Source organism: Oncorhynchus nerka, linkage group LG22, assembly GCF_034236695.1.
Source record: "Oncorhynchus nerka isolate Pitt River linkage group LG22, Oner_Uvic_2.0, whole genome shotgun sequence".
In the NCBI taxonomy this organism is placed as follows: Eukaryota; Metazoa; Chordata; class Actinopteri; order Salmoniformes; family Salmonidae; genus Oncorhynchus; species Oncorhynchus nerka.
Genome location: NC_088417.1, coordinates 10,008,000 through 10,152,178, shown reverse-complemented (window position 1 = coordinate 10,152,178; position 144,179 = coordinate 10,008,000). Strand labels below are relative to the sequence as shown.

The window sequence follows — 144,179 nt, the reverse complement described above, 5'->3', positions numbered from 1 at the left end:
CAGTCTATCCCCTCCGTTATTCCATCACTTATCCGTCCCCGTCACATCATAATGTCATCCAGTCATACCATCAATTGTCAATCCTGTAACATCATGTAATCCTTGTTACGTAATCACACGTCCATCATCAAATAACCCCAGACACACTACAGATAAAATGTCTGTCTTCCTCAATTGCCCTGACCAGTGTCTGGAGATAAAATGACTGTCGTCTCCTCAATCACTCTGGCCAGTGTCTCCCCAACAATTACAGTGTTATAAACAGTCATAGATATTTCCTTCCAGTCTCAAAAGGTGCTTCTCTCCTGTGTTTTTCCTTTAGATGGAGACGTTTCCTTCCAGCGAGGTCATGATGCAAAGGACGATGAACAGCAGAGAGGGGACCCTGAGCTTCATCTCCACGGGGACAGGCAAACTCTACATCCGGGTACAAGAGGGATGGAAGGAGGTCCTGGTACAGTAGCATCTCTGGTCTCTGTCCTCCATGTCTCTCTGGTCTCTCGTGTGCCTGTCCTCCATGTCTCTCTGGTCTCTCTGGTCCCTGTCCATATCTCTCTGGTTCCTGTCCCCCATGTGTCTCTGGTCCCTGTCCTCCATGTCTCTCTGGTCCCTGTCCTCCATATCTCTCTGGTCCCTGTCCTCCATGTGTCTCTGGTCTCTGTCCTCCATGTCTCCATGTCCTCCATGTCTCTCTGGTCCCTGTCCTCCATGTCTCTCTGGTCCCTGTCCTCCATGTCTCTCTGGTCCCTGTCCTCCGTGTGTCTCTGGTCCCTGTCCTCCATGTCTCTCTGGTCCCTGTCCTCCATGTCTCTCCGGTCCCTGTCCTCCATGTCTCTCTGCTCTCTCTGGTCCCTGTCCTCCATGTCTCTCTGGTCCCTGTCCTCCATGTCTCTCTGGTCCCTGTCCTCCATGTCTCTCTGGTCCCTGTCCTCCATGTCTCTCTGGTCCCTGTCCTCCATGTCTCTCTGGTCTCTCTGGTCCCTGTCCTCCATGTCTCTCTGGTCCCTGTCCTCCATGTCTCTCTGGTCTCTCTGGTCCCTGTCCTCCATGTCTCTCTGGTCCCTGTCCCCCATGTCTCTCTGGTCTCTCTGGTCCCTGTCCTCCATGTCTCTCTGGTTCCTGTCCTCCATGTTTCTCTGGGCCCTGTCCTCCATGTCTCTCTGGTCCCTGTCCTCCATGTCTCTCTGGTATCTCTGGTCCCTGTCCTCCATGTCTCTCTGGTCTCTCTGGTCCCTGTCCTCCATGTCTCTCTGGTCCCTGTCCCCCATGTCTCTCTGGTCTCTCTGGTTCCTGTCCTCCATGTCTCTCTGGTCCCTGTCCTCCATGTCTCTCTGGTCCCTGTCCTCCATGTCTCTCTGGTCCCTGTCCTCCATATCTCTCTGGTCCCTGTCCCCCATGTGTCTCTGGTCCCTGTCCTCCATGTCTTTCTGGTCCCTGTCCTCCATATCTCTCTGGTCCCTGTCCTCCATGTGTCTCTGGTCTCTGTCATCCATGTCTCCATGTCCTCCATGTCTCTCTGGTCCCTGTCCTCCATGTCTCTCTGGTCCCTGTCCTCCGTGTGTCTCTGGTCCCTGTCCTCCATGTCTCTCTGGTCCCTGTCCTCCATGTCTCTCTGGTCCCTGTCCTCCATGTCTCTCTGGTTCCTGTCCTCCATGTCTCTCTGGTCCCTGTCCTCCATGTCTCTCTGGTCCCTGTCCTCCATGTCTCTCTGGTCCCTGTCCTCCATGTCTCTCTGGTCTCTCTGGTCCCTGTCCTCCATGTCTCTCTGGTCCCTGTCCTCCATGTCTCTCTGGTCTCTCTGGTCCCTGTCCTCCATGTCTCTCTGGTCCCTGTCCCCCATGTCTCTCTGGTCTCTCTGGTCCCTGTCCTCCATGTCTCTCTGGTCTCTCTGGTCCCTGTCCTCCACGTCTCTCTGGTCCCTGTCCTCCATGTGTCTCTGGTCCCTGTCCTCCATGTCTCTCTGGTCTCTCTGGTCCCTGTCCTCCATGTCTCTCTGGTCCCTGTCCCCCATGTCTCTCTGGTCTCTCTGGTCCCTGTCCTCCATGTCTCTCTGGTCCCTGTCCTCCACGTCTCTCTGGTCCCTGTCCTCCATGTGTCTCTGGGTCATGTCCTCCATGTGTCCATGTGTCAATAGTGTCAATAGTGAGCTGTGAATATATCTGATATGTTTGGTGTTTTCCTGTGTCTCTGTCTTGCACAGCTTGGTAACTTGATCTACCGCCCGGTCAATATCCCTCTACCTGACACGGTAAGGACAGTAGAGATGAGGATGGGACATGTTCGACTGCATGAATTGTCTGCTCATGTCTCCCATTGTCCTCAATGGATTGTTTACGTGAAAGTGCATTGTAGACCTCCATATAAGGGATGCTTATAGCAGAATATGATGTGTGATTGCTGATTGTAATCCAGTTAGTAACAAACGTTTGCCTCCTTAGGCTCAGCCAGGCACCGCCAGAAGATATGGGGTAAGTTTGTCGACAAAAACAATGACAAGATTGGCTAAGCGTTTGCACATGTGCAAAGTTAGCTGTTGTTATTTCATAGAGGAACAATAAAGTTTTTCAAAAACAGTCTTTATTTACACTTCTGTATTCTTACTCACATCTTTACTTCAACTTTTGTTTCACCCGAGTTGTTTTATGAAACTTTGCACTGGAGCCAAGAAACAGTCAATCAAAATACATTATGTAAACTTTCTGCTCCCGAGTTAGTAGTTAGAAAACTTCTAGATACCAAAAAGGAGAAAAACTGAGGGGGAAAAAGTTCAACCTTTTGTTATTGTTCGTGAAAACAAGTCATTGGTTTGGCTCAAGTCTGGCCACAAAATGAACTAAATGTGATTTAGCAGTGGTTTGAGTATTCTACTTTTGGATTAAATTACTATCTGTGTGCTGTCGTTGAAGGACTGCCCAGGTTCGAGTTTTAGAGATTTAGATTCCCATTTCACAGTAACAGACAGTCCATTCTGTACCAAGATGAGAATGATACTGTTGATGACTTAACATTTGTGTGTGTTTGTGAATGTGCACATTATTATTATTTATTATTTTTAACATTTTAGTCATTTGTTATTGTTGTTATTGTTGAGAAGTGCCTTGCTCAAGGGTACGTCAGGAGGTTTTTCACCTAGTCTGCTCAGGAATTCGAACCAGCGACCGTTCGGTTACTGGCCCAACTCTAAAGGGCTCTGCATGGTCAATCTGACGTCTGCATTGGCCGTGCAGCATTTTACCGTCATAGGGCCTCTGCAGAAGTCAGGACCTTCATACTTCTTGTGCTTCGTGGAGCAGAGCAGAGCGATTGTGAAGGACGTTGTCAAGGAAGTGAGTTCGTGTTAATACAGGACCTCCAGCTCTCACCTACCGTCAACCAATCATGTCAATGCGAAGCCCTCAGCATTGTTACAACATTTGAGAGGCGCCCGGCGATGCCGGCGATGTGGTCTCAATTTGGCCTCTGCAAGCCTCCAAAGGCTCCGAAATTGTGTCACATCATCCGTACGACGCCTCCGACCACATTTTCAGATCAAGCATAAAATTGACTTTAATCGCTAGGTGGCAGGTGAACGAGGTGGCAGTTTAGAATACACACCAAATGGAGCATCTCTAATCCTCGGTCTCTTCCTCAGCTCAACCTGGTGGCCCTGAACCAACCCTACACAGGGAACTTCGGTGGCGACGACATGACAGACAAGCGGTGCTATGACCAGGCCATGGCCATGGGTCTGCCTGCCAACTACCGAGGCTTCGTATCCTCAAAAATCCACAGCATCAATAAAGACCTGGTCCCCCAGAGGTTCAGACAGAGCTACCCCATAACCAACCTCAGGGTAAGCCAACCTCTCTCATCTTAAGATCATCTAAGGTCAGTGTTAAACAACATGAAGTGTCAGTCAACTCAACTCATTCTGTATCCACAGGGGGACATTTTGTTCAGTAACTACAAGTCTATCTTCACTGGGGGTGGAGGCAAATTCCCATCAAACATCCCAATCTACTCCTTCGACGGACGGGACGTAATGGCAGACCCCTTCTGGTGTGTGTGTGTGTGTGTGTGTGTGTGTGTGTGTGTGTGTGGTGAAGTCTAGGTTGCCCTCATACTATATCTCTGTCTGAATAGTAAAGACTACATAAACATCCTCATCCACCCCTCATCTTCCCGCAAAAAGCTGCTTCACCAAATGATAAATGGGTTTGGAAGAACGTGGGCATGAGGGTCGGAGGGGAACACACATGGCTGTTTCCACAAAGTGCAGGATAGCACAACCCGCAATCCAGACACTGAGGGTTGTACCGTTGTGTGTTTCAGCCCGGGCCCATGCGAGCCAGCTGTGTCCACCCTCTATTGCTTCTATTTATATACCGCCTCGCTGAATTTATCAGCCCCGACAAACCAGAGACTAGAGGCTGGCAATTGTGGCTCCAAAGTGGCTTTTTTATAGATGTTTTTCAAACAGACGCTTTCCTAGTTTGTGGCAAGGTCTTATTTGAGAACGTGTATGAATAGATAGAGCCTGGGCACAAAAAAAGGATATGGCTATTGATGTCATCTGTTATGTTGAGGTCGCATCTGTAGGAAGGGATTTCAGTGCCAACGGAACAGATTGAATCAAAACGATCTATACATTGGTGGGTATCTCTGCTCAGTTCGGGGCTACATTCGTTCAAGTCCCATTATGTTTTTTTAAAGATTTTTTCATGGTAGGGGATTTAAACTATTTATTGGTGTTTGCGTGAACGTCTGTTATGTATGCCAGTATGACTTGTGTGGGCGTGTGTGTAGATGTGTACATGTGCCTCTGTATGTGCTGTATCCATACACCCTCCCATTATATATGTATCTATCTCTCCCGCAGGCCTAAGAAGAGCATCTGGCATGGCTCTAATACGTTTGGCAACCTGTTGGTAGACCGGTCCTGCGATTCGTGGCAGTCTGACAACATGTCCATCATGGGCCAGTCGTCCAATCTAGCTTCAGGCTTCCTCTTGGGACAGCAAGCACAAAGCTGTAGCAACCAGTTCGTGGTCCTTTGCATCGAGACCAGAGAGCATGTTTAACACACCGCTCCTCCACATTCATCTGCTCTCATCTTATCACTCTGGAAAGGTGTCAAGTATATGTACATTCCTTTATGAACATTTCATCATTATCATCAATATTTTCCTCTTCTCCCATCCTCTGATTGGTTGATTGACTGACTGAGATGAGATGGCGGATACTTGTCTGTCGATACCAGCTCCAAATCATGGCTTTGCGGAGTTTTTCAAAGCCAACTTTCAAGATTATTTCTCACTACAGATGTTTCTCCTACTCAAGATGTCACCTTTCGTCTTCCAGTGATTGGCCATGTTTATCATTTGTCCTATTAGGTCATTCTTTAAGAAATGTTTGTTCCATTAGACCAGGGCCAATAGCATATTTCACATGCATAACACCCATATTCTACTAAGGTGTTCAGTAAAGAAATGCTGATGCTATATTAGATGTGTTTTTACGTCCAGTGATTTCTCATTTGAGCAACAATTTCTCTCAGTATTTCATTTCAATTCAACATCTTATTTATACCGTAACTACACATAACGTGAATGAATCAAATTATTAAGGTTAATTTATAGTTTGTTTGTCAGGGACTGTTTCAGTTTTTTGTAATTTCGTTGTACAGCATTCCTTTTATGGCGCTAGAATTTTGATTTGATAGGTAGCTAGTTAGATGTGACTTCATTCAACATTATTTCCATTAATCACATAGCAATTCACTACAAAAAAAGTTATAACTTATGAAATTCATAAGAGATTTTATCAATTATATGTGAGTATATTTTATACAATCATTGGTGCTTATTGATTAAAAATGTTTTTTTCATTTTCTTAATAATCTGAGTCTGATATAATCTGTTTTGAAATCTGGTCCTGTTACGTCGAGTCTGTACTGTGGTTAAATGACAAGACAGACCAATACAGATCATCAACCAATCAGCCGTGTGTAGTAGATCAAAATCAAATCAAACTTTATTGGTCGCGTACAAAGTTTCGCTGATGTCATAACAGGTTCAGCGAAATGCTTATGTTACTAGCTCCTAATAATGCAGTAAAATGTCAAACAGGTACACTTTTTCATTTATCTATATATATATCATTTATATATATTTTTAAAAAAACAGAAAGCAAAAAAGTGTTGTAACAGATCCATTTAACAAACAAAACGGCACTGTAACAGTTATCCAATTGTAATCCATAACAATTACAAAAGTATGTGGACACCTATTCGTCGAATATCTCATTCCAAAATCATTGGCATTAATATGGAGCTGGTCTCCCCTTTGTTATGAGCCTCTACTCTTCTGGGAAGGCTTTCCACTAGATGTTGATTCATTGCAGCGGGGACTTGCTTCCATTCAGCCACAAGAACGTTAGTGAGGTCAGGCACTGATGTTGAGTGATTAGGCCTGGCTCGCAGTCGGCGTTCCAATTCATCCTAATGGTGTTTCATGGGGTTGAAGTCAGGGCTCTGTGCAGGCCAGCCAAGTTCTTCCACACCGAACTCAACCAACCATTTTGGAATGGACCTCACTTTGTGCATGGGGGCATTGTCATGCTGAAACAGGAAAGGGCCTTCCCCAAACTGTTGCCACAAAGTTGGAATCACAGAATCCTCTAGAATGTAAATTGTATGCTGTAGCGTTAAAACATTTCCCTTCGGCCTCCCGGGTGGCGCAGTGGTCTAGGGCACTGCATCGCAGCACTAGCTGTGCCACCAGAGACTCTGGGTTCACTCCCAGGCTCTGTCACAGCCGGCCGCGACCAGGAGGTCAGTGGGGCGACCCACAATTGGCCTAGCGTCGTCTGGGTTAGGGAGGGTCTGGCCCGTAGGGATATCCTTGTCTCATCATGCACCAGCGGCTCCTGTGGCGGGCTGGGAGCAGTGCACGCAAAGTGCACAGTGTTTCTTCCGACACATTGGTGCGGCTGGCTTCCGGGTTGGATGCGCGCTGTGTTAAGAAGTTGGGTTGTCTTTCGGCCTTCGTCTCTCCCTAGCCCGTACGGGAGTTGTAGCGATGAGACAAGATAGTAATTACTAACAATTGGATACCACGAAATTGGGGAGAAACGGGGGTAAAATAAAAAATTTAGCCCGAACCATGAAAAACAGCCCCTATCTTGTCCCAGACCACTATCTTGTCTCCACCAAACTTTACACTTGGCACTATGCATTGGGGCAAGTAGCAAGGATCTCCTTGCATCCTCGAAACCCAGATTTGTCCGTCTGACTGCCAGATGGTGAAGAGTAATTAATCACTACTCAGAGTCCTATGGTCGCGAGCTTTACACCACTTCAGCCGACGCTTGGCATTGCGGATGGTGTTCTTAGGCTTGTGTGCATCTGCTCGGCCATGGAAAACAGTTTCATGAAGCTCCCGACAAACAGTTATTGTGCTGACGTTGCTTCCAGAGGCAATTTGGAACTCGGTAGTGAGGACAGACGGTTTTTACGTGTTTCAGCACTGAGCGGTCCCGTTCTGTAAGCTTGTGTGTATATATTCAGACCCCTTAACTTTTTCCAAATGTTGTTACTTTACAGCCTTATTCTAAAATGTATTACTGTCACGCTCTGACCTTAGAGATCCTTATTATTCTCTATGTTTGGTTAGGTCTGGGTGTGACTCGGATGGGAAATTCTATGTTTTCTGGTTCTTTGTTTTTGGCCGAGTGTGGTTCCCAATCAGAGGCAGCTGTCTATCGTTGTCTCTGATTGGGGATCATACTTAGGCAGCCTTTTTTTCCCACCATTAGGTTGTGGTATCTTGTTTTCTGTTTAGTTACTGTTGCCTGACAGAACTGTGCGTTTTCAATATTTTTATTTTGTATTATTTTTTAATTAAAATTATGAACACCTTCCACGCTGTGCCTTGGTCTACTCTTTCTACCACCATCAAGAGCTGTTACAATTACCTTGTTTTTTTTCCCTCATCAATCTACACACAATATCCCAAAATGACATCACAATAGCCCAAAATGACATCACAATACCCCGTAATGACATCACAATAGCCCATAATGACATCACAATAGCCCATAATGATATCACAATAGCCCATAATGACATACGTTTTTAGACATTTTTGCTCGTTTTTATAAATACATTACGTTTCCATAAGTATTCAGACCCTTTACTCAGTACTTTGTTGAAGCATTTTTGGCAGCGATTACAGCATCTTCTTGGGTATGACGCTACAAGCTTGGCACACCTGTATTTCGAGAGTTTCTCCCATTCTTCTCTGCAGATCCTCTCAAGCTCTGTCAGGTTGGATGGGGAGCGTTGCTGCACAGCTATTTTCAGGTCTCTCCAGAGATGTTCAATCGGGTTCAAGTCCGGGCTCTGGCTGTGCCACTCAAGGACATTCAGAGACCTGTCCCAAAGCCACTCCTGCGTTGTCTTGGCTGTCTGCTTAGGGTCGTTGTCCTGTTGGAAGGAGAACCGTTGCTCCAGTCTGAGGTCCTGAACTCTGGAGCAGGTTTTCATCAAGGGTCTCTTTGTACTTCGCTCTGTTCATCTTTGCCTCGATCCTGACTAGTCTCCCAGGTCCCTGCCCCTGAAAAACATCCCCCCAACTTGATGCTGCCACCACCATGCTTCATCGTAAGGATGGTGCCAGGTTTCCTCCAGACGTGACACTTGGCATTCAGGACAAAGTGTTCAATCTTGGTTTCATCAGCCCAGAAAGTCTTGTTTCTCATGGCCTGAGAGTCTTTAGGTGCCTTTTGTCAAACTACAAGCTGGCTATCATGTGCTTTTTACTGAGGAGTGGCATCCGTCTGACCACTCTACCATAAAGTCATGATTGGTGGAGTGCTGCAGAGGTAGTTGTCCTTCTGGAAGGTTCTCCCATCTGCGCAGAGGAACTCTAGAGCTCTGTCAGAGTTACCATTGGGTTCTTGGTTACCTCCCTGGTTCTAAACTCTTTCCATTTAAGAATTATGGAGGCAACTGTGTTCTTGAGGAACTTCAATGCTTCAGACATTTTTTGGCATCCTTCCCCAGATCTGTGCCTCGCCACAATCCTGTCTTGGAGCTCTACAGACAATTCCTTCAACCTCATGGGTTGGTTTTTGCTCTGACATGCAATGTCAACTGTGGGACCTTATTTAGACAGGTGTGTGCCTTTCCAAATCATGTTCAGTCAGTTGAATTTACCACAGGTGGACTCCAATCAAGTTGTAGAAACATCCCAAGGATGATCAATGGAAACAGGATGCACCTGAGCTCAATTTCTTGTCTCATAGCAAAGGGTCTGAATACTTTTCTTTTTTAAATTGCAAAAATGTCTAAAAACATGTTTTGCTTTGTCATTATTGTGTGTTGATTGCTGAGGATTTTTACATTTTTTTAAATCAATTTTAGAATAAGGCTGTAATGTTACAAAATGTGGAAAAAGTCTAGAGGTCTGAATTGTTTCCTAAGGCACTGAATTAATTTACTGTTGGTCACTAAATCTGGCGAGACCTAGGACCATGAAAAAAACTGATTTAAAACCATGTTCCTTTACTTAACTTTCAATGGGAATAGAGTCACATTTTATAATGTCAGACTGTCACAATCAATTGAGCTTTTCCCCTTCTGAAAACTGCAGACAATTTGACTAATCCATGGTAAATTCCACACATTAAGAGTTAGATCAAAACTGATTTCAGCTACGAGAGGGCAGCAGCCTGCAGACCAGGGTTTAAACCAGTGACCCTTGAACTTATGCAAGCACACCACCTATGCCATTAAATTTCAAATTAAAGTTTACAATAGCACTGCCAAAAGGAATACACATACACACAATTTCAAGCTCCATACTCATTTGACAGAGGTAATGAACTGCCATTGATCATCACAGCAATTGATAAAACAGAACCATTTTTTAAATAAAATAAAAATAATTATATTTGAAACATACAATATACTTGTAGTGAAGCCCCTCAACAACTACATCATGCCAGTCATCCAACAGATTCCCATTCAGAGAGACACACAGAAACATCCAGAGTCAATGCCCTGCTCAAGGGCCTGTTGACAGATCTCCCACCAGGCCAAAAAACGTGAAACCCGAAGCCTCCAAGATCCCCCCACAGTTCCCCAATAGCTGTCCCTCAACCATTCGAGACCCCTTCCACAAACAGGACCATGTTTGTGTTTCTGAGCTTTTGTCAATATTACACGGGCAAGCTAACTGTTACAGAAATGAGGAATGGATACATGAGAATACAGGAACCACCTGCTCTTTCCATGACACAGACTGAACAGGTGAAAGCTATGATCCCTTATTGATGTCACTTGTTAAATCCACCTCAATCCGTGTAGATGAAGGGGAGGAGACAGGTTCAAATTAAAGAAGGATTTTTAAGCCTTGAGACAATTGAGACATGGATTGTGTGTGTGTGCCATTCAGAGGTTGAATTGGCTAGACAAAACATTTCAATTCCTTTGAACGGGATATCGTAGTAGGTGCCAAGCGCACCAGTGTGAGTGTGTCAAGAACTGCAATGCTGCTGTTTTTTTTTAATGCTCAACAGTTTCCCGTGTGTATCAAGAATGGTCCACCATCCAAAGGACATCCAGCCAATTTGACACAACTGTGGGAAGCAAACATGAGTTAACATGGGCCAGCATCCCTGTGGAACGCTTTCGACACCCTGTAGAATCCATGCCCCGATGAATTGAGGCTGTTCTGAGGGCAAAAGGGGGTGCAACTCAATATTAAGGTATTCCTAATGTTTTGTACACTCAGTGTACAGTATATGAGTGAATGTGTCCAACTCTCCACCACTTTGTTACCTACTGACCCCAAAAGAAAAATGTTATCAAACAGATGTTTAAGGAAATACAAGCAGGCACTCAATCAAGCTTGCTGGTCTTGTAAGTATAAAAGCAAAGCGTGCGTTTGTATAACTTTTTTAAAATCTTGAAAAGGTAATGGAATGGGATTAGTGTGATGTGTGAAGAATCCAATACTTTAACATGTGTGTATTACAAATCATATTATTGTGGAAGCACCTCGTCTAAGAGAATGAATCAGGCTGTTTGAGAAGGTTTTGAATCCTAAGCATCCTGCCTTCACATTGTTTGTAGTAGGTCAAAGCTGTGTGCTGGAAAACCTTGGTAGAGCATGGGTGGAGTAGGCATTGTGGAGCTCATGAGAATTTCCTTTATTTTTAAGCTTCAGACCAATGCCTACTTCTCACTTAAAACATTGTTTTTGTTTTCAATAAATATATATAGTATATGCGATTGGTGTGTACAGCAGTAGTGACAGTGCCTAAGGTTCAGAGCAGGGTGCTGGGTGGAGGCCGGCTAGTGATGGCTGTTTAACAGTCTGATAGCCTAGAGATACAGGCTGTTTATCAGTCTCTCGGCCCCAGCTTTTATGCACCTCTACTGTCTACACCTTCTAGATGTTAGCGGGGTGAAATGGCCGTGTCTTAGGTAGCTGAGGTCCTTGATGATCTTCTTTGCATTCCCGTGACACTGGGTGCTGTTGAACACCTGATGGGTGTCGACGAACGGTGGTGATTGAACACATAGAGTCATCTGGAAATTAACAGAATATGACGGCCAATGTTCTCTGGTCAGAGGTGATAGGCCTCTGAGTCAATTAGTGATGGTAGTCAATTTGGTACTGGTGTGGTGATGTGGTGGTGTGGAGGCTCAACGGGGTCTTCAGCAACTCCCCTTTACTCCAGTAGGGGGCTTTACAGAGACACAGGCCCTGTTTGAATCCTTTCCTTCTCCTCTCCTTAATTGGGGAGGACAGGCTCGTGGTATTGACCAGAACAGAATCAGTGGAATGGTATCAAATGTAACGGGTGTCCTGACTCTCTGAGGTCATTAAAGATCCCATGGCACTTATCGTAAGAGTAGGGGTGTTAACCCCGGTGTCCTGGCTAAATTCCCAATCTGGCCCTCAAACCATCACGGTCACCTAATAATCCCCAGTTTACGATTGGCTCATTCATCCCCCTCCTCTCCCCTGTAACTATTCCCCAGGTCGTTGCTGGAAATGAGAACGTGTTCTCAGTCAACTTACCTGGTAAAATAACGGATGAATAAAAATATATTTTTTAAATGGTTTCCATGGTTTCAATGTGTTTGACGCCATTCCGTCTGTTCCGTTCTAGACATTATTATGAGCCGTCCTCCCATCAGCATCCTCCACTGCCTTGAAGCAGTCAGTAATTACAAATGACTGGACAGGTGACAGCCCTTGTGTTCACCTATCCAATATTTAATCAGTGATTACTTCAAGGATGGGAGAAAGGATGGATGGAATTAAATCGAACCACTCTGTCCACAGTAGATCTACTTCTCTGTGACCCATACCATACTGTAGCATACCATACTGTAGTATACCATACTGTAGCATACCATACTATAGTATACCATACTGTAGCGTACCATTGTCATGACGTTGCCCTCTTTGGGTGTGGCGAGCCCCATCCCCCTCTCCCTGCCTCCCCCTTTCCTCCCCAACTAGGCTGCTGTGGTCAGAGAGGGGCGGCAGGGTAGCCTAGTGGTTAGAGCGTTGGACTAGTAACCGAAAGGTTGCAAGTTCGAATCACTGAGCTGACAAGGTACAAATCTGTCGTTCTGCCCCTGAACAGCCAGTTAACCCACTGTTCCTAGGCCGTCATTGAAAATAAGAAATTGTTCTTAACTGACTTGCCTAGTAAAATAAAGGTAAAATAAATAAAAAATAGAGACGTCGTAAATTCCTGAGAATCTCCTCATGGACACACAGTATAGAGAGAGTAAATTTTTGAATTTTTTTTTTTGAATTTCTTCCACCTCACAGAACTCGAGGTCCCAACAAATTTCATGTTCCGTAGAAAGCATAGAAGATCGGTGAAGAATCCAGCTACGAACTAGTCCGTTTGTTACAACTTGGGGAAGCTCATAGGATACAGTATAATAGCCTTAGATATGAGGTTTGATTTTGGACTGTTTAATGAAGGAAAACTCAAAAAGGGAATTGGAGTTAACTAAATCAGAGGACCGCCCCTGAGCCCAGTTAGGGTCAGACATCCTGGGACCGCCCCTGAGCCCAATTAGGGTCAGGCATCCTGGGACAGCCCTTTTCTGCAATTCCGAATAAAACCCAACTTTGAGAAATTATCACCAGACCATGTTTTTCTCCATTAGGAGGACAAAAGTTGCAGACCATTGCTGAATCTTTTAACCATACCACGTGGTTAAACTCTTAGACTATCGATACCGACAGAATAAGAACAAGTCTTTGATACTAATTACTAGTCTGCAGCTAGGAATTCGGTATCATTGAACGTGAAGGACGACAACCGCCGAAACATCTATTCTACAACAACATGAATGAATGTCGCTCTGAACTATTCCCTCTAACCAAGACAGAGAGAGAGAGAGATGGACAAAACTCTCCAACAGAAACAAACTTTTCAACAAAGATCCCGACAACACACTGAGCGTAAATATATATATTGATTGCAATTGTTCCCGAATGAGTGAGCGTTCATGTGCAAAGGATTAAAATTTCAATTGTTATAATTGTCAACTTTGTAGTGTCTCATCTCAGTTGACCCCCACTTCCCCTTTTGTCTAACAAGCCCCGATGCCGGTTTAGCCCACTAGGGCACATTCTCCTCTCATTTCTTGTAACCACATTTATCTTGTTTGTTTGTTTATGCATTTCTGTGAATTACTTAGTTAGTAATAAATCAATTATTTAATAGGGAAGTTCAGAATTCAAGCAGATTTTCGCAGCTTTTTGTTAAAAATCGCGCAACATTTCAGCGCCCTGCTATTCATGCCAGGAATATAGTATATGCATATGATTAGTGTTTGTGGATAGAAAACACTCAGACGTTTCCAAAACTGTTTAAATCACGCCTGTGGCATTTACGGAACGTGCGTTTCATCGAATAGTGCATGAAAATCTGTTCACTGAAAATGGAAAAATATATTCTTCCGCGACTACAGGCAATTGTTAAAAGCGAACAGAATTACATAGAGCCGAGTTTTCATTGGCTACAGCTTCCCCAGGTTGTCTAGAGTCACGTCATTTGTTGCGCAATTGATTCTTGGTCTAACCGAAACAAGGGAACTCCTTTCCTACTGTCCCCGCCCAGATTTTGGTTCGACTTTTCAAGACAGCATTTTTTCCACAGACAAGCTAATCTTTTCACATCGCCTCCTGAGGATTTTTATCGCTTATTAACGTGTACTAATACCTAAAGTTGCATTACAAAAGTATTTCGAAGTGTTTTGTGAAAGTTTATCGTCGACTTTTTGAATTTTAAAAAATTACGTTACGTTATGAAATGCTATTTTTTTTTCTTTACTCGCGACGGAGTCGTAGTTCGATATTTAGGCTATTTATGGACCGATTTAATCGAAAAAAAGACCCTAAATGATGTTTATGGGACATCTAGGAGTGCCAATAAAGAAGCTCGTCAAAGGTAATGAATGTTTTATATTTTATTTCAGCGTTTTCGTTTGCGACGGATAACGCAAAATCTGTCGTTTTTGGTGACGGTGGAGTATTTTGAGGGTGCATGGTATCAGATAATAGCTTCTCATGCGTTCCCCGAAAAGCATTTTACAAATCTGACTTGGTGGATAGATTCACAACGAGTGTAGCTTTAATTCAGTATATTGTATGTCAATTTTAATGAAAGTTTGAGGTTTATCAACCTCTATGGTGGCGCTCTTGAGCATTTCTGCTGATTGTGGTCCCCACTTCGGTACCACGTCCTCAACAAGTTTTAAGACAATTGATGAATGGATGACTCATAGTGAAGACTGGTTTCGTGCAGATAACCAACAATTTACAACGTTTGGAATGAGACTAACGTGAGGTAAAGTAAACAATTCATTAATTCGAAGACTAATTGATCAGATAAAATATCTGAAAAGTTATTTTAGGAAATGATAACTTTGTAATCTGAATATTTTTCCTTGGTGCCCCGACTTCCTAGTTAATTCCAGTTACATGATTAATCAGTTGATCGCGTAATACTAATTACAGAGAATCTTTGATAAAAACTATAAGTCTTCAATTTAAGGATAGAAAAGACACGGCACCATACTGTAGCATACCTTACTGACTGTAGTATACCTTACCGTAGCATGCATTACTGTAGAATACCGTAGCATACCTTACTGTAGCATACCTTACTGTAGTATACCATACTGTAGCATACCATACTGTAGCATACCTTACTGTAGTATACCATACTGTAGCATACAATACTGTAGCATACCTTACTGTAGCATACCTTACTGTAGTATTTTTTTATTTTTTTATTTCACCTTTTTTTTTCACCAGGTAGGCAAGTTGAGAACAAGTTCTCATTTACAATTGCGACCTGGCCAAGATAAAGCAAAACAGTTCGACACACAACGACACAGAGTTACACATGGAGTAAAACAAACATACAGTCAATAATACAGTATAAACAAGTCTATATACGATGTGAGCAAATGAGGTGAGATAAGGGAGGTAAAGGCAAAAAAAAGGCCATGGTATACCATACTGTAGCATACCATACTGTAGTATACCATACTGTAGCATACCATATTGTAGCATACCTTACCGTAGCATACCTTACTCTAGCATACAGTACTGTAGCATTCCTTTCTGTAGCATTCCTTACTCTAGCATACCTTTCTGTAGCATTCCTTTCTGTAGCATTCCTTACTCTAGCATACCTTCTCTAGCATACCTTACTCTATCATACCTTCTCTAGCATACCATACTGTAGCATTCCTTTCTGTAGCATTCCTTACTCTAGCATACCTTTCTGTAGCATACCTTTCTTAAGCATACCTTACTGTAGTATACCTTACTGTAGCATACCTTACTGTAGCATACCTTACTGTTGCAAACCTTACTGTAGTATACCTTACTGTAGCATACCTTACTGTAGTATACCTTTCTCTAGCATACCTTATCTAGCATACCTTACTGTAGCACACCTTACTGTTGCATACCTTACTGTAGTATACCTTACTGTAGCATACCTTTTTCTAGCATTCCTTACTGTAGCATACCTTACTCTAGCATACAGTACTGTAGCATTCCTTTCTCTAGCATTCCTTTCTCTAGCATTACTTACTGTAGCATATCATACTGTAGTATGTCTTTCTCTAGCATACCTTCTCTAGCATACCTTACTGTAGCATACCTTACTGTAGCATACATTCTCTAGCATACCGTACTGTAGCATTCCTTACTGTAGCATTCCTTACTGTAGCATACCTTCTCTAGCATACCGTACTGTTGCATACCTTACTGTAGCATTCCTTACTGTAGCATACCTTACTGTAGCATACCTTACTGTAGCATACCTTACTGTTGCAAACCTTACTGTTGCAAACCTTACTGTAGCATACCTTACTGTAGCATACCGTACTGTAGAATTCCTTACTGTAGCATTCCTTACTGTTGCAAACCTTACTGTTGCAAACCTTACTGTAGCATACCTTACTGTAGCATACCTTACTGTAGCATACCTTACTGTAGCATACCTTACTGTAGCATACCTTACTGTTGCATACCTTACTGTAGTATACCTTTCCCTAGCATAACTTACTGAAGCATACCTTACTGTAGCATACCTTACTCTAGCATTCCTTACTGTTGCATACCTTACTGTAGTATACCTTACTGTAGCATACCTTACTCTAGCATTCCTTACTGTAGTATACCTTTCCCTAGCATAACTTACTGAAGCATACCTTACTGTAGCATACCTTACTGTTGCATACCTTACTGTAGTATATCTTACTGTAGCATACCTTACTGTTGCATACCTTACTGTAGTATACCTTTCCCTAGCATAACTTACTAAAGCATACGTTACTGTAGCATTCCTTACTCTAGCATTCCTTACTGTTGCATACCTTACTGTAGTATACCTTACTGTAGCATACCTTACTGTAGTGTACCTTACTGTAGCATACCTTACTCTAGCATTCCTTACTGTAGTATACCTTTCCCTAGCATAACTTACTGAAGCATACCTTACTGTAGCATACCTTACTGTAGCATACCTTACTGTAGCATAACTTACTGTAGCATAACTTACTGTATCATACCTTACTGTAGCATACCTTACTGTAGCATACCTTACTGTAGCAAACCTTACTGTAGTATACCTTACTGAAGCATACCTTACTGACTGTAGTATACCTTACTATAGTATACCTTACTGTAGTATACCTTACTGTAGCATACCTTACTGTTGCATACTTTACTGTAGTATACCTTTCCCTAGCATAACTTACTGAAGCATACCTTACTGTAGCATACCTTACTCTAGCATTCCTTACTGTAGCATACCTTTCTCTAGCATTCCTTACTGTAGTATACCTTACTCTAGCATTCCGTAGCATACCATACTGTAGCATACCTTACTGTAGTATACCTTTCTCCAGCATACCTTCTCCAGCATACTTTCTCTAGCATACCTTACTGTAGCATTTCTAAACAGTCGGAAAGGGCCTGCTGTGTTTGCATTAGCAGAGAGAATGTGAATATGGCAGGCGCTCCATGCTCATTAAAGGGTAATGTGGGTTATGGCTGGGCTTCACGTGCAGTTTGCTCCCTCTAAATATAGCCGGGACTACTTATTCTGTAATCTCGACACTGGCGCAGTGAGGGAGAGCGACGATGCTCGGCCTACATGTGTAAACCACATTTCCGAATTTGAACTGTTTTTGCTGCCTTACTGTTGCCTAAGGCTGCGTTTTCAGAGTCAGCCCAATTCACATATTTCTTTCCACTATTTGGTCTTTTTACCATTTAGATCAGCTATGGAAATTAGAGGATGTTAAAAGATCTGATGTGATTGGTCAAAAGACCAGTTGGTGGAAACAAGAACAGAATTGGTATGTGTGTGTAAACGCAGCTTGTGTTACACTTTTTTTTTTTCAAATAAGTTTTTTAATTTGTCTTGTGAGTGGGTCATACCACAATAAAAGCTGGGGAAGAGTTTCCTGTTACAACAGTGATCATAATGGAGGACAAGACGTGACGGTTGGGCTGCAGCAGTTGGAAAGCCTGCTCCCAGCAGTTACATGGCATTTCAAATTAAATGTGATTCAATCATTGAGTTCCGGCTAATTTAATGGCTGCCCACAAAGTAGAGGGCACTTTATTTTCTGTAGGCAGTTCCTGTGTAGTAGGCCATAACGACTTGTTCTGCACATATTTGTCACTGCTCTGGTTAACACATGCCCCCAGTCCAACACAGCTCATCATAAAGTCTATAGTAATGTGCTATTATCATAAAGCCTGTAGTATTCTGTATTATAATAAAGTCTATAGTAATGTGCTATTATCATAAAGTCTATAGTAATGTGCTATTATCATAAAGCCTGTAGTATTCTGTATTATAATAAAGTCTATAGTAATGTGCTATTATAATAAAGCCTGTAGTATTCTGTATTATAATAAAGCCTGTAGTATTCTGTATTATCATAAAGCCTGTAGTATTCTGCTATTATCATAAAGCCTGTAGTATTCTGCTATTATAATAAAGCCTGTAGTATTCTGTATTATAATAAAGCCTGTAGTATTCTGTATTATAATAAAGTCTGTAGTATTCTGTATTATAATAAAGCCTGTAGTATTCTGTATTATAATAAAGCCTGTAGTATTCTGTATTATAATAAAGCCTGTAGTATTCTGTATTATCATAAAGTCTGTAGTATTCTGTATTATAATAAAGGCTGTAGTATTCTGTATTATAATAAAGTCTGTAGTATTCTGTATTATAATAAAGTCTGTAGTATTCTGTATTATAATAAAGCCTGTAGTATTCTGTATTATAATAAAGCCTGTAGTATTCTGTATTATAATAAAGCCTGTAGTATTCTGTATTATCATAAAGCCTGTAGTATTCTGCTATTATCATAAAGCCTGTAGTATTCTGCTATTATAATAAAGCCTGTAGTATTCTGTATTATAATAAAGCCTGTAGTATTCTGTATTATAATAAAGCCTGTAGTATTCTGTATTATAATAAAGCCTGTAGTATTCTGTATTATAATAAAGCCTGTAGTATTCTGCTATTATCATAAAGGCTGTAGTATTCTGTATTATAATAAAGCCTGTAGTATTCTGTATTATAATAAAGCCTGTAGTATTCTGTATTATAATAAAGCCTGTAGTATTCTGTATTATAATAAAGCCTGTAGTATTCTGTATTATAATAAAGCCTGTAGTATTCTGTATTATAATAAAGCCTGTAGTATTCTGTATTATCATAAAGTCTGTAGTATTCTGTATTATAATAAAGCCTGTAGTATTCTGTATTATAATAAAGCCTGTAGTATTCTGTATTATAAAGCCTGTAGTATTCTGTATTATAATAAAGTCTGTAGTATTCTGTATTATAATAAAGCCTGTAGTATTCTGTATTATAAAGCCTGTAGTATTCTGTATTATAATAAAGCCTGTAGTATTCTGTATTATAATAAAGCCTGTAGTATTCTGTATTATAATAAAGCCTGTAGTATTCTGTATTATAATAAAGCCTGTAGTATTCTGTATTATCATAAAGCCTGTAGTATTCTGTATTATAATAAAGTCTGTAGTATTCTGTATTATAATAAAGCCTGTAGTATTCTGTATTATAATAAAGCCTGTAGTATTCTGTATTATAATAAAGCCTGTAGTATTCTGCTATTATCATAAAGGCTGTAGTATTCTGCTATTATCATAAAGGCTGTAGTATTCTGTATTATAATAAAGTCTTATTGTTCCATAGAGTCAGTTAAACATGAAAAGAAAGGGAGAGATATTAGACTTCTGTTCCAAAAGGACCCAATGGTAGACCAGGCCTTTACTTTAAACTACATGTTTTAGTTTGCAGCTGTTACTATCTAATCTTGTGGATCCCTTAATTATACATTTCCATAGAGATATGACACATTATTTAACATGTATTTCAGACATTTCAAGATCCAGAAAACGGGGTCCTGTGCAGCCGTGTTTGAAAACATTTCCCAGAACTCAGCATGGTACTAGGAAAAGGGCTTTCAACAGCTCCTGGTATAAGGACAATTCATGGCTTGAATATTCTGTCAATCAAGATTCGACTTGTTGTTTCGTCTGTAGGCATTTTTCTGTGCCCAAATACACCTGAATCTGCCTTCACATCACAATCAGGTTTTTGTAACTGGAAAAGGGAGCTGTGTAAAGATTCTGGGTTTAAGTTCCAATTGAAGGCAGAGCATCATATCAATGCCATGTATGCTTGGAATCAGCATAAAAGGGCTATTGACAGCAACTCATCAATGTTAGATGTCATAAATGAGGACCGGAAAAAGAAAGTGGAGGAAAACTATACATTACATTAAAACAATTGCAGATGTGCTCCTATTAACTGCCAATCAAAATATAGCGCAGAGAGGTCATTGAGAGTCTGATGACTCTCACAACAAGGGTCATTATTGGACAATCTTAGAAGAAATAGCAAAGCATGACCCTTTCATAGAGAAAAAGATGAATGCATGTGGCAAATGCTAAGTACACAAGCCACCAAATCTAGACGGAAATTATTGAGGGCTGAGCTGAGATGGTACAAAGTCAAATAATAAGAGAAAAGGGAAGTGAAGGTTTTTAGTGTAATTTCAGATTAAACCAAACATTTAAGGAAAAAATAGCACGTCTTTAGCTGTGAGGTACTATAACAATGGGGGCCATCCACAAAATATTTTTATACTTTCAGACAGCTGAAAGCTTAGATATTGCAGGCAGGTCTCACAAAATAATGATCATTGATTGCCTTGAAAAACACGGTCTGGACTACAGAAATGATCTTGTGGGGCAAGGCTGTGACGGTGCATCCGTCATGAGCAGGAAAGCATTCTGGTGTGTCTGCACGGATTAAAAACAGTGCAAGAGTTGCATTTTATGTGCACTGTAATGCACATTGTTTGAATTTGGTTCTTGTCGATGCTGTAAAGTCAGTGGCTGAGGCAAGGGCTGTGGATCTAGTAGGTGCCCTTACAGACACATTACAGGAAGGACTGTGGATCTAGTAGGTGCCCTTACAGACACATTACAGGAAGGTCTGTGGATCTAGTAGGTGCTCTTACAGACACATTACAGGAAGGGCTGTGGATCTAGTAGGTGCCCTTAGACACATTACAGGAAGGACTGTGGATCTAGTAGGTGCCCTTACAGACACATTACAGGAAGGGCTGTGGATCTAGTAGGTGCCCTTAGACACATTACAGGAAGGGCTGTGGATCTAGTAGGTGCCCTTACAGACACATTACAGGAAGGGCTGTGGATCTAGTAGGTGCACTTAGACACATTACAGGAAGGGCTGTGGATCTAGTAGGTGTCCTTACAGACACATTACAGGAAGGGCTGTGGATCTAGTAGATGCCCTTACAGACACATTACAGGAAGGGCTGTGGATCTAGTAGGTGCCCTTACAGACACATTACAGGAAGGGCTGTGGATCTAGTAGGTGCCCTTACAGACACATTACAGGAAGGGCTGTGGATCTAGTAGGTGCCCTTAGACACATTACAGGAAGGGCTGTGGATCTAGTAGGTGCCCTTACAGACACATTACAGGAAGGGTGTGGATCTAGTAGGTGTCCTTACAGACACATTACAGGAAGGGCTGTGGATCTAGTAGGTGCCCTTACAGACACATTACAGGAAGGGCTGTGGATCTAGTAGGTGTCCTTACAGACACATTACAGGAAGGGCTGTGGATCTAGTAGGTGCCCTTACAGACACATTACAGGAAGGGGTGTGGATCTAGTAGGTGCCCTTACAGACACATTACAGGAAGGGCTGTGGATCTAGTAGGTGTCCTTACAGACACATTACAGGAAGGGCTGTGGATCTAGTAGGTGCCCTTAGACACATTACAGGAAGGGCTGTGGATCTAGTAGGTGCCCTTACAGACACATTACAGGAAGGGCTGTGGATCTAGTAGGTGTCCTTACAGACACATTACAGGAAGGGCTGTGGATCTAGTAGGTGCCCTTACAGACACATTACAGGAAGGGCTGTGGATCTAGTAGGTGCCCTTACAGACACATTACAGGAAGGGTGTGGATCTAGTAGGTGCCCTTACAGACACATTACAGGAAGGGCTGTGGATCTAGTAGGTGCCCTTACAGACACATTACAGGAAGGGCTGTGGATCTAGTAGGTGCCCTTACAGACACATTACAGGAAGGGCTGTGGATCTAGTAGGTGCCCTTAGACACATTACAGGAAGGGCTGTGGATCTAGTAGGTGCCCTTACAGACACATTACAGGAAGGGCTGTGGATCTAGTAGGTGCCCTTACAGACACATTACAGGAAGGACTGTGGATCTAGTAGGTGCCCTTACAGACACATTACAGGAAGGGCTGTGGATCTAGTAGGTGCTCTTACAGACACATTACAGGAAGGGCTGTGGATCTAGTAGGTGCCCTTAGACACATTACAGGAATGACTGTGGATCTAGTAGGTGCCCTTACAGACACATTACAGGAAGGGCTGTGGATCTAGTAGGTGCCCTTAGACACATTACAGGAAGGGCTGTGGATCTAGTAGGTGCCCTTACAGACACATTACAGGAAGGGCTGTGGATCTAGTAGGTGCCCTTAGACACATTACAGGAAGGGCTGTGGATCTAGTAGGTGCCCTTACAGACACATTACAGGAAGGGCTGTGGATCTAGTAGGTGCCCTTACAGACACATTACAGGAAGGGCTGTGGATCTAGTAGGTGCCCTTACAGACACATTACAGGAAGGGTGTGGATCTAGTAGGTGCCCTTACAGACACATTACAGGAAGGGCTGTGGATCTAGTAGGTGCCCTTACAGACACATTACAGGAAGGGCTGTGGATCTAGTAGGTGCCCTTACAGACACATTACAGGAAGGGCTGTGGATCTAGTAGGTGCCCTTACAGACACATTACAGGAAGGGCTGTGGATCTAGTAGGTGCCCTTACAGACACATTACAGGAAGGGCTGTGGATCTAGTAGGTGCCCTTACAGACACATTACAGGAAGGACTGTGGATCTAGTAGGTGCCCTTACAGACACATTACAGGAAGGGCTGTGGATCTAGTAGGTGCCCTTACAGACACATTACAGGAAGGACTGTGGATCTAGTAGGTGCCCTTACAGACACATTACAGGAAGGTCTGTGGATCTAGTAGGTGCTCTTACAGACACATTACAGGAAGGGCTGTGGATCTAGTAGGTGCCCTTACAGACACATTACAGGAAGGGGTGTGGATCTAGTAGGTGCCCTTACAGACACATTACAGGAAGGGCTGTGGATCTAGTAGGTGTCCTTACAGACACATTACAGGAAGGGCTGTGGATCTAGTAGGTGCCCTTAGACACATTACAGGAAGGGCTGTGGATCTAGTAGGTGCCCTTACAGACACATTACAGGAAGGGCTGTGGATCTAGTAGGTGCCCTTAGACACATTACAGGAAGGGCTGTGGATCTAGTAGGTGCCCTTACAGACACATTACAGGAAGGGCTGTGGATCTAGTAGGTGTCCTTACAGACACATTACAGGAAGGGCTGTGGATCTAGTAGGTGCCCTTACAGACACATTACAGGAAGGGCTGTGGATCTAGTAGGTGTCCTTACAGACACATTACAGGAAGGGCTGTGGATCTAGTAGGTGTCCTTACAGACACATTACAGGAAGGGCTGTGGATCTAGTAGGTGCCCTTACAGACACATTACAGGAAGGGGTGTGGATCTAGTAGGTGCCCTTACAGACACATTACAGGAAGGGCTGTGGATCTAGTAGGTGTCCTTACAGACACATTACAGGAAGGGCTGTGGATCTAGTAGGTGCCCTTAGACACATTACAGGAAGGGCTGTGGATCTAGTAGGTGCCCTTACAGACACATTACAGGAAGGGCTGTGGATCTAGTAGGTGCCCTTACAGACACATTACAGGAAGGGCTGTGGATCTAGTAGGTGCCCTTACAGACACATTACAGGAAGGGTGTGGATCTAGTAGGTGCCCTTACAGACACATTACAGGAAGGGCTGTGGATCTAGTAGGTGCCCTTACAGACACATTACAGGAAGGGCTGTGGATCTAGTAGGTGCCCTTACAGACACATTACAGGAAGGGCTGTGGATCTAGTAGGTGCCCTTACAGACACATTACAGGAAGGGCTGTGGATCTAGTAGGTGCCCTTACAGACACATTACAGGAAGGGCTGTGGATCTAGTAGGTGCCCTTACAGACACATTACAGGAAGGACTGTGGATCTAGTAGGTGCCCTTACAGACACATTACAGGAAGGTCTGTGGATCTAGTAGGTGCTCTTACAGACACATTACAGGAAGGGCTGTGGATCTAGTAGGTGCCCTTACAGACACATTACAGGAAGGGCTGTGGATCTAGTAGGTGCCCTTAGACACATTACAGGAAGGGCTGTGGATCTAGTAGGTGCCCTTACAGACACATTACAGGAAGGGCTGTGGATCTAGTAGGTGCCCTTAGACACATTACAGGAAGGGCTGTGGATCTAATAGGTGCCCTTAGACACATTACAGGAAGGGCTGTGGATCTAGTAGGTGCCCTTAGACACATTACAGGAAGGGCTGTGGCTCTAGTAGGTGCCCTTACAGACACATTACAGGAAGGGCTGTGGATCTAGTAGGTGCCCTTACAGACACATTACAGGAAGGGCTGTGGATCTAGTAGGTGCCCTTACAGACACATTACAGGAAGGGCTGTGGATCTAGTAGGTGTCCTGAGACACATTACAGGAAGGGCTGTGGATCTAGTAGGTGCCCTTACAGACACATTACAGGAAGGGCTGTGGATCTAGTAGGTGCCCTTACAGACACATTACAGGAAGGGCTGTGGATCTAGTAGGTGCCCTTACAGACACATTACAGGAAGGGCTGTGGATCTAGTAGGTGCCCTTACAGACACATTACAGGAAGGGCTGTGGATCTAGTAGGTGCCCTTAGACACATTACAGGAAGGGCTGTGGATCTAGTAGGTGCCCTTAGACACATTACAGGAAGGGCTGTGGATCTAGTAGGTGCCCTTAGACACATTACAGGAAGGGCTGTGGATCTAGTAGGTGCCCTTACAGACACATTACAGGAAGGGCTGTGGATCTAGTAGGTGCCCTTACAGACACATTACAGGAAGGGCTGTGGATCTAGTAGGTGCCCTTAGACACATTACAGGAAGGGCTGTGGATCTAGTAGGTGCCCTTACAGACACATTACAGGAAGGGCTGTGGATCTAGTAGGTGCCCTTACAGACACATTACAGGAAGGGCTGTGGATCTAGTAGGTGCCCTTACAGACACATTACAGGAAGGGCTGTGGATCTAGTAGGTGCTCTTACAGACACATTACAGGAAGGACTGTGGATCTAGTAGGTGCCCTTACAGACACATTACAGGAAGGGCTGTGGATCTAGTAGGTGCCCTTACAGACACATTACAGGAAGGGCTGTGGATCTAGTAGGTGCCCTTACAGACACATTACAGGAAGGGCTGTGGATCTAGTAGGTGCCCTTACAGACACATTACAGGAAGGGCTGTGGATCTAGTAGGTGCCCTTAGACACATTACAGGAAGGGCTGTGGATCTAGTAGGTACCCTTACAGACACATTACAGGAAGGGCTGTGGATCTAATAGGTGCCCTTACAGACACATTACAGGAAGGGCTGTGGATCTAGTAGGTGCCCTTACAGACACATTACAGGAAGGGCTGTGGATCTAGTAGGTGCCCTTAGACACATTACAGGAAGGGCTGTGGATCTAGTAGGTGCCCTTACAGACACATTACAGGAAGGGCTGTGGATCTAGTAGGTGCCCTTACAGACACATTACAGGAAGGGCTGTGGATATAGTAGGTGCCCTTACAGACACATTACAGGAAGGGCTGTGGATCTAGTAGGTGCCCTTACAGACACATTACAGGAAGGGCTGTGGATCTAGTAGGTGCCCTTACAGACACATTACAGGAAGGGCTGTGGATCTAATAGGTGCCCTTACAGACACATTACAGGAAGGGCTGTGGATCTAGTAGGTGCCCTTACAGACACATTACAGGAAGGGCTGTGGATCTAGTAGGTGCCCTTAGACACATTACAGGAAGGGCTGTGGATCTAGTAGGTGCCCTTAGACACATTACAGGAAGGGCTGTGGATCTAGTAGGTGCCCTTAGACACATTACAGGAAGGGCTGTGGATCTAGTAGGTGCCCTTACAGACACATTACAGGACTACAGAAGTGAGGGTTACTTTGGATAACTATGGAAAGAGGTTGAAGAGATTGCGGAACACTGCAAAATAAGTGTTCAAACAGTGTGTAAAAGACAGCCTAAAACAAGCTTAAGATTTCACGACTCATTGATGATGAGCCCTGTAGGACAGAAACATAGTGACCAAAGTGATTGTGGGAGCTTCCAAAGAGCTACCTTTTATCAGCTGCTTGACAGTCTCACAGCTGAGCTGCAGAGGCCGTTTTTCAAAGAAGAATTGTGAGATAATGCAAGGAATCCAGTCTCTCAACCCAAAGAGTACAACATTCTTGAATGAGGAGCCTCTGTTTGCCTTCGCTCAGACCTTTGAGTCAGATTTAGAGGACCACAAACATGAGGGTCATCAAACCAAGCGACTTCTTGATAGGAGAGAGAAAAGTGGAAGGGACAGACCGTCGACTCTCCTTCACTTGTGTTTCTAGAACCAAAATTGTTTTTATTTTTTCAAACCCATTTCTGCTTGATACCTGCTATGTCAAATTGCAGTGTGTTTTTTTTGTAAATGTAATTTTGTGTAAATAAACTATGCAATTGATGTAACACACAAATGGTATCTTATCTCCTTGGTGCTTGAGCTTTAGTTTCTGAAAATCAGAGGTATGGACTCGAGTCACAAATATGATGACTTGCAACTCGACTTTGACTTCAACACCAATGACTCGTGACTTGACTTGGACTTGAGCCTTATGACTCGACCTGACTTGATACCCTCTCCAACCCTCCCCAACCCTCTCCAACCCTCCCCAACCCTCTCCAACCCTCCTCAACCCTCTCCAACCCTCCCCAACCCTCCTCAACCCTCCCCAAGCCTCCTCAACCCTCTCCAACCCTCCCCAACCCTCCTCAACCCTCTCCAACCCTCCCCAAGCCTAAATATTAAAAATGATGCTATTAAAAAAAGTGTGCAGCGCATCAACTCTTCATTTAACGGATTACAGTTTGAATCGGACAGCAGCCAATCAAATTGTGCCAGCTGAGAAAAAGTTGTGCGTGGCAGTGCAGAGGAACGTTGGCAGGTGAATTCAGATGGAGCCCTTGGAAATATATAAATATGAGGCTGTATCAACAAAAAATGAATTGCAAGCCTCCCGGGTGGCGCAGTGGTCTAGTGCCACCAGAGACTCTGGGTTCGAGCCCAGGCTCTGTCGCAGCCCGCCGCGACCGGGAGGTCCATGGGGCGATGCACAATTTGCCTAGCGTCGTCCGGGTTAGGGAGGGTTTGGCCGGTAGGGATATCCTTGTCTCATCGTGCACTAGCGACTCCTGTGGCAGGCCGGGCACAGTGCACGCTAACAAGGTCGCTAACCAGGTGCACAATGTTTCCTCTGACACATTGGTGTGGCTGGCTTCCGGGTTGGATGCACGCTGTGTGTGGCTTGGTTGGGTTGTGTTTCTGAGGACGCATGGCTTTCGACCTTCGTCTCTACCGAGCCCGTGCGGGAGTTGTAGTGATGAGACAAGATAGTAACTACTAACAATTGGATAGTACAAAATTGGGGAGAAAAGGGGGTAACATTTAAATAAAAAATAAAAAAATGAATTGCAACTTGCAAAACATGTGGGAAGAAAACTACAGACGGAGGCGCAACAATTTCATTTGAAGCCTGGTGCGTGGTGCTGGCACATTTGAAGCTGCACAAAGAACGCTAAGTCATGGCTAATATAGCCGACAGCTACATGTATATATTTGATTACTTTACTAGTGTATCAGTGTGTGTGTTAAGGTTGGGCGATTGTGTACAAGCCTACATCGCCCCATAGCGATCCTCGATAGTCGATCACTATTGGCTACCCATGTATTTCCATGGAAATATAACGTTTATTTGGAAAGTTATAAATATATAGATATTTTTAAAGCATTCCTGATTTGCATAAATGTATTATACTAACTATTACTCTTGTTAAAAATATGAAAAGGAAGAGGACATTATGACTTTTTTAGGACTCGAAACTCAAAGTTTAGGACTTGAGACTTGATGGTCTTGACTTGAGATTTGACTCGGCATTGCCTGCATGACTTGGGACTTGAGTGCTAAGACTTGAGACTTAATTGTGACTTGTAAAACAGTGACTAGGTCTCACCTCTGCTGAAAATGTTTTGGATGTTCAAGACTTATAGACCCAGTGTTTGTGTGTGTGTGTGTGTGTGTGTGTGTGTGTGTGTGTGTGTGTGTGTGTGTGTGTGTGTGTGTGTGTGTGTGTGTGTGTGTGTGTGTGTGTGTGTGTGTGTGATAAAGAAAGAAAGAAGTAAATTGAGCTGCAGTCCCGAGGTAGAGGCACTGACTATTCATAGTATCTTAAATAATTCTAGTGAAGTAACCCTTTTGGACCACACTATCTGCCACATTGAAGAGCTCTGGGTTCAGTGAATTATCACTTCTACCTCTAATCAGAAATCATAGGATTCATTCATGCTCCTTAGATGCCAGGTTAGGGTTACTAACTAATGTTCTGTCATGGTCTATGGACCCCCTGAAGTAGCCTTGGCAACCCCCTTTGCCATCCCATGTAAAAAAAAGCTCTAGTTACGCCACTGCCTTTAACCAGTCTATGGACAAGGTATGACATTCATTACATTTACATTTAAGTCATTTAGCAGACGCTCTTATCCAGAGCGACTTACAAATTGGTGCTTTCACCTTATGACATCCAGTGGAACAGCCACTTTACAATAGTGCATCTAGGTCTTTTAAGGGGGGTGTGAGAAGGATTACTTTATCCTATCCTAGGTATTCCTTAAAGAGGTGGGGTTTCAGGTGTCTCCGGAAGGTGGTGATTGACTCCGCTGTCCTGGCGTCGTGAGGGAGTTTGTTCCACCATTGGGGGGCCAGAGCAGCGAACAGTTTTGACTGGGCTGAGCGGGAACTGTACTTCCTCAGTGGTAGGGAGGCGAGCAGGCCAGAGGTGGATGAACGCAGTGCCCTTGTTTGGGTGTAGGGCCTGATCAGAGCCTGGAGGTACTGAGGTGCCGTTCCCCTCACAGCTCCGTAGGCAAGCACCATGGTCTTGTAGCGGATGCGAGCTTCAACTGGAAGCCAGTGGAGAGAGCGGAGGAGCGGGGTGACGTGAGAGAACTTGGGAAGGTTGAACACCAGACGGGCTGCGGCGTTCTGGATGAGTTGTAGGGGTTTAATGGCACAGGCAGGGAGCCCAGCCAACAGCGAGTTGCAGTAATCCAGACGGGAGATGACAAGTGCCTGGATTAGGACCTGCGCCGCTTCCTGTGTGAGGCAGGGTCGTACTCTGCGGATGTTGTAGAGCATGAACCTACAGGAACGGGCCACCGCCTTGATGTTATTTGAGAACGACAGGGTGTTGTCCAGGATCACGCCAAGGTTCTTAGCGCTCTGGGACGAGGACACAATGGAGTTGTCAACCGTGATGGCGAGATCATGGAACGGGCAGTCCTTCCCCGGGAGGAAGAGCAGCTCCGTCTTGCCGAGGTTCAGCTTGAGGTGATGATCCGTCATCCACACTGATATGTCTGCCAGACATGCAGAGATGCGATTCGCCACCTGGTCGTCAGAAGGGGGAAAGGAGAAGATTAATTGTGTGTCGTCTGCATAGCAATGATAGGAGAGACCATGTGAGGTTATGACAGAGCCAAGTGACTAGGGTTACATTCAAGCTTTGGTTGTATTTCCCTGGTTACAGGGTAAGCAAATCAACATGTCATTTTGTTATTTGGGTCAACTATCCCTTTAAGTTACAAACACTATACAAACTCCCATAGGGGTTGAATTGGTTCCATTTTGTTCATAACTATAACTTTAATTATTACTTTCTATGCCACAAGGTACATCGTCAGTCTGCATCACACAATATAGCGGAGTTTATACATGCAGCCCAATTCTGATCTTTTACCCAAGTCTTGGCAAAATATCTGATCTGACTGGTTAAAAGACCAATAATTGGACCAAAATATATGAATTGGACAACCTGTATAAATCAGAATTGTGCTGCCTGTGTGAACGCAGGGAGTGAGGTACAGCTCTTATTCCAGCCACAGTCTGTAGCCTACTTGAACAGCAACCAAGCTCAGATCTAGTGGGACACAGGTGGCCTATGCTATCTTTGTATAAAATATTCAATAGCATTAGAAACTCCTGGTACTCTTAAAGCACCACTCGAGACCTCATCTCATATGCGGAAAAAGAAACAAACACTTGAATAACAAATAAGGCAATTTACTGGGAAACAATTGCTATTGCTACCCACAAAGGATTGATCCATGTCGATTGTGTGCCTGGATAAGGCACAGCCAAAACATCTGTGTTTCTTCCTCAGTACGTCTCTATGAGTGTTGTTTGCTTTCTCAGGAATGGGGAAATGTGGGGATTTGGTTCACACCCATACAGGACGCCAGAGATCCAGGCAAGCAGACAGTGTTTCAGGAATAGTATCGTGGTAGAACTGCATGTACAAGTACTCGTACATCATAACACTGTCTGGCAGGTGGTGAAAGGTCTGGAGTTTTGCCTGGGTGGAGACTGAGGACTGAATACTGGAGACGGCCATGAGGAGCTGAAAGACAGGCATTTCTCCCTTAACACCTTCAGGTTGATTGAGCACACATTAGGGAAGTCATTCAACCCAGGGTTCAACTAAAAGACAATACATACAGTGTAGATATAGGGTTTCACGCTTCGGTTGATTTGATCATTTATGATGTCAATAATTGATATGTTGGATTCACATCTCTATCTCAACCAAAAATCGAAGTTGAAGAATAGGACTAAATCAAATCAAACTTATTTAAAGTTAGATTTCATTTAGTCCTATTCTTTAACTTAGATTTTGGGGTTAGATAAGAGATGTAAATCCAACATATCAATTATTAATTTGTAGACAAACTGGAATTAAAGTCAGACTAAGTCAGTGGCACAAGATATATATATCTCCTTCAAATGTTGATATTTGCATTGACAACAAAACACAATTCAATATGACTTTTGCAATACACTATATAGACTTTTAACTTGTCCACAAGTGATATGTTGGATTCATGTCTCAAACTAAACCAAAAATGCAAGTAAAAGAATAGGATTAAGCTAGTGTCTCAGTTGAAACTATCCAAGCACTAGATACATCTCCTTTAAATCTTGATATTTCGTTGCGTTGTCAACCTAAAACAATTCGATATCACTTTTGTAAGACAGTAAATAGCCTAAAGTTAAGGCTACCTTACAAACTAATGTACAGTTGAAGTCGGAAGTTTACATACACTTAGATTGGAGTCATGAAAACTAGTTTTTCAACCACTACAAATTTCTTGTTAACAAACTATAGTTTTGGCAAGATGGTTAGGACATCTACTTTGTGCATGACACGAGTAATTTCTCCAACAATTATTTACAGACAGATTATTTGACTTATAATTCACTGTATCACAATCCCAGTGGTTCAGAAGTTTGCATACACTAAGTTGACTGTGCCATTAAACAGCTTGGAAAATTCCTGAAAATTATGTCAACGCTTTAGAAGCTTCTGATAGGCTACTTGACATCATTTGAGTCAATTGGAGGTGTACCTGTGGATGTATTTCAAGGCCTACCTTCAAACTCAGTGCCACTTTGATTGACATCATGGGAAAATCAAAAGAAATCAGCCAAGACCTCATAATTATTTTTTAGATCCCCACAAGTCTGGTTCCTCCTTGGGAGCAATTCCCAAACGCCTGAAGGTACCACGTTCATCTGTACAAACAATACTATGCAAGTATAAACACCATGGGACCACGCAGCCATCATACCACTCAGGAAGGAGACGTGTTCTGTCTCCTAGAAATGAACATACTTTGGTGCGAAAAGTGCAAGTCAATCCTAGAACAACAGCAAAGGTCCTTGTGAAGATGCTGTAGGAAACAGGTACAAAAGTATCTATATCCACAGCAAAACGAGGCATATATCGACATAATCTGAAAGGCCGCTCATCAAGGAAATAGCCACTGCTCCAAAACCGCCATAAAAAGCCAGACTACGGTTTGCAACTGCACATGGGGACAAATATCGTACTTTTTGGAGAAATGTCCTCTCGTCTGGTGAAACAAAAATAGAACTATATGGCCATAATGACCATCGTTATGTTTGGAGCATAAAGGGGGACGCTTGCAAGCCGAAGAACACCATCCCAACAGTGAAGCACGGGGGTGGCAGCATCATGTTGTGGGTGTGCTTTGCTGGAGGAGGGACTGATGCACTTCACAAAATAGATGGCAACATGAGGAAGGAAAATTATGTGGATATATTGAAGCAACATCTCAAGACATCCGTCAGGAAGTTCAAGCTTGGTCGCAAATAGGTCACAAAGCCCTGACCTCACACCCATAGAAAATTTGTGGGCAGAACTGAAAAAGCGTGTGCGAGCAAGGAGGCCTACAAACCTGACTCAGTTACACCAGGTGTAACGGCGTTCGTCTGTTGAAAGAGGAGCGGACCAAAATGCGGCGTGGTGGTTACTCATGTTCTTTAATGAAAAATGAACGATACAAGAAATAACAACTAAATACAAAACAACAAACGAAACGCGAAAACCTATACAGCCTATCTAGTGAACACTAACACAAAGACAGGAACAATCACCCACAAACACACAGTGAAACCCAGGCTACCTAAATATGGTTCCCAATCAGAGACAACGAGAATCACCTGACTCTGATTGAGAACCGCCTCAGGCAGCCAAGCCTATGCTAGACACCCCTACTCAGCCACAATCCCAATGCCTACTAAAACCCCAATACGACAACACAATAAACCCATGTCATACCCTGGCCTGACCAAATAACTAAAGAAAACACAAAATACTAAGACCAAGGCGTGACAGAACCCCCCCCTAAGGTGCGGACTCCCGGACGCACATCAAAACCATAGGGAGGGTCCGGGTGGGCGTCTGTCCATGGTGGCGGCTCCTGCTCGGGACGTGGACCCCACTCCATAAATGTCTTAGTTCCTCCCCCTCGCGTCCTAGGATAATCCACTCTCGCCGCCGACCATGGCCTAGTAGTCCTCACCCAGAACCCCACTGGACTGAGGGGCAGCTCGGGACTGAGGGGCAGCTCGGGACTGAGGGGCAGCTCGGGACTGAGGGGCAGCTCGGGACTGAGGGGAAGCTCAACACACTGAGGGGAAGCTCAACTCTAAGAGGAAGCTCAGCACTGAGAGGAAGCTCAGCACTGAGAGGAAGCTCAGGCAGGTAGTTGGCTCCGGCAGATCCTAGCTGGCTGGCGGATCTGGAAGAGTCTGGTTGACTGGCAGATCTGGAAGAGTCTGGTTGACTGGCAGATCTGGAAGATTCTGGTTGACTGGCAGATCTGGAAGAGTCTGGCTGACTGGCGGATCTAGCTGCTCCATGCAGACTGGCAGCTCCATGCAGACTGGCAGCTCCATGCAGACTGGCAGCTCTGGCTGCTCCATGCAGACTGGCAGCTCTTTGCAGACTGGCAGCTCTGGCTGCTCCATGCAAACTGGCAGCTCTGGCTGCTCCATGCAGGCTGACAGCTCTGGCTGCTCCATGCAGGCTGACAGCTCTGGCTGCTCCATGCAGGCTGACAGCTCTGGCTGCGCTGAACAGGCAGGAGGCTCCGGCAGCGCAGGAGAGGAAACAGGCTCTGGCTGCGCTGAACAGGCGGGAGGCTCCGGCAGCGCTGTAGAGGAGGAAGGCTCTGGCTGCGCTGTAGAGGAGGAAGGCTCTGGCTGCGCTAAACAGGCGGGAGGCTCCGGCAGCGCAGGAAAGGAGAAAGGCTCTGGCTGCGCTAAACAGGCGGGAGACTCCAGCAGCGCTGTAGAGGCGAGGCGCACTGTAGGCCTGGTGCGTGGTGCTGGCACTGGTCCGAAAACACGCACAGGAAGCCTGGTGCGGGGAGCTGCCACCGGAGGACTGGTGTGTGGAGGTGGCACAGGATGGGCTAGACCGTGAAGGCGTACTGGAGATCTTGAGAGCAGTGCTGGCACAGGACGTGCAAGGCTAGGGATGTGCACAGGAGGCCTGATGCGTGAGGCTGGCACCAACTTCACCAGCCGACTAACACGCACCTCAGGACGAGTATGGAGCGCTGACTAAGGTGCCATCAAATCCCCGACACGCTCCGTCGGACGAATATCGTACCTAAAGCACCAAACTAGCAACTCCCTCATTACTCTCTCCTCCACTTTCCCCATTAACTCCTTCACAGTCTCTGCTTCGCTCACCTCTAACACCGACTCTGGTTCTGGTCTCCTCCTTGGCTCCTCACGATAAACAGGGAGAGTTGGCTCAGGTCTGACTCCTGACTCTGCCACACTCTCCCTGAGCCCCACCCCAATAAATTTTTGGGGCTGACTCTCGGGCTTTCTTCTGCGCTGACGTGCTTGTCTCTCCAACTCCATTCTCCTATAACCTGCTTCGCACTGCTCCAGCGAATCCCAGGCGGGCTCCGGCACTCTCTCTGGGTCGACCGCCCACCTGTCTATTTCCTCCCAAGTAGTGTAGTCCCGATATTGTTGCTCCTGCTGCCGCTGTTGCTTCTCCTCACACCAGCGCCTCTCAGCTCTCGCCGCCTCCAGTTCTTCTTTGGGGCGGTGATATTCTCCAGGCTGATCCAATTTGAAAGCACCAATTTGTAAGTCGCTCTGGATAAGAGCGTCTGCTAAATGACTTAAATGTAAATGTAAATGTAAATGATCCCAGGGTCCTTCTCCGAACAATTCATCCTCCCATGTCCGTTCCTCCTTTCGCTGCCTCTTCTGTCGCTGTTGCCTGTTACCACGCCACTCGGTCCGGGTGTGGTGGGTGATTCTCTAACGGCGTTCGTCTGTTGAAAGAGGAGCGGACCAAAATGCGGCGTGGTGGTTACTCATGTTCTTTAATGAAAAATGAACGATACATGAAATAACAACTGAATACAAAACAACAAACGAAACGTGAAAACCTATACAGCCTATTTAGTGAACACTAACACAAAGACAGGAACAATCACCCACAAACACACAGTGAAACCCAGGCTACCTAAATATGGTTCCCAATCAGAGACAACGAGAATCACCTGACTCTGATTGAGAACTGCCTCAGGCAGCCAAACCTATGCTAGACACCCCTACTCAGCCACAATCCCAATGCCTACTAAAACCCCAATACGACAACACAATAAACCCATGTCACACCCTGGCCTGACCAAATAACTAAAGAAAACACAAAATACTAAGACCAAGGCGTGACACCAGGTCTGTCAGGAGGAATTCACCCTACTTATTGTGGGAAGCTTGTGGAAAGCTACCCGAAACATTTGACGCAAGTTAAACAATTTAAAGGCAATGCTACCAAATACGAATTGAGTGTATGTAAACTTCTGACCCACTGGGAATGTTATGAAAGAAATAAAAGCTGAAATAAATCATTCTCTCAACTATTATTCTGACATTTCACATTCTTAAAATAAAGTGGTGATCCTAACTGACCTAAGACAGGGGCTTTTTACTAGGATTAAATGTCACAAATTGTGAAAAACTTGAGTTTAAATGCATTTGGCTAAGGTGTATGTAAACTTCCGACTTCAACAGTAACAGTTTTTCTTCAACCTTAAAATTAGTAACTCCTACATGGCCACATTTTAAGGTTACTGTACCTATAAAAGTCTTATTGTGGGATCATAGCAAGCGTGCATGGTCAAGATAGCATGCAAAGGTTGCAATTTTGTGGAGATCTTCACATTACAAATATAAAAAACAGAATCTCCAACGGCATTGATCACTTGCACCATGTACTTTTAATGTATTCTCAACTGCAATCCAGGTCATTTGGTTCTGCTATTAGATGAAGCGCGGTGAAAACACACATTTGACAATGTATTCCCATTTCAACTTTGCTGTGTCTTTCATTGGTTGAAAGTGCAGTGATAACACATTTAGATTACTACTCAAACATAATGTCTCAGAGGGAATGTCCACAGTGGGAATGTCCACAGTGGGAATGTCAATAGTGGGAATGTCCATAGAGGGAATGTCCATAGTGGGAATGTCCACAGTGGGAATGTCCATAGTGGGAATGTCCAGCGTGGGAATGCCCATAGTGGGAATGTCCATAGTGGGAATGTCTACAGTGAGAATGTCCATAGTGGGAATGTCTACAGTGAGAATGTCCATAGTGAGAATGTCCATAGTGGGAATGTCCATAGTGGGAATGTCCACGGTGGGAATGTCCACAGTGGGAATGTCCACAGTGGGAATGTCCACAAGGGGAATGTCCATAGTGGGAATTTCCCAGAGGGAATGTCCATAGTGGGAATGTCCATAGTGGGAATGTTCCAGAGGGAATGTCCACAGTGGGAATGTCCATAGTGGGAATGTCCACAGTGGGAATGTCCATAGTGGGAATGTCCATAGTGGGAATGTCCCAGAGGGAATGTCCACAGTGGGAATGTCCACAGTGGGAATGTTCATAGTGGGAATGTCCATAGTGGGAATGTCCACAGTGGGAATGTCCATAGTGGGAATGTCCATTGTGGGAATGTCCACCGTGGGAATGTCCACAGTGGGAATGTCCACAGTGGGAATGTCCACAGTGGGAATGTCCATAGTGGGAATGTCCATAGTGGGAGCAGCAGCAGGTGGGGGGGTGAGAAGTGGATGAAACAATAATAAGGGAACGGCAACATTGATGGGGGTGGGGGCCACAGCGGCTCGCGGGTCCCCCTATTTTAGCAGCCCTCCTCAGCGAAGAGAAAACATTTGAAGTTAAACATTTAATTGCCTGCAATTCTACACATTTTGCCATAAGATGTGGAGACAAATGTTTGCAGCTGTTAATAAGAGTATTTGATGAGGCCGCATATCGTCCATTACAAACGCATCATCAGTAACATTCCACCATGACGGCTTCACTGCAGTAACGTAGCGCTGGCTCAAAGGAAACGAGCTGTTTAAAAGAACACGTAGGACTCTTGTCAGGCTTTTGTCACATCTAATTCCCATGTCAATGAGAGGCCCAGGCCCTTTTGTGTGGTGTGGAGTGCAAATCTGTACATGAAGGACGGGTGGACAACCCCCCCCCACACACACACACCCCGACAGAGGTCAGACGAATAGAACGATCTCCCCAGAGCTGGGAGGATGATAGGGGACTGGAGTCAGCTCTGTGGCCTCTTGATGTCCATCACACCTCTGCCACTGTGCCTGTCTCTCCGTGGGGCCCAGTGCAGGTCAGGGGCAGTCATGTGACCTTTAGTGGCGTAAATTGAATTCCATCAAACTTTATTTAAACATCAATGGGAATTGTTTATACTAGGTGACGTTGTGTGTGTGTGATACATTAATCTACCGTAATATCTTCATTCAAGAAAAAAAACATTTGACTTTTTATTTTTAACTACAGAAAGTGTATAAATGCAGGAAACTATTAGAGTCAGAAGAATCCCATGGCAAAGCACAGCAGACTTAACCCAGGCAAGGCAGCTGAACAGAGGCAGTCCTTTTCGTTCAGTCATACGAGCCCTGGGGCCAGGGTAGCAGAGGATGGTTCATCCTCTCAACATTAGCCCCATTGTGAGCGCAGAGCGCCTGGGTGACCGTGCTAAATGCAGTGTTGTTGTTTTTCATCATAACGTATTATATTTCATTATATCTCCCCTAATCAGTTGTCTCAACATGGCTGACATGGTTGCTTCCCCAGGTATAGGCCGTCATCGTTGATTTCGATGGTCAAACATATTGTTATTTTATGTCGTTCACTGTGCGTCCCATTTTATAGTGTATTGCAGAATAAACAGTTGCTTTGCTGGAGAATCATGATGACTTTATATTTCAAACTTTTATATGAAACAATGTGTTGAAAACTATATATTTTTTATTATTATTATTATTTTATTTTTTTAAATACATTTTATTTTTATTAAACCTTTATTTAATTAGGCAAGTCAGTTTTAAGAACGAATTATTATTTACAATGACGACCTAAAATAGCCTAATTGACTGACGTCTGTGGATTTCAACTGAAAACATTTTTAGCCATAACACCGCACCCATGCCTTAATAACGGTGTTATCATACTGTTCTCATTTCACCGTTATCCCGGTCCTCTTGTGACCGGTGGGCGTTACCCCGTCCGCGCATGCCCAGTATGTTCTGCGTGTGACCATTGGGCCAGAAGTTCTCTTTCTCATCCACAGTTCTCGGCCTGCACGTGAGCGGATCACCAGAGAGCCGCAGTCGCTGATGTCGCCGATACAGAAGGTCTCATGGAGCTTGTCAAAGCGGCAGTGTTTTATTTGTCTTTTCGTTCACAATGCACTTTAGGATTTCAATAAGATGTATGTGTGTTTTGAGATAGTGACTTTTCTTCTCGCGTTCAACTTCTACGATTTGGTTCTTACTCAGGGTAAGTCTCCTGTTGGGTTTTTCTTATTTCGCTAAACGTTACATACAGTAATTGTCCTGTGTTTAAGTCCATTGTTGTGCTCTTAGGGGTTGTAATTGTTTCAAAACATGCAAGCTATATACAATGGTAAAGTTCGCTTAGCTGAGAACAAATAATTGTAGGGGACGCAAGTATTCAGTGCGCTGAGTTTGACTTTTTGATTCACTCCCACAGCGTAGCCTACAGTCCGCATCTTGCAATATGAGCGACCAACAACCGTTGTACAGATTTATTAATAACAGAATAGACCATACTTTGTGTTTTCGAACGGTAGCCTACTTTGTATTGATATAGTTTTTAATCTTATTTTGGAGGGAATACACTAAGTCACTTTCCATACAGGTTTCCATTGTGAACGTGATATCCGTCATATTTCTCCACATTGTATCACGCTGGTTTTCTTCCTCAATTTCTTACCAATTGTATCACGTAAATGGGGAGGGTCGCTTTACCGGTGATGGACGTGTAACCAGCCCATAGCTTGTAGCCTATACCGGTGATGGAGCTGTAACCAGCCCATAGCTTGTAGCCTATACCGGTGATGGAGCTGTAACCAGCCCATAGCTTGTAGCCTATACCGGTGATGGAGCTGTAACCAGCCCATAGCTTGTAGCCTATACCGGTGATGGAGCTGTAACCAGCCCATAGCTTGGAGCCTATACCGGTGATGGAGCTGTAACCAGCCCATAGCTTGGAGCCTATACCGGTGATGGAGCTGTAACCAGCCCATAGCTTGGAGCCTATACCGGTGATGGAGCTGTAACATAGCACGTTGTGTTCGTGACATTAAATCGTGTAATAGGTGTTACGTTGTTGCTCATCGGTGAGAATAGCCTGTGTATGAGGCTACAGTAGATGAGTGCTCCCACGAGAGTATAGCTAGATATCGTTGATGTTAAATCTCAACGTTTTACTTGTTAGGTAATAATATGGCTAAACATTTGACACACGAATCAAGTGTATGACAATGATGAGCTGCTGATCCTTCACACCAGGCAATTAGCAAATACAGAGGTGTACTTACACTTGTATTGGTGTTAGAGGTCTGCCCTTGACTTTGCTTAAGTCATTGAATAAGGCAATATTTGTTGTATGTTGACATGTGTCACACTTTAACAATGTGCTAACCAGTTGGCGCACCCACGTTTCAACATGTAGGCATACAGTAGGCGTACCCTTTAAACGTTACTCGTCAATATTCATTTGTCCGACATCATTCAGCTGATTCCTCAATCGTTACGGATGGGGTTAGTTGGCAGCGACAGCTATTAATTCGCATCTGGCGGTGTGGAGACTTTGATGTTGAGAAAATTGCTGTTTGTCCACATGCGCTCAGGATGTGGATTACTCCGCGTAAAATATCGCTTTAAACTTACTGACACAAGACATCTGTCACGGTGTGCGTCGAAGATGAAAGAACATCGCTTAGAACTTCAGTTGGGAACAATGATGTATGTAAAAACCTAGATTGCTAATTGCTATGTATTGGCCAATGAAAGGCTTTGAAGCCGGTGGGCCATATTGGCACTCCCCAGAAGACGCAGACCTACGTAGGAATGACTGGAATTCTACAGTATTTAAATTAAATGTTTCAAGGACAATCCATTTACTATTTAAGTATTTTTGGTTGTAGTGGGGACAGTAACACTGTTACTAAAAATATATATATGTTTCTATATATATATTTTATGTTTAGCTCACATAATATAATTTAAAAGTTTGCATTAAGGTGTCTGTAATAGAATATACTTGGCAGAAACGAATATAGACATTAATAAATGCATTTCTATAGCTTCCAAAATATTTTTAACACCGGTCGGGGAGTGCCAAGATGGAGGTGCGGTGGCTTCAAAACAGTGCCCCCTGTCAGTCATCTAGTCTTTATATAAATCATTGGTTTGGACCCATATTTGCAAGCTGGCCTTGTCGCCTACACACAGGGCCTTTTTTTTTTTAAGTTCTAAAATGGGAATGATAGTGGCCTCGCACCTTGGGAACATCTGTGCAACTAGTTTGATCCCTTCCAGACCACTACACTGCCTCAAGATAATGGTTTTCTCATTGTCCAACTCCCTCCGTTACTTCATGTAAAAAGAAATGTCCCCGGTTAGCTGGAACTATCTCTCCCTTTCCCTTTTAGTTTCTTTTCAAGCATCCGCTATTGAGACTAGGCATCCCTTTAAAAAAAAATCTGCAATCAATTTAACCTTTCAAGAGAACCACAATGGAAATAAGTCCCAGACTGTATTGTGTGTTGTCCTCAATGATTTTTAAACTATTTAAAAATTATTTTATTTTTTTACCCCTTTTTCTCCCCAATTTCGTGCTATCCAATTGTTTTAGTAGCTACTATCTTGTCTCATCGCTACAACTCCCGTACGGGCTCGGGAGAGACGAAGGTTGAAAGTCATGCATCCTCCGATACACAACCCAACCAAGCCGCACTGCTTCTTAACACAGCGTACATCCAACCCAGAAGCCAGCCGCACCAATGTGTCGGAGGAAACACCGTGCCCCTGTGCACTGTGCCCAGCCTGCCACAGGAGTCGCTAGTGCACGATGAGACAAGGATATCCCTACCGGCCAAACCCTCCTTAACCCAGATGACGCTAGGCCAATTGTGCATCGCCCCACGGACCTCCCGGTCGCTGCCGGTTACGACAGAGCCTGGGCGAGAACCCAGAGTCTCTGATGGCACAGCTGGCGCTGCAGTACAGCGCCCTTAACCACTGCGCCACCCGGGAGGCCTTGTCCTTGATGATTTAACAATGGAAATTAGTCCCAGACTTTATTGTGTGTTATCCTCTATGATTTAACTTCTTCGGGATAGTGGGCAGTATTTTCACATCCGGATGAAAAGCGTGCCCAAAGTAAAATGCCTGTTACTCAGGCCCAGAAGCTAGGATATACATATGCATGGTAGTATTTGATAGAGAACACTCTAAAGTTTCTAAAACGGTTACAATAATGTCTGTGAGTATAACAGAACTGATTTGGCAGGCAAAACCCCGAGCACGATCCATCCAGGGAATTTGTTTTTGAGGTCATTGTGTTTTCCAATGCCTTTCTATGGGAAACCTGATTTATTCGGGCCCAGATTGCAGTTCCTCTGGCTTCCACTAGATGTCAACAGTCTTTAGAAATTGTTAGATGTTTTTCTTTTGAGAAATGAAGAAGTACTCCTATTCTTCTACGTGTCACTCAGAAGGTCTCTATTCTTTTGGTGTGCGTGAACAAGAGCGCGCTCCATGTTGTTTTTCTTCGGTATTGGAAACTATTTATCCCGTCTTATATTTTATCGTTTATTTACATTTTAGGGTACTTGAGTTTGGATTAGAAACGTTGTTTGAAATGTTTGGACCAAGTTTACAGGTAACTTATTAGATACTTTGTAGTCATGTTGGGCGAGTTGGAACCGGTGTATTTCTGAATCAAACGCGCCAAATAAATGGACATTTTGGGGATATAAAGAAGGAATTTATCGAACAAAACGACCATTCACTGTGTCACTGAGACATTTAGGATTGCAAAAAGATGAAGATCTTCAAAGGTAAGGCATTTATTATATTGTTATTTCTGACTTTTGTGTCACACCTGGCTGGTTGAAAAATGATTTTCATGTTTCTGTATGCGGGGCGCTGTCCTCAGATAATCGCATGGTGTGCTTTCGCCGTAGAGCCTTTTTGAAATCTGAAGTTAAGCTTTATTTTGATGTAGTACACTTCTTTTTTCATGAATGTTGAATGTTTATATTTCTGTAGTTTGAATTTGGCGCTCTGCAATTTCACCGGATGTTGTCAAATCTATCCCTCTAATGGGATTGGTGCTTTAAAGAGATCCCTTAACTCACGTGCACGTATGGCTTTTTCAAGTTTTATGTGAGCTGGTTTTATAAAATGGTCAAATTAATAAACTAAATTAAAACGAAATCCTCAAAGTAAGGCTGGTTTAGGATCACGAGAGGCAGAATAGAATGGATGGCATTCCTTACCTCAGCATGTTGTGCCATGCTTTTAAAGCCCACAACAAGAAAAACATTTCAAGAATAGGCAATAGGTATCGTAATATTTATGCAATGCGGGAAAATGTGATTATGTAGCCTACCAAGGCTATTAACTTGGTGCATGGTTAATGAACTGAACTGTATTTATTTTGATCTGACTCCAATAATTGTTCATTCGGGAGGGTATAGAGAATGTTTGCAAGAACATTGGTTTTCTTTAACATTCATGTATTTCATGTTTCAGATCCGAGACCTAACTGAACAGTTTTCAGGTTGTTAGATGAGAAGTAACAAGGCTTGAGGCTTGAGGCTCTGTAAAACATCTGTATTTATGTTGACACAAGTTGTTACATTAAGGGCTACCATAAATGTCAAGGTTACCAAATTAAACCTGACCGCGACTGAGGACTACTACATAGGCACGGCTTCATTTCTGTGCCGACTTCAAAGAGCAATACGTGACCCAGGATCTGTTTCTTTAAAGTGCAATACCTGACCCAGGATCTGTGACTTCAAAGAGCAATACGTGACCCAGGATCTGTTTCTTTAAAGTGCAATACCTGACCCAAGATCTGTTTCTTCAAAGTGCAATACCTGACCCAAGATCTGTTTCTTTAAAGTGCAATACTTGACCCAAGATCTGTACAGACTTGAAAGGGTGTCACGACTTCTGCCGAAGTCGTTGCCTCTCCTTGTTCGGGCGGTGCTCGGCGTTCGACGTCACCGGTCTTCTAGCCATCATTGATCCTTTTTTCATTTTCCATTGGTTTTGTCTTGTCTTCCCACACACCTGTTTTCAATCCCATTCATTACCTGTTGTGTATTTAACCCTCTGTTTCCCCTCATGTCTTTGTCAGAGATTGATTTGTAGTCTGTGTAGTGTGCTTGTTTGTATAGGTGCGCGTCGGGTTTTCGTACCCATGTTTTGTTTGTTTGTACATTTATTGTTATGGAGCATACTCGTGGAACTTTATTAAAAGACTCCATATTTAAACTCCATTTTGACTCTCCTGCACCTGACTTCCCTGACACCTATTACACCTATGCGTGACAAAGGGACACACTATTAAACTCCATAGCCATTTGTATAGCATTCAAGGCTGATTTTAGAACTCAGCTTATATTACCTTGCACCTTAAAAACAAATGTGTATTACGTTGGCACTGTTCAATCAATCAAATGTATTTATAAGCCCTCTTTACATCAGCAGATGTCACAAAGGGCTGTACAGAAACCCAGCCTAAAACTCCAAACAGCAAGCAATGCAGATGTAGAAGTGCAGTGTCTAGGAAAAACTCCCTAGAAAGGCATGAACCAAGGAAGAAACCTAGAGAGGAACCAGGATCTGAGGGATGGCGAGTAGTCTTCTAGCTCTGCCGAGTGGAGATCATAAGAGCACAAGGCCATTAAAGCCAGATTGTTCTTCAAGATGTTCAAACGTTCATAGATGACCAGCAGGGTCTAATAATAATCACAGTGGTTGTAGAGAGTGCAACAGGTCAGTAACTCAGGAGTAAATGTCAGTTGGCTTTTCATAGCCGAGCATTCAGAGGTCAAGACAGCAGGTGCGGTAGAGAGAGAAAGTCGAAAACAGCAGGTTCGGGACAAGGTAGCACGTCCGGTGATCAGGTCAGGGTTCCATAACTGCAGGTAGAACAGTTGAAACTGGTGCTGCAGCATGACCAGGTGGACTGGGGACAGCCAGGAGTCATCAGGCCAGGTAGTCCTGAGGGGAGGGAGAGAAGGAGAGAGAATTAGAGGGAGCATATTTAAATTCACACATTGCACCTGATAAGACAGGAGAATTGCACCAGATATAACAGACTGACCCTAGCTCCCCGGCACATAAACTATAGCAACATAGATACTGGAGACTGAGACAGTGGGATGTCGGGGACACTGTGGTCCCATCGGACGATACCCCCGGACAATACCAACCAGGCAAGATATAACCCCTCCGCACAGCCACCCACACCACGAGAGGGATATCAACAGACCAACTTACTACCCTAAGGCAAGGCTGAGTAAAGCCCACGAAGATCTCCTCCACCGCACGAGGGGGCACAAAACAAGTAGATTGGATTTGAATAAGTCCAGAGCAGACTGTCTGACCAGCAGGCTCAGAGGCTGGCCGCAACAGCAGGATATTATATAATAGAACAAGATGTGCTCCTTGTTTGATCGCTTGCCAAAAAAAAGACACTGAACTGATTCTATCACCACTACCAATCCTTCCCTCAACACACACACACACACACACACACACACACACACACACACACACACAGGCACAACACACACAGGCACACACTGATGCACAAATGCACGCACACACCACTTCCCTTCTTTCCCCTCTACCTGGACGTTTGTTCGCTTGTTAATTTACTCTATCCGTCTCCGTACTAGAGGTCGACTGATTATGATTTTTCAACGCCGATACTGATTGTTGGAGGACAAAAAAAAGCTGATACCGATTAATCGGCCGATTTCTATATATATTTGTAGTAATGACAATTACAACAATACTGAATGGACACTTTTATTTTAACTTAATATAATACATAAATAAAATCTATTTAGTCTCAAATAAATAATGAAACATGTTCAATTTGGTTTAAATAATGAAAAACACAGTGTTGGAGAAGAAAGTAAAAGTGCAATATGTGCCATGTAAAAAAAGCTAACGTTTAAGTTCCTTGCTCAGAACATGAGAACATATGAAAGCTGGTGGTTCCTTTTAACATGAGTCTTCAATATTCACAGTTAAGAAGTTTTAGGTTGTAGTTATTATAGGAGTTATAGGACTATTTCTCTATACCATTTGTATTTCATATACCTTTGACTATTGGATGTTCTTATAGGCACTATAGTACTGCTAGCCTAATCTTGGGAGTTGATCGGCTTGAAGTCATAAATAATGCTGTGAAGCAAGCATTGCTAAGAGCTGCTGGCAAATGCAAGAAAGTGCTGTTTGAATGAATGCTTATGAGCCTGCTGCTGCCTACCACCGCTCAGTCAGACTGCTATATCAAATATCAAATCATAGACTTAATTATAATATAATAAACACACAGAAATACGAGTCTTAGGTCATTAATATGGTCAAATCCGGAAACGATCATTTCAAAAACAAAATGTTTATTCTTTCAGTGAAATACGGGACCGTTCCGTATTTTATCGAATGGATGGCAACCCTAAGTCTAAATATTGCTGTTACATTGTACAACCTTCAATGTTATGTTATAATTACGTAAAATTCTGGCAAATTAATTACAGTCTTTGTTAGGAAGAAATGGTCTTCACACAAGTTCGCAATGAGCCAGGCGGCCCAAACTGCTGCATATACCCTGACTCTGCTTACACTGAATGCAAGAGAAGTGACCCTAGTTAATATTGCCTAAGTTAATATTTCTTAACTAAATATGCAGGTTTAAAAATATATACTTGTGTATTGATGTGTTTATGGTTAGGTTCATTGGTGCTGCAACGATTGTGCTTTTTTCGCGGGAATGTGCTTTTGATAAATTAACAGGCACCGCATTGATTATATGCAATGCAGGACAAGCTAGTTAACCTAGTAATATCATCAACCATGTGTAGTTAACTAGTGATTATGTGAAGATTGATTGTTTTTTATAAGATAAGTTTAATGCTAGCTAGCATTTTACCTTGGCTCCTTGCTGCACTCGCGTAACAGGTGGTCAGCCTGCCACGCAGTCTCCTCGTGGATTGCAATGTAATCAGCGACCAAAAATGCCGATTACCGATTTGTTATGAAAACTTGAAATCGGCCCTAATTAATCGGCCATGCCGATTGGTCGACCTCTAATGTGTACTATTTCCATGAATCCCAATTATTTAAAGTTTAGTTTTTGCGTCTTTTACTTTTGGTTTTGAACATCAGCTTCAAACAACGGTGTAGATGGTACTATGATTCTCTACACTACACTCGTAGATGGTACTATGATTCTCTACCCTACACTTGTAGATGGTACTATGATTCTCTACACTACACTTGCTTGTTTTGTCACATTAACCGAAATTAGGAAAACTATTAGAATGTTTGCAACCAGAAAATGGTGGAGCAATTTCTGTATAGTGCATCTTTAACGTCGCAGTTGAAATGCTCGTAGTCTCTTAACGGATGCCTCAGACCTCTCGTAGAACAGCTCAGTGAGTCATTAGATCACCATTTACACTAGCGAGTCATTTCCACACAGAAAATCTCTGCTAAACATATCTATGACAGCCTGATAGTCGAAGTCGAATATAAATAGCCTAAAATGTTTGCAATGTAATTAACAAGCGAAACAAGGATGGCCTCAATTTGTTTTATGAAAACGTGATAACCGAATTATATTAAAACTTGTTAGGGATTTGGTTCCGCTGTCGGGATCAAATCAGCGGAAATTTCAATAGCGCCATGTATAGTTTTTGATAAAACTCAAACTTTTCATTAAAACACACATGCAAGGTACTGAATTAAAGCTACACTCGTTGTGAATCTAGCCACCAAGTCAGATTTGTAAAATGCTTTTCGGCGAAAGCATGAGAAGCTATTATCTGATAGCATGCACCCCCAAAGTACTGGAACGTCACCTAAAACAACAGATTTTGCGGTAGCCGGCGCTACCCAAAACGCAGAAATAAAATATAAAACATTCATTACCTTTGACGAGCTTCTTTCTTGGCACTCCTATATATCCCATAAACATCACAATTGGGTCTTTTTCCCGATTAAATCCGTCATTGTATAGCCAAAATGTTGTTTTCCATAGACCGGTCTGAACCAGGAATATTCCATTTTACAAGACGCAATGTCACTTTTTAAAATGACAAAAGGTGCCTATAAACTTTTACAAATCACTTCAAACTACTTTTCTAAACCAACTTTAGGTATTAATAAACGTTAATAATCTATACAATTCATCACGTGGCGATCTGTATTCGATAGCAGCTAGTCTTGAAATCAGCGTCCATGTTTTACATTTTCACAACATCCTGTGGAGAGACTAAAACAGGAAAGGCCAAAACATCATACAACCAAGGATTAAGTAGGCTGGAAATGCCAGCACTGGCGACATCGTGTGGAAGCTGTAGGCATTTACAGGGCATCTTCATTTATTTGCAGTCGCCTTAAACAATACATTGACTGGCGGATTAATATATTTTTTGTGTTTTTGGAGAACAGTTTTTCGAGGGATTTTTACTCCTAAACACGTTATGTTATAGCCACAGACAAGATTTAACCAGTTTTAGAGACTTCAGAGTGTTTTCTATACACACATACTTATCATTTGCATATACTATATTCCTGGCATGAGTAGCAGGACTTTGAAATGTTGCGCGATTTTTAACAAAAAGCTGCGAAAATTCGCATGATCCATAACAGGTTTTAAAGCTAGATTATTAGCCTGAATATTGACCTCACTTTCATGTATGTGCAATCGATAGAACTACCTAGTATGAAACCATTAGGCTACATCTGAACTGCTTCAACGTTCATACCAAGGCTACTATTATCTCAAAGCTCACACTCTCTGTAGCCTAACTAATAATCTAAAGGTCAACATATTAGGTATATGGCAACGTCGATGAACTTATTTTAATTGTTTAATTATTGAATTGTTTTGACTTTGGCTTTATTCATTCGTGTTCACAGTTTACCCAAACTGAAGAAATGCATCATTTACATAATCAAAATACCAATTAAAAAAACATTTAGAATACAGAACACATGGCCAACATGATACAAACACTTAGAATACACAACACATGGCCAACATAATACAAACACTTAGAATATAGAACACATGGCAAACCTAATACAAACACTTAGAATATAGAACACATGGCAAACATAATACAAACACTTAGAATACAGAACACATGGCAAACATAATACAAACACTTAGAATACAGAACACATGGCAAACATAATACAAACACTTAGAATATAGAACACATGGCAAACATAATACAAACACTTAGAATATAGAACACATGGCAAACATAATACAAACACTTAGAATATAGAACACATGGCAAACATAATACAAACACTTAGAATACAGAACACATGGCAAACATAATACAAACACTTAGAATACAGAACACATGGCAAACATAATACAAATAATTAGAATACAGAACACATGGCAAACATAATACAAACACTTAGAATATAGAACACATGGCAAACATAATACAAACATTTAGAATACAGAACACATGGCAAACATAATACAAACACTTAGAATACACAACACATGGCCAATATAATACAAACACAATAGACTAGAAAACATGTCTTCTCTTGATGGGAAACTGCATTGTGTAAAAAAGAACATGACTTTGAATAGGCATAAATCATTTAAGAGCTACAGCAAACTCTTTTGCCTATATTCTGGAATAATGTTCAGCACGGGACAGCTCCTGTAACGGGACAGCTCCTGTAACGGGACAGCTCCTGTAACGGGACAGCTCCTGTAACGAGTCAGCTCCTGTAACGGGACAGCTCCTGTAACGAGACAACTCCTGTAACGGGACAACTCCTGTAACGGGACAGCTCCTGTAACGAGACAGCTCCTGTAACGAGACAGCTCCTGTAACGAGACAGCTCCTGTAACGAGACAGCTCCTGTAACGGGACAGCTCCTGTAACGAGACAGTTAAGTGTCCCTTTGTGACAAGTGCACTGCTTGTTTTTTTGGGGGGTTAATTGGTGTGAAATCTTCAGCCTTTATTTTTACGATGCATCGTTAAAACTCTCGTAAGTCTAAGTTCCATGGCTTTTGGGAAACCGGGCCCCGGAGCACACATAGACCTGCTGATCACACTGGCTGTCTTTACCTAGCCAGAACCACTACCAGAACCATTGCCACTAAGGTTTTCTCCTGTTATGTTATGGTAGAATAGTCCAAACCTTATGTGCTTATGTAGATAATGTGAAGTCAGGCATGCATGCACAGAAATGTGTTATGTTGTTGTTCCCAAAAGGATAGGAGCACTTACTGTTGGGTCTTGGCTGAATTCTTGTGGGCTGTGGTGGGCATTGTGGCTCAAAGCATTGTGATTGTGTTTGTTGAATTCCAGAACCTGTGTTTGATGACCCAAAAAGTGGTTCATCAATCGTGGTTGAACATTAAAAGGATATTTTGGCAATTATCTACTTCCCAAGAGTCAGATTAACTTGTGGATACAATTTTTATGTCTCTGTGTCCAGTAGGAATGAAGTTAGAGGTAGTTTTGCAAGCCAATGGCAATAACTGGAAATCTGTGGGTATCTGCTACAGTGCCTTGCGAAAGTATTCGGCCCCCTTGAACTTTGCGACCTTTTGCCACATTTCAGGCTTCAAACATAAAGATATAAAACTGTATTTTTTTGTGAAGAATCGATAACAAGTGGGACACAATCATGAAGTGGAACGACATTTATTGGATATTTCAAACTTTTTTAACAAATCAAAAACTGAAAAAATTGGGCGTGCAAATGCCCTAGACTTCCAGTCATTATACTAACACTGGTTAGCAACTCCCTTGAAACTGCGAATCCCAAAGTATCCATTTAAGGAACCACCATGTTTGGAGATCAGAAATTAAATCAATCAAATGTATTTAGAAAGCTATTTATACATCAGCAGATGTCACAAAGTGCTTGTACAGAATCCCAGCCTAAAACCCCAAACAGCAAGCAATGCAGCTGTAGAAGGCCTGTTGTTTTGTTTTTGAAGATTGTAATGTGCCAGGAGCAGTGTGATTGGTAATTGCTGTATTTCTTATTTGTTGCTATGAGGTTCCTAAATGGAAGTTGATGGATTTAGACTGGACCCTGATTATGGATCAGTCATCCATCTGATTTTAGCTCAGAGACACATCACTATATCACTTTCTTCCCCCTGGTTGTTTTACGAGTCTCTCAATCCTCACAGATGTAATTTAAAACAGCTGGAGGAAGACATTAGCAATGACAAAGCCTTAGGTTTTTGATATCTAGCACTTCATCCATCATGTAGCTTTCATTTATATATTTAGAACTTTGTGGGAAGACATTTTTTTTTAAATGTCTTCAATGGAACAGACTTTTATAGATGCAAGAAACTACTTATGGTTACATAGATTACAAAAGTTACATAGATTACAAAGTATATTTTTGTCTCTGCTTGTTATATTATTGACATTTTTGGGGTCTGGAGAGAAATGACACAGAGCTAAAGACAAGGCAACCTCCAGAAGAGTGTCCACGCAGGAAGCAGACTGGCAGGAAACATGGAGCAGTGTTTTTGGGACCCGCGTATTGAAATTCCACTCTTCACTGGCAGCTATATGTTTCAGCCATGGCTAGCACTGCTGCTATTTCCTTTGAAGCCCACAGAAAACTGGAAACAACTTTCATCGGACCGTAGGAAGGTAGTGAGCAAAAAATGCAGCCATCTTTGGGCGGCCAGCATCAACACACACTCCGACTGTCAGAACCCGGATTCACAAAACATCTCATAGCATCTCAGGATATGAGTGCTGATCTCAGATCAGGTTTATTATGATCTAAAAGGCTAAACTGATCCTAGACCAGCACTCATATCCTGAGATGGATGCTATGTGAATACAGGCCCATACATACAGTAAGCTAAGCAAAGAAAACAGCTGAATAAAGCAACTGAACCAACCAAGGCCCCGGCCAGCCCACAAGAGAAAGACAGACACAACACTGGCCTGTCTCAGTCTGGCTGGTGCCAAGACTCCAGCATCAAACAGATCGGTGGTGTGGACCGAGGGGTTTTACTTCAACCGCACAGGGCCACATAGCTACTGTACTCACCCACACATTACAGAGGCCTGGGTGAGCAACAGAGCCATAGAAATACAATACAGGCTTTGGTAGCGTTTCAAATGGGGACTTTTTACAGGTGCCATGTTGGCACCTACAGACATACATTCTGCCAGGAATGTCAATTGGATTGTTATTGTCATGGAACTATGGAGGATAGTGTGCTGAACTCTATCTATAGGCCTGGGTGAGACTAGTTAATGTAGCTGTAGTGGCTTAAAGATGGACGTCTCACACTGCATGTCTATCAGCGTCTAATTCTACATATTTTACATATTTGTCAAAATGACTCTTGGTCAGAGGTTTGTAATTTTCTCAGTGGGCCCTAATACTGTTCTATTGTAGTGCCCGTTTCCCTCCTCCCTCTCTCATTCCTCCCTCCTCCCTCTCTCCTTCCTCCCTCCTTCCTCCTTATTCCCTCCGTACTCCCTCTTCCTCTCTCCTTACTCCCTCCGTACTCCCTCTTCCTCTCTCCTTATTCCCTCCATACTCCCTCTTTCTCTCTCCTTATTCCCTCCGTACTCCCTCTTCCTCTCTCCTTATTCCCTCCGTACTCCCTCTTCCTCTCTCCTTATTCCCTCCGTACTCCCTCTTCCTCTCTCCTTATTCCCTCCGTACTCCCTCTACCTCTCTCCTTATTCCCTCCGTACTCCCTCTTCCTCTCTCCTTATTCCCTCCGTACTCCCTCTTCCTCTCTCCTTATTCCCTCCGTACTCCCTCTTCCTCCCTCCTTCCTCTCTCCTTCCTCTCTCCTTCCTCTCTCCTTACTCCCTCTCTCCTTCCTCCCTCCTTCCTCCCTCCTTACTCTCTCCTTCCTCTCTCCTTCCTCTCTCCTTACTCCCTCTCTCCTTCCTCCCTCCTTCCTCTCTCCTTCCTCACATCCTTCCTTCTAAAGCCTTTGATATTAGCCACCAGTGTGTGCATTGTATACTTGGAATGTCAGTATGCATCTACTATGAGTGCTCAGTCTTGTGATCTTTCAGGACAGTCATACGGTACATCTCCCTTTTTATATCCGTTGCCGAGACAGGAAATGGGATGGCTATGCCTTGGCAGATTTGTCTCCGTCCCGCTGATGAAAGCGGCGTGTCTGACATGATCGATTCCCACCCTTCGTGAAGGATAACATCTGCAAATCTGTGACAAATAAACTTTGATTTTGATTTGAGGAGAAGTAAAGGGCATCACACAGGGAGAAGAAGGACCTGAAGTATCGCACACTTCACACACACCGGCAGATGGGTTTGTAGGAGAAACGTGGCGTACTGCACACACTTTCTCTCTCTCACATTAACCTTCTCTCGCACGCACGCACGCACGCACGCACGCACGCACGCACGCACGCACGCACACACACACACACACAGCCTGCATGGCCAGCAGTATGTTTCTCAGTCCCAGTGACCTGTTGAGTGCCAGTCAAGGGTTCACTTTTCCAGCATGAGGACACAAGGACAGTGCAGATTTTCCCAAACAAGACCCCCTAGCTCTCCTAAACCTGCCACAACATAGAGTTAGCTACATGTCTGTCACCCACCCAACTCAGATGACCACCCCTTCAAATACTTTTCAACAGTCACACCCCTTCCTTTGTGTTTCTTTAGCCCTCGGTGAGGACCCCTGATTACCCACCCTACCACCCCAAACCAACTCATCCCAGATGAGGGACCATGGTTACCCACCGTACCACCCAAACCAACTCATCCCAGATGAGGAACCCTGATTACCCACCCTACTACCCACCCTACCACCCCAAACCAACTCATCCCAGATGAGGTACCCTGATTACCCACCCTACCACCCCAAACCAACTCATCCCAGATGAGGAACCCTGATTACCCACCCTACTACCCCATACCAACTCATCCCAGATGAGGGACCATGGTTACCCACCCTACCGCCCCAAACCAACTCATCCCAGATGAGGGACCCTGATTACCCACCCTACCGGCCTCAAACTAACTCATCCCAGATGAGGGACCATGGTTACCCACCCTACCGGCCCCAAACCAACTCATCCCAGATGATGGACCATGATTACCCACCCTACCGCCCCAAACCAACTCATCCCAGATGAGGGAGCTTGTGGGTCCCCTCTGTCCTCCTGATTACCCACCCTACCACCCCAAACCAACTCATCCCAGATGAGGGAGCTTGTGGGTCCCCTCTGTCCTCCTGATTACCCACCCTACCACCCCAAACCAACTCATCCGTTATCTCCTGGAGTTGAAGATAACTGTGTGTGTGTGTGTGTGTGTCAAATTTAAATCCAATTTTATTGCTCACATACATGTGTTTAGCAGATGTTATTGCGGGTGTAGTGAAGTGCTTGTGCTTCTAGCCCCGACAGTGCAGTAATATCTAACAAGTGATATCTAACAGTTTCACAACATATAGCCAAAATACACGTAAATCTAAGTAAGGAAAGGATTAAGAATATATATACATATATGTCAGAGCAGAATTGGACTAAGATACAGTAGAATAGTATAGAGTAGAGTATATACATATGAGATGGGATCTTTCCCTTGATCCTAACTAATCTCCCAGTCCCTGCCGCTGAAAAACATCTCCACATCATGATGCTGCCACCACCATGCTTCACTGTAAGGATGGTGCCAGGTTTCCACCAGACGTGATGCTTGGCATTCAGGCCAATGAGTTCAATCTTGGTTTCCTCAGACCAGAGAATCTTGTATCTCATGGTCTGAGAGTCCTTTAAGTGCCTGTTGGCAAACTCCAAGCGTGCTGTCATGTGCCTTTTACTGAGGAGTGGCTTCTGTCTGGCCACTCTACCATAAAGGCCTGATTGGTGGAGGGCTGCAGAGAAGGTTGTGCTTCTGGAAGGTTCTCCTATCTCCACAGAGGAATTCTATAGCTCTGTCAGAGTGACCATCAGGTTCTTGGTCACCTCTCAATGCCCTTCTCCCCCTATTGCTCAGTTTGGCAGGGTGGCCAGCTCAAAGAAGAGTCTTGAAGGTTCCAAACTCCTTCCATTGAAAAATGATGGACGCTACTGTGCCTTTCCAAATCATGTCCAATCATTTGAATTTACCAAAGGTGGACTCCAATCAAGTTGTATAAACATCTCAAGGATGATAATTGGAAACTCAACTTCGAGTCTCATAGCAAAGGGTCTGAATACTTACAGCACCAGTCAAAAGATTGGACACACCTACTCATTCCAGTGTTTTTCTTTATTTTTTAAATGTTTTACATTGTAGAATAATAGTGAAGACATCAAAACTATGAAATAACACATATGGAATCATATATCGTATCGAACTCGAATCGTACTACAACGGCTCCGACACTCGTCGGATGTGGCAGGGCATACAAACTATTACGAACTACAAAGGGAAGCCCAGCCGAGAGCTGCCCAGTGACACGACCCTACCAGACGAGCTAAATAACTTCTATGCTCGCTTCGAGGGAAATAACACTGAAACATGCGTGAGGGCATCAGCTGTTACAGACGACTGTGTGATCACGTATTTCGCAGCCGATGTGAGTAAGACCTTCAAACAGGTCAACATTCATAAGGCCGCAGGGCTAGACAGATTACCTGTACGTGTACACTGAGCATGTGCTGACCAGCTGGCAAGTGTCTTGTATTTATTTTTTTACCCCTTTTTCTCCCCAATTTCGTGGTATCCAATTGTTAGTAGCTACTATCTTGTCTCATCGCTACAACTCCCGTATGGGCTCGGGAGAGACGAAGGTTGAAAGTCATGCATCCTCCGATACACAACCCATCCAAACCCGGACAATGCTAGGCCAATTGTGCATCGCCCCACGGACCTCCCGGTCGCGGCCGGTTACGACAGAGCCTGGGCGCGATCCCAGAGTCTCTGGTGGCACAGCTGTCGCTGCAGTAACAGCGCCCTTAACCACTGCGCCACCCGGGAGGACTTAACTGACGTTTTCAACCTCTCCCTGTCTGAGTCTGTAATACCATGTTTCAAGCAGACCACCATAGTCCCTGTGCTCAAGAACACTAAGGTAACCTGCCAAAATTTGCATACCGCACCAACATATCCACAGATGATGCAATTTCTATTGCACTCCACACTACCCTTTCACACCTGGACAAAAGGAACACCTATGTGAGAATGCTATTCATTGACAACAGCTCACCGTTCTAGCTAAGGACTCTGGGACTAAACACCTCCCTCTGCAAATGGATTCTGAAGGGTCGCCCCCAGGTGGTAAGGGTAGGTAACAACACATCCGCCATGCTGATCCTCAACACGGGGGCCCCTCAGGGGTGCGTGCTCAGCCCCCTCCTTGTGCTCCCTGTTCACACATGACTGCACGTCCAGACACGACTTCAACACCATCATTAAATTTGCTTATCACAGAGACCTGACCATGTGGTGCAAGGACAACAACCTCTCCCTCAACGTGATCAAGGCGAAGGAGTTTATTGTGGACTACAGGAAAAGGAAGACCGGGCACGCACCCATTCTCATCAACAGGTCTGTAGTGGAGCAGGTTGAGAGCTTCAAGTTCCTTGGCGTCCACATCACCAACAAACGAACATGTTCCAAGGACACAAAGACAGTCGTGAAGATGGCATGACAAAACCTATTCCCCCTCAGGAGACTAAAAAGATTTGGCATGGGTCCTCAAAAGGTTTTACAGCTGCACCATCGAGAACATCCTGACGGGTTGCATCACCGCCTGGTACGGCAACTGCTCGGCCTCCAACCGCAAGGCACTACAGAGGGTAGTGAGTACGGCCCAGTACATCACTGGGGTTAAGCTGCCTGCCATCCAGGACCTCTATACCAGGCGGTGTCAGAGGAAGGCCCTAAAAATTGTCATAGACTCCAGCCACCCTAGTCATAGACTGTTCTCTCTGCTACCACACGGCAAGTGGTACCGGAGCTCCAAGTCTAGTTCTAAGAGGCTCCTAAAAATCGCTTCTACCCCCAATACATGTTTTTCCTTTTTTTAATGATTTTGCCCTAACCCCCTCCCCTAATTGAAGTAAAATAATGGAGAACAATACTTCTACGTTCAGCTTATACATACTATATGCATTTTACGGACACAGTGTATTTTACATGAGTTGTTTTTTAATTTGTTTTAGTCCCACCCTTCTGCTCCTCCCAACACATCCAATCTATCTTTGAACACTATCTGGTTTTGATTTGTAATTGTCCCATTCATCCCAATGGAAACATCCCATAGGAAACATCCCATAGGAAACATCCCATAGGAAACATCCCTATGGAAACATCCCATAGGAAACATCCCATAGGAAACATCCCCATGGAAACATCCCATAGGAAACATCCCAAAGGAAACATCCCTATGGAAACATCCCAAAGGAAACATCCCAATGTAAACATCCCCAAAGGAAACATCCCAATGGAAACATCCCAAAGGAAACATCCCAATGGAAACATCCCTATGGAAACATCCCAAAGGAAACAGCTGAATGGAAACATACCAAAGGAAACATCCCAATGGAAACATCCCAAAGGAAACATCCCAAAGGAAACATCCCTATGGAAACATCCCAAAGGAAACATCCCAATGGAAACATCCCTATGGAAACATCCCTATGGAAACATCCCAAAGGAAACATCCCATAGGAAACATCCCATAGGAAACATCCCAATGGAAACATCCCAAAGGAAACATCCCAATGGAAACATCCCAAAGGAAACATCCCAATGGAAACATCCCTATGGAAACATCCCAATGTAAACAAAGGTCACAAGGTCTCAAAAAAGAGAAAGCACAACAATGCTGGAGCAGAACTAGTGCCGTTGCCATGGCTTTTATCAACTGCCTGCCGTTGTCAATGGGTCTTTTTTTTGGGGCCTCGTCTGAATGTCTCGTGTTCCTCTCTCTCCGGGGCTTGGAGCACAAAGGGGTCAGGCGAACGTTCATACGGGTACGGGAGGAGGACCGGAGGCTAAACGATCCGCTGCAGCGTGTCAGTTGTGTCATTTAAAATGGCAGCTTGTTAAGAAAGGGTAGTGCTGCCCGGCTGACGCCACAGCGCAGGCTACAGCAGGGCTGCTCTGAGCGGGTCGGCTGAGGCTCGGGCCCTTCCTTCCTGCGGGTGCTTCTAGGCTGCTAGCGGTCGGCGGATGTCCGTCCCTGCCCTATACAGTGCATCCTGCCTCCCTCCTCTCCCTCTGGAAGCTTGCTAGAATCTCTTCCATTCTCTCTTATCACCTCTTCCCTCTGTCCAAAAAGATTTGCCATGTTTACATGTTTACAACCCCCCCATCTCCTCTTCTCTAGGAATAGCATCTCTGGCTGTGGGTCAGTTGAGACAGGAAGTTGAGACAGGAAATGGGTAACACTCCTCCACTGTCTATTTCCTCTCTTTTCTCTCCTCTCCTTGACCGGGGAGGACACAGAGTCACAGACACACAGAGTCACAGACACACAGAGTCACAGACACACACGGAGCCAGTGAACCCATGGAATCAGGGAGCAGAGGCCTGTTCTTCCTTACCACGACACGACATCAGTCGGGCCAGAATGGACTCCAAAGGCTGTTGTGGCTGCTCCCTCCGTTGTGGCTGCTCCCTCTGTTGTGGCTGCTCCCTCCGTTGTGGCTGCTCCCTCCGTGTGGCTGCTCCCTCCGTTGTGGCTGCTCCCTCCGTTGTGGCTGCTCCCTCCGTGTGGCTGCTCCCTCCGTTGTGGCTGCTCCCTCCGTTGTGGCTGCTCCCTCCGTTGTGGCTGCTCCCTCCGTTGTGGCTGCTCCCTCCGTTGTGGCTGCTCCCTCCTCCAAGAGAGGGAAGCTGGGTCAATATGTTTGTTCCCTTTGCTGCAAACAACTTCCGTGTGTAGTAGTTTGAGGAGCAGGGCGGGAGGTGACGGGGGAGGCAGGGAGGCTGCCTTCCCCTTGTGTGTGATGGGTCCAGAGGGACTGATCTGAAGGGGGCGGGAGGTGACGGGGAGGCAGGGAGGCTGCCTTCCCCTTGTGTGTGATGGGTCCAGAGGGACTGATCTGAAGGGGGGGCAGGGAGGCTGCCTTCCCCTTGTGTGTGATGGGTCCAGAGGGACTGATCTGAAGGGGGCGGGAGGTGACGGGGGAGGCAGGGAGGCTGCCTTCCCCTTGTGTGTGATGGGTCCAGAGGGACTGATCTGAAGGGGGGCTGGGAGGCTGCCTTCCCCTTGTGTGTGATGGGTCCAGAGGGACTGATCTGAAGGGGGGCGGGAGGTGACGGGGGGAGGCAGGGAGGCTGCCTTCCCTTGTGTGTGATGGGTCCAGAGGGACTGATCTGAAGGGGCGGGAGGTGACGGGGAGGCAGGGAGGCTGCCTTCCCTTGTGTGTGATGGGTCCAGAGGGACTGATCTGAAGGGGGCGGGAGGTGACGGGGGGAGGCAGGGAGGCTGCCTTCCCCTTGTGTGTGATGGGTCCAGAGGGACTGATCTGAAGGGGGCGGGAGGTGACGGGGGGAGGCAGGGAGGCTGCCTTCCCCTTGTGTGTGATGGGTCCAGAGGGACTGATCTGAAGGGGCGGGAGGTGACAGGGGAGGCAGGGAGGCTGCCTTCCCTTGTGTGTGATGGGTCCAGAGGGACTGATCTGAAGGGGGGCTGGGAGGCTGCCTTCCCCTTGTGTGTGATGGTCCAGAGGGACTGATCTGAAGGGGGGGGAGGCTGCCTTCCCCTTGTGTGTGATGGGTCCAGAGGGACTGATCTGAAGGGGGGCTGGGAGGCTGCCTTCCCCTTGTGTGTGATGGTCCAGAGGGACTGATCTGAAGGGGGGGAGGCAGGGAGGCTGCCTTCCCCTTGTGTGTGATGGGTCCAGAGGGACTGATCTGAAGGGGGGCTGGGAGGCTGCCTTCCCCTTGTGTGTGATGGGTCCAGAGGGACTGATCTGAAGGGGGGCGGTTGGTTAAGTTAGCGTGGGAGTGGTGCATTAAAATAGGGGTGGGGTAAGTGTGTGTACTGAGAGAGAGAGAGAGTTTGGGGGGAGGGGCTTAAAGAGGGGGATTCCTTTGATGTGGGTTGTGTGGCATTATTACTATTCCACTGAAAACAGGGGCACGGTAGCAGGGCTAAAAAGGACAGAGACCGTGTCACAGTTCTTCCTCTAATGACAGACTATCTCTGTCCAAGACCACTGCATCGCTAATCCACTTTACCGCACTATATTATATTGTATTATATTGATCATAGTGATTCAGGAGTAACATTAAAACAGAATAATACCCCGACAACATTAGACAACAATACAGAAAATGCTCAAATTACTCTGCCAGACCACTGACTCAGAGGTCTCATGAGCCCCTCCTTTATAGTAGAATCCTCAAACCAGTTTCTAAAGACGGTTGACATCTAGTGGAAGACGTAGGAAGTGCAACTTGACTCCAACCTCATCCATATCTCAATGTGTATTCGGTAGGCCAAGCTTTGAAAAACTTGTCTCAGGTTTTCGCCTGCCATATGAGTTCTGTTATACTCACAGACATCATTCAAACAGTTTTGGAAACTTCAGAGCGTTTTCTATCCAATACTAACAATAATATGCATATATTAGCATCTGGGACAGAGTAGGAGGCAGTTCACACTGGGCACGCTATTCATCCAAAATTGAAAATGCTGCCCCCTATCCCAAAAGAGTTTAAGCATCCTAAACATCGATTCAGTTTGTGCCATAGATTCAGTTTGTGAAAAAGAATTAACCTAAAGGCAAAAAAGACACGTGTGATGTATGATGATTATAGGCTACTAAAGACAGCGACTTACCTCTGCGCCACAGAGTTTTGATGAAAACAGAAGAAAAAAAATCTATCTGAGAATCACTCGCCGCTATTTATTGACCAGCAGATGTCACTAATGTGCATTGTGAGAGGATAATGAAGCTCCGAGTAATGAAGCGTTTTTCAGCACAGTTTGGTGAAAGCTCCAAAGCCTTCAGATAGCCTCGGTTTCCCATCACTATAAATCAGGGGTTCCCGATTCTCTCCTTAGGGACCCACAGCCGTTCCAGAACTAGCACACCTGATTCAACTTGTCAACTAACACAATAATAATAATGATATACAATATAATATGGATAACACAGATTTTTTTTTACCTGTATAGGTCTTTATATGGTCATCTGTCGAACCTTTTTGATTGAGAAATTCTAGAAGTACCATTCTAGAATTTTTTAAGAAGTCTATATAGCTCCAAAAATGGTTGTAATGATAGAGGAACCCTTGTTGGTGCTATATAGAACCATTTGTTTTTAGTGTCTAGTGAGTTTAAACCAACATGAATCAGGCCTGGGCCTGGTTTGTTTGTGGTGGGGTTTGGCGCTAAGCTGTTAGCCAAGCGGCCCTCGTAACATTCATGTCTTCCTCTTTGTGGTGCGGTTTGGCGCTAAGCTGTTAGCCAAGCGCCCCTCGTAACATTCATGTCTTCCTCTTTGTGGTGCGGTTTGGCGCTAAGCTGTTAGCCAAGCGCCCCTCGTAACATTCATGTCTTCCTCTTTGTGGTGGGGTTTGGCGCTAAGCTGTTAGCCAAGCTCCCCTCGTAACATTCATGTCTTCCTCTTTGTGGTGCGGTTTGGCGCTAAGCTGTTAGCCAAGCGCCCCTCGTAACATTCATGTCTTCCTCTTTGTGGTGGGGTTTGGCGCTAAGCTGTTAGCCAAGCTCCCCTCGTAACATTCATGTCTTCCTCTTTGTGGTGCGGTTTGGTGCTAAGCTGTTAGCCAAGCGCCCCTCGTAACATTCATGTCTTCCTCTTTGTGGTGTGTCACGCTGGGTCTTTGTATTTACTCCCAGGCCTTTATAGCCTCCTAATGAATATAGTGACGTTACAAGCCAATGGAAACCATCGTAGCAACATGATAACTGCTTTTGTTTAGTGTAGCCTATCAAACAGGCTGTCTCACCTCAGAACAACAACAATGAGACTGACTATTGTTCTGGTGGTAGGCTACGCAGAGAGAACACTGATGCAGATAGACTCTCTCTCTCGCGCGTGCCTGCACGCTCTCTTTCGCTCTCTATTTCTCTCTGTCGATTTCTCTCACTCTCTCACCCTCACTCTCACACACATACATGCACACACACACACACACACATGCATACATAGGCACACAAATAAATATCTAAACACTCTCTCTTACACACTAACATGCAGGCATAACACACTATGCTTTCTGTTATGTTTTTGGTCACCCATCTACACACAATACCCCATAATGACAAAGTGAAAATATGATATTAGATATTATGGCAAATGTATTAAATATTAAATACAGAAATATCTCATTTACATAAGTATTCACACCCCTAAATCAATCAATGTTAGAATCACATTTGACAGCGATTACAGCTGTGAGTCTTTCTGGGTAAGTCTCTAAGAGCTTTGCACACCTGGATTGTACAATATTTGCAAATTGTTCTTTTAAAAATGTTCAAGCTCTGTCAAGTTGGTTGTTCAACATTGCTAGACAATCATTTTCAGGTCTTGCCACAGAATTTCAAGTCGATTTAAGTCAAAACTGTAACTAGGCCTCTCAGGAACATTCAATGTCTTGGTAAGCACCTCCAGTGTTTATTTGGCCTTGTGTTTTCGGTTATTGTCCTGCTGAAAGGTGAATTTGTCTCCCGGTGTCTGTTGGAAAGCAGACTGATTTCCTCTAGGGTTTTGCCTGTGCTTAGGTCCATTGCATTTATTTTTATCCTTGAAAATATTGAACATTTTATCCTTGAGGAGTGGTACTCAGTGATGTGTTGTGTTGGATTTGCCTCAAACATAATGCTTTGTATTCAGGAATATTTGGAATACCAGAGCACCCACTGACCAGAGCACCTACTGACCAGAGCACCCACTGACCAGAGCACCCACTGACCAGAGCACCTACTGACCAGAGCACCTACTGACCAGAGCACCCACTGACCAGAGCACCACTGACCAGAACACCCACTGACCAGAACACCCACTGACCAGAACACCCACTCTGACCAGAGCACCCACTGACCAGAACACCACTGACCAGAGCACCCACTGACCAGAGCACCCACTGACCAGAGCACCTACTGACCAGAGCACCACTGACCAGAGCACCACTGACCAGAGCACCCACTGACCAGAACACCCACTGACCAGAGCACCACTGACCAGAACACCACTGACCAGAGCACCACTGACCAGAGCACCCACTGTTCCCATGGGAACGGCCATGTATTGTTTGTATGGTATTGTAGTTTTAACAACATATATATACAGTATATAAGAATAAAACAAATATGTTTTAAAAGTCTAGCGAACCTACCGGTCGGTTCCAAGAGGAAGAAGCATCTACTTTATGTTTTCCGATAGAAACACCATTCTCCATGCACTGTAATGTACAACTTGATAAGAGCTAGGTAAATGAGTAATGAACAAGGGGATTGTAAATATAAATAATGACACTTGTTTTAGATATATTTGACCTTATAATCACTGGAGAAAAATGTGAAACCAGTCATATGGCAACAAACTGAAGCAGTGAAGTTGATGAAATGCTGTGCCATTATGCAGAATTTAAATAATACATCCTTTTAACTTGCAGGGTTGGGTACTCTCAAATGTCTTAATTATAGGCTACCGACTTTCTATGTTTCCTATTTCTATCTTATGCAACGGGTGGGTCTAATCCTGAATGGTAATTTGTAAAAACCGCATTCCAGCCGGTGTCTATTCCACAAATTACCACCGGCTAAATCTATGACATTAAATTGCCTATTTACTCTGTTCCATCTGACTGCGCAATCCACTGTCTCATCAGCCCAGCCAGGCAATTTATAAACTTGATCTCCACTTTAAAAAGCATCTAGACATTATCTCACATTTCTTTTAGGATAACATTTAGTTTTTAACAGCAGAGATTTGTTTAAACCTTTCTGCCTGTCTCTCCGACATTTAGTTTTTAACAGCAGAGATTTGTTTAAACCTTTCTGTCTGTCTCTCCGACATTTAGTTTTTAACAGCAGAGATTTGTTTAAATCTTTCTGCCTGTCTCTCCGACATTTAGTTTTTAACAGCAGAGATTTGTTTAAACCTTTCTGCCTGTCTCTCCGACATTTAGTTTTTAACAGCAGAGATTTGTTTAAACCTTTCTGCCTGTCTCTCCGACATTTGCAACATTGTTTCGATATTCAAATTTGATCTCCAGCTGTCTCATAGTAATGAATGTGTCAGAGTCGGGACGAGACAGACAGGCAAACAGCGTTCCTCAGCTGGCATCTGGTCCAGCGATGGGGGGGGTTTGTGCCCTTAGGCGACGTTGTTGCCGGTGATATCTGGTGAGGACCTGCCTTACAACAGGCCTACAAGCCCTCAGTCCAGCCTCTCTCAGCCTATTGCGGACAGTCTGAGCACTGATGGAGGGATTGTGCATTCCTAGCGTACCTCGGGCAGTTGTTGTTGCCATCCTGTACCTGTCCCGCAGGTGTAATGTTCGGAGGTACCGATCCTGTGCAGGTGTTGTTACACGTGGTCTGCCACAGCGAGGACAATCAGCTGTCCGTCCTGTCTCCCTGTATCGCTGTCTTCGGCATCTCACAGTACGGACATTGCAATTTATTGCCCTGTCACATCTGCAGTCCTCATGCTTCCTTGCAGCATGCCTAAGACCAAAGGACAGATTTCCACCGGTATAATGTCCATTGCTCTTGTTTCTTGTCCCAAGCAAGTCTCTTCTTATTATTGGTGTCCTTTAGTAGTGGTTCCTTTGAAGCAATTTAGTCCTTCATTCTCCTCTGAACAGTTGATGTTGAGATGTGTCTGTTACTTGAACTCTGTGAAGCATTTATTTGGGCTATAATTTCTGAGGCTGGTAACTCTAATGAACTTATCCTCTGCAGCAGAGGTAACTCTGGGTCTTCTTTTCCTGTGGCGGTCCCCATGAGAGACAGTTTCATCATAGCACTTGATAGTCTTTGCAACTTAAAGAAACTTTAAAAGTTCTTGACATGTTCGTCGTTGACTGACCTTTATGTCTTAAAGTAAAGATGGATTTAGCTTTGCTTATTTGAAATGTTCTTGCTAAAATATCGAGTTGGTATTTTACCAAATAGGTCCTCTGTATACCCCCCTAGCTTGTCACAACACAACTGATTGGCTGAAATGCATTGGGAAGGAAAGAAATTCCACAAATGAACTTTATACAAGGCACACCTGTTAATTGAAATGCATTCCAGGTGACTACCTCATGAAGCTGGTTGAGAGATGATTGGTTGACGTAGGTGAGGGTGGGAGGTCCTGTATAGACACAAACTCACTTCCTTGACAACACCTCCGCGAAGCGCAAGAAGTGTGAATGTCCTGACTTCTGCAGAGGCCATGTCACCGTAAATGACCAATGCAGGTGTCAGTTTGACCATGCAGTGCCTTTTACTCCTCTCTCACCACCCCCACCCTCTCTATCCCCCTCTCTTGCTCTATCTGTCCCCCCTCTCTCTCTCTCTCTCTCTGTCTGTCTGTGTTTTTCCTCCACAGATTCCTCCTGCTGCCACCATGCTGAGGAGCTCTCACCATGTTGGGAAGCATGCGATCAGGTAAGGAGGCCACAGACTGAAAACGCACACACACACACACACACGCACAGACAGACAGACAGACAGACAGACAGACAGCATACATTAGAGTGAAAGAGCCCCAGAACGATGGTCTCCGTATTATTTGTAGCTGGGCAGTCTATGTGATGAATTGTAGCAATGAGAGCTTGTATAAACGTTCTCCCTGCCTCCCATTTGAGCTAAGAGCAGTTAAAGGGTCTCTCTGATGCCCCCCCCCCTCTCTCAATTCAATTCAAGGGGCTTTATTGGCATGGGAAAAATATGTTAACATTGCCAAAGCAAGTAGATAATATACAAAAGTGAAAAATCTCTCTCTCACTCTCCACCCCCCATCTCTCTCTCTCTCCACCCCCCATCTCTCTCTCTCTCTCCACCCCCATCTCTCTCTCTCTCTCTCTCTCTCTCTCACTCTCCACCCCCCATCTCTCTCTCTCTCCACCCCCCATCTCTCTCTCTCTCTCTCCACCCCCATCTCTCTCTCTCTCTCCACCCCCCATCTCTCTCTCTCCACCCCCCATCTCTCTCTCTCTCCCCCATCTCTTTCTCTCTCTCTCCACCCCCATCTCTCTCTCTCTCTCTCTCTCTCTCCACCCCCCATCTCTCTCTCTCTCCACCCCCCCATCTCTCTCTCTCTCTCTCTCCCACCCTCTCTCTCTCTCTCTCTCTCTCTCTCTCTCTCTCTCTCTCCCACCCTCTCTCTCTCTCTCTCTCTCTTTCTCTCTCTCTCTCTCTCTCTCCCACCCTCTCTCTCTCTCTCCCTCCCTCCCACCCTCTTTCTCTCTCTCTCTCTCTCTCCCACCCTCTCTCTCTCTCTCTCTCTCTCTCTCTCTCTCTCTCTCTCTCTCTCTCTCTATCTCTGCATCTTATCGTTATTTATCATCGGAATCGGCCAAGGCAGAGCTTTAATGGATTATTACCTTCAGCTCCTTCTTTACATCACTAAGACATGAGACATCTGGAAGGCCTAGAATCAATATGGGTTGATCACAGTACACAGGACACAGTTAACCCCTAGCCCATTTTAGATGGGTTGTTATTGGGGAGTACCCCCAGCACCACTCTCCCCTCCCCTTTAAAGAGAGCGCGAGAGAGAGAGACTAATTTATGCTGTATTGGTTGCCCTGTCCCCAGCACTGCACCTGCTACTGAGAGGGAGGGAGAGGTGGAGGGAGGGAGAGAGGGAGAGAGGGGTGGAGGGAGGGAGGGAGAGGTGGAGGGAGGGAGGGAGGGAGGGAGAGAGAGGTGGAGGGAGGGAGAGGTGGAGGGAGGGAGAGAAAGAGAGAGAGAGAAAGAGAGAGAGAAAAACAAATGACAGATAGATGGGAGAGAAAGCAAGAGAGTGAGAGAGAGAGAAAGAAGCGGGAAGTGGACAGAGGGACAATTGCCGTCTTGTTAGCCTTGTGCCAAGCTGCTATGTTTCTGCAGAGGTGGTGTGGGGTGTGCCACAGGGCTCCGTGTAAACTCCCTTCTATTTCTTAATGGAGGGTCGGCTACCTCTTTGATGAGGGGAGGGCTTCAGCCTCTGAAAGGACATTTATTAATCCTTCAAAGATGGAGAGAAAGAGAGGGAAATGTTTTAGAAATGGCCTGAGTAGGTTGGGCGTTTTCATGGCCTTGCCTTTGTAGTGTTCTGGAGATTTCTTTGATTAACGGCCAATAAATCGGCTCAACATCTGCTTTTGTTTTTGAACGTTGTGACTGTATGAAATTACTGTCCGTCAATCCCCAGCGTAAATGATTTCACCTCACAAATAAGAATGTACTACCTAGATGGAACATGGAGTAATGATGATGAATGGTAAGAATGCATGAACAGAAAGCAGAACAAGACAGTTTTTATCACCTTGACTAGAATCAAACAATTGCAGAAGCCTGGTGGTGGGGATGAGTCACAGGGAAGATCTGGTTCAACAGTTGGGCCTGAACTCCGCTTTAGTGTAGAAATAATCTACTGTGCTCTACTACTACTGCACTCTACTACAAATTATTCAGATGTTACGTCATAACCTCAAGTTAAAGTGTGCAATTTCTCACAAGGAATCCAACGGTGGTCGTATTTATGAAGTAAAACAACGAAGGAGTGAAGGAGACCAACCAAAAACAAGGTCAACTCCCAGCTCCCATCATTTGTGTAGTCTTTTTGAAAGCTCTTACTAAGTGGTCATACATCTCCCAGAGCTAATTTCATGACTGTTCACTAAGCCAGAGAGTGCTGGCAGGCTCAGGATTCTCCCAGGCCTTGTGAGAGTCAACCAACAGCTCTTCACCCTATTTTGATAACACTGCAGTCGTCAGCTGTCATTGGCCGTGCCCGGTTTGTTTTGTGTAGCAGTGTCACACGGCCTAGAGAGCCAAGTGTGAACCCCTTTGGCCATTTGGGAAGATACTATAATGTTGTTAAATGAACTCAAGATTGATAATGACCATATAATGATACAAATCCTTTTAACAGAGGTTTCAGATCAAATGTTTGGACTTGGTGAAAACATGTTTTGAATACAATATAACACACTGCTTTCTGTTTTCAGCTCGCCACCATAAAAAGTGAATCCCGTTTGAAGCACCTATTACAGCGATTACCAAGCTACTGCCCTGAGTCTATGGTAAGTGGGGATTTCTGATCTAAAAATAGCTTTCAGTAGCTGTAATAAAGTTGGCTACGAAATCTTTCATAATGACACAGGAAATATATCTGTGGCTATGGCAAAGCTTATAAGCATTTCTCACAAGTCCAGGTACTGGTCTTACTAAAGGTACAAAGAAGTATTAAAGATGTATCAAAAAGTATCAAATAAGTATTCAAGAAGTATCAAAGAAGTATTAAAGAAGTATTCAAGAAGTATTAAAGAAGTATCAAATAAGTATTCAAGAAGTATTAAAGAAGTAGCAAAGAAGTATTCAAGAAGTATCAAAGAAGTATTCAAGAAGTATTCAAGAAGTATCAAAGAAGTATCAAAGAAGTATTCAAGAAGTATCTAAGAACTATCAAAGTATTAAAGAAGTATCAAAGTAACATCAAAGAAGTATCAAAGTATTAAAGAAGTATGACTGTATTAAAGAAATATCAAATAAGTATCAAAGTATCAAAGAAGTATTAATGTATTAAAGAAGTATCAAAGTATCTAAGAAGTTTCAAAGTATTAAAGAAATATAAAATAAGTATCAAACTATCAAATAAGTATCAAATAATTATTAATGTATAAAAGAAGTATTAATGTATCAAAGAAGTATTAATGCATAAAAGAAGGATCAAAGAAGTATAAAAGTATCTAAGAAGTACTCAAAAAGTGTCAAAGAGGTATCAAAGAAGTATAAAAGTATCAACAAAGTATCGAAGAAGTATCCACGAAGTTTCAAAGGAGTATCTAAGAAGTATCAAAGAAGTATCAAATAAGTATCAAAGTATCAAATAAGTATCAAAGTATCAAATAAGTATCTAAGAAGTACCAAAGAGGTATGAATGTATTAAAGAAGTATCAAAGAATCAAAGAAGTATCAAATAATGATGTAAGAAGTATCAAAGTATTAAATAAGTATCAAAGTATCAGAAAAGTATCAAATAAGTATATAAGAAGTATCAAAGAAGCATCAAAGTATTAAAGTATTAAATAAGGACCAAATAAGTATTAAAGAAGTATCAAAGTATTAAAGAAGTATCAAAGAAGTATTAATGTATCAAAGAAGGATCAAAGAAGTATGAAATGATCTAAAGTATCAACAAAGTATCAAAGAAGTATTAAAGAAGTATCTAAGAAGTATCAAAGTATTAAAGAAGTATTAATGTATCTAAGAAGTATCAAAGTATTAAAGAATCTAAGAAGTATTAAAAAAGTGTCAAAGTATCAAAGACGTATAAAAGTATCTAAGAAGTATGAACGAAGTATCCAAGAAATATCAAAGAAGTTTCAAAGAAGTATCTAAGAAGTATTAAAGAAGGATGAAATAAATATCAAAGCAGTATCAATGTATCAAAGAAGGATCAAAGAAGTATCAAAGTATCTAATAAGTATCTAAGAAGTATTATAAAAGTGTCAAAGAAGTATCAAAGAGGTATAAAAGTATCTAAGAAGTATCAACAAAGTATCCAAGAAGTATCAAAGAAGTTTCAAAGAAGTATCTAAGAAGTACTAAAGAAGTATCAAAGTAATAAAGAAGTATCGAAGAAGTATCAAAGAAGTATCAAATAAATATTAAAGAAGTATCAAGATATCAAATAAATATTAAAGTATCAAAGAAGTATCAAAGAGCGGGGCTTGAAACAAGGCTAAACACTCCCCACCCACCAACGTAACTACAAACCTGGAGAGCCCAACTGTTTTTCATCTGCACTGCTCCAAACAGCCAATTAGAAACGAGTCTGTCATTAGCTAGAGTTAAATACTTTGTGTCCTGCTATTAATGAGCTGGGTGGGGAGTGTTTTGCCAAAATGGATCTGATTTGGTGATTTTGGAAACGATTTCAGCAGCATATTAGTACTGCTGCTCCAAGGTCCCTCTCACCCTCAGACACCACAAAACATCTCACAGCCGTTCCAAGGGATTGTTTCCAAGGGATTGTTTCTAAGAGATTGTTTCCAAGAGATTGTTTCCAAGAGATTGTTTTATAAGGGATTGTTTCTAAGGGATTGTTTATAAGGGATTGTTTCCAAGGGATTGTTTCTAAGAGATTGTTTCCAAGAGATTGTTTCCAAGAGATTGTTTTATAAGGGATTGTTTATAAGGGATTGTTTCTAAGGGATTGTTTCTAAGGGATTGTTTCTAAGGGATTGTTTATAAGGGATTGTTTTATAAGGGATTGTTTCTAAGGGATTGTTTATAAGGGATTGTTTCTAAGGGATTGTTTATAAGGGATTGTTTTATAAGGGATTGTTTCTAAGGGACTGTTTTATAAGGGATTGTTTTATAAGGGATTGTTTATAAGGGATTGTTTCTAAGGGACTGTTTATAAGGGATTGTTTTATAAGGGATTGTTTCTAAGGGATTGTTTTATAAGGGATTGTTTCCAAGGGATTGTTTCTAAGGGATTGTTTCTAAGGGATTGTTTCTAAGAGATTGTTTCCAAGAGATTGTTTTATAAGGGATTGTTTCCAAGGGATTGTTTCTAAGGGATTGTTTCTAAGGGATTGTTTCTAAGGGATTGTTTCTAAGGGATTGTTTCTAAGGGATTGTTTTATAAGGGATTGTTTCCAAGGGATTGTTTCTAAGGGATTGTTTTATAAGGGATTGTTTCCAAGGGATTGTTTTATAAGGGATTGTTTCCAAGGGATTGTTTCTAAGGGATTGTTTTGTAAGGGATTGTTTTGTAAGGGATTGTTTCTAAGGGACTGTTTTATAAGGGACTGTTTTATAAGGGACTGTTTTATAAGGGATTGTTTCTAAGGGATTGTTTCTAAGGGATTGTTTTATAAGGGATTGTTTTATAAGGGATTGTTTCTAAGGGACTGTTTTATAAGGGATTGTTTTATAAGGGACTGTTTTATAAGGGACTGTTTTATAAGGGATTGTTTCTAAGGGATTGTTTTATAAGGGATTGTTTTATAAGGGACTGTTTTATAAGGGATTGTTTCTAAGGGATTGTTTTATAAGGGATTGTTTTATAAGGGACTGTTTTATAAGGGACTGTTTTATAAGGGATTGTTTTATAAGGGATTGTTTCTAAGGGATTGTTTCTAAGGGATTGTTTCTAAGGGACTGTTTTATAAGGGATTGTTTTATAAGGGACTGTTTCTAAGGGACTGTTTTATAAGGGATTGTTTATAAGGGATTGTTTCCAAGGGATTGTTTCTAAGGGATTGTTTCTAAGGGATTGTTTTATAAGGGATTGTTTTATAAGGGACTGTTTTATAAGGGACTGTTTTATAAGGGATTGTTTTATAAGGGATTGTTTCTAAGGGATTGTTTCTAAGGGATTGTTTCTAAGGGACTGTTTTATAAGGGATTGTTTTATAAGGGACTGTTTCTAAGGGACTGTTTTATAAGGGATTGTTTATAAGGGATTGTTTCTAAGGGACTGTTTTATAAGGGATTGTTTTATAAGGGACTGTTTTATAAGGGATTGTTTATAAGGGATTGTTTCTAAGGGATTGTTTCTAAGGGATTGTTTTATAAGGGATTGTTTTATAAGGGACTGTTTTATAAGGGATTGTTTCTAAGGGATTGTTTCTAAGGGATTGTTTTGTAAGAGATTGTTTTATAAGGGACTGTTTTATAAGGGACTGTTTTATAAGGGATTGTTTCTAAGGGATTGTTTTATAAGGGATTGTTTTATAAGGGATTGGATTAAGGGATTTTTATAAGGGACTGTTTTATAAGGGATTGTTTATAAGGGATTGTTTTATAGGGATTGTTTTATAAGGGATTGTTTTATAAGGGACTGTTTTATAAGGGATTGTTTCTAAGGGATTGTTTTATAAGGGATTGTTTTATAAGGGACTGTTTTATAAGGGACTGTTTTATAAGGGATTGTTTTATAAGGGATTGTTTTATAAGGGATTGTTTTATAAGGGATTGTTTTATAAGGGACTGTTTTATAAGGGATTGTTTCTAAGGGACTGTTTTATAAGGGATTGTTTTATAAGGGACTGTTTTATAAGGGATTGTTTCTTGGCATGTTGAGGTCTAATAGTAGTTGTACATGGAGGGCTGCTAAATTCCACCCTCCACTACCATTCGTCCTTCATGTTCCCAAATCTTCTTGGGTTCCCCTTCATCACAAATTATGTTTATGGTTCATGTAGAGATACCATTTCTCTCCGTCGGCATCGTAAAGGATGGTGAAGCCTCCTGACAAGTGGCTCCTCTGTTTGAGAGCCAACAGACATGAGGGACTGAGCTGAACCTCCGACAATGTCCAGTTTATATAGTTCAGTATCTTGTTCAGGGCTAGAGACAGAGAATGCTCTCTGGGCCACTCACTGCTCTATCTCCATGCTTCATGTGTTTTATGAATACGTGCCTGGGATGTTTGTGTTCATTGCTGTGTGTTATTAATCCCACAATATATTACCACAAACCTCTTATGAGTTTGTGTGGTTTATATGTCTCTGTTTCCACTGCATAATATATTTTTTAATTAGACGGCAGTCATATAAAAAAAGAAATGTTCTCTATGAAATTCAATAGCCCCTGCAAACGCAGTAAATTACAGTATGCTGTTTCACCCAAAGAAAAACTAGTTATCTGATATAATTTCCTGTTGAGAGATGAAAGACAAAAACTAAGACAGGATTTCTAGAAATGAACGGACATTCTTACTTTCACTAAGGCCCCTAACAGAGGTCTTCCATGTGGCTCCTTCCTTTGAATTTTGTCCAACTCCAGAAAAACCTCTGTACATCAAAACAACCTGTCCTTCTGTTATGAACTGGGCATTTTCTTCCCTTGTTCTCTTGCTTGTTTTGGCATTGGTCCTCTGTTCATAATGAAATGACCTTTTCTCTCTGTTTCACAGAATGAGCTTTGGATCTGCATCAACTCCACACTACCTGGTGAGCTATGGGGGGAGCGTTTCCAAGGGGATACGGTGCCATTACAGACAAATCCACCTGTCAGAACATAATGCCTCCCAGATGCAAAAACATTATTGCTTAGCTCAACACTTTGTACCCACTGAGCCCACACTAAAAGTCCATATATGTCCACAGTTTAATATGCTGCCCATAAGCGTCTAAATGTTTACGCAAGAGGATAAAGTTAATCCATACTTTAATTCTGATAATGCTACACCCATCAAGGGTTTGTGGGTAATGTGGACCATTTTTGTTTTGTCTACAGGGTCGTCCAGGAAGTCTGATGGTTGGGTGGGCCTGGGCTGCTGTGAGCTGGCCATCTCGGCCGAGTGCCGCAGGGACTGCAAGCAGGTGAGGGAGGAAGTTAGTTTGGCCCGTTGTAGACTTATCCATTTTGCACATCACCTCATTTCCCATTCTCTGACCCTATAGGCATCATCCAAGACCGACATCACAAGAGTATGCAAAAAAGACACAGAGGTAAGTGAAACAAGGTCATGTTTTGTGTAGTAGTATGTGCTTGAAATTGAGTATCACACATACTGTTGACTTTGAGAGACTGTATTGTAGTCTCTGGCTGCCTTTCCCTGGCCTTTAAAACCTCAGTGCTGTTTGACGAGATAAAGCAAGCGCTACTTCTCTGCGGTCCATCTCAGCACCTCAGCATTGTCCTCCTCCTTTTATAAAGTTATTTAAAAAACAAAACAAATTACAAACAAGATTATAGATTATTGTATGGATTAATATACAAACGTTTTTGAGATCGTTTGAAAAATATGCATGTATTAAGTGAATGTATTCATTTTGAGAAGAGAGATAAAATTGTAATGTATTGAAGGCTATTTAAATGTATAAAAAAATCCACTTCCTACCAATTTTAAGGCTGTGCCATTAGATTTGGGGTGTAGTGGGGTCGCCAGAAATTCAGGTGAAAAAAATGGGTTTCGTAGAAATGTTTGCAAAAAATATGGTCTCCGCTGAAAAAAATTGAATAGCACAGGTTTAAAGGAAGGTCATTATCTAAGCTCTGATTGGAGCCTGTCTTGTCAAAGGAGGAGAGGAGTGAAGTAATCTACTCCACCTAAGAAGATGGCTTAGCTCAGAGCCATATATATATATATCTAGAGAGAGAGAGAGAGAGAGAGAGTCAGGCCAAGTTTTAGAACGGACGCCATTTTAGTGACCATATAGAACTTTATTATTGGATTGTTTGTGATGTAACAGTCCGGGAGCGATGGAAATGCTTTTGGCAGTTCTGTGGGTTCTGTGGGTTCTGTGGGTTCTGTGGGTGGCACTGTGTGGTCTTTTCCAAGCATGGGTACCGGTGTCTTGGGGGCCCTGGGATCCGGGGGGGTGGGGGTGGTCTGATGTATGCAAATATCATGGTACAGCTATATGGACACTCAATCACTACTTTTTAATGGTGAGTTTACAAACATATAGAATGATAAATAGATTTGGAACTTTTATCCCATTATGGGGGGGGGGGGGGAATATATTTCTCCCATGGGCAAATAAATTCAAAAGGTGTGATTATATTCATTAACAGTAATTTTGATCCGAATGTCATTCTCTCTTGGCACCAAAAGTTCAAAAATAGTTGATTGGGGACAGAATGCAGTCGGACCATCAAATAATTGGCATATATATTACTCTTACAGAATCTCCACGTGGGCGAGGATATTGGAAATGTATTCAAAGCCTATTGGACGATAACTTGTTTTGAACTAAAACAGAATAATTTAGAACTGACTTTTTCTGACATACTGTAGTTAGAGCAGATTTCTTGTATGGGACACTTTTAAATGTTCCTTTAGAGGCCATGCAATTCAATACTCATCTCTAAAACAAAAGCAATTTAGATCAAAAGAGTCCATATTAACAAAGGAAATGCAGGAACTAACAGTACAGGTAGATAGCAATAAAAACTGTACCATAAAGGCTCAGAATAAGTTAGAGGAAAGGGAGGGACTTTTTCAAGAAAGATCTAGTGTAATATATTACAAAAATAAAGCAAACTGGATGGGATATGCACTAAATTATTTTTTTATCTTTAATTAACATAGAAATGCTACCCCAAAAAATTGTACTGAGTCGCCCATGATTCACCAAACTATATTTTGAAAGAGGAAGTAAAGTACTTTAAGCACATGTTTTTGTTTTATTCTCCTCCATCTCCACTAACCGAAGTGAATTATATGTATTTTGTTTCTATTAATAATGTAAAATGAACAGCTGTACAGAAATACTCATGTGTAGGCCAAATTACAGAGGAGGAACTTCTTGGCTCCAGGGCTGGATGGCATACCAGTGGAGGTAAACCAAACCTTTTTTGATATAATCAGAGGACTGTTATTAGCGTGTTTTAACCACTCCTATATAAATGGTAGATTATCGAGCACTCAACAAGAATGTCTGATTTCATTATTACTGAAACGGGATCTAAGTGGTAAATATAAAGATCCAGTCCATTAAAAAAATTGGAGACCTCTTACACTTCAGTGTTGTGATGTAAAAAATCTAGCAAAATGCTTAGCACATAGAATTAAAAAAGGAATTTCAGATATTATTCATCCTAATCAGACAGGTTATTTACATGGATGATACATTGGAGATAATATAAGACAAGTACTGGAAACAATTGAACACTATGAAAAATCTGGAAAACCAGGCCTGGTATTCATAGCTGTCCACTATCGGCATATCTTTTTATTATGGCCATTGAAATGAAATGTTAGCTGTTAAAATCAGATCCAACAATAATATCAAGAGGCTAGAAATCCAGGGCAAATCCAGATCCCTCCACAGCCTCATAGAGGATCTAGATACTTTTTCCAACCTCTCTGGATTAAAGGGGCGGCAGGGTAGCCTAGTGGTTAGAAAGTTGGACTAGGAACCGGAAGGTTGCAAGTTTAAACCCCTGAGCTGACAAGGTACTAATCTGTCGTTCTGCCCCTGAACAGGCAGTTAACCCACTGTTCCTAGGCTGTCATTGAAAATAAGAATTTGTTCTTAACTGATTTGCCTGGTTAAATAAAGGTAAAATAAAAAAAATATTTAAAAAAGCCAAATGATGATAAGTGTATTATATTATGATCACAAAAAAATACAACTTTTACATTAGTGTGTAGTTTACCAATAAAATGATCTGACGTGGATGTGGACATACTCGGTGTTCATATCCCGAAAGAAAGAAATGATCTCACTCCAATACATTTTTATAGGAAGTTAGCAAAAATAGATAAGATCTTGCTACCATGGAAGGGAAAATATCTGTATTTTTTGTGGAAAAATAACTCTAACTCCTTAGTTATATCCCAGTTCACCTTGATTAACTCTTTAGTCATATCCCAGTTCACCTTGATTAACTCTTTAGTCATATCCCAGTTCACCTTGATTAACTCTTTAGTCATATCCCAGTTCACCTTGATTAACTCTTTAATCATATCCCAGTTCACCTATTTTCTTATGGTCTTTCCTACACTTAGCGACCTGTTTTTTATTTATTTATATGAGCAAAAAATATTCCATTTAATTTGGAAAGGCAAGCCAGACAAAATTAAAAGGGCCTATTTATATAATGAATATGAATTTGGAGGGCAGAACTGATTAAATATTAAAGCATTAGACATCTCACTAAAGGCATCAGTCATTCAAAAGTTATACTTAAATCTGAACTGGTGCTCTAGCAAATTAGGAATAATGTCTCACCCCATGTTCAAGAATGGCCTTTTTCCCTTTATTCTCACTTTCAGTTATTTGAAAATGAACATTTCTCCAAAATATCTCTATTTTTAAACAAGCCATAGACAGTTGGTTGCAATTTCAGTTTAATCCACCAGAAAAGACAGAACAAACAACAAATATTGTGGTTAAAGTCAAATATACTAATTGATATAAAACCATAATTTTTTGATAATGTTTTAAAAAAAAGGTATAATCTTTGTAAATTATATCATAAATAGGACTGGTGAAGTTATATCACACATGCAGCTATCAAAAATATATAGAAATGTCTGCTCTACACAAAATTACAACCAACTAATTGCAGCATTACCGCAAAAATGGAAGAGGCAAGTGGAAGGGGGGGAAATTAGGGAACTTGTCTGTTGGCCCTGCATTAAAGATAAAAATAGGTTAAAGAAAATTGTGATAAATACAAATATATACCAGTTTCATTTAAGGACCAAAAAATTGTACAGCTGTGCCAAATTGCCCAAAATGTTGGGAAGATATTTTTCATTAAAAATCCTACAATGTGATTTTCTGGATTTTTTTTCTCATTTTATCTGTCATAGTTGAAGTGTACCTATGATGAACATTACATGCCTCTGTCATCTTTTTAAGTGGGAGAACTTGCACAATTGGTGGCTGACTAAATACTTTTTTGCCCCACTGTATATATAAGGGAGCGCCTCCGACAGTTCCCTATGAAATGGCTTGCTGTAAACAAGCAAAACAACAGAGCAGTGAATTTAACGTTTTTATTGATTAGCATTCAGGATATTGTGTATCCAAGTCTTTACTGTGGTGCAGTGTCAACAAATTGCATATCTGCTTTCACTGGACATCTTCATAGTGTTAATTATCATTGTTAAATCCACTACAATCAGTGTAGATGAAGGGGAGGAGACAGGTTAAAAAGTCATTTTTAAACCTTGAGACAATTGAGACATGGATTGTGTATGTGTGCCATTCAGAGGGTGAATAGGCAAGACACATTTAAGTGGCTTTGAACTGGGTATGGTAGTAGGTGCCAGGCACACTGGTTTGAGTCAAGAACTACAACAGTTTCCTATGTGTATCAAGTATGGTCGACCACCCAAAAGACATCCAGCCAACTTGACACATCTGTGGGAAGCATTGGAGTCAACATGGGCCAGCATCCATGTGGAACGCTTTCGACCCCCTGTAGAGTCCATGCACCAACGAATTAAGGCTGTTCTGAGGGCAAAAAGGTGTTCCTAATGTTTTGTGCACTCAGTGTACATGTATATGACACTGGCTTACCTTAGCTATTAGCGTAGCATAGCTTAGCTATTAGCGTAGAACAGCATAGCAATTAGCCTAGCGTAGCCTAGCGGCGTGCTAGCAGAGGACTCCTTTCATCTGCCTCCTCATTCCAAACAAACAAAAAACAAAGCGGCGGGCTTAATGTTGTTTGGACCACGACCAAACTGCCCTCCCCAGCTTTAATAAGGCACTGGCCTCTTTCACCTTGCCCTTTCATGAATCGTTGCTGCAGGAGCCAAAGCACGCAGCAACACTGGCCTTTATGGTCCTTTATGGTCTTTTATGGTTTTGATGGAAAGAAGCTGTGAGTTTTCTGATGGAGGTTTAACTGTACTGAGGACAGAACAGTGAGTTTTCTGATGGAGGTTTAACTGTACTGAGGACAGGACAGTGGATGAGGTCTCCATAGAGAGAGAAGAGGAACGGGTTCAGAATATTTCAGATAGAAATGTCATGAATAGAGCTGACTCAATAATGGTATGTTAGATCACAGAAGTGTTTTTCTTGTCTTTTACAGAAACCACTGCACAGCTGTATCACCAAAAATGAGAGTAAGTTTCCAACATTCTCTACAATAAGATGCTAACCCAAGTGCACCAATCAGAGTGTAACGTGGCTCAGTTGGTACAGAGTGGCGCTTGTAACACCAGGGTTGTGGGTTCGAGTCCCACGGTGGACCAGTATGGAAATGTGTGCCTTCAGGACTGTAAGTTGCTCTGGATAAGAGCATCTGCTAAAGTACAACAACAAAAAATGTCAATGTAAAATGAATAAACATGAATAAACATGAATAAAATGCTTTATGAGCCTTTGGTCCGCAGAAATTATTTAATCAGTCAGTCAGCCGAGGAATCCCTTATTTTGTATTAGGAGCTGCAACACATTGGTGTGAACCTGCCCTGCAGACACGACTTTGGGCCGATTTTGAGGATGTAAGGTCTTGGACTTCCTGAAGTCTAGCAACTGGGAGATCACCTCCAATGTTCACCATGCATATTTAATCAGACTATTCTCTAGGAAATCCTGGAAGTCTACTGTATTGTATCCTGATTAACTCCTCATGTTTGAATGTTGATCACGTTTGCAATGTCTGTCATCTATTTTATGAAGCTAAAGGCGACTTCAAGACAAAAAAATAGTCTAAATAGCCTTAATGATATTTACAATTCCATTGAAGTGAATGGAAAGCATATTGTAACTGTGTGTGTGTGTGTGTGTGTGTGTGTGTGTGTGTGTGTGTGTGTGTGTGTGTGTGTGTGTGTGTGTGTGTGTGTGTGTGTGTGTGTGTGCGTGTGCGCGCTCTGTCAGTGGGCTCGTTGTGCTGCAGCTATGCAGGGAGACACACCAACTGCAGAGATTACTGCCAGGCCATCTTCCGGACAGACTCCTCCCCCACCGTCTCGCAAATCAAGGCTGTCAAGGAATACTGCCAGAGCATCAGCCCCGAGCTCATTGGCTGTGTGGGCAACTACACCAAGTCCTACCCAATCAGGAGCCCAATAGACAGTGAGTATATCTAATACTGACCTATCAGTAGCCCCAGATCCAGTGTGTATCTTGTTTCTGTGTTGCATTCCTCCAATCACTGGTTATGACTTGGTACAGTGCATTCAGAAAGTATTCAGACCCCTTGACTTTTTCCACTATTTGTTACGTTACAGTCTTATTCTTAAATGGATTTTTAAAGATGTTCTCATCAACGTACACACAATATCCCATTATGACAAAGCAAAAACAGTTATTTAGAGATTTTTGCAAATGTATTAAAAATACTAAATTAAATATCACATTTACTTAAGTATTCAAACCCTTTACTCAATACTGTGTTGAAGCACTTTTGGCAGCGATTACAGCCTCTTGGGTATGACACTACAAGCTTGGCACATCTGTATTTGGAGAGTTTCTCCCATTCTTCTCTGCTCGGTCAGGCTGGATGGGGAGAGTCGCAGCACAGCTATTTTCAGGTCTCTCCAGAGAAGTTAGATCGGATTCAAGTCTGGGTTCTGGCTTGGCCAATTCAAGAACATCCAAAAACTTGCCCTGTAGCCACTCCTGCATTGTCTTGGCTGTGTGCTTAGGGTCATTGTCCTGTTGGAAGGTGAACCTTCACCCCAGTCTGAGGTCCTGAGCGCTCTACAGCAGGTTTTCTTAAGGATCTCTGTACTTTGCTCCATTAATTTTTCCCTCGATCCTGACTAGTCTCCTAGTCCCCGACACTGAGTCCCACAGCATGATGCTGCCAACAACATGCTTCACCGTAGGGATGCTACCAGGTTTCCTCCAGACTAGTCACTTGGTGTTACGAATCCCTTTGGCCCGTCAGTCTAGGGGGGATGGAAACGAGACTCATGCAAATCATAATAGTGAAAAAGGAACAGTGAGAACGGATAACCACAGACAACTTAAATCTACCGTCAAACACTATTGGTTTATTTTTAAACACACGGTAAAGGGATTGAGCTGGATCCAAGGAAAGAAACAAATATCCCAAAACACCCCTAAGCTAGACTAGCCTACTACTATACAGCTAACTAACTAACCAAACATACAGCGGGTGGTCCGGCCAGTTCTACCTAGTGTTCTTAGACAAAGTAGTCCTAAGGGTAGTGTATGCCCATGTTCAACTGGGCTTGGTACCCCCCTTTTCCCACCATCAAACAAACAGTCAATCACCATAACAAAACAATACTCACAGGGTAACGGACAAAGTGACATGTAGTTGCAAAAACACAAGAGAGATCTCTGCGTACAAAGAGAGAGGGAGAGAGAGAGATTGAGACACAGAGAGATTGAGCTCCAGAGAAAACAACTGACTGGGTTTTTAAACCAAGGGAAAGGGGATGTGATAGGGTAAAGGAGCAGGTGTCTTCTGATTGGGGAATGAAGGATGATCAATGGAAACAGGATGCGCCTGAGCTCAATTCCGAGTCTCATAGCAAAGGTTCTGAATACTTATGCAGATGAGGTATTTCTGTTTTTATTTTTAATACATTTGCATAAATGTCTTACAACCTGTTTTTCCTTTGTCATAATGAGGCGTTGTGTGTAGATCGATGAGGAAAAAAATGTAATTTAATCAATTTTAGAACAAGGCTGTAATCTAGCAAAGTGTGGAAAAGTCCATATCCATCCATCTGTCTCCATCTGTCTGTCCATCCAGGCCTGTACTGCTGCGACCGGGCCGATGAGCCCCACTGCCAGGTGGCGTGCCGGCGGATCCTGCGCACCATGACGACAGAGCACGAGATAATGGAGGGCCTGATCGATGAGTGCGGCAGCCAGCCACTGCCCCAGGACCCGCTGTGGCAGTGCTTCCTGGGCAGCGCCCACCCCCCCACCAAGAGCGAGATGGAGACCTCACCTACCGCCAAGATGGACGGTGCCAAGCTGCACTGCTGCTACAAAGCCAATACCTCACTGTGCCGGTTAGTTGTACTCTGATGAGATGCTTGTAGTGATTACAATGGCTTACAGCTAGCGATAACACTCCCAGCCCGTCACATACTGCTCCCCACCAGAGACCAGGGTTCAATCCCTGCTTCCACCCTTCCTACATTTTCCTGTCCCCCCCCTCTGTTTCCAACTGTCTGAGTAAAGTGTAAAAGGTACCTCCCGAGTGGCGCAGCAGTCTAAGGCACTGGATGACAGTGCTTGAGGCGTCACTACACACGCGGGTTCGATCCGGGAGAACCGTGAGGCGGTGCACGGTGTCTCCGGGTTAAGCGAGCAGTATGTCTTGGCGGGGTTGTGTTTTGGAGGACACATGGCTCTCGACCTTCGCCTCTCCCGAGTCCGTAGGGGAGTTGCAGCGATGGGACAAGACTGTAACTACCAATTGGGGAGAAAAAATGGGTGAAAGTAAAAAAATATGTATATATTCTAACCCCCCCCAAAAAAGTGAATACATAAATAGATACACTGCATCCTATGACGGTGCCACGTTGAAAGTCACTTAGCTCTTCAGTAAGGCCATTCTACTACCAATGTTTTTCTATGGAGATTGCATGGCTGTGTGCTCGATTTTACATACCTGTCAGCAACTGGTGTGGCTGAAATAGCTATATCCACTCATTTGAAGGGGTGTCCACATACTGTTGTATATATATAGTGTAGATATAAATGATTACAGTATACAGTATAGTGTAGATGGGGTCTTCCATGGTATGCAGGTAACTCATAGGGTTGGTTTCCAGGACACAGTTCTGTACACCTGATCAAAATACATAGAAAGTCTCTGAACATTTGAGTTGATTTTTTATTTACCTTTTTAACCCCCTTTTCTCCCCAATTTTGTGGTTTCCAATTGGTAGTTACAGTCTTGTCTCATTGCTGCATCTCCCTTATGGACTCGGGAGAGACAAAGGTCGAGAGCCGTGCGTCCTCCGAAACACAACCCAACCAAGCCGCACTGCTTCTTGACACAATGACCACTTAATCCGGAAGCCAGCTGCACCAATGTGTCAGAGGAAACACCGTACACCTGGCAACCGTGTCAGCGTGCACTTCGCCTGGCCCACCACAGGAGTCGCAAGTGCGCAATGGGACAAGGACATCCCTGCCGGCCAAACCGTCCCCTAACCCGGACGAAGCTGGACCAATTGTGGGATCCCATGGGTTTCCCGGTTACGGCCGGCTGCGACAGAGCCTGAATCTTAGACCACTGCGCCACTTGGGAGGCCAAGTTGATGTTTTTACATGCTTTTACATGCTTGTGTTGTCTGTCTGTATGTTTAACTCTTTTTGGTCATGAAGCCCTGAGAAGGACAACTTGCTGTGTAAACGTTGGTGAATAAATGATTACATCGGAGGTGCTAGAGTGTGCAGCTTTCCTTTTTCTTTCAAAGTAACTCTGTTTCGTCCCCCACAGGGATATGTGTCAGGAGATCAGCACCAACTGGGGAACTCAAACGTGGCAGGAGTTTGACCAGATGTGTGAGTACAGCCCCGTGGAGAAACCCCTGGTCACCTGTCTGGCCGACGTCAGGGAACCCTGCCAACTGGGATGCAAGGACCTGGGCTACTGCACCAACTTCAACAACAGGTATGTTGCTATACCTAGCTACTATACCAGATTATATACCTGCTATACCTGTTAATATACCTTCTGTACCAACTTCAACAACAGGTATGTTACTATACCTAGCTACTATACCATATTATATACCTGCTATACCTGTTAATATACCTTCTGTACCAACTTCAACAACAGGTATGTTACTATACCTAGCTACTATACCAGATTATATACCTGCTATACCTGTTAATATACCTTCTGTACCAACTTCAACAACAGGTATGTTACTATACCTAGCTACTATACCAGATTATATACCTGCCATACCTGTTAATATACCTTCTGCACGAACTTCAACAACAGGTATGTTACTATACCTAGCTACTATACCATATTATATATTTGTAAGTCGCTCTGGATAAGAGCGTCTGCTAAATGACTTAAATGTAAATGTAAATATACCTGCTATACCTGTTAATATACCTTCTGTACCAACTTCAACAACAGGTATGTTACTATACCTAGCTACTATACCATATTATATACCTGCTATACCTGTTAATATACCTTCTGTACCAACTTCCACAACAGGTATGTTACTATACCTAGCTACTATACCAGATTATATACCTGCCATACCTGTTAATATACCTTCTGTACCAACTTCAACAACAGGTATGTTACTATACCTAGCTACTATACCAGATTATATACCTGCCATACCTGTTAATATACCTTCTGTACCAACTTCAACAACAGGTATGTTACTATACCTAGCTACTATACCATATTATATACCTGCTATACCTGTTAATATACCTTCTGTACCAACTTCAACAACAGGTATGTTACTATACCTAGCTACTATACCAGATTATATACCTGCTATACCTGTTAATATACCTTCTGTACCAACTTCAACAACAGGTATGTTACTATACCTAGCTACTATACCAGATTATATACCTGCTATACCTGTTAATATACCTTCTGTACCAACTTCAACAACAGGTATGTTACTATACCTAGCTACTATACCAGATTATATACCTGCTATACCTGTTAATATACCTTCTGTACCAACTTCAACAACAGGTATGTTACTATACCTAGCTACTATACCAGATTATATACCTGCTATACCTGTTAATATACCTTCTGTACCAACTTCAACAACAGGTATGTTACTATACCTAGCTACTATACCAGATTATATACCTGCTATACCTGTTAATATACCTTCTGTACCAACTTCAACAACAGGTATGTTACTATACCTAGCTACTATACCAGACTATATACCTGCTATACCTGCTCAGAGAGTCTGTTCACTAGTACACTACTACAATCTTAGAAAAAATGCTTCCAAAAGCGGTTCTTCGGCCGTCCCAATAGAAGAACCCGTTTTGGTTCCAGGTAGAACTAGGGCTATGGCGGTCATGAAATTTTGTCAGCCGGTGATTGTCAAGCAGATAACTTCTGGTCTCACGGTAATTGACCATTATTTAACATAAACAGGTTTAGCATCTCCTGGCTTCCACACACAGCCTACAAGCCAATAATTCAGACCTTTGGAACATCTACATTTGGAAAAGTCTAATAAATCCATGTAATATAGCCTACACCTTCACAACAAATCCATTATTTAATTGAGATATGTCTATAAAATCATGATATGATGAAAATGTAGTCTATTTCAGAATAACAAAGTAGCATACTCTGTTGTTCTTATGTTAGGTTCCTGATCTGGCTATGGGCTACACTCTTTTAGGAGACAAGATTTGCTTAGAATTATTATTAATTAATTAATTATTTTAATATTAAAGGTTTGAGGTAGTGCACACACGCGCCTATTCTGTGTTGAGCGGTTAACAAAGACACAGGTACTCCTATATGCTTAATTTAGATGTATTTATGCAACTTTAGTTGTGATACAAACGTTGGGCTATATGTTTAGATTTTCAATACATTCTAAGGCTGCATGATGAGACTTTAATGATGATTTGAAAAAAGTTGATTGAAAGGCATGAACTCTGCTTTGTTTTTTTTTGCGCAGGCTGAACACACTTCATCAGTCTCTCATTCACAATTTGACAATGATAATTGATAATGCCTCGAATTTCCTGGTGGTTTGTGTGGCCGTTACGGCCCCTAAAGAAATCCATGCTTTTTGTAGCCAGTGACCGTTGTGCCCTTGGGCTGAATATAATCATTTTAATTCCCTTCTCCATGCGTGCTGCATGCTCCGAAGCACTTCTCACTCACATGGCTATCCATCACGTGATCGGATCTTTCTCACAGGCTACAAGTGAAGATAGACACAGAGGGGACGCAACTACGCGCGTCCTTATCCAATTTGGAGGCGCATATTGAAGATATTGGAAGAACTGTCCACATTTACGTTTCGTCAGCCATCAAGATGAGTAGGCCTAACGAACAGCAAAACTACTAGCCTACGTCAATCTACAATCCCCATAGTACAAAAATGAAACTATTCTGTGCGAGAAATAAATATTACAAACATAGTCTGGAACAGTTGTGAGATGCGACAGATCCCAAATTAATACAACCACCAGCATCAAAAAAAAACATTTCTTAAGCAATGAGACCGTCGCAACAGATAAGAATGTTTAACTTGAAATGTTGCTAAACTATTAGGCTATATCTTCACATTATAAGCACAGCAAAGAGCACCTGGCAGTAGGCTATACGTGCAAATGTTCCATTATCAAAAGGGACCGCTAATGCAGTTTTGCATGTAATGCTTTTATTATAAAGGTGCATTTTTATGGTGAAAATGGTCTTCCCCAAACATGAAATGTATGCCAGTTAGGCTCTACACCCTTTGTAAAGCGGATTAATGTGCTAAATTTTAAGAAGTTATTTGGTCACTTTAGTATGATACAAATCTTATCTAGACCTATGGGCTAGGCTGTATGAGGTGTGGGACTATGTGTTGTTTCTTGCCTAATGCTGTGCCTCGTTCACAAGTGATAATAAATTATTCACAAGTGATAGGCTAATATTGTCACAGATCAGACTATTTTTAATGTAATCTTGTCTTTACATATACTAAATAATATATGTGTGAGAAATGTAAATGTTAAATGATTTGTTTTGATTTAAAACGGACCATTATCATGCACCTGTATCGTAAACCGAGGCAGTGGGAAAAAATACATATCATCTATGTACTTAAATAGTGAATGGAGGACACTTTTCCCGTGGTTCATTTTAATGACAGCCAGATAGGCTATACTCCTGTTGTAAAGATAAGCAATGTGCTTAATATTAGGAAAGTTGAGAAATTAATATAGTAGGCCTAGCCTATAGAAAGCTGATGGGATCCTCCTCTTTTTATTAGTGGCCATCACTCTTCTCCCGCACTTGAAAAACCTATAGAAATGTTGTGCAACATGAGCTCATGGGCTGTCATAAAGTCTTTGATTAGATTTGAGATCATATTTACATTGATGTCAGAGTGATTAGAGGGACAATAGAGTGCTGAGTTCCAGGCAGTTAGAAAGTTCAGTAGTCTATTAATGATCAGCAGCAGCATCAGAGCATGGAGAAGCCTAATTACCGTGACTAAACGGTCATGTGGAATTTGACTACTTTCATGACTCGTGACCGCCGGTGTGGCGGTAATACGGTCACCGTAACAGCCCTATGTTTAATTATTTTGGGTTCCATATAGAACCATCTGGGGAAAGGGTTCTACATGGAACCCAATAGGGTTCTACCTGGAACCAAAAGGGTTCTACATGGAATCAAAAATGGTTATTCAAAGGGTTCTCCTATGGTAACAGCCGAATAACCCTTTTGGGTTCTAGATAGTACATTTCTTTCTAAGAGTGTGTGACTGATGGCTCTGTGACTGATGTGTGTTGTGGTCGGCTTCCACGCTAGGTTGTTTAGAGATCACAGAGAAAGGAGGAGAGAGAAAATGGATAGGGATGTGTGTGTGTATGTGTGTGTGTGTGTACGTGTGTGTGCCGTTATACTGTAGTTTGTGGTGTTTGCATTTGACCTTGGAGGCCAGCCGTGTCACAGCTTGCTGCATCCTGGTCTGGCATGGGACCAGCAGACCCATGCTTGACACCATCAAAGCCCGGCCGGCGAACACACACAGTTCAACAGAACCCTCCCCGCCTGTGGACTCATTCTCATCAAGCGCTGTCCACAAAGCTACATTTCACCACAAGCCACCCGATCATTAGCGTTTGTCAAGTTTCAAAAGCGTTGATTTTCCAGGCTGTAATCAGGGTCAGAGAAAATATCTGATTGGACACTAGGGGATCTGAAGGACGTGACATCATCATGGGCTACAGACTCAAACATAATCTCATCTCTCGACCTCTCTATGACCTCTCTTTGACATCCCCATGACCTCTTTGACCTCTCTATGACCTCTCCATCACCTCTCTGTGACCTCTCTATGACCTATGACCTCTCCATCACCTCTCTATGAACTCTCTTTGACCTCTTTAGGACCTCTCTTTTACCTCTCTACGAACTATCTTTGACTTCTATATGTGTATGATATATTTATGTATCTTTGTCAATTGACTGTAAGGTATCATGTTGTTCAGTAATGATGATAACCATAATGTCAAGATTATCAAAAAAACATACAGTATTTACTTTTGAATTGCAGCTCAGCAGCAATCAAACCCTAAAAAGCCCCAGAAACGTTTCATGCTAGACATTTTGTAGAGAATGTTTGAAAACAATCCCAAGTATTCCGTGTATTCTTTTTCATCTGAGAAGGATGATGAAGACACCGAGTTCAGACAAACAAAATTCTGTCTCTCATTTCCTTTGAAGGAGTCCCAGGGGCCAGCGTAAGGAGAACCTTCCCCCTTGAGGGGTTCAAAACCTGGGGTGACAAGTATCGTGAGAGGGGGGGGGGGGGGCACAGTCACACTATGGAAGACAAACAGGGCTAGAGGCAAAGGGGATAGAAAGAGGATAGGGATCTCCAAAGTCCTGTGTAGCTACGCCAGCGCTGTGCACTGTCAGTGGGCCCTGAGTGCCACACCCCAGGGGCCTGGATCTCTGTGTCCGCGACATAAATACACTTCCCAGCCAGGTCGTATGGAGATTACAGGGGCACCATCCTGTTGACTGGTCGTATGGAGATTACAGGGGCACCATCCTGTTGACTGGTCGTATGGAGATTACAGGGGCACCATCCTGTTGACTGGTCGTATGGAGATTACAGGGGCACCATCCTGTTGACTGGTCGTATGGAGATTACAGGGGAACATCCTGTTGACTGGTCGTATGGAGATTACAGGGGCACCATCCTGTTGACTGGTCGTATGGAGATTAGAGGGGAACATCCTGTTGACTGGTCGTATGTAGATTACAGGGGAACATCCTGTTGACTGGCAGCTCTAAGGCTCTGATGAGGCTGTTCTGTGTCTCAGTGATATCTCCCTGACTGCTTTAGAGCAGGTATGCTTGTCTGCCTTCCTGTCTGCCTCCCTGTCTGTCTGCCTCCCTGCCTGCCTGCCTCCCTGCCTGCCTGCCTCCCTGCCTGCCTGCCTACCTGCCTGCCTGTCTGTCTGTCTGTCTGTCTGTCTGTCTGTCTGTCTGTCTGTCTGTCTGTCTGTCTGTCGGTCTGTGTCCTGTCTGTTCGTCTGTCTGCCTGTCTGTCTGCCAGTCCTATCCGTCTGTCTGTCTGCCAGTCCTATCCGTCCGTCTGTCTGCCTGCCTGTCTGGACAATATGCAACTCTTGTCATGGTCCAGGGCTCACCAAGGTCCAAGGCAGGAAGTCTCAATCCACATGCCAATCATTCTGAGAGAAGAGTGGGAGAGGAGGGCTGAGATAAAGAGAGGGAGGATGGGAGGATAAGAGAGTGGGGGGAAAGAGGTAACGTATACAAGCCCAGGGATGTATTTAACAAAGCTGACCCTGTAACTACACAGATAAACCCCTTCTTATTCTGGTTGATGAAGAAGGCTGAAGTTGAATGTGGGTTCCTGAAAGTATGGACACCATACACACCATGTCTATTTTTAACATGTACGAAATATAATACCCTGCTTGGTGAAAATGTAATCGATTGAATAACTAACTATCCTAAATATCCTTGTTTTAACTGAAGCTACTTTACTTGCCATTTTACATTTTAATGTGGGTCAATGTGTAGAGAGACAGAAAAGAGAGGAGAGGGAGAGTAGAAAGAGAGGGACACTAGGAAACCAGTCACTGTAAATAAAAGTGAAGAGGTCATTCAAGTTTATTTTTGGGGTGGAGTGGAAACCCACTGTGACCGCTACCCATGCATGGGGTCATGCTTGGTTCATGACCTGGAGCTGAGACACGGCTGTGGTCCCTCTGCTTGTGGCCAAGACCTCACTTTCCTTCCCCTCTCCTCTAACACACTCGCATGCGTGCGCACACACACACACACACACACACACACACACAGCTTCATTTTCTTGGAATGTCAGAACTTTTTGGGAAGTAAACATGTCTGACCGTTAAAAATCTAATTTTCCCTAATCCCGAAACCTTACTCTTAATCTAACCCTAACCTTAAACCTTACACTTAGAATAGCATTTGAACAAATTCAGGACATTAAACAAATCCTGACTTTTCAAAAACGTTATTGTTTTCCTACCTTGTCAGGACATTGGTGTGAATTGTCAGGACATTGGGGTGAATTGTCAGGACATTGGGGTGAATTGTCAGGACATTGGGGTGAATTGCAGCCCCTTTACTTTCAATGCAGCAAACTCTCTCCAGAAGTTCAGTGAGGATCTCTGAATGATCCAATGTTGACCTAAATGACTAATGATGATAAATACAATCCACCTGTGTGTAATCAAGTCTCCGTATAAATGCACCTGCACTGTGATAGTCTCAGAGGTCCGTTAAAAGCGCAGAGAGCATCATGAAAAACAAGGAACACACCAGGCAGGTCCAAGATACTGCTGTGAAGAAGTTTAAAGCCGGATTTGGATACAAAAAGATTTCCCAAACTTTAAACATCCCAAGGAGTACTGTGCAAGCGATAATATTGAAATGGAAGGAGTATCAGACCACTGCAAATCTACCAAGACCTGGCCGTCCCTCTAAACTTTCAGCTCATACAAGGAGAAGACTGATCAGAGATGCAGCCAAGAGGCCCATGATCATTCTGGATGAACTGCAGAGATCTACAGCTGAGGTGGGAGACTCTGTCCATAGGACAACAATCAGTCGTATATTGCACAAATCTGGCCTTTATGGAAGAGTGGCAAGAAGAAAGCCATTTCTTAAAGATATCCATAAAAAGTGTCGTTTAAAGTTTGCCACAAGCCACCTGGGAGACACACCAAACATGTGGAAGAAGGTGCTCTGGTCAGATGAAACCAAAATTGAACTTTTTGGCAACAATGCAAAACGTTATGTTTGGCGTAAAAGCAACACAGCTCATCACCCTGAACACACCATCCCCACTGTCAAACATGGTGGTGGCAGCATCATGGTTTGGGCCTGCTTTTCTTCAGCAGGGACAGGGAAGATGGTTCAAATTGATGGGAAGATGGATGGAGCCAAATATAGGACCATTCTGGAAGAAAACCTGATGGAGTCTGCAAAAGACCTGAGACTGGGACGGAGATTTGTCTTCCAACAAGACAATGATCCAAAACATAAAGCAAAATCTACAATGGAATGGTTCAAAAATAAACATATCCAGGTGTTAGAATGGCCAAGTCAAAGTCCAGACCTGAATCCAATCGAGAATCTGTGGAAAGAACTGAAAACTGCTGTTCACAAATGCTCTCCATCCAACCTCACTGAGCTCGAGCTGTTTTGCAAGGAGGAATGGGAAAAAATTTCAGTCTCTCGATGTGCAAAACTGATAGACATACCCCAAGCGACTTACAGCTGTAATCGCAGCAAAAGGTGGCGCTACAAAGTATTAACTTAAGGGGGCTGAATAATTTTGCACGCCCAATTTTTCAGTTTTTGATTTGTTAAAAAAGTTTGAAATATCCAATAAATGTCGTTCCACTTCATGATTGTGTCCCACTTGTTGTTGATTCTTCACAAAAAAATACAGTTTTATATATTTATGTTTGAAGCCTGAAATGTGGCAAAAGGTCGCAAAGTTCAAGGGGGCCGAATACTTTCGCAAGGCACTGTAAGTAAACAAGAACACAGATACAGACATATACACAGGAGTGGCCAGTGGGATATTTTAAAGGCTCTAAAGTTAACAAACTGACTGAATATCAGCACTCAGCCACATCTAACATCAACCACCGAAGTAACCCCCCTCCCAGTGAAACATACCAATCGTGAAATACACTTCCTACAACTCGTAGATCATTAAAGAAAATAGTCCACCTCCCGGCAACAGGTTTCCTCAGGAAGTAGTCCCTCTCAGCCATTGGTCATTGGTCTCTGTCCCCAGGATGTTTCTGCAGTAGTAAACAGTGGCCATCTGGCTGGCCTCCTTCTGACATCACCATCAGCCACATCCATGTGGTGTTGAGCTGTGGAGACGACATCTGGACACACAAGGCAGAGTGAATATGCATTTCATTAGACAGAGAGAGACAGTGTTGTGTCTCATTAGACAGACAGAGACAGTGTTGTGTCTCATTAGACAGATAGAGACAGTGTTGTGTCTCATTAGACAGACAGAGACAGTGTTGTGTCTCATTAGACAGAGAGAGACAGTGTTGTGTCTCATTAGACAGATAGAGACAGTGTTGTGTCTCATTAGACAGACAGAGACAGTGTTGTGTCTCATTAGACAGAGAGAGACAGTGTTGTGTCTCATTAGACAGAGAGAGACAGTGTTGTGTCTCATTAGACAGAGAGAGACAGTGTTGTGTCTCATTAGACAGAGAGAGACAGTGTTGTGTCTCATTAGACAGAGAGAGACAGTGTTGTGTCTCATTAGACAGAGAGAGAGACAGTGTTGTGTCTCATTAGACAGAGAGAGACAGTGTTGTGTCTCATTAGACAGACAGAGACAGTGTTGTGTCTCATTAGACAGAGAGAGACAGTGTTGTGTCTCATTAGACAGAGAGAGACAGTGTTGTGTCTCATTAGACAGAGAGAGACAGTGTTGTGTCTCATTAGACAGATAGAGACAGTGTTGTGTCTCATTAGACAGAGAGAGACAGTGTTGTGTCTCATTAGACAGATAGAGACAGTGTTGTGTCTCATTAGACAGAGAGAGACAGTGTTGTGTCTCATTAGACAGAGAGAGACAGTGTTGTGTCTCATTAGACAGATAGAGACAGTGTTGTGTCTCATTAGACACATAGAGACAGTGTTGTGTCTCATTAGACACATAGAGACAGTGTTGTGTCTCATTAGACAGAGAGAGACAGTGTTGTGTCTCATTAGACACATAGAGACAGTGTTGTGTCTCATTAGACAGAGAGAGACAGTGTTGTGTCTCATTAGACAGAGAGAGACAGTGTTGTGTCTCATTAGACAGACAGAGACAGTGTTGTGTCTCATTAGACAGACAGAGACAGTGTTGTGTCTCATTAGACAGATAGAGACAGTGTTGTGTCTCATTAGACAGAGAGAGACCGTGTTGTGTCTCATTAGACAGACAGAGACAGTGTTGTGTCTCATTAGACAGACAGAGAGTGTTGTCTCTCATTAGACAGACAGAGACAGTGTTGTCTCTCATTAGACAGACAGAGACAGTGTTGTGTCTCATTAGACAGACAGAGACATTGTTGTGTCTCATTAGACAGAGAGAGACAGTGTTGTGTCTCATTAGACAGAGAGAGACAGTGTTGTCTCATTAGACAGACAGAGACAGTGTTGTGTCTCATTAGACAGATAGAGACAGTGTTGTGTCTCATTAGACAGACAGAGACAGTGTTGTGTCTCATTAGACAGAGAGATACAGTGTTGTGTCTCATTAGACAGATAGAGACAGTGTTGTGTCTCATTAGACAGAGAGAGACAGTGTTGTGTCTCATTAGACAGAGAGAGACAGTGTTGTGTCTCATTAGACAGAGAGAGACAGTGTTGTGTCTCATTAGACAGAGAGAGACAGTGTTGTGTCTCATTAGACAGAGAGAGACAGTGTTGTGTCTCATTAGACAGAGAGAGACAGTGTTGTGTCTCATTAGACAGAGAGAGACAGTGTTGTGTCTCATTAGACAGAGAGAGACAGTGTTGTGTCTCATTAGACAGATAGAGACAGTGTTGTGTCTCATTAGACAGAGAGAGACAGTGTTGTGTCTCATTAGACAGAGAGAGACAGTGTTGTGTCTCATTAGACAGAGAGAGACAGTGTTGTGTCTCATTAGACAGAGAGAGACAGTGTTGTGTCTCATTAGACAGACAGAGACAGTGTTGTGTCTCATTAGACAGACAGAGACAGTGTTGTGTCTCATTAGACAGACAGAGACAGTGTTGTGTCTCATTAGACAGAGAGAGACAGTGTTGTGTCTCATTAGACAGACAGAGACAGTGTTGTGTCTCATTAGACAGACAGAGACAGTGTTGTGTCTCATTAGACAGACAGAGAGTGTTGTCTCTCATTAGACAGACAGAGACAGTGTTGTCTCTCATTAGACAGAGAGAGACAGTGTTGTGTCTCATTAGACAGACAGAGACAGTGTTGTGTCTCATTAGACAGACAGAGACAGTGTTGTGTCTCATTAGACAGACAGAGACAGTGTTGTGTCTCATTAGACAGATAGAGACAGTGTTGTGTCTCATTAGACAGAGAGAGACAGTGTTGTGTCTCATTAGACAGAGAGAGACAGTGTTGTGTGTAGTATTTTAGTGTACTAGGAGTTTCTGTACTAAGATTCACTCTGTGTCCACGTGGGATTCCGTTTCCATGTTTGTTATTTAGCCGACTCTCTTCTCCAGAGTGACTGAGGGTCGTTCAACTGAAGTAGATAAACAACCACGTATCAGTCAAAGCTACAACGTATCTGATACCGTTACTGAGATTGTTATTATAGTTTCAATGTGTTTGGTAGTTTGCTTGTTTTTTCTTTTTTTTCCCTTTCTGAACTTCGAACCATGATCACTTCCAGTTTAAAGCTTTTGTCGAAGCTATAACACAAGTCATGTGACAAAGGGGAAAAATTATACATCTTCCACACTGCAATCTTCATTCGACTCCATTTGCGTTTCTGTTGTGTGCACATTTCTATCACTGTTGATAGGTACATAGCTATTGAGTACACCTGCTAATTCTATCATGTCTCTCTCTCTTGTCATATTAACTCTAGGCCCACAGAGCTGTTGATAGGTACATAGCTATTGAGTACACCTGCTAATTCTATCATGTCTCTCTCTCTTGTCATATTAACTATAGGCCCACAGAGCTGTTGATAGGTACATAGCTATTGAGTACACCTGCTAATTCTATCATGTCTCTCTCTCTTGTCATATTAACTCTAGGCCCACAGAGCTGTTGATAGGTACATAGCTATTGAGTACACCTGCTAATTCTATCATGTCTCTCTCTCTTGTCATATTAACTCCAGGCCCACAGAGCTGTTGATAGGTACATAGCTATTGAGTACACCTGCTAATTCTATCATGTCTCTCTCTCTTGTCATATTAACTCCAGGCCCACAGAGCTGTTGATAGGTACATAGCTATTGAGTACACCTGCTAATTCTATCATGTCTCTCTCTCTTGTCATATTAACTCTAGGCCCACAGAGCTGTTGATAGGTACATAGCTATTGAGTACACCTGCTAATTCTATCATGTCTCTCTCTCTTGTCATATTAACTCTAGGCCCACAGAGCTGTTGATAGGTACATAGCTATTGAGTACACCTGCTAATTCTATCATGTCTCTCTCTCTTGTCATATTAACTCTAGGCCCACAGAGCTGTTGATAGGTACATAGCTATTGAGTACACCTGCTAATTCTATCATGTCTCTCTCTCTTGTCATATTAACTCCAGGCCCACAGAGCTGTTGATAGGTACATAGCTATTGAGTACACCTGCTAATTCTATCATGTCTCTCTCTCTTGTCATATTAACTCCAGGCCCACAGAGCTGTTGATAGGTACATAGCTATTGAGTACACCTGCTAATTCTATAATGTCTCTCTCTGTCATATTAACTCCAGGCCCACAGAGCTGTTGATAGGTACATAGCTATTGAGTACACCTGCTAATTCTATCATGTCTCTCTCTCTTGTCATATTAACTCTAGGCCCACAGAGCTGTTGATAGGTACATAGCTATTGAGTACACCTGCTAATTCTATCATGTCTCTCTCTCTTGTCATATTAACTCTAGGCCCACAGAGCTGTTGATAGGTACATAGCTATTGAGTACACCTGCTAATTCTATCATGTCTCTCTCTCTTGTCATATTAACTCTAGGCCCACAGAGCTGTTCCGTAGCTGTAACGTCCAATCAGACCAAGGCGCCATGAATGACATCAAGCTGTGGTCCAATGGGACGATCAAGATGCCCTTTATGAACATCCCCGTCCTGGACATCAGGAAGTGTCGTCCGGAGATGTGGAAGGCTGTGGCCTGCGCCCTGCAGATCAAACCCTGCTACAGCAAGTCCCGCGGCAGCGTCATCTGCAAGTACGTAGCCAATCTTTTCATTCTGTTATTTGACGTAGCCCTTTTCTGCAGTCAAACGACCTCGTGACCTCATAGGTGGAATGTTATTCATATTTTTCATAATTTCCCCCAAAAAAGTATTTAAAAAATAACCGAATATCCGATGTGTCAATGTCAAATGGTTTTTGTTATATTTCAGTCTCCTGTGATGTATATAAAATGTATTATTGAGATGTAAACTCAACATGGAATATATTGTAACTCTATATCTGACATGGTTCAGGTGTCTTCTTTGTTTAAGTCCATAACCATGTGTGTGAGGTGTATACTTCTGTTTCAAAGCAGATTTGTTTAAGACTACCCAGAAACACTCTGTGTGAACCTGATTTAGCCCACTGCAGTAAAAGGTTCAAGTATTTAGTCTGACTTTGAGCTAGTTTCCCAGAGATTAAGCCTATGATTGAATTAAGAGGTGTCCAATAGAGATTCTCTATTGAAAGTGATTTTTAGTCAAGGTATAGGCTTAATGTGGGTACCATTCATCCTGCCTTTACAGGACTGTTTCCTCAATCACCGACCTGGTTAGATAAAGGTAATAAAGTGAAATAAGTACATACAGCATCCCACCTTCACCTGCAGTAGAATCCCCCGGGAAACGACCGCCCGAAGACCCAACTGGAACCTAAAAACGAACCTAAAAACTACATGAACCAAATACAGTGGGTCTCTTAGACATGACAACGCATAGACATACCAATCCCAGGGAGGATGTTGTGCTTTGTGCAAGGCTTGACTCACTACCGCACCTCAGGTCATTTATCAGCAGATCTTTTGACTGGAGTTTTTTTCCACTGAGAGTAATTACAGCTGGGTTTTTGTCAGGCTGAATGAAGTAGTTAGTGTGTTAGCGATGTTTACCTGTACTGTAGGCTAGCCCTCAGGGCTGTAACAGCCAATGTACAGTACCAGTCAAAAGTTTGGACACTCCTACTCATTCAAGGGTTTTTCTTTATTTTTACTATTTTCTACGTTATAGAATAATAGTGAAGACATCAAAATAACACATATGGAATCATGTAGTAACCAAAAAAGTGTTAAACAAATCTAAATAAAATTTGGATTCTTCCAAGTAGCCAACCTTTGCCTTGATGACAGCTTTTGCACACTCTTGGCATTCTCTCAATCAGGTTCACCTGGAATGCTTTTCCAACCGTCTTGAAGGAATTCCCACATATGCTGAGCACTTGTTGGCTGCTTTTCCTTCATCTCTGCAGTCCAACTCATCCCAAACCATCTCAATTGGGTTGAGGTCAGGTGATTGTGGAAGCCAGGTCACCTGATGAAGCACTGCATCACTCTCCTTAAAATGTAGCAGATTGTCTTAAAGTAATGATGCTCTTTGGTTATTGGAGCTGTTCTTGCCATAATATGGACTTGGTATTTTACCAAATAGGGCTTTTGACTGGTTCTGTATGTGGAGGACGGGTCAATGTGATTCCAGCTGACAGGCTTTATTCAAATATTGCTTTCAGACATTTTGAAACAATTTGGAACGTTGTTTACAGTACAGTACAGGTAAACATCCCTGTATCTTCTGTCTAAACCACTTCAGGTCGGACTGTGTGGACATCCTGACACAGTGTGGTGACCGCAGACGCTTCTACGAAGGACAGACGGCCGAGCGCATCTGTGAGATCCTGTCCCCCATAGACGACCCTGAACACTGCGTCCCCCTGGAGAGATACCTCAGTGAGTGGGACTGTGTGTGTGGGTGTGTGTGTGTGGGTGGGTGTGTGTGTGTGTGTGTGTGTGTGTGTGTGTCTTACCATTACCAATTTACATCTTATTCAAACAATGAGGTGGTTCGTTCTTGCATTTTCTGTGGCTGAAGTCGTTTCATTGAATGTTGTTTACACGTACAAGAAGTGTAATGCTACAAGGGGGTGGCAGGGTAGCCTAGTGGTTAGAGCGTTGGACTAGTAACCGGAAGGTTGCAAGTTCAAACCCCCGAGCTGACAAGGTACAAATCTGTCGTTCTACCCCTGAACATGCAGTTAACCCACTGTTCCTAGGCCGTCATTGAAAATAAGAATTTGTTCTTAACTGACTTGCCTAGTAAAATAAAAAAGGAGAAATAATGATTCTCAGACCTTTTCTCATTGTCAGTCTTGACATGTTATTCTTCTCCATCTGCACTCCAGCTCCTAGCAACCTGGGGAATATCATTGAGGAGGTCATCCACCCGTGTAACCCCAACCCCTGTCCCAGCAACCAGCTGTGTGAGGTGAACAGGAAGGGCTGCCAGCCTGGACAGGATTGCCTGCCTTACTTCTGTGTGCCTGGTACAGTATACTAGAACATGCAGTACCTCCCTGTAGCCCTAGGGGGAGCATATGTCCACTCAATGTGTAGACGTATAAAGAGTGACTTCTGTGTGTGTGTGTGTGTGTGTGTGTGTGTGTGTGTCAGGCTGTAAACTGGGTGAGGCCTCAGAGTTCCTGGTCCACGTGGATGCCCGTATCCAGGTGCCCATGCGTAATGGCCATGCGGGCTGCTTCGAGGTTTGTACCTGCGGACAGAGTGGCAGGCTGGATAACTGTGCCGAGATGCCCTGCATCGACACCTCCAAGACCTGCGTTGTGGGGGGCCAGAGAAAAAGTACGCTGCCCTCTTCACCAGCAGTGTGTAGCACCCACCTGGTTTTCACAGAGATTTTAGACAATATGCGCATAACAGGGAAAAGGAGTGGCAGTTTATTTGAGTTTTCCCTTATCAAATGAGAGAGAGAGAGACAGAGAGAGAGAGAGAGATAGAGAGAGGTAGAGAGAGAGAGAGACAGAGAGAGAGACAGAGAGAGACAGAGAGAGAGGTAGAGACAGAGAGAGACAGAGAGAGAGACAGACAGAGAGAGAGAGAGACAGAGAGAGAGAGGTAGAGAGAGAGAGAGACAGAGAGAGACAGAGAGAGAGATAGAGAGAGGTAGAGAGAGAGACAGAGAGAGAGAGAGACAGAGAGAGGTAGAGAGAGAGAGACAGAGAGAGAGACAGAGACAGAGGGAGAGAGGTAGAGAGAGAGGTAGAGAGAGAGAGAGGTAGAGAGAGAGAGGTAGACAGAGAGAGGTAGAGAGAGAGAGAGAGGTAGAGAGAGAGAGGTAGAGAGAGAGAGAGGTAGAGAGAGAGAGGTAGAGAGAGAGAGGTAGAGAGAGAGAGAGAGGTAGAGAGAGAGAGGTAGAGAGAGAGAGAGAGGTAGAGAGAGAGAGAGAGGTAGAGAGAGAGAGGTAGAGAGAGAGAGAGAGAGAGAGATAGAGAGAGAGAGAGACAGAGAGAGAGAACCCTCTCTGTGCATGAGTCCTTGGTGTCGTTGTGCCTGGTTGTGAAATGCTTCCTGTGGTGTAAACATCGCTTCCTCTTCCCCTAGCAGCACGGCAACGCTACAGTTAGAATAAATGAACTAACCAACCACACACTGGTATTTCCTTCCTGCGGTCTTCCCTCTGGCCCACCCTCAATGTAACTACTGTGACTTGAAAGGAGCCTGCTGCCAGAGTGCCTCTCTCGCTCACATTCAATTCAAGGGGCTTTATTGGCATGGGAAACACATGTTAACATTGCCAAAGCAAGTGAAGTAGATAATATACAAAAGTGAAATGAACAATAAAAATGAACAGTAAACATTACACTCACAGAAGTTCCAAAAGAATAAAGATATTACAAATGTCATATTATGTATATGTACAGTGTTGTAACGATGTACAAATGGTTAAAGTACAAAAGGGAAAATAAATAAGCATAAATATGGGTTGTATTTACAATGGTGTTTGTTCTTCACTAGTTGCCCTTTTCTTGTGGCAACAGGTCACAAATCAATGTGTCTCTAATATGGTCATACATTTGGCAAGAGGTTAGGAACTCTCTCTCTCTCGCACACACACGCACGCACGCACGCACACACACACACACACACACACATTAACACACACACTTTCTCTCCACATGGCCTTGTGTCTCTGTGATGTTGCCTCCCAGTTCATCACATCTACATAGAAGAATAACACTTTTTTTTCTTCATATATAGGTTTTATTTTTGCTACTTTTCTCCTGCCTAGTTGTTTCTTGTTATAGATTTGAAACTTCATTTGTTTAAATCTAAATCAGTTTATTGTTTTTGCTTTTATGGTTGTTTTCGCTCCATTACAAAGGGGGATAAGACATTTAGGCCTTATTTGACACCGATGTGGTTTGCCTGACAGGCAGAGTGGGGCTTTGGAGTGCTTATAGCCAGAGCATTAAGACAGGAAGTCATCCTATAGAGATGTCTTGTTAGAAGTGACTAGATGGGAGAGATGGTGATGCTGTTCAGAACATAAAGCCCATGGTGAAACGGAGTGTCTTTTTAGATAACAAGTCCAGCTTTAGATCAATACCTGATCTGTTACAGCCCAGGATCAATACCTGATCAGTTACATCCCAGGATCAATACCTGATCTGTTACATCCCAGGATCAATACCTGATCTGTTACATCCCAGGATCAATACCTGATCACTTACATCCCAGGATCAATACCTGATCAGTTACATCCCAGGATCAATACCTGATCTGTTACATCCCAGGATCAATACCTGATCAGTTACATCTCAGGATCAATACCTGATCAGTTACATTGGTGTCGTGACCCAGATCCCATAGTTACAAGTCTTATCAGCTGCTGGAGTTGCTGTGGACGGGAAGATTCAAAGTGTCAGATAACAGTTACATTGACAGCCATATAACCACTGAAATCAGACAGGGTCTCAGACGGGGATGATGTGTTCTTGTCCCACAGACCACGGGTCGTCCTTCAGGGTGGACTGCCACCTCTGCTCCTGCTTTGCTGGAGAAACCATTTGCTCCACCCGCCAGTGCCTGAGTGCTGAAAGTTCAGACGAGGACCGTCGCCTATTCACAGGTGTGTGTGTGTGTGCGCGTGTCCGCTCCTGTGTGTGTGCGTGCGTGTGTGTGTCTGCTCCTGTGTGTATGTGTGTGTGTGCGTGTCTGCTCCTGTGTGTGTGTGTGTGTGTGTGTGTGTGTGTGCGCGTGTCCGCTCCTGTGTGTTGTGCGTGTGCGTGTCTGCTCCTGTGTGTGCGTGTGTGTGTGTGCGTGCGTGCGTGTGTGCATGTCCGCGTGTGTGTGTGTGTGTGTGTATTTGAGGGTTGAAATATTGATGCACAGTACTATTTTTCTTTATTTTTTCCCCCTCCCTGATTCTGAAACATTTCTCATCCTAATCTCTCCCCCTGTCTCTCTCTCTCTCTCAATTTAAGGGCTGTATTGGCATGGGAAACTTATGTTAATGTTGAAATATATAATAAACAAAAGTGAAATAAACAATAAAACATGTACAGTGTTGTAACTACGTGCAAATAGTTAAAGTACAAAAGGGAAAATTAATCAACATAAATATGGGTTGTATTTGTGTTTGTTCTTCACTGGTTGACCTTTTGTTGTGGCAACAGGTCACAAATCTTGCTTCTGTGATGTCACACTGTGGTATTTCACCCAGTAGATATGGGAGTTTATCTATTATTTGTGTTTCTGTGTAATCTGAGGGAAATATATGTCTCTAATATGGTCATACATTTGGCAGGAGGTTAGAAAGTGCAGCCTAGTTTCCACCTCATTTTGTGGGCAGTGAGCACATAGCCTGTCTTCTCTTGAGAGCCTATGGCGGCCTTTCTCAATAGCAAGGCTATGCCCACTGAGTCTGTACATTGTCAAAGCTTTTCTTAAGTTTGGGTCAGTCACAGTGGTCAGATATTCTGTGTACTCTCTGTTTAGGGCCAAATAGCATTCTAGTTTTCTCTGTTCTTTCCAATGTGTCAGGGAATTATCTTTTTGTTTTCTCATGATTTGGTTGGGTCTAATTGTGTTGCTGTCCCCAGGACCAGCTTGCTTAGGGGACTCTTCTCCAGGTTCATTTCTCTGTAGGTGATGGCTTTGTTATGGAAGGTTTGGGAATCACTTCCTTTTAGGTGGTTGTAGAATTGAATGGCTCTTTTCTGGATTTTGATAATTAGCGGGTATCGGCCTAATTCTGCTCTGCATGCATTATTTGGTGTGTTACATTGTACACTGAGGATATTTTTTGCAGAATTCTGCATGCAGTCTCAATTTGGTGTTTGTCCAATTTTGTGAATTCTTGGTTGATGAGCGGACCCCAGACCTCACAACCATAAAGGGCAATGGGCATTGGGTTCTATAACTATATAAGTATTCTTTAGCCAGATCCTAATTGGTCAAATTGTATGTTCCTTTTGATGGCATTTAAGGCCCTTGCCTTGTCTCCCAGATGGTTCACAGCTTTGTGGAAGTTGTCTGTGGCGCTGATGTTTATATCGAGGTATGTATCGTTTTTTGTGTGCCCAATCAGCAAACAGTAGACATTTGACTTCAGATTCTAGTAGGGTGCTGCAGACTGTTCTAGTGCCCTCGTCAATTCGTTAATATATAGGTTGAAGAGTGTGGGGCTTAAGGTGCATCCCCGTCTCACCCCACAGCCCTGTGGAAGGAAATGTGCGCGTTTTTTGCCAATTTTAACCGCACACTTATTGTTTGTGTACATGGATTTGATCATGTCGTATGCTTTTCTCCCAACACCACTTTCCATCAATTTGTATAGCAGACCCTCAAAGGCTTTTTTGAAATCTACAAAGCATGAGAAGACATTGCCTTTGTTTTAGTTAGTTTGTTTTTCATTTAGGGTGTGCAGGGTGAATACGTGGTCTGTCGTATGGTAATTTGTTAAAAATCCAGTTTGACATTTGGTCAGCAATTTGTTTTCACTGAGGAAATGTACGAGTCTGCTGTTAATGATAATGCCGAGGAGTTTCCCAAGGTTACTGTTGATGAATATCCCACGGTACTTATTGGGGTAAAATGTATCTCCACTTTTGTGGATTGGGGTGATCAGTCCTTGGTTCCTAATATTGGGGAAGATGCAAGAGCTAAGAAGGATGTTAAAGAGTTTTAGTATAGCCAATTGGAATTTGTGGTCTGTATATTTTATCATTTAATTTAGGATACCATCAACCCCACAGGCCTTTTTGGGTTGGAGGATTTGTATTTTGTCCTGTAGTTAATTCAATGTAATTAGGAGAATCCAGAGGGTTCTGGTAGTCTTTAACCTCTCTGGGATATGTGGGATGCGTCCCACCTGGCCAAAAGCCAGGGAAAATGCAGAGCGCCAAATTCAAATAAATGACTATAAAAATCTAACTTTCATTAAATCACACATGCAAGATAGCACATTAAAGCGACACTTGTTGTGAATCCAGCCAACATGTCAGATTTCAAAAAGGCTTTTCGGCGAAAGCAAACGATGCTATTATCTGAGGATAGCACCTCCGTAAACAAAGAGAGAAAAGCATATTTCAACCCTGCAGGCGCGACAAAAAAAGCAGAAATAAAAAATATAATTCATGCCTTACCTTTGACGGGCTTCTTTTGTTGGCACTACAATATGTCCCATAAACATCACAAATGGTCCTTTTGTTCGATTAATTCCGTCAATATATATCCAAAATGTCAATTTATTTGGCGCGTTTGATCCAGAAAAACACCGGTTCCAACTTGCGCAACGTGACTACAAAATCTCTCAAAAGTTACCTGTACATTGCCAAAACATTTCAAACTACTTTTGTACAACTTTAGGTATTTTTTAACTTACATAATCGATACAATTGAAGACGGGATGATCTGTGTTCAATACAGGAGGAAAACAAACTGTAGCTAGCTTTCTGGTCATGCGCCTCTATCTAACAGTACACTTCAAGTGACCCTCGTTCAAGATGGCCGTACTTCTTCATTACACAAAGGAAAAACCTCAACCAATTTCTAAAGACTGTTGACATCCAGTGGAAGCAATAGGAACTGAACGATTATGCAGTTCCTTTTGCTTTGATGCCTCATGATTGAGTATTGCTCTGTTCAAGTAGACTGTGATTTTGCTGTGAACTGATAGGGGTGTCAGTGGGCTGACTGTGAACGCTCTGAGAGACTCTGGGTTGAGGTCAGTGATAAAGTAGTCTACAGTACTACTGCGAAGAGATGAGCTCTAGGTGTACCTACATGTACATGCCTAGCGTGCGACAGAGCTGCAGGAGTTGTGACCCACTTTGTTGGTTATTTTGTCGTAGTTGTGTCTAGGGGGGCATATGGGGGAGTGAATGCTGTCACCTCCAGGTAGGTGTTTGTCCCCCTGTGTGCTGAGGGTGTCAGGCTCTTGTCGAGTTCTGGAATTTAGGTCGCCATAGACTAGTACATGTCCCTGGGCCTGGAAATGATCGATTTCCCCTTCCAGGATGGAGAAGCTGTCTTCATTAAAGTATGGGAATTCTAGTGGGGGGATATAGGTAGCACACAGGAGGACATTTTTCTCTGTTGAGATAATGTCCTTTTAAATTTCAAGCCAAATGTAAAATGTTCCTGTTTTGATTAATTTAATGGAGTGACTAAGGTCTTTTTATTTTTTAAATTTTTAATTTACCTTTATTTAACCAGGTAGGCTAGTTGAGAACAAGTTCTCATTTGCAACTGCGACCTGGCCAAGATAAAGCATAGCAGTGTGAACAGACAACACAGAGTTACACATGGAGTAAACAATTAACAAGTCAATAACACAGTAGAAAAAAGGAGAGTCTATATACATTGTGTGCAAAAGGCATGAGGAGGTAGGCGAATAATTACAATTTTGCAGATTAACTTCTTGCGTCGGGCCATCCCGGATCCGGGATCGTGACTACAGCCTCAAGCCCATTAACATAACACAACGTTAACTATTCATGAAAATCGCAAATGAAATGAAATCAATATGCTAGCTCTCAAGCTTAGCCTGTTGTTAACAACACTGTCATCTCAGATTTTCAAAAATATGCTTCTCAACCATAGCAAAACAAGCATTTGTGTAACAGTATTGATAGCTATTGATAGCTAGCGTAGCATTTAGCGTTAGCATTCAGCAGGCAACATTTTCACAAAAAACAGAAAAGCATTCAAATAAAATCATTTACCTTTGAAGACCTTCGGATGTTTTCAATGAGGAGACTCTCAGTTAGATAGCAAATGTTCAGTTTTTCCTGAAAGATTATTTGTGCAGGAGAAATCGCTCCGTTTTCTGCGTCATGTTTGGCTACCAAAAAAAAACAAAAAATCAGTCATCAAAACGCCGAACTTTTTTCCAAATTAACTCCATAATATCGACTGAAACATGGTAAACGTTGTTTAGAATCAATCCTCAAGATGTTTTTCCACATATCTCTTCATGATATTTCGTTCGTGGAAGTCTCCTCTCTCCTCTCAATCACTGGATGAATGCGTGCAGCTTGTAGGTTACGCAGCAATTTCAACAAAGGATACCGGGCGGACACCTGGTAAATGTAGTCTCTTATGGCCAATCTTCCAATGATATGCCTACAAATACGTCACAATGCTGCAGACACCTTTGGGAAATGATAGACAGGGCAGGCTCATTCCTGGCGCATTCACAGCTATATAAGGAGACATTGGAAAACAGAGCCTCAAAAATCCTGCTCATTTCCTGTTTGAAGTTTCATCTTGGTTTCGCCTGTAGCATCAGTTCTGGGGCACTCACAGATAATATCTTTGCAGTTTTGGAAACGTCAGAGTGTTTTCTTTCCAAAGCTGTCAATTATATGCATAGTCGAGCATCTTTTTGTGACAGAATATTGCGCTTAAAACGGGCACGTTTTTTTATCCAATAATGAAATAGCGCCCCCATAGCTTCAACAGGTTAACACTGGAGTGATAAATGATCAGATGGTCATGTACAGGTAGAGATATTGGTGTGCAAAAGAGCAGAAAATAAAATAAATAAAAACAGTATGGGGATGAGGTAGGTAAAAATGGTTGGGCTATTTACCGATAGACTATGTACAGCGGCAGCGATCGGTTAGCTGCTCAGATAGCAGATGTTTGAAGTTGGTGAGGGAGATGAAAGTCTCCAACTTAAGCGATTTTTGCAATTCGTTCCAGTCACAGGCAGCAGAGAACTGGAAGGAAAGGCGGCCAAATGAGGTGTTGGCTTTAGGGATGATCAGTGAGATACACCTGCTGGAGCGCGTGCTACGGGTGGGTGTTGCCATCGTGACCAGTGAACTGAGATAAGGCGGAGCTTTACCTAGCATGGACTTGTAGATGACCTGGAGCCAGTGGGTCTGGCGACGAATATGTAGAGAGGGCCAGCCGACTAGAGCATACAGGTCGCAGTGGTGGGTGGTATAAGGTGCTTTAGTGACAAAACGGATGGCACTGTGATAAACTGCATCCAGTTTGCTGAGTAGAGTGTTGGAAGCCATTTTGTAGATGACATCGCCGAAGTCGAGGATCGGTAGGATAGTCAGTTTTACTAGGGTAAGTTTGGCGGCGTGAGTGAAGGAGGCTTTGTTGCGGAATAGAAAGCCGACTCTTGATTTGATTTTCGATTGGAGATGTTTGATATGAGTCTGGAAGGAGAGTTTACAGTCTAGCCAGACACCTAGGTACTTATAGATGTCCACATATTCAAGGTCGGAACCATCCAGGGTGGTGATGCTGGTCAGGCGTGCGGGTGCAGGCAGCGAACGGTTGAAAAGCATGCATTTGGTTTTACTAGCGTTTAAGAGCAGTTGGAGGCCACGGAAGGAGTGTTGTATGGCATTGAAGCTCGTTTGGAGGTTAGATAGCACAGTGTCCAAGGACGGGCCGGAAGTATATAGAATGGTGTCGTCTGCGTAGTGGTGGATCAGGGAATCGCCCGCAGCAAGAGCAACATCATTGATATATACAGAGAAAAGAGTCGGCCCGAGAATTGAACCCTGTGGCACCCCCATAGAGACTGCCAGAGGACCGGACAGCATGCCCTCTGATTTGACACACTGAACTCTGTCTGCAAAGTAATTGGTGAACCAGGCAAGGCAGTCATCCGAAAAACCAAGGCTACTGAGTCTGCTGATAAGAATATGGTGATTGACAGAGTCGAAGGCATTGGCAAGGTCGATGAAGACGGCTGCACAGTACTGTCTTTTATCGATGGCGGTTATGATATCGTTTAGTACCTTGAGCGTAGCTGAGGTGCACCCGTGACCGGCTCGGAAACCAGATTGCACAGCGGAGAAGGTACGGTGGGATTCGAGATGGTCAGTGACCTGTTTGTTGACTTGGCTTTCGAAGGCCTTAGATAGGCAGGGCAGGATGGATATAGGTCTGTAACAGTCTGCTCTATACCAAATTAGCATACACCCTGAGTCTCTTCCCTGTTTCACATCTGGTAATTTGGTGGATGGGACTACCAGCTCTCTGTAACCTAGAGGGCAACCAGTGGGTCCGTCTCCTCTATACCAGGTTTCTTGCAGGATGACAATGTCTGTATTTCTGATTTCTTTGGTGAAGTCCAGGTTCCTGCTCTTTAGGCCAAAGGCAGATGACCTCAGGCCTTGGATATTCCAGGATGATATAGTGAAGACTTTGTGTTCCATAAACTGTCCAATGTTATTAGTCGTGTGGTTTGGCCTCAGACCTGTTACTCTCTCTATCTCTCTCTATAGGGCTCCCGTGTGGTTTGGCCTCAGACCTGTTATTCTCTCTATCTCTCTCTATAGGGCTCCCGTGTGGTTTGGCCTCAGACCTGTTACTCTCTCTATCTCTCTCTATAGGGCTCCCGTGTGGTTTGGCCTCAGACCTGTTACTCTCTCTATCTCTCTCTATAGGGCTCCCGTGTGGTTTGGCCTCAGACCTGTTACTCTCTCTATCTCTCTCTATAGGGCTCCCGTGTGGTTTGGCCTCAGACCTGTTATTCTCTCTATCTCTCTCTATAGGGCTCCCGTGTGGTTTGGCCTCAGACCTGTTACTCTCTCTATCTCTCTCTATAGGGCTCCCGTGTGGTTTGGCCTCAGACCTGTTATTCTCTCTATCTCTCTCTATAGGGCTCCCGTGTGGTTTGGCCTCAGACCTGTTACTCTCTCTATCTCTCTCTATAGGGCTCCCGTGTGGTTTGGCCTCAGACCTGTTACTCTCTCTATCTCTCTCTATAGGGCTCCCGTGTGGTTTGGCCTCAGACCTGTTACTCTCTCTATCTCTCTCTATAGGGCTCCCGTGTGGTTTGGCCTCAGACCTGTTACTCTCTCTATCTCTCTCTATAGGGCTCCCGTGTGGTTTGGCCTCAGACCTGTTACTCTCTCTATCTCTCTCTATAGGGCTCCCGTGTGGTTTGGCCTCAGACCTGTTACTCTCTCTATCTCTCTCTATAGGGCTCCCGTGTGGTTTGGCCTCAGACCTGTTACTCTCTCTATCTCTCTCTATAGGGCTCCCGTGTGGTTTGGCCTCAGACCTGTTACTCTCTCTATCTCTCTCTATAGGGCTCCCGTGTGGTTTGGCCTCAGACCTGTTACTCTCTCTATCTCTCTCTATAGGGCTCCCGTGTGGTTTGGCCTCAGACCTGTTACTCTCTCTATCTCTCTCTATAGGGCTCCCGTGTGGTTTGGCCTCAGACCTGTTACTCTCTCTATCTCTCTCTATAGGGCTCCCGTGTGGTTTGGCCTCAGACCTGTTACTCTCTCTATCTCTCTCTATAGGGCTCCCGTGTGGTTTGGCCTCAGACCTGTTACTCTCTCTATCTCTCTCTATAGGGCTCCCGTGTGGTTTGGCCTCAGCCCAGTTATTCTCTCTATCTCTCTCTATAGGGCTCCCGTGTGGTTTGGCCTCAGACCTGTTACTCTCTCTATCTCTCTCTATAGGGCTCCCGTGTGGCTGCCCTGACCGTTTTGTGCCGGTGTGTGCCCGTAACGGCCGCACCTACCCTAGTGCCTGTGTGGCCCGCTGCATGGACTTCAAAGACGACCAGTTTGTGTTTGGCCACTGCCACAGCAGTGACCCCTGCTCCCCCAGCCCCTGCCAGAGGAACCAGAGGTGAGACAATGTCCTGACCAGCGTTGGAGTTCTTTCTTCCTCGCCACATTCCTTCCATCCTTCAACCATTTGTTTACTGGCATAATAACTGATCGAACACTATTGGATAGGTGAATGCAAAATCTCCCACTATGTACATTGGCTTTCACCTATCCAATCAGGTGCGATTAATGATTACTTCAAGAAAGGGAGGGAGGAAGGATGCTTTTTTTTTTTACAGCGTTCCGTACAGCCCTTTGTGGATAAGATTGAACACCTTGGCTCTAGTCTAGAGGATGCTATTTCTCTCCGAACAGAGGCCTTGAGCCCTGATTCTATTCCACCTCAGCAGACTAGCCCTGATCCTATTCCACCTCAGTCGACTAGCCCTGATCCTATTCCACCTCAGTTGACTAGCCCTGATCCTATTCCACCTCAGTTGACTAGCCCTGATCCTATTCCACCTCATTTGACTAGCCCTGATCCTATTCCACCTCAGTCGACTAGCCCTGATCCTATTCAACCTCAGCGGACTAGCCCTGATCCTATTCCACCTCAGTTGACTAGCCCTGATCCTATTCCACCTCATTTGACTAGCCCTGATCCTATTCCACCTCATTTGACTAGCCCTGATCCTATTCCACCTCAGTTGACTAGCCCTGATCCTATTCCACCTCATTTGACTAGCCCTGATCCTATTCCACCTCAGTCGACTAGCCCTGATCCTATTCAACCTCAGCGGACTAGCCCTGATCCTATTCCACCTCAGTTGACTAGCCCTGATCCTATTCCACCTCAGTCGACTAGCCCTGATCCTATTCCACCTCAGCAGACTAGCCCTGATCCTATTCCACCTCAGCAGACTAGCCCTGATCCTATTCCACCTCAGTCGACGAGCCCTGATCCTATTCCACCTCAGTTGACTAGCCCTGATCCTATTCCACCTCATTTGACTAGCCCTGATCCTATTCCACCTCAGTCGACTAGCCCTGATCCTATTCCACCTCAGCAGACTAGCCCTGATCCTATTCCACCTCAGTTGACTAGCCCTGATCCTATTCCACCTCAGTCGACTAGCCCTGATCCTATTCCACCTCAGCAGACTAGCCCTGATCCTATTCCACCTCAGCAGACTAGCCCTGATCCTATTCCACCTCAGCAGACTAGCCCTGATCCTATTCCACCTCAGTCGACGAGCCCTGATCCTATTCAACCTCAGCAGACTAGCCCTGATCCTATTCCACCTCAGTCGACTAGCCCTGATCCTATTCCACCTCAGCAGACTAGCCCTGATCCTATTCAACCTCAGCGGACTAGCCCTGATCCTATTCATCCTCAGTTGACTAGCCCTGATCCTATTCAACCTCAGCAGACTAGCCCTGATCCTATTCCACCTCAGTCGACTAGCCCTGATCCTATTCCACCTCAGTCGACTAGCCCTGATCCTATTCAACCTCAGTCGACTAGCCCTGATCCTATTCCACCTCAGCAGACTAGCCCTGATCCTATTCCACCTCAGTTGACTAGCCCTGATCCTATTCCACCTCAGTCGACTAGCCCTGATCCTATTCCACCTCAGCAGACTAGCCCTGATCCTATTCCACCTCAGCAGACTAGCCCTGATCCTATTCCACCTCAGCAGACTAGCCCTGATCCTATTCCACCTCAGTCGACGAGCCCTGATCCTATTCAACCTCAGCAGACTAGCCCTGATCCTATTCCACCTCAGTCGACTAGCCCTGATCCTATTCCACCTCAGCAGACTAGCCCTGATCCTATTCAACCTCAGCGGACTAGCCCTGATCCTATTCATCCTCAGTTGACTAGCCCTGATCCTATTCAACCTCAGCAGACTAGCCCTGATCCTATTCCACCTCAGTCGACTAGCCCTGATCCTATTCCACCTCAGCAGACTAGCCCTGATCCTATTCAACCTCAGCGGACTAGCCCTGATCCTATTCATCCTCAGTTGACTAGCCCTGATCCTATTCAACCTCAGCAGACTAGCCCTGATCCTATTCCACCTCAGCGGACTAGCCCTGATCCTATTCCACCTTAGTCGACGTTTGTTATTTCCTCTCTTGATAGATCCTATTTTCCTTCACCCTGCTTCACTCTTTCTTCAAATCTCCCTCTCACATTTCCCCGTGTCCAGAGGTGACGGACAGTCTGGTTGTTTGTTCAGGTGTGACAAGGCTGCGTCCACCCTGTGGTTGCCAGCGGTATCTCTGTCATAAGGCACACCGGTATGGGGTGTGCTTTTGTAACCCTCCTATCCGGAATCGCCTTGAGCTCCCAAAGCCCTGAGGCTCTCAACTCTTCCCCAGGCAGCATCATCGATCTAACATCACTCCAAACAACACCAAACACAGCGTTGGTCGGTCGTTACCTCACTTCTGACCCTCAGGGGGGCAAACATACAGCCAGGGGTCATTTTCTGCTCCCCTACAGCCACCATTTCTCTGTGCTGTAACAGAAATAGAGTCCTTAAGGGATGGGGCTCTGTGCTATTTGTCTTAATCTGTGTCACACGGTTCACTAGCTCGTCAGTGGACCCCAAGCACACAATGTGATCTGTCATCCTATCATCAGTCTCTATAGTAACCTGTTGATGTCATCCTATCATCAGTCTCTATAGTAACCTGTTGATGTCATCCTATCATCAGTCTCTATAGTAACCCGTTGATGTCATCCTATCATCAGTCTCTATAGTAACCTGTTGATGTCATCCTATCATCAGTCTCTATAGTAACCTGTTGATGTCATCCTATCATCAGAGTCTCTATAGTAACCTGTTGATGTCATCCTATCATCAGAGTCTCTATAGTAACCTGTTGATGTCATCCTATCATCAGTCTCTATAGTAACCCGTTGATGTCATCCTATCATCAGTCTCTATAGTAACCTGTTGATGTCATCCTATCATCAGAGCCTCTATAGTAACCTGTTGATATCATCCTATCATCAGTCTCTATAGTAACCCGTTGATGTCATCCTATCATCAGAGTCTCTATAGTAACCTGTTGATGTCATCCTATCATCAGTCTCTATAGTAACCTGTTGATGTCATCCTATCATCAGTCTCTATAGTAACCCGTTGATGTCATCCTATCATCAGTCTCTATAGTAACCTGTTGATGTCATCCTATCATCAGAGTCTCTATAGTAACCCGTTGATGTCATCCTATCATCAGAGTCTCTATAGTAACCTGTTGATGTCATCCTATCATCAGTCTCTATAGTAACCCGTTGATGTCATCCTATCATCAGTCTCTATAGTAACCCGTTGATGTCATCCTATCATCAGTCTCTATAGTAACCCGTTGATGTCATCCTATCACCAGTCTCTATAGTAACCTGTTGATGTCATCCTATCATCAGTCTCTATAGTAACCTGTTGATGTCATCCTATCATCAGTCTCTATAGTAACCCGTTGATGTCATCCTATCCTCAGTCTCTATAGTAACCTGTTGATGTCATCCTATCATCAGAGTCTCTATAGTAACCTGTTGATGTCATCCTATCATCAGAGTCTCTATAGTAACCCGTTGATGTCATCCTATCATCAGTCTCTATAGTAACCCGTTGATGTCATCCTATCATCAGTCTCTATAGTAACCTGTTGATGTCATCCTATCATCAGAGTCTCTATAGTAACCCGTTGATGTCATCCTATCATCAGTCTCTATAGTAACCTGTTGATGTCATCCTATCATCAGTCTCTATAGTAACCTGTTGATGTCATCCTATCATCAGTCTCTATAGTAACCTGTTGATGTCATCCTATCATCAGTCTCTATAGTAACCTGTTGATGTCATCCTATCATCAGTCTCTATAGTAACCTGTTGATGTCATCCTATCATCAGTCTCTATAGTAACCTGTTGATGTCATCCTATCATCAGTCTCTATAGTAACCTGTTGATGTCATCCTATCATCAGTCTCTATAGTAACCTGTTGATGTCATCCTATCATCAGTCTCTATAGTAACCTGTTGATGTCATCCTATCATCAGAGTCTCTATAGTAACCCGTTGATGTCATCCTATCATCAGTCTCTATAGTAACCCGTTGATGTCATCCTATCATCAGTCTCCATAGTAACCTGTTGATGTCATCCTATCATCAGAGTCTCTATAGTAACCCGTTGATGTCATCCTAGTGTCTCTATAGTAACCCATTGATGTCATCCTATCATCAGTCTCTATAGTAACCTGTTGATGTCATCCTATCATCAGAGTCTCTATAGTAACCTGTTGATGTCATCCTATCATCAGAGTCTCTATAGTAACCTGTTGATGTCATCCTATCATCAGAGTCTCTATAGTAACCTGTTGATGTCATCCTATCATCAGTCTCTATAGTAACCCGTTGATGTCATCCTATCATCAGTCTCTATAATAACCTGTTGATGTCATCCTATCATCAGAGTCTCTATAGTAACCTGTTGATGTCATCCTTTCATCAGTCTCTATAGTAACCTGTTGATGTCATCCTATCATCAGAGTCTCTATAGTAACCTGTTGATGTCATCCTATCATCAGAGTCTCTATAGTAACCCGTTGATGTCATCCTATCATCAGAGTCTCTATAGTAACCTGTTGATGTCATCCTATCATCAGTCTCTATAGTAACCCGTTGATGTCATCCTATCATCAGTCTCTATAGTAACCCGTTGATGTCATCCTATCATCAGTCTCTATAGTAACCCGTTGATGTCATCCTATCACCAGTCTCTATAGTAACCTGTTGATGTCATCCTATCATCAGTCTCTATAGTAACCTGTTGATGTCATCCTATCATCAGTCTCTATAGTAACCCGTTGATGTCATCCTATCCTCAGTCTCTATAGTAACCTGTTGATGTCATCCTATCATCAGAGTCTCTATAGTAACCTGTTGATGTCATCCTATCATCAGAGTCTCTATAGTAACCCGTTGATGTCATCCTATCATCAGTCTCTATAGTAACCCGTTGATGTCATCCTATCATCAGTCTCTATAGTAACCTGTTGATGTCATCCTATCATCAGAGTCTCTATAGTAACCCGTTGATGTCATCCTATCATCAGTCTCTATAGTAACCTGTTGATGTCATCCTATCATCAGTCTCTATAGTAACCTGTTGATGTCATCCTATCATCAGTCTCTATAGTAACCTGTTGATGTCATCCTATCATCAGTCTCTATAGTAACCTGTTGATGTCATCCTATCATCAGTCTCTATAGTAACCTGTTGATGTCATCCTATCATCAGTCTCTATAGTAACCTGTTGATGTCATCCTATCATCAGTCTCTATAGTAACCTGTTGATGTCATCCTATCATCAGTCTCTATAGTAACCTGTTGATGTCATCCTATCATCAGTCTCTATAGTAACCTGTTGATGTCATCCTATCATCAGTCTCTATAGTAACCTGTTGATGTCATCCTATCATCAGAGTCTCTATAGTAACCTGTTGATGTCATCCTATCATCAGTCTCTATCGTAACCCGTTGATGTCATCCTATCATCAGAGTCTCTATAGTAACCTGTTGATGTCATCCTATCATCAGTCTCTATAGTAACCTGTTGATGTCATCCTTTCATCAGTCTCTATAGTAACCTGTTGATGTCATCCTATCATCAGAGTCTCTATAGTAACCTGTTGATGTCATCCTATCATCAGTCTCTATCGTAACCCGTTGATGTCATCCTATCATCAGAGTCTCTATAGTAACCTGTTGATGTCATCCTATCATCAGTCTCTATAGTAACCTGTTGATGTCATCCTTTCATCAGTCTCTATAGTAACCTGTTGATGTCTGCAGTGAGAATAATACACAGTCGAGTACACTACTTTACAGTCATTCGGTGCTCAACTCAAAGCAAAGGCTCCACGCTACGTTGAAAATAATAGTATAATAATAGTATTGTACACATCATAGATGGAATGCGTCCGTGTTTTTTTTTTTAAGTACTTAAAACAATGACATAAATGAACCTCTTTTCCTCTCGTCTTCCCATTGGTCCACAGGTGTATCGCCAACCGTAGAGTGTGCCTTACAGACATGGCTGACTACCCCTGTCCTCAGTTTGAGTGTGTGGGTCGCCCCTCAGGTTGTGACAAGAGCCACGTGGACCCAGCATGTGACACAGACAACGTGGAACATCCCAACCTCTGTCAGCTCCTCCTGATGAGCAAGACCTTGGCCTATATGGGCCACTGTCAGGTACAATTTGACGTTCATGTCAGTTATGCTTTTAGTCAATGTTCTGAAGTAGAACATGTTTTTATCATTCAGTCTCAATGTCTCTGCTTCCATAACATCTACACTATCATTCCCTAAATTGACTGAATATGTTGACAGCATTTAAGGGCTTTTTGGGGGGGCATTTCAATAGATATAATTCATCGGCCATTTGAGAAGCAGCCTGAAACCAATTTACTGGAGACGGGTGACCAATATTTAGTCAATCACACAGAGATCACCCTGTTTTTAGAGCCTCAGAAAAGCTTCTCTCTGTTTGTGGTCATAAACGCTTAAATGAAGAACCTGCTTAGATCTGTCAGAGGCATGACGACACGTCCCAGCTGTTAGCAGTACAGACATACACATTACACATTTCAATACCATACTTTCAGTAAGTGACGGAGTGTCTTTGTACCTTGGATTATGAGAGGAGGCAGATATCCTAGCCCACCGAAAGCTGAAATCAAAATCAAATCAAATGTTATTTGTCACATGCAACAGAATACAACAGAATAGAACCTTACTGTGAAATGCTAACTTACAAGCCCTTAACCAACAATACAATTCAAGAAATAGAGGTAAGAAAATATTTACTAAATAAACTTAAGTAAAAAATTAAATAAAAAGTAACACAATAAAATAACAATAACGAGGCTAAATACAGGGGGTACTGGTACAGAGTCAGTGTGGAGGCTAAATACAGGGGGTACTGGTACAGAGTCAGTGTGGAGGCTAAATACAGGGGGTACTGGTACAGAGTCAGTGTGGAGGCTAAATACAGGGAGTACTGGTACAGAGTCAGTGTGGAGGCTAAATACAGGGAGTACTGGTACAGAGTCAGTGTGGAGGCTATATACAGGGAGTACTGGTACTGAGTCAGTGTGGAGGCTATATACAGGGAGTACTGGTACAGAGTCAGTGTGGAGGCTATATACAGGGAATACTGGTACTGAGTCAGTGTGGAGGCTATATACAGGGAGTACTGGTACTGAGTCAGTGTGGAGGCTATATACAGGGAGTACTGGTACTGAGTCAGTGTGCGGGGGTACAGGTTATTTGTACATGTAGGTAGGGGTAAAGTGACTATGCATAGATAATAAACAGCAAGTAGCAGCAGTGTAAAAACAAAGGTGGGGAGGGTGTCAAAGTAAATAGTCTAGGAGGCCATTTTATTAATTGTTCAGCAGTCTTATGTCTTGGAGGTAGAAGCTGTTGAGGAGCCTTTTGGACCTAGACTTGGAGCTCCGGTATTGCTTGCAGTGCGGTAGCAGAGAGAACAGTCTATGACTTGGGTGACTGGAGTCTTTGACCATTTTTAGGGCCTTCCCACTGTAGCTCCTTATGGTTAGATGCTGAGCAGTTGCCATAGCAGGCGGTGATGCAACCGGTCAGGATGCTCTCGATGGTGCGGCTGTAGAACTTTTTGAGGATCTGAGGACCAATGCCAAATCTTTTCAGTCTCCTGAAGGGGAAAAGGTGTTGTCGTGACCTCTTCACGACTGTCTTGGTGTGTTTGGACCATGATAAAAGTTTGTTGGTGATGTGGACACCAAGGAACTTGAAACTCTCAACCTGCTCCGCTACAGCCCCATCCTGTAGTCTACGATCAGGTCCTTTGTCTTGCTCACGTTGAGGGAGAGGTTGTTGTCCCGGCACCACACTGCCAGGTCTCTGACCTCCCTATAGGCTGTCACATTGTTGCCTGTGATCAGGCTTACACATTGTTGTCTGTGAACACTGTTGTGTCGTCAGCAAACTTAATGATGGTGTTGGAGTTGTGCTTGGCCACGCAATCGTGAGTGAACAGGGAGCACCAGTGAGGGGCCCTGTGTTGAGTATCAGAGAGGCAGATGTGTTGTTGCCTACCCTTACCACCTGGGGTGCGGCCCATCAGGAAGTCCAGGATCCAGTTGCAGAGGGAGGTGTTTAGTCCCAGGTTCCTTAGCTTATTGATGAGCTTTGAGGGCACTATGTTGTTGAACGCTGAGTTGTAGTCAATGAACAGCATTCTCACATAGGTGTTCCCTTTGTACAGGAGGGAAAAGGCAGTCTGGACAATCCCCTAAAGTATTGTCTAATAAACTCATACGTTGCATTCAGGTTCTTAGTCTTTCCACACGTGCAGACACATGCATCTCCTGTTTAGGACTGTGTATGTATATGATACACCCGAAATCCCCCCATGTTTGTTTGTTTGTGTGTGTCTGTTTGTTTGTGTGTGTCTGTTTGTTTGTGTGTGTTGAGAAACTCGGCAGTGGTTGAATTAGAGTGGTTTGTTAGTGATTAGGACCTGGTGGGATCATGTTTCTTCTTGCGGTAGGTCGCAGCGTCGGCCTGATGGCGTCTCACCTCAGTAACTCTCAGTGGAACAGGCCGGATCGGGTTATACAGTTGAAGTCGGATGTTTACATACACTTAGGTTGGAGTCGTTAAAACTCGTTTTTCAACCACTCCACAAATTTCTTTTTAACAAACTATATTTTTGGCAAGTCGGTTAGGGCATCTACTTTGTGCATGACACAAGTAATCTTTCCAACAACTGTTTACAGACAGATTATTTCACTTATAATTCACTGTATCACAATTCCAGTGGGTCAGAATTTTACATACACTAAGTTGACTGTGCCTTTAACAGCTTAGAAAATTCCAGAAAATGATCTCATGGCTTTAGAAGCTTCTGATAGGCTAATTAACATCATTTGAGTCAATTGGAGGTCTACCTGGAGATGTATTTCAAGGCCTACATTCAAACAAAGTGCCTCTTTGCTTGACATCATGGGAATATCAAAAGAAATCAGCCAAGACCTTATAAAAACCTCCACAATTCTGGTTCTTCCTTGGGAGCAATTTCCAAAGGCCTGAAGGTACCACATTCATCTGTACAAACAAATACTAATTGAGTGTATGAAAACTTCTGACCCACTGGGAATGTGATGAAAGAAATAAAAGCTGAAATTAATCATTCTCTCTACTGTTATTCTGACATTTCACATTCTTAAAATAAAGTGGTGAGCCTAATTAACCCAAGACAGGGAATTGTTATTTGGATTAAATGTCAGGAATTGTGAAAAACTGAGTTGAAATGTATTTGTCTGAAGTGTATGTAAACTTCCCACTTCAACTGTATATCCATTTAACGTCAACGACACCTCATTAAAATACCCACTTTAGGCCCCGTGTCAAGTCACCAAACCAAGAGCCTCGCAATTAGCCAATAAACCCGCCCACTCTCTGTGTTTTCCCGAGACAGTGAATAAAGGGTACATGAGAAGAAAGGAACACCGATGAGTTGTGAAATCTGTGAAAGTTTTGTAATGTTTTAAAAATTGTAAAACTGCCTTAATTTATTTCTGGACCCCAGGAAGAGTAGCTGTTGCCTTGGCAGATGGATGTGAATGATTCATCTGGATGTGAATGATTCATCTGGATGTGAATGATTCAATGAATGTGAATGATAACATCTGGATGTGAATGATTCAATGAATGTGAATGATAACATCTGGATGTGAATGATTCATCTGGATGTGAATGAATCATCTGGATGTGAATGATTCAATGAATGTGAATGATAACATCTGGATGTGAATGATTCATCTGGATGTGAATGAATCATCTGGATGTGAATGATTCAATGAATGTGAATGATAACATCTGGATGTGAACGATTCATCTGGATGTGAGTGATTCATTACTATACTGCATGTGTGTTCTATGCAGGACGCCTGTAAAAGGGCTCGGCCCGTGTGCGGCCACAATGGCGAAACGTACAACACGGTGTGCGAGGCCTACTCGGACCGCGTTGCCGTGGACTACCAGGGGCGGTGCCATGCCGTGGGGGCGGTGGCAGAGTTTGCCTCTGACTCAGGCTGTGACATGATCCCCTGCCCCGCCCTCTCCACCCCGGGCTGCATCCCTGTCACACCACCTGGTCAGTACAATAGAGACAGAAATGATATCATATATAATGTTCTATTAGCGCTATGGTCAGTACACTCAGTGGCTATGGAACCCTGACGTGTTCCCTCGGACGTGCTACCTGTCCCAGACCTGCTGTTTTCAACTCTGTAGAGACAGCAGGAGCGGTAGAGATGCTCTGAATGATCGGCTATGAAAAGCCAACTGACATTTACTCCTGAGGTGCTGACTTGCTGCTCCCTCGACAACCACTGTGATTATTATTATTTGACCCTGCTGGTCAACTATGAACATTTGAGTTTCTGTACAGCACTTTGTGACATCAGCTGATATAAGAAGGGCTTTATAAATACATTTGATTGGTTGAAGGGCTTTATAAATACATTTGATTGGTTGAAGGGCTTTATAAATACATTTGATTGATTGAACCACATTCACTTTGTCAGTTTATTAGGTACACCACCCTGTTCATGAAAATGGTTCGCTCCTACAGACGGGGAGTCATGTGGCCGTGGCTTGTTATATAAAGCAGGCAGACAGGCATCGAGGCATTCAGTTACTGTTCAATTGAACGTTAGAATGAGCAAAACGAGTGACTAGCCAACTTTCAACGTGGTATGATCATTGGTGCCACGCTGCCTGGTGTCAACGATACAGGAGAGTGGCGGTGGAGTAATGATGAGGGGAATGTTGTCCTGGCACATGTCAGGTCCCTTGATACCAATTGAGCAACGTTTCCATGCCACAAAGAATTTGGCCTGTTCTGGAGGCAAAGTGTGGTGGGTACGACCCAGTACTAGATGGGTGTACCTAATATACGGGCCACTGAGTGTAAATCTCTGTTATACTTATGATTTTTTCTACATGGGAACACAAGTCAGATTCAGATATTGTTTTGATTGACACCTGTCCTCTGACCCCTGACCTCTTGGTGCTCCACCTATCAGGCGCCTGCTGTCCTCTGTGCGCGGGCATGCTGCAGATCCTGTGGAACAAGGAGCAAATGAAAGTCTTCGCTAAGGTCAGAACCGTCTGCCATGCGCCTCGACTATCTGGGTGTGGGCCTGGGGCTTTGTTCCATTTCAGAAAAGTTGTCCCCTTCCCTCTCACTCCTTTTATGGATCTGTCTAAGTCACAACAGTAGCTCCACCAAGTTCAGTATGCTGTGTGCAGGTTTAGATTCCGCTAATAAAGGGCGTACAATCGTGTGTGTTAGAGCAGGGCAGGAACAAAAGCCTGCACACCCAGTTGAGTAGCTCTCCGGGAGATGGATTGGCCACCCCTGGGGCACAGGCTGTGGGTTTTGAACTGTAGTGACGCAAGACGACCACTAGAGGGAGGCATAGATATAAAATACCTAGCATCAACATCACATGCCTCCTTCTGGGATACTTAGCAAGTTTGAAATGACTAGATCGGACGCAGCTTACAGAGCTCAGAAATGCTTCATATACATGCTAATAAGAAATGCTTTGTATACATGCTAATAAGAAAGGCTTTGTATACATGCTAATAAGAAATGCTTTGTATACATGCTAATAAGAAATGCTTTGTATACATGCTAATAAGAAATTTACATTTACATTTAAGTCATTTAGCAGACGCTCTTATCCAGAGCGACTTACAAATTGGTGCATTCACCTTATGACATCCAGTGGAACAGTAGTGCATCTAAATCTTTTAAGGGGGGTGAGAGGGATTACTTTATCCTATCCTAGGTATTCCTTAAAGAGGTAGGGTTTCAGGTGTCTCCGGAAGGTGGTGATTGACTCCGCTGTCCTGGCGTCGTGAGGGAGTTTGTTCCACCATTGGGGGGCCAGAGCAGCGAACAGTTTTGACTGGGCTGCGCGGGAACTGTACTTCCTCAGTGGTAGGGAGGCGAGCAGGCCAGAGGTGGATGAACGCAGTGCCCTTGTTTGGGTGTAGGGCCTGATCAGAGCCTGGAGGTACTGAGGTGCTGTTCCCCTCACAGCTCCGTAGGCAAGCACCATGGTCTTGTAGCGGATGCGAGCTTCAACTGGAAGCCAGTGGAGAGAGCGGAGGAGCGGGGTGACGTGAGAGAACTTGGGAAGGTTGAACACCAGACGGGCTGCGGCGTTCTGGATGAGTTGTAGGAGTTTAATGGCACAGGCAGGGAGCCCAGCCAACAGCGAGTTGCAGTAATCCAGACGGGAGATGACAAGTGCCTGGATTAGGACCTGCGCCGCTTCCTGTGTGAGGCAGGGTCGTACTCTGCGGATGTTGTAGAGCATGAACCTACAGGAACGGGCCACCGCCTTGATGTTAGTTGAGAACGACAGGGTGTTGTCCAGGATCACGCCAAGGTTCTTAGCGCTCTGGGAGGAGGACACAATGGAGTTGTCAACCGTGATGTCGAGATCATGGAACGGGCAGTCCTTCCCCGGGAGGAAGAGCAGCTCCGTCTTGCCGAGGTTCAGCTTGAGGTGGTGATCCGTCATCCACACTGATATGTCTGCCAGACATGCAGAGATGCGATTCGCCACCTAGTCATCAGAAGGGGGAAAGGAGAAGATTAATTGTGTGTCGTCTGCATAGCAATGATAGGAGAGACCATGTGAGGTTATGACAGAGCCAAGTGACTTGGTGTATAGCGAGAATAGGAGAGGGCCTAGAACAGAGCCCTGGGGGACACCAGTGGTGAGAGCACGTGGTGTGGAGACGGATTCTCGCCACGCCACCTGGTAGGAGGGACCTGTCAGGTAGGACGCAATCCAAGCGTGGGCCGCGCCGGAGATGCCCAACTCGGAGAGGGTGGAGAGGAGGATCTGATGGTTCACAGTATCGAAGGCAGCCGATAGGTCTAGAAGGATGAGAGCAGAGGAGAGAGAGTTAGCTTTAGCAGTGCGGAGCGCCTCCGTGATACAGAGAAGAGCAGTCTCAGTTGAATGACTAGTCTTGAAACCTGACTGATTTGGATCAAGAAGGTCATTCTGAGAGAGATAGCGGGAGAGCTGGCCAAGGACGGCACGTTCAAGAGTTTTGGAGAGAAAAGAAAGAAGGGATACTGGTCTGTAGTTGTTGACATCGGAGGGATCGAGTGTAGGTTTTTTCAGAAGGGGTGCAACTCTCGCTCTCTTGAAGACGGAAGGGACGTAGCCAGCGGTCAGGGATGAGTTGATGAGCGAGGTGAGGTAAGGGAGAAGGTCTCCGGAAATGGTCTGGAGAAGAGAGGAGGGGATAGGGTCAAGCGGGCAGGTTGTTGGCGGCCGGCCGTCACAAGACGCGAGATTTCATCTGGAGAGAGGGGAGAAAGAGGTCAGAGCACAGGGTAGGGCAGTGTGAGCAGAACCAGCGGTGTCGTTTGACTTAGCAAACGAGGATCGGATGTCGTCGACCTTCTTTTCAAAATGGTTGACGAAGTCATCTGCAGAGAGGGAGGAGGGGGGGGAGGGGGAGGAGGATTCAGGAGGGAGGAGAAGGTTGCAAAGAGCTTCCTAGGGTTAGAGGCAGATGCTTGGAATTTAGAGTGGTGGAAAGTGGCTTTAGCAGCAGAGAGAGAAGAGGAAAATGTAGAGAGGAGGGAGTGAAAGGATGTCAGGTCCGCAGGGAGGCGAGTTTTCCTCCATTTCCGCTCGGCTGTATACATGCTAATAAGAAATGCTTTGTATACATGCTAATAAGAAATGCTTCGTATACATGCTAATAAGAAATGCTTTGTATACATGCTAATAAGAAATGCTTCGTATACATGCTAATAAGAAATGCTTCATATACATGCTAATAAGAAATGCTTTGTATACATGCTAATAAGAAATGCTTTGTATACATGCTAATACATGCTAATTCAAAGCAGATTCATTATAAACGTGAGCTAGGGCTATTAGTCCCTAATCTCCAACACAGTTATCTTATCAACGTTAAGTCTAGACCATAAGCCTCCTAATTCCAAACAAATGACCTTTGGAAATGCTGTCACGCTGAAATTATGTAGCGCTGATTAGACAACGACTCACTCAGACCAGCCATGGAAATAGACAGCGTAGATTGCCAACCTACCCTTCATTCCCTGACAGTAGGCACTGTAAAACATTCATTGCACTTTCAACTACTGTTCACAGACGCATTTCATGTTTGTTATTAAATCGGGATGAATACAATTTGCTCACCACATAGAGTGCCAATAAACCTGTTTTCAGTTCCGTTTTCCTCAGTCTGCAGTGAATTGAATCTCAAACTCTATATGGCTCTGGTTGTCTGTCCTGCTGGTTTGGTGTGTCAGTTGAACAGGAAGCAACCAGTGACGGTCCATGACATCTTGAGGATCCTGCGTCTCCACATCTCCGTGCCGCAGTGTGACATCTTCGGTTACCTGAGCATCGACTCAGAGATCGTCATCCTCATCGTCCCCGTGGACCAGCAGCCAACCCCACTGCAGGTAAACACACAGAAACGGAGTTCACACACTGGCTACACACTATCACACACTGGCTACACACTATCACACACTGGCTACACACTATCACACACTGGCTACACACTATCACACACTGGCTACACACTATCACACACTGGCTACACACTATCACACACTGGCTACACACTATCACACACTGGCTACACACTATCACACACTGGCTACACACTATCACCCACTGGCTACACACTATCACACACTGGCTACACACTGGCTACACACTATCACACACTGGCTACACACTATCACACACTGGCTACACACTATCACACACTGGCTACACACTATCACACACTATCATACACTGGCTACACACTATCACACACTAGCTACACACTATCACACACTATCACACACTGGCTACACACTATCACACACTATCACACACTGGCTACACACTATCACACACTAGCTACACACTATCACACACTGGCTACACACTATCAAACACTGGATACACACTGTCACACACTGGCTACACACTATCACACACTGGCTACACACTATCACACACTGGCTACACACTATCACACTATCACACACTGGCTACACACTGGCTACACACTATCACACACTGGCTACACACTATCACACACTGGCTACACACTATCACACACTGGCTACACACTATCACACACTGGCTACACACTATCACACACTGGCTACACACTATCACACACTGGCTACACACTATCACATACTGGCTACACACTGGCTACACACTATCACACACTGGCTACACACTATCACACACTGGCTACACACTGGCTACACACTATCACACACTGGCTACACACTATCACACACTGGCTACACACTATCAAACACTGGATACACACTGTCACACACTGGCTACACACTGGCTACACACTATCACACACTGGCTACACACTATCACACACTGGCTACACACTATCACACTATCACACACTGGCTACACACTGGCTACACACTATCACACACTGGCTACACACTATCACACACTGGCTACACACTATCACACACTGGCTACACACTATCACACACTGGCTACACACTATCACACACTGGCTACACACTATCACACACTGGCTACACACTATCACATACTGGCTACACACTGGCTACACACTATCACACACTGGCTACACACTATCACACACTGGCTACACACTGGCTACACACTGTCACACACTGGCTACACACTGGGTATGTAACCGATGTGAAATGGCTAGCTAGTTAGCGCTCTCTCTCTGTCTCTCTCTCGCTCTTTCTGTCTCTCTGTCTCTCTCTTTCTGTCTCTCTCTCTTTCTGTCTCTCTCTCTCTCTCTCTGTTTCTCTCTCTGTCTCTCTCTCTCTCTTTCTGTCTCTCTCTCGGTCTCTGTCTCTCTCTCTGTCTCTCTCTCTGTCTCTCTCTCTGTCTCTCTTTCTGTCTCTCTCTATGTTTCTCTCTCTCTGTCTCACAGAGACCTGTCGACTGACATTAATTCACAATTCTTCTCTGTGCCAAGGCCATTGCCCTGTTTTGTTTTGATTCTAGGTTGATCGGATGATGCATGACCTGGAACCTAATCAGCATAGCGTACAGTACACCTTAGGGCCAAATCATCCCATCATGGTGTTGTGAGCATTTTTGTTTCCTACATAGAACAGAGCCCCTTTCAGGCAGCACCAGCAGCATGTTCTCCCCCTACCCCCCACCCTACCCCGTCGCTACCCCCCACCCTACCCCCACGCCTGTCTATAAACCCAGTGGATTACACAGTGATTACTGCAGAAAAGAGGAGGCATTTGTTAACAAGCTGAGCATTCACACAGAGGATGCGTTTAGAGATATCGGGGAGCACACGGGAGACATGGGGTGAAGTTCTGGAAGGGTCATTTTTTTTTAGAGCCGCACCCGACCACGCTGGCCACATCAATTCCGAGCCCCACCCGATACCTGACATCAGGAGCAACCCGACCCGATACCCGACATCAGGAGCAACCCGACCCACCCGATACCCGACATCAGGAGCAACCCGACCCACCCGATACCCGACATCAGGAGCAACCCGACCCACCCGCATAGAATTGTTCCGATCCGTGACTCGGCAAATAACATGAATTTATTTTAAAAAGAAATTGGACTCCAGAATAGTAGGCTGTTATTCCCTTCCCTGCATGAATTCATTTGTCTACATGTCTATTCAACATTTGAATAAAAGGTAACCATACCTTCTAATGAGCCCTCTTTACCTAATGAAAGCATATAGCGACATTCAATATTGTTTAGATAATCAAATTGTTTAATTGAAACTTAAATAAACAATTCCCAGAGTCGAATACATTGATTTGGCCTAGGTTTCTCAAATTCTTACCAGCGCACCAGTTTTAACCTGTGGATGGTCTAAATGAACGAAAGCCTGAATTAACATAATAATTAACTGACAATAAACTGAAATGGCCTATCGTAAACAAATACCTATTTGAACTTTTTTTGCAGGCTGTGTATCTATCTACCAGGTGTATCTATCTACCAGGTATATCCATCTACCAGGTGTATATATCTACCAGGTGTATATATCTACCAGGTGTATATATCTACCAGGTGTATCTATCTACCAGGTATATACATCTACCAGGTGTATCTATCTACCAGGTGTATCTATCTACCAGGTGTATCTATCTACCAGGTGTATTTATCTACCAGGTGTATCTATCTACCAGGTGTATATATCTACCAGGTGTATCTATCTACATTTACATTTACATTTAAGTCATTTAGCAGACGCTCTTATCCAGAGCGACTTACAAATTGGTGCATTCACCTTATGACATCCAGTGGAACAGTAGTGCATCTACCAGGTGTATATATCTACCAGGTGTATCTATCTACCAGGTGTATCTATCTACCAGGTGTATCCATCTACCAGGTATATCCATCTACCAGGTGTATATATCTACCAGCTGTATCTATCTACCAGGTGTATCCATCTACCAGGTGTATATATCTACCAGGTGTATCCATCTACCAGGTGTATATATCTACCAGGTGTATCTATCTATCAGGTGTATCTATCTACCAGGTGTATCCATCTACCAGGTGTATATATCTACCAGGTGTATCTATCTACCAGGTGTATCTATCTACCAGATGTATCCATCTACCAGGTGTATCTATCTACCAGGTGTATATATCTACCAGGTGTATATATCTACCAGGTGTATATATCTACCAGGTGCATCTATCTACCAGGTGTATATATCTACCAGGTGTATATATCTACCAGGTGTATCTATCTACCAGGTGTATATATCTACCAGGTGTATATATCTACCAGGTGCATCTATCTACCAGGTGTATATATCTACCAGGTGTATATATCTACCATGTGTATCCATCTACCAGGTGTATATATCTACCAGGTGTATCTATCTACCAGGTGTATATATCTACCATGTGTATATATCTACCAGGTGTATCCATCTACCATGTGTATATATCTACCAGGTGTATCCATCTACCAGGTGTATCTATCTACCAGGTTTATATATCTACCAGGTGTATCTATCTACCAGGTGTATCCATCTACCAGGTATATCCATCTACCAGGTGTATATATCTACCAGGTGTATATATCTACCAGGTGTATATATCTACCAGGTGTATCTATCTACCAGGTGTATCTATCTACCAGGTGTACATATCTACCAGGTGTACATATCTACCAGGTGTATCTATCTACCAGGTGTATCTATCTACCAGGTGTATCTATCTACCAGGTGTATCCATCTACCAGGTGTGTATATCTACCAGGTGTATCTATCTACCAGGTGTATATATCTACCAGGTGTATCTATCTACCAGGTGTATATATCTACCAGGTGTATCCATCTACCAGGTGTATCTATCTACCAGGTGTATATATCTACCAGGTGTATATATCTACCAGGTGTATATATCTACCAGGTGAATATATCTACCAGGTGTATATATCTACCAGGTGTATCCATCTACCAGGTGTATCCATCTACCAGGTGTATATATCTACCAGGTGTATCTATCTACCAGGTTGTTTCCCTTGTCCACAATCCAAACCACAAACCAAACCCGGGGATTTCACCTGTTTCCACGACGACGGTGGCCTATACCCATTCTTTTTATTTCTCCATTAGCCATTTTCACATGAGCTATACTAGCCAGGGAAGGTAGGCTTGGCAACGTATTCTCACGTGGGGGGGTCAACTACAAGCCGATCTGTGGCTTTGACATAATGTTTTCATTCCACCCGCCAGTGGATTTGTTTATTTGCGTCTCAACAGCAGGGAACCTTGGGAATCCGACCCGATGCAGGACTAGTCCCAGGCAGTGACTCCTAGGCAATATTTAACTGTTATTTCGAACAGTACCATCTCCGGTTTTTCTCTCGAAAAATTAGATTTAATTGAGATAGGACTAACCTGGATAAACAGAAGGTTAAACAAAGATTTTCTCATGACACCAGAGACTTAGATGATGAAGGAGAGACCCCAAAACCCCCGTCTCGCTGAGAGACAATCTAACTCCTCTCAGAATCTCTTTCACTCCACTGGGACTCATAATCAGACGTTTCATCTCTGCCAACAGTTCTGTCGCATCGAGTGTGAAACTCCCAATTAAGTTGTTTTTCATACCCTTTCCACTCCTTTTATTGATATCTCTGCAAACAAAAAACAGCCCTGAGCAATAATTATCGATGGAAACCGGGAAATGAAGGTTATGGGCCGGCCTCCTGTCATTCTCTCGAGGAACTATTAGTCAAGAATGTGACTCACTGTCTGTAACTTGTAGGTGGTTCAATTAGGAATGTTTCATACACAAACAAAGAGCCTGGTTTGTTACGTTATAACAAAATAACACGTTTGGATCTGCTATTTCAGAAGGGAATTAAGACAATGCATAACATCATACATGTAAATGTGTCTGCGTGTGTGTGTATCATGTCTCAGATTGAAGCCTGCAGCATGGAGGCGGAGAAGATCGACTCACTCATCAACTACGGCAGTCCCACCCTGGTCTCCCACGTGCCTCTGTCTGCTTTCCTCACCTCCGACGTCTCCATCTCCACCATCAGGTCCACGGGATACCCCGGCTCCTCGGACTCCTCCCTGCCCATCTTCCTCTGCCTCGCCTTGGGCCTCGTCCTCATTCTAGACCCAGGCATAGCCGAGGCCTAGCTAGTCCCCAGTAGCCAGCCACGCCCTGGTGGCACGAGGCCTGGTGTATTGTGGACTATTCTAAGGGACCCAGGTCATTGCATGGCAGGAAGCATCATCCTGTAAAAGCCTTGACAATCAACCCTATAAACTCTACTGCACAAGCGTCAATCATAGACGAGAAGCTATGAGATTCATCTTGTTCCAATGACAGAGGAGACACAATCACATTCCAGCTTTGGTTCCATAGAACTCTCTATATATCATGACAGGGAGGATTCGTTTTTTATTACACAGTGTTTTGTATTCAGTAGCTCTCTCCTCCTCTAAAGCTGTGGAGGTGTGTGTGTGTATGTGTGTGTGTCCTCCTTACCTTTTCCCTCGCCCACTTCTCCTCTTCCTCTCCTCCCCTCTCCTTCTCCTCCCGTCTCCTTCTCCTCCCCTCTCATTCTCCTCCACTCTCCTTCTCCTCCCTCTCCTCTCCTCCCCCTCCCCTCTCCCTCTCCTTCTCCTCCCCTCTCCCTCTCCCTCTCCTTCTCCTCCACTCTCCTTCTCCTCCACTCTCCTTCTCCTCCCCTCTCCCTCCCCTCTCCTCCACTCTCCTTCTCCTCCACTCTCCTTCTCCTCCCCTCTCCCTCTCCTCCCCTCTCCCTCTCCCTCTCCTCCCCTCTCCTCCCCTCTCCCTCTCCTCCCCTCTCCTCTCCTCCCCTCTCCTCTATCCAGGTTTTTGTACTATTGTAAATAGAGTTGGGAGTTGCAGACTGATACATTCTGAACGTCAAACAGGTGGAAGACAAGCATCCCACCACTCTATAAGCTGAAAAGACACAAAAAGGGAATCCCGTTATTCCTTTAGTGTAGATAAGATATATTTAATAAGACAACAGGAACAACAGCCATGTTTTTAATGAAAATGACAATCATCACTTTACCCAGCACAGGGGTAAAACAAACGTGGGACAATATGCCTTGTATATAGTTCCTATAGAAAGCAAATGCAATAACTCTGTAATGTTGATAATAATTATTCTGAAAATATTCTATATTTGATATGCATAAAACATGGATTGAAACGTGATTCACTATGTGCCTTTGTTTTATTTTAATTTGATGTTATATTCTTGCATGATGACAATTTATTTTTTACCCAGAATGTATTGTATTTGTCCTGTCCATTTGATTTGATGTTGTTTCTATGCCTACGCAACACGAAGTGTTGTCTCCGTCGTTCTACACTATTATCGAGGCAGCTTTGAAGCAGCACATCATTTTTTTTCTCCAAGGGGTCTTTGTAGTATTACACCTGTTTGTCTCTAAGAGTTTTTGTTTGTTTGTTATTTTTTGTGATATGAAATGTGTTCATATTGCCAATGTTTATAAAGAGTAGAGATGTAGACACTTACGTAATACTTTCATCATCACTCTATTGCATCATTTTCTCGGGGCAGAGATGCCAGTACTTTGCAATGTGTGTGTGTGTGTAAAATGCCAACAGAATGCATATTTTATGGAATATAAAATCCTCCAATCAAACAGACCGGTTGCTTTTTGTTTTACATTACATCATAACTCTTTTGGAATATATATATATATATATATTTTTTTCTCCAGATTTCACAGGGAAGTCGAGTACTACATAAAATATTATGATTTTGCTCAAGAGTGAATTAGAACTGAAACATCACAGGTTAAACTCTTCATTATCTTCAGGCTCTTTCGCATTTGTTTTCCTCATCTTCCTCGTTCTCAAACGGAGAAGTTCCAAGATCCCTCCTCTCAGTGGGTTTTGTGAGAAAGAGGCAAGGGGAGAGGACACGAGGAATCAAAGGAAAAGCCCAAAGCCCCAACCCGGCACCTCTAACGTGTAATAACATACTATTACCACAAGGGGGCAGGCTGTGACAGAGTAACGGAGACGAGAGCGTCTGCTTCCTCAACACTTCCTAGGGCCCCTTGTCCGTAGGAAGACCCTGGTGTCTGATAATGGTCTCGGCGGCTCCCCTTAAGACTGATATACATGATCCACTGTGTAATTAATGACCATGACAAGCACAGCCTCCATGGGTCCTCTCGCTCTCTCTCTCGCTCTCTCTCGCTCTCTCTCTCTCGCTCTCTCTCTCTCTTTCGCTCTCTCTTGCTCTCTCTCTCTCTCTCTTGTTCTCTCTTCTTCTTTCTCTCTCCCTCTTCCCTCTCTCCCTCTCTCTTCCCTCTCTCATCCCTCTTCCCTCTCTCTTCCCTCTCTCATCCCTCTTCCCTCTCTCGCTCTCTCTCTCTCGCTCTCTCTCTCTCTCTCTCTCTCTCTCTCGCTCTCTCTCTCTCTCTCTCTCTCTCTCTCTTGTTCTCTCTTCTTCTTTCTCTCTCCCTCTTCCCTCTCTCCCTCTCTTATCCCTCTCTCATCCCTCTTCCCTCTCTCTCTCTCGCTCTCTCGCTCTCGCGCTCTCTCGCTCTCTCTCTCTCTCTCTCTCTCTCGTTCTCTCTTCTTCTTTCTCTCTCCCTCTTCCCTCTCTCTCATCCCTCTTCCCTCGCTCTCTCTCTCTCGCTCTCTCTCTCTCGTTCTCTCTTCTTCTTTCTCTCTCCCTCTTCCCTCTCTCCCTCTCTCTTCCCTCTCTCTCATCCCTCTTCCCTCTCTCTCTCTCTTGTTCTCTCGGATTTGGGCTGGTGTGTGTCTGCTTGAGATGTGTAAATATTTTTAGTGGGATGAACCCCTCTCGGCTCTCCCTAAGAGCAGTAAAGTATCCAAATGTAAAATTTGTTCCTAGAACTGAACAGCGGTTTTTTGTTTCTGATCCACTGCTGAAATACCTCAACCATTGTAAGTAACAACCAGTGACCACAAGAACCTACTGCCCATACAGTAATGTACTAATGCACAGATGATGTGATGTGGGTGTAATCATTAGTCCAAAACGTTTTGCAACGAAGACCGTTTGCTTCAAACGGAAAGCGTTTTTTCCAATTCAGGTATGTCCTCTCCCTGTTTCGTTCCATTTGCTTCCGTTCCCAGTGAAGACACCCCTGGCTTGGGCAGTCATGTGACGGAGATTCCAATGAGATCTAGGGAGGAGCGGAGATGAACGTGCCTTTTCAGAAATTTTCCAGGAATGTGAAATCCCATTGAAGAAGCCCGAGCACCGCCGTCTGAACGTGAAAGAGCGTCTAACTAGCCGGTGCCCAAGACGCCAAAGGTCACATCTACAGCCACCTGCCTCTCTAACTCTAGGAACTGATCCTCTCTCGCTGGTTCTGTAAAGCAGTGTGGTATGTTGTCCTGTAATGCACCCTATTAGATTACAGCAGAATTTATGCGATACACAGTCACTTTTCTTTCCTTTCATGCTTATGATCATAATGGATTCAATTAATGTAACTGCTTTGTGCTTCAATTACAGAGGCTCTTTACATGGCGAGCTGAGTCATTTACTGTAGATCACTCATCACTGGTCATAATATCACCAGCTATAGTGATGCATGGCAGCCATTTTGTGCCAGATGGCTCGTTGTACATTAGCAGTAGCCGTGGAGAGATGAGAGATGACTAAAGTCAATACTGAGATTCCTGATAGTGAACTCTATCCCTGAGCTCATTGTCACAATCTCTTCAGAGTGGCTCATACAAGTACCTGCTTGGCAATTTACCTGCATTACAGGTTCTTCCCAAAATCATCGCTCTTGAATACAAAAGTGATTTCTCAGTCTTCCTCAGCCCTATCCCTAAATATAATGTCAAAATGCATTTATTTTACCTTTTTTTTTTAACTAGGGCAAGTCAGTTAAGAACAAATACTACCACAGGGTAGTCTAGTGGTGAGAGCGTTGGACTAGTAACCGGAAGGTTGCAAGTTCAAACCCCCGAGCTGACAAGGTACAAATCTGTCGTTCTGCCCCTGAACAGGCAGTTAACCCACTGTTCCTAGGCCGTCATTGAAAATAAGAATTTGTTCTTAACTGACTTGCCTGGTTAAATAAAGGTAAAAAAAATAAATTTAAAAAAATTCAATGACGGCCTAGGAACAGTGGGTTAACTCCCTTGTTCAGGGGCAGAATGACAGATTTCTACCTTGTCAGCTCGGAGGATTCAATCTAGCAACCTTCCAGTTGCCGCATTGCTCAGTCTACCATAACAGATCACTCCAAACAAAAGGTTCTGGATTACGTGAAGCCTTAACACTCTCCAAATAAGTAAAGTACACATTCAATTTCATGGCAGAAATTCTCATTGTTCGAAGCTGAGAACGAGAGAGCAGGTATATGATTCATCACATCCATAGTTTACAGCAGGTATAAAAGCTGCAGTGCTTGTGTGCTAGCTTCCTCAACATTACAGAACAATAACCAATATCAATTATATCAATAATATATTATAGGAATAAAGATATTATATAAATTTAACAGTGTTATCTCGTGATCAAGCCGTCAATGTTTTGTCATTTTTGGTGTCGTAAAAAATGTTAACTAACGGGTTAGCAATTAGCATGTTTGACATTTCAGTGGAACTACTACTACTATCAAATCAAAGTTTATTTGTCACGTGAAATGCTTACTTTTCGATAAGCTAGTTATTGGCCACTGTTTTGTTCAATTCTAAGATATATCCGTTAAATGTTGTTCTAAGAAAGAGACACCAACCTCGCATCCAAAGTGTTAACTAGATAGTTAACTGGTTGGCTAGCTTTCCGGTAAAAAAAAAAATTACTTGCCTGAAATATTTTAAATATATTTCAGAGGTAAAATGTTGGATGTTAAATGATGTGTGGTTTGTCGTGCAATCACATTTTACAATATACAGTGGTCCACAAAATGTCTATATATATTCGTTTTTTTTTTAAACTCTCAAAACCTAACTTACGTAAATTGGAATAGAAATCGGTGGTCAGCTAGCTAGAAGGGTGTCTTTAGTTGCAAAACGTACCGTTATTTTCCAGTCCGTTTAAATGTTAAACTCGAGGTGATTTAATCCTCTAATCGCTAGACCTCTGACCTCTGAAGTTAGGAGTTGTACGAAGTTAGGGGGTGTACGAAGTTAGGAGGTGTACGAAGTTAGGGGGTGTACGAAGTTAGGGGGTGTACGAAGTTAGGGGGTGTACGAAGTTAGGAGGTGTACGAAGTTAGGGGGTGTACGAAGTTAGGGGGTGTACGAAGTTAGGAGGTGTACGAAGTTAGGGGGTGTACGAAGTTAGGAGGTGTACGAAGTTAGGAGGTGTACGATGTTGGGGGTGTCCGATGTTGGGGGGCAATTAGCTAGTAATTAACTGACATATACACAATAGGATATGTAGTATAGATTATTAATGTGACATGTCAAGTATGACTTTATTTACAAATATAGAGTGGATAGTGTCACAAAGTTGAATCAATAGTATATAATAGAACAGCAGCATTATGTGTGTGTGTGTGTGTGTGTGAGAGAGAGAGAGAGAGAGAAAGACGGCGTAGGAACAGTGGGTTAGCTGCCTTGTTCAGGGGCAGAATGACAGACTTCTACCTTGTGAGTGTGTGTGTGCATGTGTGTATGTGTGTAAAGGATAGATGTATGGACAGTCAGTGTAGGTCTGTGCAGGAAGACAATTAGGGTTAGCTGTACAGCAGTCTGATTGCCTGGTGGTAGAAGTTGTCTTGCAGCCTGTTGGTCCGAGGCCCAGACAGTAACAGAGTCTTCCGGGTCTTCCTCCTACACCTCCTGATATAAATGACGGCAGGCAGGGAGCTCGCCCTCTGTGATGTATTGGGCCGTTCTCACCACACTCTGTGGAGCGGTTGAGGGCGGTGCAGTTGCCATACCAGGCGGTGATACAGCTGGTCAAGATGCTGTCGATGTCGCAGCTATAGAACTTCTTGAGGATCCGAGGGCCCATTACAAATTTTCTTCAGTCGTCTGAGGTTGAAGAGGCGCTGCCGAGCCTTCTTCACCACAGTGTCGGTGTGATTGGACCATGTCAGGTCCTCTGTGATGAACACACCAAGGAACTTGGTAGTCCGCAATCAGCTCCTTGGTGTTGCTGACGTTGAGGGATAGGCTATTTACCTGGCACCACTCTGCCAGGGCTCTAACTTCCTTTTTCCACACTGCAGAATCCCATAGTGTGTTTGGTTTACAGGTGACAGGTTGGGGACACGACACAGTGTTGGTGGCAGACCCCCTCTTCATGTGGTAAATGGGATGTCACCAGCTGTCTAGGCTGGTACATCCAGGATCCTATTTGGGAGCCATATGTGCGTGCACCCCGCATCATTAGTGGGAGAGAAGGAGGGCAACACCATTAATATTCACATCTGTCACTCAATCCTGAAAGAACCCCCCCCCCCCCCCCACCACCACCACCACCTGGCCCCGTTGCTCCCTCTCTTTCACTCAAACTCAAAAGTACGCCCCTTTTTAAAATTGTCGCATATTATCACCACGCATTGTCACAGAAAGACACAGACGCCATGTTTCCTTCTTTCCTTCCTTCCTTCTTTCTTTCCTTCTTTCTTTCTTTCTTTCTTTCTTTCTTTCTTTCTTTCTTTCTTTCTTTCTTTCTTTCTTTCTTCCTTCCCTCGCACAATGCCAGACCCAGTAAGACTGAACAAAGATACTGTATGTGTAGTAAATCTCCATGTTACTGAGGAAATGCATAGGAAAGGTGATGACATCCCTGCCAAAGGCTAAGCTAACTGAACAAGAGTGTGCAAAGCTGTCATCAAGGCAAAGAGTGGCAACTTTGAAGAATCTCAAATCTCAAATATATTATCAAAATTCTTCAAGCTCTGTTAAATTGGTTGTTGATCATTGCTAGACAACCATTTTCAGGTCTTGCCATAGATTTCCAAGTGGATTAAGTCAAAACTGTAACTGGGCTACTCAGGAACATTCTTCTTGGTCATCGACTCCAGTGTATATTTGGCCTTGTGTTTTAGGTTATTGTCCTGCTGAAAGGTGAATTAATCTCCTAGTGTCTGGTGGAAAGCAGAATGAATCAGGTTTTCCTCTAGGATGTTGCCTGTGCTCAGCTCCATTCCGTTTCTTTTTTATCCTTAACGATTACAAGCATACCCATAACATGATGCAGCCACCACTATGCTTGAAAATATGGAGAGTGGTACACAGTAATGTGCTGTATTGGATTTACCCCAAACATAACCTTTTGTTTTCAGGACATAAAGTTAATTGTTTTGACAGATTTGGAATGCGTGTTTTGGAATATTTTATTCTGTACATGTTTCCCTCTTTTCACTCTGTCATTTAGGTTAGTATTATGGAGTAAGTACAATGTTGTTGATCCATCCTCAGTTTACTCCAATCACAGCCATTAAACTATGTAACTGTTTTAAAGTCACCATTGACCTTATGGTGAAATCAGTGGAGGCTGCTGAGGGGAAGACAACTCATAATAATGTCTGGAACGGAGCAAATGGAATGGAATCAAACACATGGAAAACATGTTGGATTTATTTGGTACCATTCCACCTGTTCTGCTCCAGCCATTACCACGAGTACGTTCTCCCCAATTAATGTGCCACCAACCTCCTGTGGGTGAAATCCCTGTGCAGTGTTTTTCCTCTGAGTTAGCAAGGACGCCTGTATCTTTGTAGTGACTGGGTGGTACACCATTCAACGTGTCATTAATAACTTCACCATGCTCAAAGGGTTAAGCTAATTTTGACTTCTGAACTTATTTACTTATTTACGCTTGGGGTTGAATACTAATTAACTCAAGACATTTCAGCTTTTTATTTTTAATTAATTTGTAAACATAACAACAACAACAACAACAAATAGAATTCCACTTTAACATTATGGCAGCGTCCTTGGGACCCCAAGGAGTGCACGTTTGGTTACTGACCTAGCAATACACAGCTGATTCAAATTATTAATGATGGACGATTAGTTAATTATTTTGGATCAGCTGTGTGACCCGAAGACCGAGTTAGGGAAACCCTGCATTATGGGGTATTGAGTGTAGACAAGTGACAAAACAATTAAAAAATATATTTTACCTTTATTTAACAAGGCAAGTCAGTTAAGAACAAATTCTTATTTTCAATGACAGCCTAGGAACAGTGGGTCAACTGCCTGTTCAGGGGCAGAACAACAGATTTGAACTTGCAACCTTCTGGTAACTAGTCCAACGCTCTAACCACTAGGCTACCCTAACCACTAGGCTACCCTGCCGCCCCAAATCTAAATGTAATCCGTTTAAATTCAGGATGTAACACAACAAAATGTAGAAAAGGTCAAGGGGTGTGGATACTGTTTTCTGACGTCACTTCCTTTTTTGGTTGTTTGTAAAAAAAATGTTTTGTTGTTGTTTCTCTTTAATGCTACTTGACACTTAACAATTTTATGAAGTTGTCTTCAGCCCAGACAATCTGCAAACCTCATAACTAGATACCAAGAATCCATTTCAGGCTATCAAGTTAGAGTAGCTAGCTTGTCTAACCATCTCAGCTGGCATGCCTGCTGGCAAGGGTTGGTAGACTTTGGAACAGCAAGCAATTACTAAATGTACTGAATAAGACTCAGATTCCTTTCAAACTTTTACCCCAATTTCAGCAGAAATGCAGAGAAGCATATTTAGTTTCTTTAAAAAAAATATATCCACCAGCCAGGAGGATATACAGACAGCTTAAAAGGTATACTTAGATATTCAGAAAAATATACATATTTATTTTACATAGAATGAAGCATAATGGTTATCAAATCGAATTTGTCACATTGTAAAACAACAGGCGTAGGCTAACAGTGAAATACTTCCCAACAATGCAGAGAGATATTGAAACATTTTTAAACAAGTAATAACACAAGGAAGAAATACACAATGAGTAATGATAACTTGGCTATATACACGTGTTACCAGTACCGAGTGGATGTGCAGGGGTACGAGGTCATTGGGGTAGATACTGTATGTACATATGGGTAGGGGTAGAGTAACTAGGCAACAGGATAGATAATAAACAGTAGCAGCTGCGTATGTGACGAATCAACAGGATAGATAATAAACAGTAGCATGTGATGAATCCAAGCATTCTGTAAAAGCGGGTCAATACAGACTATTTATCTGTCTTATGGTTTGGGAGTAGAAGCTGTTCAGGGTCCTTCCTGTTGGTTCCAGACTTGGTGCGTCGGTACCAAATGCTGTGCGATAGCAGAGAAAACAGTCTATGACTTGGGTGGCTGGAGTCTTTGACCATTTTTAGAGCCTTCCTCTGACACCACCTGGATGGCAGGGAGCTCGGCCCCCACTACCCTCTCTATCGACTTGCGGTCGGATGCCAAGCAGTTGCAATACCAAGCGATGGTGCAGCCAGTCAAGATGCTCTCAATGGTGCAGCTGTAAAACTATTTTAGGATTATGGCTCAAAATTGCAGGAAAATGCTGTTTTCAGGTGTCCGAAAAAATACTAAATTCTTGTTCCCCCTCAGATATTTGGGGTGCATGACGCCCCTGAGAGAGAGAGAGAGACTCTGGTTTCAGTGCTCCACCAGATTTACTCAGCACATGGCTAATTTGCCCCTCCACCTATCTGTTCCTCTCATTTGCATGGCCATGTGGTGCAGTTGGTTTCCTTCCAAGGAGAAGAGGCCACTTCAAACTGAACCAGACACCAGCTACAGAGACTTTGGTGGAGGCCAGTGCACTTTCTAGAGACATTTCTAATCAACAGTTACATGGTTTCTTCTAACCAACTGTTACATGGTTTCTCAAGAGAAGCCAAAACAAAAGCATACCGTGGGAGCTGCTCACTGATAAGGGAGATGTTATCTACTCGGCTTGATTGCCATTGTGAGTCAAAAGTATTGATGTGACCGTTTCCTGTGTCCTCAATAGAGAAGTAGACACAGCAGAATGCTGCTGCCTTTGGTTACTCTTCTCTGATAAAACATATTTATTTATTTCATCTTTATTTAACTAGGCAAATCAATTAAGAACAAATTGTTATTTATAATGAATGCCTACCAAAAGGCAAAAGGCCTGATGTGGGGACGGGGGCTGGGACTAAAAATAAAAATGTAGGACAAAACACAAAATCACGACAAGCGAGACACCACAACACTACATAAAGAGAGACCTAAGACAACATCACAGCATGGCAGCAACACAACATGACAGCACAACATGACAACACAACATGGTAGCAACACAACATGACAACACAACATGACAACACAAAATGGCAGCAACACAACATGGCAGAAAAAACATGGCAGCATCATATGACAACACAACATGGCAGAAACACAAAATGGCAGCAACAACATGGTAGCAACACAATATGACAACACAAGACAACATGGCAGCAACACAACATGACAACACAACATGGTAGCAACACAACATGACAACACAACATGGCAGAAACACAAAATGGCAGCAACAACATGGTAGCAACACAATATGACAACACGACAAGACAACATGGCAGCAACACAACATGACAACACAACATGGTAGCAACACAACGAGGCAACACCACATGGAAGCAACACAACATGACAACACAACATGGCAACACAACATGACAACACAACATGGTAGCAACACAACATGACAACACAACATGGTAGCATCACAACATGGCAACACAACATAGTAGCATCACAACATGACAACACGACAAGACAACATGGCAGAAACACAACATGGCAGCAACACAACATGACAACACAACATGGTAGCAACACAACATGGCAACACAACATAGTAGCATCACAACATGACAACAACATGACAACACAACATGACAACCCAACATGGTAGCATCACAACATGACAACAACACAACATGACAACAACACCACATGACAACACAACATGGTAGCAACACAACATGGCAACACAACATAGTAGCATCACAACATGACAACAACATGACAACACAACATGACAACCCAACATGGTAGCATCACAACATGACAACAACACAACATGACAACAACACCACATGACAACACAACATGGCAGCAACACAACATAGTAGCATGACAACAAAACAACATGACAACACAACATGACAACACAACATGGTAGCAACACAACATGACAACACGACAAGACAACATGGTAGCAACACAACATGGCAGAAACAACATGGTAGCAACACAACATGACAACACAACATAGTAGCATCACAACATGACAACAACACAACATGACAACACAACATGACAACACAACCAGGCAGCAACACATGACAACACAACATGACAACACAACATGGTAGCAACACAACATGACAACAACACAACATGACAACAACACCACATGACAACACAACATGGCAGCAACACAACATAGTAGCATGACAACAAAACAACATGACAACACAACATGACAACACAACATGGTAGCAACACAACATGACAACACGACAACACAACATGGTAGCAACACAACATGGCAGAAACAACATGGTAGCAACACAACATGACAACACAACATAGTAGCATCACAACATGACAACAACACAACATGACAACACAACACAACAACACAACATTTTAGCAACACAACATGGCAGAAACAACATGGTAGCAACACAACATGACAACACAACATAGTAGCATCACAACATGACAACACAACATAGTAGCATCACAACATGACAACAACACAACATGACAACACAACATGGTAGTACCACAACATGACAACACAACATGGTAGCATCACACATGACAACACAACATGGCAGAAATACAACATGACAACACAGCATGGCAGAAACAACATGGCAGAAACACAACATCGTAGCAACACAACATGGCAGAAACAACATGGCAGAAACAACATGGCAGAAACAACATGGCAGAAACAACATGGTAGCAACACAACATGGCAGAAACAACATGGTAGCAACACAACATGGTAGCAACACAACATGACAACACAACATGGTAGAAACACAAAATGGTAGAAACACAAAATGGCAGCAACAACATGGTAGCAACACAACATGGTAAAAACACAACATGGTAGAAACACAAAATGGCAGCAACAACATGGTAGCAACACAACATGACAACACGACAAGACAACATGGCAGCAACACAATATGACAACACAACATGGTAGCAACACAACATGACAATACAACATGGCAGACACACAACATGACAACACAACATGACAACACAACATGGCAGAAACAACACGGCAGAAACAACATGGTAGCAACACAAAATGGCAGAAACAACATGGTAGCAGCACAACATGGTAGCAACACAACATGGTAGCAAAACAACATGTCAGAAACACAACATGACAACACAACATGGTAGGAACACAAAATGGCAGCAACAACATGGTAGCAACACAACATGACAACACGGCAGCAATACAACATGACATCACAACATAGTAGCATCACAACATGACAACACAACATAGTAGCATCACAACATGACAACATGACATGACAACAACACAACATGGCAGAAACACAAAATGGCAGCAACAACATGGTAGCAGCACAACATGACAACGCGACAAGACAACACGACAAGACAACATGGCAGAAACACAACATGGCAGCAACACAACATGACAACACAACATAGTAGCATCACAATGTGACAACAGCACAACATGACAACACAACATGACAACACAACATGGTAGCAACACAACATGGCAACACAACAAGGCAGCAACACAACACGACAACACAACATATTAGCATCACAACATGACAACAACACAACATAACAACACAACATGACTACACAACATGTCAGCAACACAACATGACAACACAACATAATAGCATCACAACATGGCAGCAACACAACATGGTAGCATCACAACGTGACAACACAACATGGCAGCAACACAACATGACAACACAACATGGTAGAATCACAACATGACAACAACACAACATGAAAACACAACATGGCAGCATCACAACATGACAACAACACAACATGGCAGGAACACAACATGACAACACAACATGGTAGGAACACAAAATGGCAGCAACAACATGGTAGCAACACAACATGACAACACGGCAGCAATACAACATGACAACACAACATAGTAGCATCACAACATGACAACACAACATAGTAGCATCACAACATGACAACATGACATGACAACAACACAACATGGCAGAAACACAAAATGGCAGCAACAACATGGTAGCAGCACAACATGACAACGCGACAAGACAACACGACAAGACAACATGGCAGAAACACAACATGGCAGCAACACAACATGACAACACAACATAGTAGCATCACAATGTGACAACAGCACAACATGACAACACAACATGACAACACAACATGGCAGCAACACAACATGACAACACAACATAATAGCATCACAACATGGCAGCAACACAACATGGTAGCATCACAACGTGACAACACAACATGGCAGCAACACAACATGACAACACAACATAATAGCATCACAACATGGCAGCAACACAACATGGTAGCATCACAACATGAAAACACAACATGGCAGCATCACAACATGACAACAACACAACATGGCAGCAACACAACATGACACACAACATGGAAAAACATGGCAGCACCACAACATAAAAACAACACAACATGACAACACAACATGGCAGCAACACAACATGGCAGCAACACAACATGACAACACCACATAGCAGCATCACATCACAACATGACAACAACACAACACAACATAACAACACAACATGACCACACAACATGACCACACAACATGGCAGCAACAGAACATGACACACAACATGATATCAATACAACTTAACAACACAACAACACAGCATGGTAGTAGAACAACATGGCAGCAGCACAACATGGTAGCAGAACAACATGACAACAACACAGCATGGTAGTAGAACAACATGGTAGAAACATAACACGGCGGCAGCACAACATGGTAGCAGCACAACACGGCAGCAGCACAACATGGTAGCAGCACAACACGGCAGCAGCACAACATGGTAGCAGCACAACATGGTAGCAACACAACATGGTAGCAACACAACATGGTAGCAACACAACATGGCAGCAGCATAGCATGTTACAATAGCAGCACAATGTGGTAGCAGCACACACGGTGCCAATATTGTTAGGCACAGAATTCAACTGATTGTAAACATGGGCGAAAAAGCCAGTCTGTCACTCGGAGACAAATCAAAAGGCTGCAAAGGAATAGGTGGAATATGCAAATTGGAGGAAGGTATCATTGTGGGACGTAAAAAACGATACTCAAATATACATCTACAGAGGATCTACTTTGTAAGGCCTCGCAGCAAGCGATGTCTTGCGGAAATAAAGACAGCAACCTGTCATGAATTATATCAAAGTGACTGTGCTGGTGTAATGTTATTTTTATGATTGTATTGCTTGAACAATTGTTCACAAAGTGGCTGTGATGTATTTGTATTGATATAGCTGCATTATGGTTGGGGGGGGGGTCTGCGGGCTTTCAGCTTTGTTCTACTTCAGCAGATAAGCTGCTTCCTACTGAGGGGGGCCAACGAATGCACACCACTTTTCATCAAAGGCGAACACTAATGATTCAAGTTTAAATCATTTTTGTGCCTCCCTGTACTCTTTCCAGCAAGGAGAAACGTGTAGTGTTCAAGATGAAGGACAAGACTTGTAGAGATATTCAGGATCTTTAACTTTTCCCTTTTCTTCCTCTTCTAATTAGTACAGAAATTCTGTTATCTTTCCAGTACTATGTAATTCACTGAACAAGTGCACTCGAGAGCAAGGCCCTCCCTGAAGATAAAATATTTTTTCACTTGCCCTACTTAAATCTTTTACATTTAAACAGACTGGTTTTTTTTGGAGTTGAACATACATTTATTTGTATTTAACTAGGCAAGTCAGTTAACAACAAATTCTTATTTTCAATGACGGCCTAGGAACAGTGGGTTAACTGCCTGTTCAGGGGCAGAACGAGAGATTTGTACCTTGTCAGCTCGGGGATTTGAACTTGCCACCTCTACACTCTAACCACTAGGCTACCTGCCACCTCTACACTCTAACCACTAGGCTACCTGCCGCCCCATGATGGAAATGACTATGGTTCAGTGGACTGATTGTTAGTTGCCATCGTTTCAGACGTTCCAAGAGATGTTTAGAACATTATACCATCTTCACTTTGACATAACGTCAAGGTTTTCGTCTGCAACCTTTTACTCATCCAGATTTCTAAGCCAACCAGGTTGGCTGAACATAGGCTACTGTAAGTATGATAGTCGAGCTCATTGCCTGGCAAATAAATTGTAACCCAAAATGATGCAAAACTGTATTGGAAGGGAGCTACTTCAGAATATTAAGAACTGAAAAATATAAAGTGACAAATTATACATAATTTGACCATATGTCCTGGTTCTGATCTCAGATCAGATTTACGGTTTAAGCTCAGCCTTACAGACAAGACCAGGTGGGAGGGGGAAACGTATTCAGGACCATCGGAATGGGCCACACCCTCCAGAGTGAAATGACACAATTGTCAAAAGTCAACATCTTGTCTGGGGGTTGTCGTGCTAGTCTGACACAGCGTAGCATCTGTAAACTCTCCTCAGCCTTCTGCTCTGTCCCTAAGGGGACAAGACGCCACAGTGGCCAAGATCCTAATGGTGGTGTATAGAGGGGATTTTTTGGGGACCAGGTCACCCCACCAAAAATAGGAATGACAGATAAAGGACACCCAACCATTCCCGGCCTGCGCTGGCACTCCTCCATCACCACCACCAGAGCCTGGGCTGTTTCTGGGTAGATGACTCCAAGAGGGGCATAGTCCACTCTACTCTCTCTCTGTTGAGCAAACACTGGCCTGCCGGCTGTCGCAATATCCACAGAGCAACGTTTTCACGTTGATTCCCCCTTCGTTTTTTTTTTTTTTAGGAGGGGACTCATTAATGCATCTGTGGGGGTTTGGTGGGACTGCAGAGTGTGCAAACTGAATATTCAGGAAATTACACAGATGGAGATCAAACATTGGACCATCATCAATCTCTGTCACCAACCACAGGTATGGGAGGGGAGGTCAGGGACTTTATCCTGTTGAGGGTAGCAGAAGGGCAGAGTGAGTGAGTGAGTGAGTGAGTGAGTGAGTGAGTGAGTGAGTGCGTGCGTGAGTGAGTGAGTGTAAACCTAACCTTAACCATTGTAATTAACCCTTCCCCTGACACTATCCTTAGCCCTTTAATCTAACTCCTAACAATAACCCTAACCTTATTAACCCCTAGCCTAGCTAACATTAGCATTAGCCACCTAGCCACCTAGCTAAATTTAGCCACAACAAATTGGAATTTGTAACATATCATACGTTTTGCTAATTCGTAACATATTGTACGTTTTGCAAATCTAGGTCCAGTTTCCTGATAACGATGAAACTTAAACTTGTGAGTGTTTGAACAATGTACCAATCAGTGCACTTGTTA

The 144,179-nt window shown here is 43.4% G+C and overlaps 2 protein-coding genes across 3 annotated transcripts in view; both read left to right on the top strand.

Moving 5' to 3' along the window:
- LOC115104477 (collagen alpha-1(XVIII) chain-like) overlaps nucleotides 1-7,899 on the top strand; it is a 114,892-nt gene extending 106,993 nt beyond the window's left edge. The window contains exons 36-41 of the mRNA XM_065006902.1: nucleotides 323-454; nucleotides 2,201-2,248; nucleotides 2,439-2,468; nucleotides 3,632-3,832; nucleotides 3,923-4,038; nucleotides 4,859-7,899. Coding sequence (XP_064862974.1) covers nucleotides 323-454; nucleotides 2,201-2,248; nucleotides 2,439-2,468; nucleotides 3,632-3,832; nucleotides 3,923-4,038; nucleotides 4,859-5,060 — 729 coding nt within the window. The 3' untranslated portion in view covers nucleotides 5,061-7,899. The remainder of the gene's footprint in view (nucleotides 1-322; nucleotides 455-2,200; nucleotides 2,249-2,438; nucleotides 2,469-3,631; nucleotides 3,833-3,922; nucleotides 4,039-4,858) is intronic.
- A 30,519-nt stretch (nucleotides 7,900-38,418) lies between these two features.
- Nucleotides 38,419-128,276, top strand: LOC115104842 (reversion-inducing cysteine-rich protein with Kazal motifs-like). 2 transcript variants are annotated; one of them, XM_029626170.2, is made up of 21 exons: nucleotides 38,419-38,656; nucleotides 64,978-65,036; nucleotides 67,586-67,660; nucleotides 72,508-72,544; nucleotides 72,831-72,916; nucleotides 72,998-73,045; nucleotides 78,096-78,129; nucleotides 78,887-79,084; nucleotides 80,739-81,003; nucleotides 82,446-82,619; nucleotides 94,936-95,148; nucleotides 96,740-96,876; nucleotides 97,329-97,469; nucleotides 97,597-97,785; nucleotides 99,950-100,072; nucleotides 107,892-108,063; nucleotides 114,061-114,256; nucleotides 117,995-118,205; nucleotides 119,140-119,213; nucleotides 122,433-122,588; nucleotides 124,147-124,939. In XM_029626170.2, exons 1-21 carry the CDS (start codon nucleotides 38,587-38,589, stop codon nucleotides 124,231-124,233), a joined length of 2,745 nt encoding a protein of 914 aa, XP_029482030.1. In that variant the 5' UTR covers nucleotides 38,419-38,586; the 3' UTR covers nucleotides 124,234-124,939. The 2 variants fall into 2 exon arrangements, with proteins under 2 accessions (XP_029482030.1, XP_029482029.2); XM_029626169.2 differs by lacking the exon at nucleotides 124,147-124,939 and adding an exon at nucleotides 127,578-128,276 and having other exon boundaries at nucleotides 38,421-38,656.
- The last annotated feature ends 15,903 nt before the right edge of the window (nucleotides 128,277-144,179 follow it).

Coding starts and splice junctions, on each gene's coding strand:
- LOC115104842 (XM_029626169.2), top strand. CDS start 38,587: ATGTATGTGTGTTTTGAGATAGTGACTTTTCTTCTCGCGTTCAACTTC. Junction 114,257..117,994: donor CCTATATGGGCCACTGTCAG/GTACAATTTGAC, acceptor TGTTCTATGCAG/GACGCCTGTAAAAGGGCTCG. Junction 118,206..119,139: donor CATCCCTGTCACACCACCTG/GTCAGTACAATA, acceptor TCCACCTATCAG/GCGCCTGCTGTCCTCTGTGC.